The sequence below is a fragment of the Rhipicephalus microplus genome, chromosome 1 (genome assembly GCF_043290135.1).
Source record: "Rhipicephalus microplus isolate Deutch F79 chromosome 1, USDA_Rmic, whole genome shotgun sequence".
Taxonomy (NCBI): domain Eukaryota; kingdom Metazoa; phylum Arthropoda; class Arachnida; order Ixodida; family Ixodidae; genus Rhipicephalus; species Rhipicephalus microplus.
The window spans coordinates 300,333,597-300,455,492 of NC_134700.1; the positions used below are offsets into that span (position 1 = coordinate 300,333,597).

General features: G+C 48.1%; 1 protein-coding gene across 1 annotated transcript; it reads left to right on the forward strand.

Moving 5' to 3' along the window:
* The first annotated feature begins 20,577 nt into the window (after positions 1-20,577).
* LOC119159459 (beta-glucuronidase) lies at positions 20,578-117,196 on the forward strand. The gene is made up of 9 exons (XM_037412221.2): positions 20,578-20,829; positions 45,342-45,596; positions 54,553-54,668; positions 72,788-72,933; positions 74,652-74,848; positions 77,078-77,218; positions 79,301-79,473; positions 114,833-115,061; positions 116,699-117,196. The coding sequence occupies exons 1-9, from the start codon at positions 20,587-20,589 to the stop codon at positions 117,167-117,169; spliced, it is 1,971 nt and encodes a 656-aa protein (XP_037268118.2). The 5' UTR covers positions 20,578-20,586; the 3' UTR covers positions 117,170-117,196.
* Positions 117,197-121,896: the final 4,700 nt, after the last annotated feature.

A 121,896-nucleotide genomic window follows, 5' to 3' on the forward strand; every position in this document is an offset into this window, starting at 1 on the left:
GTGTTTGTGTCGCAGTATATGAGTACATTGCTACACTATTCGAGCTATAGCAATAACATGCCATGGTTTACGAAACATGCCCAACTGCGCGCAAAACTAAATTTGGGCACTACCTTTGGATGAGTGATCACTTTGCCTTTTTGCATGTTCTAAAGCTTCTTCCATGATTTTAGGTTGAAAATATTGCTGTGCTGTGTCACTTAACTGAGAGTTTTGTTGCTTATAGATGTAGAGCATGCTGACAAAAAACGCTAATTTTTTCAACCAATTCAGATCCTCTCGGCGTGTAGCTCATAGTGTTTACAATACTGTTTCTAAAAATTAAATAGCTTCACCTACGTTTTGCTTGGTTGGATTGTCTGTTAGTTTAATTGGTTTCAGGAAAGAAATGAGCCTCTCAAAATACTATTCACCTTGTCGTACTTATAGATCGGAAGCATGTCAACAACTTCTCTGAGAATGATTGGAGTGGTGCTTCAAAGCCTCCTTGGCTGCTCTCATCGGGACTTTTCTTGTATTTGCAGGCTCTCATGGGAAATCATGTTGGTGCATCAATACAGGACGTCTGCAATGTCGCCAAAAATGGTTGGTCGAAACCTAGGAAAAGGAAGGCGGCCGATCGCGCAGGCATCTGAAAAGGAGTATCCACGATTTGACACAAGTGTTCGCGCGAATAATTTGTGTAAATAAAAAAGTTTTAGGTCCGTGTACCTGTGACGTGAGCTTCATTGATGCTTCTATAGTTCTTAGTATCTTTGAACTATAGTGGCTGCTACTGGCGTGAACTGAAATTTTATTTGTGGAGGCTGGTGGGGTGCAATTCGTAATTTATGTATGTTCATTCATGAGTTTGTAGGCTTGCATGCATATGTATACAGTACAGTACACGTGTGAATTAAAAAACAACAACAGGGGGCTAGTCACCCCGCCCCCCCCCCCCCGGGCTACGCCCTATTGGCCGTCAGCTGGCCACGTGCTAATTTTCACCGGGCCGAACGTGGCCCAACGGAGGCTAGTACGCGGCCTGGTCGGCCAATGTGGTTGGCCCTACGTCGGTGGTCATCAGATCGGCCAACGTGAGGCCAGTGTCAATCCCCATACGTGGGCAGATCTCGGCAACCGACCTATGCCCAGCGTAGGCCAGGTTGGCCAACGACCTTGGGCCAGCGTTGTGCCGAGCAGTTTTATACCGTTGGGTTACTACTGATCGCATACCCCAACAGATGCGTCTCGGGAGTGGCACGGCACTGGTGGTCTTGCCAGGAATAGCACCGCTGCACCTGCGTTGCCGGAACGCTGGACATATTCGTCGCGCTTGCAAGGTGCTCAGCTGCGCTGGTTGTCATTCTTTTGGGCATGAGTAGGTAGACTGTACTCGTTCCTACGCCAGTGGAGCAAGTCGAGCAACAAATGCCGACCACACTGAATTGCTCATGGATGAAGAGGAAGCAGAGAGGGCCGCGGCGTCGGAGGCAGTGGTGGAGGTTTCTCATGCAGTGGCGACCAGCGAGAGAGAGAGATGGAGACATCTAAGCAAGACACAGATGGAAATACGGTTATAACCATTCCCATGCAACGGCGTTTGACTAGGACGGAAGCCCAACACAAGCCTGAAGCAGTCATCAGCCTCTACACTACGTCTAAACTACGCCTGAATGAGCCGGGAGACGTGGCGTCCCTGCAGCGCCTGACCCAGGAAGATCAAAGGCAGTGGCGAGTGGCTGGTCCCAAAAGTCTCGGGGTGCTGGCCGCCTGCGTTCGTCGTCGTTTTAACGCAGCGGCGATGGGACGATGCCTTGAGCGTCGGCCGGGCAGTGGATTAAGTATTTGTAAGATAACCGTCGTTCGCTCGGCTTTTTCTTATCCCGATGGCGACGATTAGATTGGTGGCGCTAAATGTACGTGGACTTTCGCCTGATTATAGAACAAGATCTAGACATCGTCGCTGTACAGGAAAATAAAGTAGAGAGTGAAAATCACGCTGAGCGAATGGTGCAGCCCTTCACGAGACTGATGTGTGCGTTTGTCACGCGGTGGGTACGTCCGCAGGGTGCCTCATGTTAATTCGCCAGAGCCATAATGCCAAAGTGGAGTCCGTAACCACCTGCGAGACGGGTTGTTTTATTGATTGAGATATATCTTTTTTAAGGGAAAAATGAAGAGTGATCCTTGTGTACGCGTCCATTGTGATTAAAGATCGAAAATATTTTTTTGAAAAAGCTAATGTGTATTTGAAATGTAAACGTAAACTAATTTTTGCCGGGGATTTCTACTGCGTTTGTTCGAGTATAGATAAATCGAGTTTGAAGCCATACAGAGATTCAAGTACCGCCGTTCTAATCGATAAGGTGGCGAAGGCTCAGCTAGGAGACGTGGGTGAATGTCTTTGCAGTGGAAAAGGGGTTATTTCTACCCACTTTCAGCGTTCAAGCCATGCTAGACTTGACAGACTATACGTGTCTTCTGGAATCTTCCCTTCGTGCCAGGATTACAAAGTTTCGCTTGTTACGTTTAGTGATCATTGTTTGGGTTCATTCTCCGTGGGAAAACATAAAAGGAATAACAAACATTTCTCTTGGGACTTTTGGAAAGTTGATGTAAAGCTATTAAAGGGCCACTCACCAAGTTTGAGAATATTGAGCAGACAAGCGAGACCGTCTGCCAAAATTTGCAACGCTACGCGCCGCGGATCAAATCAATGGGTCAAATGTCAAGGTGAACGCTGCTCCCCCTCCATTCTGCTGGCGCGCGCTCAGAAAATGAGGGCATGACGTGCGCGTACAAATGGCCTTAAATACACGGCAATGCAGTGACGTTGGTCCTCTACGTAGACGACTCTGCTCTGACGTTGCGAACAGTGGCATGTGACATGGCTAAAATTATTTAACACAGCATGCATAGTTTATGTAATTTGTTGCTTGAAGAGAATAATAAAGTTCTTTATAGATAATGATACGCAATAAGAGAATGCGAGCGTCTTTTCTCAATTTTTCTCCCGTGAACTGCAACGAGATGCGGGGCTAATGCGTCGGTGTTTCGCATGCATTCGTGTACCCATGGTCAGCGCATCGAGGAGACGACCACCATGAATTGAATTAGATTGGATAAACTTTGATTTGGTCCTCTAAAGCACAGATCACTGTGTTGCGGGCAGCTCCCACGTGGGGACAGGGATGCCGAGCTCCTCAGCCGCCTCGCGGTCTTGGCAGACAGCCGAGAGCTGATCTGACAAGGACGAGCTGCGGTTGTCGCCTTTCATATAGCAGAGGTGATGTTCGATAAATGAGCGAATTCGGTACACTGCCAGAGCATATGTTCTAATGAAGCTATTTCTACACAATGTGGACAAAGATTACTTGGGTATAGGTCAGGGTACATGATGTGTAACATTTTCAAAGTAAGGTACATCCGCGCTTGCAAAAGCCCTAATTTTAGTGCTTGGAACCGAGTTAGTTTTTTCTGAGGTGGAGGGCAAATTCTTCTAGACAGGTAGAAATGTTTAGTGAGCTCTTTATATCTTGTAAGAATTTCCCGGTTATCCCCTTCACCGGTAGAACGCATCCCCGGGGAGGCACGGTTGGAGAGGTCTCGCGCCGCCTCGTGTGCTGCTTCATTGAGATTGAGAGGGGAGTCGTTCATTTGTCCAAGGTGGGCTGGGAACCAACTCAGAAGATGATGCGTTATGTTCTTGCCATGTGGTATTCTCAGCATTTGTTCTGAGACCGCCCCCTTTGCGAAGGCCCGTAGTGCTGCCATGGAATCACTGTAGACGACTTCAATGTTATCCATCTTGAGTGCTAAGGCAATGGCCACCTGTTCCGCAATGATTGGGTCTTTCGTCCTGACGGTCGCTGAATTGATAGCACGGTCAGCCCTATCGACCACCACTGCCACAAAAGCTTCCCCATTGGCGTAGGAAGCCGCGTCAACAAATACGACCCCTCGTTCCTCGTTTGAGACTTGATGAAGTATAGTCCTGGCCCTCGCTACTCTTCTTCCGATGTTCTGTTTTGGATGCATGTTTCATGGTATAGGAGATACCATGATTTTCTCCCTGATGTTGTCGGTGATATCATTATATATGCGTCTAATGGCCATTGGGTGTTGGCCCAGCTCCTGCAGGACAAATCTCCTCGACCTTGTTGTAGATAACCTTGCAGTCTGTGCTCTTTCTCGGGCTTCTGCTATTTCTTCAAGCGTGACCGCCATGGAACGCTTCTACGCGTTCGCGCACTCATTGTGCTAATGTATTATACCGCGTCTAAGCCAGCGTTTCCAAACCATGCCGCAGAAACCGGCAGAAGATCACAAAATAACGCTGGTCAACAAAGCAACCCCACTCGCGTGCTCGGAGGTTAGACTTGTTTGGGCACGTCATGCGCACGTGACCTCTTGGTCGGATGCCTGAGAGTGTGGGGAAGAGATTTGGTTTGCGAAGGCTATGCGGAGCAGCGGCAAAGGTTTCGAGCTCTCCTCCTCTCATTATCGTTTCGCACCGCATGAAAAAAACCCGTTTTCTCCGCTCGTGAAGAATCGATTCAAAACATTTTTGTGGCAAAATGTTTCTCATAGGGCACCCAACAACTTCCACCATCTAACTAAAATTTGGCATGGGGCCTCGTGAGTGGCCCTTTAAAAGATGAAGAGTTTAATCACAATTTTAGAGGGCATAGAAAATTTTGCAAATAGGACACTTGAATCCTGGGGACACAAGTGGGAAATATTTAAATAGACCATTAAACTGGAAGCAGTTGAGAGAGCCAGTATCCTGAGACAGGCTGAAAATAACTTGAAGCGCGCTTGCGTGAAAACTTGCAACAGTTAGTGGCGGAAGAATGGACCCAGGTCGGTACATTTTCAGAGGAGATAAACAGAACTAAACAGAAGATACAGTTGATAGACCAAGAACAATACCGCGGAGCATTAATTCGAGCTCTAGCAAAAAACTTGTAGCGGGAGAAATGCCAACAAAACGAGCTCTTGTAGCTGAGAAGAGACATGCCTGTAAAACTGAAATAAGAGAAATAGAATATAAAGGAACAAGGTACCACACGAACGAAGTGATAGCTGGTGCGTCTTTTGAATATTACAAAGAGTTATTCACACCAACCAGTGTACATCAAGATCGTTTTAATAGTGGTTTCATTTCATTAATGCCAAGACTTGATGACGAAAGGAAGGAAGTTTTATAACTGCCTATAACAGAGCGAGAAGTTGAAAAAGCAATTGAAAAGTTAAACAATGGCAAGTCAGCAGAACCTGGTGGACTGAGTGCTGCAGTATACAAGAAATTCAAAGATGTAATTTCACCTACTTTGAAGCAGGTATTTAATGAGGCTTTTAAATGTAAACGACTTCCACCATCGTTCTTGTGAGCCCACACGATCTTAATACCTAAAACAGATAAAATATTTATGAATATATTCACCAGAAGACTCCAGACAGTTATGAAAAAAAAAACTGGTTGGGTCCAAACAAACTTGTGGCATAAAGGGAAGAAAAATAATGACCAAAATAGCACAATCAATCATAGAACGCTGTGACGCTACGCATCTCAATGTTGCCATGCTTCAAATTAACCTCGAAAAAACATTTGATCGCGTGCCGCACGACTTGCTGCTTTCATTACTTGAGCACATGAACGTAGCGAGTTTTATCAGCGACGGAGTGCGCATGGCTTACACAGAATGCACGACGAGATTGGTAAAAATTAAACTGCGGGTGAGCGTATACCTGTGTGGCGGTCAGTGAGACAGGAGTGCCCGCTATCGCCCCCTGATTTTTGCTATTTTCATTGAACCTTTGTGTTTAAGGGCAATTAATAACAGTGCAATAAGCGGCTCTAAATTGCATGAAGCTGAGGTTAGCCTCCTAGCATACGCAGATGACATTGCAGTTTTCTGTACAAATTATGAAAGTAAAATACATGCTGTGAATGCCATGAAAACATTTTGCCAGGTGAGTGATAGTGCCGTCAACGGGGATAAGTGTCTTGGCTTCTGGCACGGGGAATGGAACTTCATGCTAAAAATATTTCTGAACTATAAATGGCATGAAACCCCAGTGAAGTATTTAGGAGTGCCGCTGGAGTTCCGTCACGACAGTAAACCGTATTGGAAAAAAAACACAGGCATTGTGAAATGATGTAGAAAAGTGGGAAGCTTGGGGTATTTCGATATTTGCACGGGCCACAACGTGCAACTTGTTCCTTGTGAGCTAGCTGTGCTACATAATGCAGATTTTGCACTGCAGTAGAATAAGTGTACAGAAGATACACAGAATATTCGCAGTTTTCATTTGGAGCTCTGTCTGGGAAAGATCAAGCCACACAAACCTCTTCAGAAAAGTTAGAGATGACGGGTTGGAATTAGTTCGTTTTTACATCAGATAACTTGTGAATTGTTTCCTTTTTTCTGCGTGATGTAGATGACCATTTTTTCAGAATTATTATACAACTAAGGTTGTCTATAGTGCTGCTGGGATTTCTCGTATTGACATCAATTGTGCAAGGATCATTACAAGGGCATATAAATGAAGTTGTTTCGTCTTTTCTTTTTTTATCAGTGAGATTTTCGCTAGAGTATCTGGCTGAAGTATCACGTAAAATGTTGTATAAAGACCTTGACGATGTTTTATTGCTTGTACATATTGTGCAGGCCCAGGACAGAATATTTTGAAACGTGTTAGAAGAATACTTGTAGCGCCAAGGGCCAAAACTTTTTTCTTTAAGTAGCATACTGGTACCTTACCAGTTGAAACATGGTTGCAGGGTAGGGAATTATTCATCCCATGGAGCACACATTGCCACTTATATAGTTAACTAGAAACAATTCAACAGGTGTTTATATATTGCTGAAGCGGGGTCTTTTTCTGGGACATATTGCAGAAAACCTTGAAATAATAATTATCATGAAGTCCACACGGCAACCATTTTTTTTTCGGTTGAAAACGAGGCAGGCGTACCTCATGATCTAATCATGATTCTTGGCCTGCACAGTATGGAATACCCGATGTGCCTTTGAAAACGCGGATGTAAAAGTGCTATCCGTGCGCCAATATTTTCGCGAATCTGTGTGCCTTTTTCTTGAAGTGGAGAAAGGCGAAGAGGATGTACCAGACTAGATTTCGCGCATCAAGCTATTGTTACGAATGCCAAAGTATTGATCAATAGTCAGCTGAAAGCTGAAGGTATGCACTTCAATGAATTTTGTGGGCGTATTTTGTGACGCATTTGTATTTTGGCCAATATGTAAATATGTGAAATGTGAACAGTCTTGAAATGCAAGGCAATAAAAAGAAGAAAACCTTTTGGTGGCTCAGTGGTTTATGCTTTACATCCACGGCGCGGAGGTCCCACGTTCGATTCCGTGCGCCAGAGTCTTTTTCAGTTTTTTTTTCTTTTTTTGGGTTTTCATATATATAGATACGTATACATGTGATGCTACGATGAATGGGTGACGTGGCCTGGCTCATACCCCATGTTTATTCTATAGCACACTTCTTCCTCCTCAGCTTCTACCAACCATCACTTCATACGTCACACGATTCCCCCTCCCCCCGAAAGAATGCGCGAGCTACAATCTAGAAAGCATTAACAAATGGAGTCTTATAATAAAAAATAATGCCAGAAAATGCAGTAGTTCCATGCTACACGGCGGTTCCATGCACTTGCACAAAATGTTCACAGGAAAGGCAGTCCGGAGATATCTAGGAGACCTCAGGTGGGCGAGGTTGGCTGTTGCGTTCTGGCCAACTGAAGCACGCCTTGAACGTAGAAATTACTAATGACACAGTGACGCTCGTCATGAATGAACAAGGGTCGAAGTACTTGTAGCATTTGAGAGTCGGATGTCGTAGGCACGAAGTTCTCCGTCGTAGACGCTGCTTTCTGTGTCGTGGCTGAGACATAACGAGTGCTTGCAGCCTGCATGTGCGAGAACCGAAGCTGATGGTATGATGCCTTTGTTCCTTCATTGTACACGTGGTAGCTGCACGTCTTTTATGACCTTCAAGCCACAAGTGTACTCGTGAGAAGGTTTCACTTGATCGCTGTTCTTGTTCGAGTAGCCGTTGTAGTTCCTGGGTTTCGTGGAGTTGCCTTTCTTGAAATTGCTCGTTTTGTTGCGAAAGTTGGTCAGATGGGCATCTCTCAGGAACATGAGTCTGCTTTTCTTTGCATGGTGATGTGATCAGTAGATAGTCGGTGGTCGATACTGTACTGCTGGGCTTGTCTTGCGATGAAAGCATCGTAACAGACTGATGCGAAAGCTCCCAAGATGGTTGTGAGTCATCATTGATTGTAAATGCTTCTGTCAGTTGACAATGCGCCGGCGTTGGTGGATTCGAAATTCGTGCAGTGCTTTGACTCACATGTGTGTTATCACTTGACGATGAGAGCACAACAGACTTGGCTTCGGGTGGTTCTGATGGCGTATGTTTTTCGTTTTGCAGCGTGATTAGGCTGAAAATGTCTGTCGAACGACCCTGGTCGAGAACATCAGGGTGGGGGCTGGTATTGCGAGGATTCACCAGCTCGTCACACGTAAATTCCGTCACACGCTCGAAACCGTTTGGGCCTTGTGTGTGACACGATGCATCAAGGCATTTGGGAGGTTCTGTAAAATCTGAAGTGTTGTGGTGCAGTGAACACGTTGAAAATGCCGACTTCATTGCACTTGGGAAAGGCGGGTTTAGGTTCAGTTTTTTGGCGACATTTTCTAGATTTCTTTCGGTATACGGACGCTTTACCTTGTCTGTTGCGACGTGCACGTTACCAGTCGGTGTTCGAATGCGTGACGTTTTTTCGGAAGAGTCACATGATGGTACAATGGTGGTATATTTTCTCTGAGATCTCGTTTGGAAAATAGGCTTACTGCGGGAAGACTTCGCGCAACTGTGATGGGTCAGTTGAAAAGCCTTCCGCTGATGAGGTATGAACCGGTCTTCATCGTATTCTTTGAAACGGGTAATCATCTCTTCCCTGATCTTTTGCCATGATTCGTCGTTTTCGAATATGTGTGTCAGGTAAAACTTGAATGTCTCACCGGAGATGTAGTCAGTGAAGTTGGTGATCATCTCCCGTTCCGACCAGGATGCAGCGGCGGCGTGGACCTCGAATAAGTTGAACCAGTCCTGTACGGGTCCGTCGTCCGCTGATCCGGTGTACTTGGGGATGTCAACGTCGTCTGATGGTGCTGTCATGGTGCCGGTAACTGAATGCGCCTGAGATCACCTCTTCTGTGGTCGATATTCAGTTGAGGCGTACTGCAGGTGGCTTCGCGAATGATGTGAGGTTGATGAGTGGTGGCCAGGTCTTCATCCTGTCGACTTGTGTGTTGCTACGATGAATGGGTGACGTGGCCTGGCTCATACCCCATGTTTATTCTATAGCACACTTCTTCCTCCTCAGCTTCTACCAACCATCACTTCATACGTCACACGATGTGTGACGCTATGATGACTGGGTGAGGTGGCCTGGCTCATACCCCATGTTTATTCTATAGCACACTTCTTCCTCCTCAGCTTCTACCAACCATCACTTCATACGTCACATACATATACGGTGCATGACATCGACGCCCACGCCGACTGCGGCGGCGAAATCCAGCCAAGAGTGTCCATATACTTGCTATCGCAACAAAACTAAAGTGTACCACAGTCAGTATGTATTATGCGTGTTCAACTGCGGCTGCTATTTGCTATGACGTTTCAATCACGATTAACCAATGAGAAATTCAGCATGACGCCGTTCGCGACGACGGGTGACGTGCCGCTGCACCGAGACCGGAAGGAGTTCATTCCGTTTTTAAATCCGAAGCATTTCTTAGCGAACTGCGGTGGCTCTGAGCGTATCTATCTATATATCCATCTATCCAGCCGCTTACGTTCGGGTGTTCTCGTGGTCACCTCCTTAACTTGGCGTGAACAAAAATTAGCGGGGGGGGGGGGGGGGTAAGATGGTTTGACGAATATGACCCGATGGTCAAGACATGAATAATGTCACAATCTAGTCGCGTACGTCATCAAACACTTCTCCCCAGACAGTGGCACATACCCACGGGTGGGTATGCGCCACTGGTATGCGGGTATGTGCCACAGGTGATTGACACTTAGTACATACCCCCAGTAATGACGAGAACACACATCGGCTATTTTAACGTGTGAACGTTAAGCAAGATCGGACATCGGCAGCGTCGACCCCACGAAAGCATTGAATAAATGTCAATGTTAAGAAACACCTGACATGGGCAGCGTTGACCCACCGACGAATGCAAATAACAAATTTCAAGGTCCCAGCAGGAATCGAACCCAAGCATTCGGCGTCACAGTCAAGCATTCTACCCAAGAGCAACGCCACGTCTCGGGACTACTTTTCAAATAGAGGCTAAGATTCATGAAACGTCAATAGTGGTTACAGTGATGCCTACGCGATTTTATAAACATTACATGCGTACTCTTTTGATACAGCCGTCACGTCGGGTTAACGTCCATTGTGGTTAGGTGTCATGCGCTGAAGTTCATTTACGTAGCAGCTTCCAGGCTGAGCATCTTCTCAAGCATGAGCACTTTATATCAGCTTCTGTGGTTTCTAATACGCATGTTCCAGTTGACATCATTGCGAAAGTGCAAACAACTGGTTATATGAACATCTGAAACTCTTCAACATATGTCTGTGCGTGCAATATTTGTACACATATTTAGCATTATTTCATGACATGTCGCTCAATCAAAAAATCGCGACACGGTCTCACTTTTCCTCCGCATGCTTCGCATACCGTTGATTCTCAGGTACGTGGGATCTGCCGAATATTTCTGTGGTGGTTTCTTCGTCAAGAAGCTACTTCATCGACTCGCACTCAGCATCATCCTCGCTGGTCGTCATTCGATGGTGAGCAAACTTTATTTAACCAGTGGATTGAGGCATGGGCCTAAGCCGCACCAGGAGCGGTGGAGAGACCCTGCCTCTCAGCCGCCTCCCGTGCTCGCTGGATGGCCCATATTTGATCTGCCCGATCTGAGCTGATCAGCGCGGCTCTCCACCGCGCCCCAAGGTGTTCTGGAAAGACTGCATTGGCGTCCTGTATCTGTGTGCATTCCCATAACATATACTCTAGGGTGGCGCGTCTCATGCTACATAGTTTACACGAGTCATCTGGGTATAGTTCGGGGTAGATGCGATTTAGGTGCTTCTCGTTGGGAAATGTTCTAGTTCGAAGTCGCCTCCAGTCAACCTCCTGAGATCTGTCTAATGTGGTGCTAGGTGGTGGAAATCTGCGCCTCGACTTTTGGTAGAATTGGATAATGTCGCAGAACCTAAACATTCTGTCCCTCTCCCACCACTCATCTCCTCCCAGTACCTCATGTGAAGCTCCATTGCGAGTGCGGTAAGCGAGACCTCGCGCTACGCGGTGAGCCTCCTCGTTGAGGTTGGGAATGAGCGACGCACACGGGGTGTGGGCTGGGAACCTTATAATATACCTCTTTTCGAATTTCTCGGATGATATGAGATTTGCCTTGCGGAGGAGTATGTTGGCTGCCTCGGGAGATATTCTTCCTCGTGCATAGTTACGAATTGCCGACTGTGAGTCGCTGATGACATACCTACACTTTGGAGAAATTATGGCCTGTGCAATAGCCACCTCTTCCGCGATTTCGGAATTATCCGAGCGTATGGAGCACGCGTTTACGCATTTGCGGTCAGTGTTTGTTACTGCCGCAACGTAGGGTTTGTGACTAGGGTACTCCGCTGCGTCTACAAACAACGCTTCCTTGTCTCTGCCGTAGGCCTTAAGCAGAGTTCTAGCGCGGCTTTCTCTTCTGCCCTGATTAAAGTCGGGGTGCATGTTTTTGGACAGATTGGGGACCTGGATCTTTTCCCTGATCACCTTCAAAACCGACACTTTCCTTCCTTGTTGCCTATGGTAATTTATCCCCAACTTGTCAAGGATACTCTGTCCTGTGCGCGTGCTGGCTAGTCTCTCCAACTGGGCAATCTGTTGCGCTTTTATCAGCTCCTCTAAAGTGTTATGTAAGCCCAGTTGAAACAGTTTTTCGTTGCTGGTGCTATCTGGAAGGCCCAAAGCTTGTTTGTACGCCTTTCGTATGAGTGCGTTGATTTTGAGTTTTTCGGCTGTATTCCAGTTTAGATATGCCGCTACGTATATAATGTGACTTATGGCGAATGAATAAATAAGCCTGATGATGTTAGCCTCTTTCATGCCTTGGTGTTTGTTGGTGACTCTCTTGATTAGCCGTATTGCGTTGGTGAGTTTGGTTACTAACCTCTTGACGGTTTCACCGTTTGTACCCTTAGGCTCGATGATGAGTCCAAGGACTCTGATTTGTTGCACTATAGGAATAGTCCTGCCGTTTTTGGCGTGAATTTGGATCTCTTCGTAAGCACGGTCCCAGTTGTATCCCTTGGGTGGTCTGCCTTTAAGCGTGGGGCGATAGAGGAGGAGTTTGGATTTATCCGGCGAGCACTCCAGGCCAGTACCTTCAAGATACTCCTCAATAGTGATGACGGCCTCCTGTAGTCTCTGTTCTATCTCTCCGTCACTACCTTCACACGCCCAGATGGTGATATAATCTGCATATATAGAATGATTTATTACGTATATTGAGTTCAGCCGCACCGGGAGTCCTATCATTATGAGATTAAACAGCATTGGCGATATGACCGAACCCTGCGGGGTACCAGCACTGCCTATAAGCCTTTCCTCAGATCTCAGTTCTCCCATTACGATAGATGCCGTTCTGTCTGTTAGGAAGTCCTTGACATAGTTATACGCTCTTGATCCTAAGCTTAATTGGCAGATCTGATGTAAGATAGCCGTATGCGATGCTTTGTCGAAGGCTTTTTTAAGGTATAATCCTAAGATCGCCCGGGTAGCTCTTGTTTTGTTGTCTAGAATCTGCTGCCTAATTTGCAGCATGGCGTCTTGCGTGGAGAGCCGTGTGTGAACCCCAACATGGAAGTTGGGTAGATTTTGTTCTCCTCAAGATAAGTGTTGATTCTGTCTAGAAAAGCGTGTTTCTTCAGCTTCCCAGCACAAGACGTTAGTGATATGGGGCGTAAATTCGATAGATCGGGGGTTTCCCGAGCTTGGGGATGAGGATTACTTTAGCTTTTTTCCACTGTTTTGGTATAGAGCCCTCGGTCCAGCACTCGTTAATATATTGCGTGATGTTCTCTATGGCTTGGTCGTCAAGGTTCCGTAGTGTTCTGTTAGTGATCCCGTCTGGTCCCGGTGCAGATTTGGTGTTCAGTTTCTGTAGCGCAGCCCTGATTTCAGCCACAGTAAACTCCTCATCTAAGAGCTCGTTCGGGCCTCCGGAATATGGTCCGTGCTCTATGACAGGCACGGCGGGAATGTACGTGTTGCTAGCCTCCGCGATAAAGTCCTCCTCACTGCCGTTATACCGGTGCACCAGTTTATGCAAGGTTTGCTTGTGTGCTGATTTGGTGTTATCTGGGTCTAGCAGGTGTTTGAGCATGCGCCATGTCTGACCAGCATTCATTTGGCCATTGAGACTATTACAAACTTGGTCCCATTGCTGTTTGCTTAGCTGCTTACAATGTTCTTCGATCTGTTTGTTCAGCTTGGCTATGCGCTCCTGCAATGGTCTGTTGTGCCTCTGTCTCCGCTATCTATTCTGCAGTGATTGCTTGGCCTCCCACATGTGTGCGAGACGGATATCAATCTGCTCTAGGGGTGGACTTGAAGGAATACTTCTAGTTGCCTCGCTGACGTCGTTATTGACATCTTTGATCCAATCTTCTATATTGCTGATAGGGTCTTGCTTTTCGCGTTTCTGACTTTCCGAAACTTATCACAGTCAGTCCATCTAATTTGTCTCTGAATTTTTACGGCAGTCATGGTTTCTATCCTGATTTCTAATATTCGATGATCACTCCCCAGATCATCGAATGTGTTTTTTCATTTAGCGGTCCCCGCGTTACGAACTAACGTTAAGTCTGGAGGGGTGTCACTTGCAAGCCCAGTTCCCGTACGCGTAGGGGAGTTGGGGTCAGTGATGAGAGTTAAGCCTGTTTCTTGAATATCCTGCCATGGCGTTTTTCCTTTGGCTCTTGCGTATCCGTATCCCCAAGCACTGTGTGGAGCGTTAGAGTCTCCACCTATGGCGAGTGGATTGGGTGCCGCTATATCTACGGCCTTCTTAAAGAGAAGAAGAAGAAAGCGTTGTCATATGCGTGTGGGATTGCTTTACAAATTCGGAATAAATATGCTCCGAGATTTTTTCTTTTAGGATCTAGTTGTACGAGTATATGTTCAATTTCTGTGACGCGGGTGTCGTGGCAGATTGCTACGAGCCCTTCCTTACTAGAGTGGTTAGTGTTCTAATATCCCCTGTTGAGGGGCCGATCGCCTGATATCTCGGTAGCTTAGCTAAACCATGGGTTTCCTGCAAAATTAGAACATCCGGTTTGGTCCTGTCTCTAAGGTGTTGTTGCAGGACTGCTCTCTTCCCCTCATCGCTCCTGCGATTTCACTGCCGAATAATTAAGTCCCTTTTCTGGGCTTCCATATTTTGAGTTGACTATCGAAGAGGGAGGAGGGTGAAAGGAGGCAGGCCTCATGAAATTAGTTGATATAGCCACTTATGTGGTGCCCTGAGATAAGTGTGAATTGCCCTCAGTGCTCATCGGAAGGTTGGTAGCTGGAAGTACCGGAGGTGTCCTAGGGTTGAGATTGGCTACGTTAGCTTCGAGCTTATCTAGTTTATTCATGATCATGGATATTGCAAGCGAGAGGTTGTTGGTTGCCTCTGCTTGTTCCTTAACTGTTTTCTGTATTTCGGACAATGTTTGATTAATGTTCGAGGTTTGCGTCGTAGTTTTGTCATTAGACACCTGAGCTTTCCTATTAAGAAGTGGCGGGGTACTGTCCTCGTCCATTCGGTTATCTGGCATTTCTTCGAGGCGCTCTTGGGCCGTGGAACGCATTTGACTAGAAGTTCTATTTGTGCAGTTTTTAAGACTTTGAATTTCCCGAGTAAGTTGTGATATCAATTCTCTAAGCTCAGCGTTTTCTTTTTTCAGCTCCGCTATATCACTGACATTATGCGCAGTCTCCCCCGAAGGCTCAGAGCGCGTCCCTTTAGGCACGTCTGACCAGCTCAACGTGAATGCCAGGTTCCCTTGATGGCCATTGCCACCTTTTGCCTTAGACCGGGATCTGAAACGGGATGTAGTGCGTCTTCTAGGTCCTGGAGACTGGGCGGTGTGGCCGCGGGGCGTTGCGCAGGACCAGGACTTTGTTCTGGACCCAGGCGTTGCCCTCGTCCGGAATTTGGACCTCCCGCGTTCGGTTGACTTGGTGGTAGGGGGGTAGTTCTTCTCGAGCGTCTCTTGAAGTTGTCGGAACCACTGGCGTTGTTTTACGATGTAGGGTGTCTTGAACTTGGCCTTGCAGAGTTTGTCAGCCGTGCGATGGTCCTTGCCGCACAGCTGACATCGTGGCTGACAGGGGTGGTCCTCGCTCGGATCAGGCGTTCCACAACCTGCACATAGCTTGTCGTTTGGCCTTCAACACACGTCACTACTGTGCCCAAGTCTGTTGCATTGTTTGCAAAAGTCAACTTGTTTCCTGTATAGTGAACAGCGTGTGAGCACTCCTCTGTACATAACGTGCGTCGGGACTCTGCTGCCGTCAAAAAGGACTATCACTGTCGTGGTGTTGCCAAGACGTTTGGCTGCGATTGCCGTAGGATTTCTGGCTGTAATAATAGCTGCAGTGATGTCCCATGGGGTTTCGTTCAAAGGAACTCCTTTGATTACACCTTTGGCAGTCAGTTCCGGGGCCGTCTCGTATGCTCCCACCTCATACAACTTGTCGTTGGCTTTGATGTGCTTGATGCCTTGGTACTTGTCTGCATGGTCTTGGTTTGGGGTGCTAACGACCAAGATGTTCTGAAAATTATTCGGACAAATCGTGTCCGTCTCTTTTTTTTTCATAAGGAATCTCGGCCGCTTCATACACAGCTTTGTCTAGCTCTGTCAAGCTGAGCTTGGATAGCTGCAGTCCTCCTCTTGGCCTTATAGTTATCTTGAAGTCGCCTGTCAGCAGTCTTGGCATTTTTCTGGCCCTGGTTATCCGGGATATCAGATTTGCACCGCGCGTTCTAGGTGTTCGGGTAGGACTAGGGCTACCACGGCGTTCCTGGCTACCTTTCTTCGCACGTTTTCTGTTTCGAACTTCTGTCCACCCGTTGCCTGTGTCATCTTCCTGTTGGGTGACGTCTTCGTCTTCCCATTGGATGGCGTCTTCATTCTGCTGCAATACCTCCATTATTGATGATTACGGCCTGTATGGCGTGAACGCCGAGGCCTGCAGCTATCGTGAGGTCGCCCCAGTCGACGCGGAGCGCCGGTCGTAGGAATAGTAGACGCTGCTTGGTGGGGGCTGGTTTTCGGTCGTAAAATCTCGAAAAATGATCACCCACCTTAGAATATGGTCTCTTCGGATTCCCGGTGACGAGAAGAATCACATGGTATATAAATCCGAGTGGTGCCTGGCTGTATTCGCTGCGAAATCATTCTATGAGAACGGAGCCGACGTGAAGAGCGTCCATTCACCTCGGTGACCGCAGCGCCTCCTCTCATTCAATGGTGACGTCGCTGATTTTGCAGTGTTTGAAGCGCACTGAAGTGGTAGAGCTTTATCGCATTCTGTCGTCTTGGGAGCATGTAGCAGCAACTCGGCGCCTACTTCATAAGTAACTCGGAAGCACAAAGCACATCGCCTGAGGGTGACCACTCTCGACAATTGTAGTCACAGTCATTCGTGTGCATTAAGGTGAAAGTGGAGTCTGAATTGGAGCGTCTGTGTGTTGTGGAGTGTGAGCGTCTGTGATTTATCGCCAACAAAAGCCGTGGCAACAGCGCCGCCACGTGTGCGAGTGTGTTAGGGCCAAACCTCATAAGCGCGAAAATGCACGCGACAGCGACGACAGGGCGTTCGCGCGACGTGTCGCGTGCTCGTTTTCGCGCGATCGCTCGGTTCTCCAGATTTGGAAACCGTCGCTCATCGCCCGGAAGTGCTGGGCTCAAGCAGCCAATAGCGAAATACCGGAAAAGACAAAGACTACATAGGTGCACGTGACCCTGCCCGAGTCACGTATGCGCAACAAGAAATAACGCAATGTTTATTACGCATGTGCATATAAAAAAGTGCTGCAAGGCAATAATAAATACTTTCCGTTTCATTACACAACGATATATCTTATTTTTAAATTGCATAGCGCTCGCTACGCGGTTTTCTTGGTGCGAGTAGACGGCCTCATGCCTGCAACAGTGGAATTCGCTCGCCGAAGCCGTCACGTGAATGAGGTTTGCCTGCGCTAGCGACTGATCGCGCGAAGCCGATCTACGTCGCGTCGCTTGTCGCTGTCGCGTGCATTTTCGCGCTCATGAGGTTTGGCCTTTACTTGGTTGTCGCGACGTGAGAAGCTTGGTGATATTCTGGGATATGCGCTGTGCTGTGCACCCGGGATGCGATAGCGGACTAAGCGTGAGAAAAAAAAAAAAGCAGATTCCAAGTACAGTGGGAATCGATGATAGGTGAAGAACGAATGAGAAAGGTTGATATCTCACTTTAAAATCACCACAACGTCACAAGGTGGAGGTAAATAATGCCGTACATGACTTCCGGGTCATGATTATCATTTTTGGATGTGTCGTTTGCCTTCGTCATCTATTCACGTCACGTGATTCCGAACTTAATATATGGAGCTAGCAAAACGGCCGCGAGCACACGATGAGCGTGATTTGTTGTTATGTTCTTACATGACACGCGTGTCAGGATTATCATGTTTGCACCAGTTATATATTTCGTCATCTAACGACGTCACGTAACACCAAATTTAGTATATGCGGAGCTAGCAATTAAAACGGCCACGAGCGCACCATGAAAGGCCCAATATACTCCAATGTAGCGTTGACGCGTGCACACGCTGGGCACAGCGACGCTAGGTTTACAAAACGCGAGCATTCTATAGTGTGACGCTAGGCGCGACCAGCGTCTGTCGGCGCGGCCCGATGGCAACCAGCGCGAAACGCAACGTGCTGCATTTCGTGCCGATGCCATAGAGTAACATTGCTCTATGCTGATGCGTTACCCAGACAACACTGCGTCTCCCTCTTTTCGTGACGGAGGGACACCGGACGTGCTAAAACGCGCATTCATCAAAGCAAAGCAGCGCGCCGCGTGCCTGCGAGTATATGGCAAGACCGGCGCCTGCCGTGGCAACGCCGGCGTGACCCGACGAAATGAACGCCGGCGAGCACGCGCACCGCGTCACGTTGAAATGTGTTGGCGCCTAGACTGTGGCTAGTAGTCATGTTCTCAGATAACACGCATCTCATGATTACTATGTTTGCACCAGTATCATACCTTCGTCATCGATTCACGCACCTTAATACCAAATTTGGTATATGTGACGCTAGCGAAACGGCCGCGAGTGCATCATGAGCGTGGCATCTAATTATGTTGTTAAATGACACGCATGTCAGGATTTTTTTGTTTGCACCAGTATCATACCTTCGCCATCGATTCGCGTCCCGTAATACCAAATTCGGTATAAGAGGAGCTAGCGAAATGGCTGCCAGTGCATCATGAGCGTGGCATGTAGTCATGTTGTTACATGACGAGCATGCTTATCATGACATGATTATCACGTTTGCACCAGTCACATACATTCGTCATGTATTCGTGTACCGTAATACCAAATTTGGTGTATGTGACGCTAGCGAAACGACCACGAGTGTATCATGAGCGTGGCATGTAATCATGTTGTTACATGACAAGCATGTCATGATTTTCTTGTTAGGGTCTATCGCTTGTGTTCGGCATGAAATCATGTCACACCATACCAGATTTGCAACACGCCATGTGAATGAAACCACCACAAGAGCTGCAGGACAATGAAATGTAAATCATGACATTCATGACATACACGTCATGATTTTCATGTTATGACTTAATATGTTATTCATACAGTCATGTTATGCCATGCCAAGTTTGGCATCCATACCATTATAGAAACGGCCAGGAGAGCTAAAGTCGTTGGATAGATAGATAGATAGATAGATAGATAGATAGATAGATAGATAGATAGATAGATAGATAGATAGATAGATAGATAGATAGATAGATAGATAGATAGATAGATAGATACGCGCTCTAAGTCGCCGAAGTTCTCTAAGAAATGCTTCGAATGTTTTTTTTAAGTGTAGTTTCTCATTGTTTTGCCGCGAAATTCATCGATGCTGCTTCCGGCATGAATTTAAGCGTGAGACAAGCAAAAATTGAACACTGGCTGCGCAACAGCGTTCGAAGGGAGCGCGTGTTTCGCGCCACAGCAATATTCCAAGAGTCCGTGCCGTGACGTGATGCAAGCCTCCCACCAGGCGGCGCCCCTCCAACTTGATTGATTTTATTCATAATTGGGGTTTAACGTCCCGAAACTACCATGTGATTATGAGAGACGTCGTAGTGGAGGGCTCCAGAAATTTCGACCACCTGGGGTTCTTTAACGTGCACCCAAATCTGAGCACACGGGCCTACAACATTTCCGCCTCCATCGGAAGTGCAGCCCCACCAACTTCTCGAGCATAATACAGCTATATATATAGCTATAAAACTGTGCAGCAGCGGTGTCACGAGCGCTGCGGAAACGGGAGAGAGCTCGCATTTGCCAGGCCGATGGTGCAGTCCTGGCACAAAAACAGGTACGGGAGGCCGAGTGCCGGCAGCAACTGCGTACCCATGATTCACCAGCCTTCCAAGCCACGCTAAATAGCGAACGGAAATTCAAGCGCCGGTGGCAGACGGATCGTGCCAACCACGCCACAAAATTATCTCGCGATGTCAAACGCTTGCAACGTGGTTGCGGCGTCAGTGTGATGACTGCGGGAGAGCGTTCGCCGGGAGTTTCTCCAGCGGCACATTGGCGTCGGCTGCGACGTCTGCGGCCGTCTGTGGTTCGAGAACAGCCACCATGATTAACGCATTGCGAAAAGTATTCAACGGCTCATTAGACTCCTCCATGACCATGATGATGCGAGGCACAATGTGCGGCATGTGAAATAAACACTGTGGTAAACCCAGGCCAAACGTGTTTCTAACCTCATGAAGGAGCACGAAACTGTAACCAACAATTGTGAAAGGTTTCAGTGGCACATAAGGTTGAAACCAAACACCGGGGCCACCTGTTTCTACTTTCGCTTGATAATTTTTCTGTAGGCGTTTGTGGTGTCCTCACTTCCTCCTTATGTCCATAATTGCAAGCCCTGTTTTGTTAGAGGCTATACACGTATTGTTCAAACTTTGATGGGAAACCAGACACTCCTTATCACAGCGTGTCACTAGAGTCAAAAACGTAGGAGAGGGTTGCGATTTTGTTCGAATAGATACGGCCGTATACAAGGAGCTGACCCGGCGGTTTTCCAAGGAGCATTTTCGGAGACAACGATATGGGGTATCTGAACATCCGAAAAGAACGATAGAAAAGAGCACCGCGCTTACGATAAGCTAGGGAGACGGGGCTCTCGAGGTTCCACCGATGCTCGCAGGAAGACGATTCGGCTGCTTTCGGAGAACAACTATGTTCGTGGACAACATCGAGCGCGTTTTAGCACTGCTCGCGGCCTTGGCCGCATGCGGCGCTGTTTCGGCGCTGTACCCGCGCGAGTCGGAGACAAGGGAGGTGAAACTTTTGGACGGGGTGTGGAACTTTCGTGCATCCAGCGATTTTGATCCTCAGGAAGGCTTCGTCAAGAAATGGTTCCAGCAACCACTTTCACTGGTTCGTATGGCCGAGTAGCTCCTCGCCTTTCATCGCTACCTTTTGCTTCTTTTTTATTTTTTCCCTGATGCATCAGTTTATATGTTTCTTACATATATTTGTTTGTTCGTTCGTTTGTTTATCTGTTTGTTTGGTAATACTGTCAGCCCCAAGTATGGATTTTTACAGGAGTGAAAAACGCATACAATTTTACAAGATCGCATACCCTTTTATGCTGACATTAGAGCAAGAAATAAATAGAAGAAATCGGCATGAAATGCGTAACAAAACGAGACATACAGCGTACACAGGCATTTGCACAAACATTACCATGCGCAAAAATAAAACACAGGCATTTATATTTACAGTCTGTGCGTTGAAAACACAAATTCACGGGGAGACAGGGAATATACAGTGACATCGTGAAGACAGGAATAAAAAGTAATTAAAAAAGTACTATGACGCATCTGTTTCAGAGAAAATAAGTGAATTTAAAGCTACAGGAAAAGCTGTGATAAGGGAAGACATCTCGACTGGGTTTGGTAATTCGTTTCATTTTTTATTTGCCTTCGCAAAGAAGCTGTATTTAAATGCCTCGTTTCGGGTGGCTGGTGGATGTATATATAAACTGTGTTTATGTCTAGAGTGCGGATCTGGAAAAATTACACAGAAATCTAATGAGTTAATTTTGACCTGATTACAAATGATGAGAAATGGAAATTTTAAGCGGTCAAACATTGTTTTAAACTCTAAGGTGTGAAGGTTGGCACGGTTGCAAAGTTTGGAAGCAGAGTTCATGCGTTGATATTTATTGGATAAGAACCTGACTTACATTTGAAAATTTCGTTGAAGTATACAAAATAAACACGGACAGAAGAGGCTGACGAGGACAGCGCTTACTCTCACAACATTTTTTTTTAATCAGAAAGGTCATTTACACAAGATACACGGTTCTCCGCCCATGTGCAACAGAGTACCAAAAAGCTTTCGTATTAGGATGGCAAACTTTTCTATGTTGCATGGCATTTACTAGATGTCGCAAGTACTAGGTGCCTAAATACGAGTATTCCTTAGCGTGCAGCACAATTGTGGCTTGGCCAACACAGTCATGTCCCCTCTTTCAGATGTGGTATGACTCAACTGTCGCACGTGTAAGCTTATGTCGCAAAAAAAAACGAGTTGTTGCTCTCTCCGCTATTGCACAAGCGCGAAAAACCATTTAACCATAATAAATACCTTTTCTGAGTAATACACATCCACTATGGCATCTCTCATAATTATACGGTGGTTTTGGGACGTTAAACTCTACATATCTGTCTATCAGATTAAAAAAAATCTGTTATGAGAGTAAGCGCTGTCCTTGTGAGCCTCTTCTGTCCGTGTATTCAACGAAATTATCAAATATTAACGTAATTAAACTAACCCAGCTTGCCATCTTGCTGTAATGTCAACCTTCTAAAAGACGTGCATCGTAGAACGGAGAGATCCTGGAGTACTGCGCTAGGAGGCTGTGAACATAGCTATACAGATGAGTATTCCAGCAACATCAGGGTAGCTCTAAGTTTTGTGTATTTCACAGGAATGGTGCTGCAAAAGCCGTTCAATAACTAAACATGTGCATACAATCAGCATACCAGAACGGAATGCACCTTACAGACATCAGTTCTAAGCAACGAAGCCGTAGCGTGTCACAAGAACATCTCAAACTATCCTTTCTGCCTAATTGAAGTGTACGTGGACGTGAGGCAGGGTTGGGGGGAGACGAGGAGGAAGAACAGGTTAGAAATAAAGAAGATGGCTGACACCCCTGCTTAGTACTGTGTACTATTACAAATTGGCGCAGCCGCTTATACTTTCTGTGCGGACATTCAAGATGTGGGTGGACTTCACCATTGGAGCAAATCAACGCGGTGGCATCCGGATCTTGACCGCAATGCCTCAAGATGAAGAGGAACTAGCTCTTCCGGAAGCAGTGACCACTGACGCATTTGTTTCCTATATAAGCACTAAAATGAAGATAGCCCCAGACCATTTACTTGCTAAAAGAACGGTGAGGATCAACATGAAACTTCAGGATTATGAGAATTTCGTGCTGACTCCAGTAAGAAACGACGCGAAGCCTGCTACCGCTGCTTCGCCTGACAGTTCCATCGAGCTGATCAACAAGTTTCTTGAACTGCGCCAAGAACAGAATAGGCAGCAAAATTATTTAATGCGCTTGCTTGTAAACGTGACGGAAAGATTAAGCAGACCGAGTCGCGAACAAGTGAAGCCAGACATGTTAGACGGAGAGTCTACTAGCCCCGAGTCCTGGCTCACGTTTTACGAGTATGCATGCAATGAAAACTACTGGCACAGCGACGAAGATAAAGTGAAAAACATGCGACTATTCCTATCGGGCATAGCAAAGAGTTGGTACGAATGGCGTCCCAACGCTCACAGCAACAAACCATGGACAGAGTGGAAAGCAAGCTTTCTGAGCTCCTTCAGCGAGAACAAGGTGTTGCTATGGGACAAAGCAATCACGTTCAAATACAGGTCTGGATCTGCACTCGGCAATTTTTATGAGAAAAGGCGCTTGCTACAGCTGGCGGACTCATCTTTGCCTGAGACGTCTGTGGTTCCGCTTATCATTCATGGTTTAAGTCCGGACCTCCAGAAGCAAATACAAATGCGAGGACCCAAGACGGTCGAAGAACTTCTGCAGGGAATGCGAAACCTCTACCTCCAGGACCTAGGAACCCAACGTCCACCCATGACACCTGCTGTAAGGAATACCGGGGCCACACGAGCTGAGGAACGACGCCCGCTTGCAAGCTGGAGACCTACTGCAACACCCGTATCCTTTGTCAATGCAACATTGTTGTGGGAGGGAACTGAAGAACTAAAGTTCCATAATGGAAAGTTCACAGTCCCAGAAACAATGGTGCCTCAAATTTTGGAGCTCTATCACGACTCCCCGCACTCAGGTGGACATGACGGCTTTTGGAGGACATATCAGAAGATTCGTCAGCGTTTCCAGTGGAAACACATGAAAGAGGACGTTCAAAGGTACGCTCAGTTTTGTCATCAATGTGAAGTTAACAAAGCCAAGTACCTTCAGAGAACAGACGAGATGGTTTTGCCTCAACACTCCGACGTACCATTTGAAGTCATTCATCTGGATTTCGCAGAGCTCAAGAAGAAGGCTGCAGGAGTAAGAAGAACGCAGTCTTTCCTAGTGGCAATAGACCAGTGCACAAGAATAGTGGCTGCACGGCCGGGAAGGGAAGACGCAAATAGTGTGATCGCTCTTTTGAGTCGGGAGATGTTCAAGATTACGAAAATAGTAATATCAGACAATGGGCCAGCGTTTCTCAGTCAGCGTTTGCAAGATTGGGCGAAGGAACGAGGAGTGGTATTGCGACGCTGCGCTCCGTACCATCCTGCAGGAAATGGCATGGCTGAAAGAATCATTCGGGATTTGAAGCAGTTAATTTCAATGTATCCCGGTTTTCAGGGTGGATGGAAGTGCTGCTTGGAGGCAGCTGTCGCTCATCACAATCGGTCGCACACTGCGAGCATCGGCTGTAGTCCATATTTTGCAGCTTTCGGAAAGGTACCAGTGCTTCCTGCTGATCAAGAACTTTGCATTGCAGATCGCCTGCAATTGTGCGAAAAACGAAAACCTTCGGAAGCCTACCAGCGATACCGGGAAAGTATGAAGAGGAACTTTGACCGTCGCCACAACACGCGGATACCTCACATACAACTGAACGATCTGGTGCTTGTCAGAAAAGGCCTTCCCGGCATAAAGCAGGTGTACATGGGACCTTATCGCGTGGTGCAGATCGCAGTGCAACATGGCATTCTCAAAAGGGTCGGTTACACCAACAATGATGGTGTGCTGGAGTTTGCGACCATTGGAAACGTTTTCAAGAATCACCCCAGGAGGGATGAGTCTTCAAAGAGGGGGAGTGTACGTGGACGTGAGGCAGGGTTGGGGGGAGACGAGGAGGAAGAAGAGGTTAGAAATAAATAAGATGGCTGACACCCCAGCATAGTACTGTGTACTATTACATGAAGTAATGAAGGGAGGTCTTGAAGAGACTGTGTCATTCGGTTGGTGGTGAAAATGTTTTGTGAGTGCGCATATGTGCCGTGTGGTGGTGAGGACAGCTCGTGAATCCCACCGGAAGAAGACAGCGCCTCGAGCAAGAAGCTGATTCCCCATGATCGCCGCCGTTGTCGACACTGGCGTTCGAAGAGCGCTCTTTCAGAGCTGCTCGTTCTAGAACAACGCTGGATGAGATCCACGCTTCTGCTTGATCGTCCCGGTCGGTGTTCGACGGTGTTCCTGCTGAGCCGTCTCTTTCCTCTATCCTCGCTGTCCTCGATGTTTGTTCCGGTGCTTCCTGAGGCCTGAGCAGCCGGTTTCAATTCGGGATCTACCTCCGCTGCTACTTCAAGGGCACCCTGGTGCTTCCTATTTTGGGGGTGCGGCCGGATAGGGCGATGCTGTTAAGCATATCAACCTGATGTCTCTCCCCTCTCCCGGCCAGGCACATTCTGCCTGGTCGGCTTCCCTCCCTAACAGTGATTTGCCAATCGATTTGTTTTTGTACAGTGGTCTGAAGAGCGTTCCTGTGGCCCTGGTTCCGACCAATTGCGAGTCTATTCGCTTGAAAAATTTGAAACTAATTCAGGAAGAACTCCGGAAGATTTCCAACTAACTATTGCCAAATGATTACTGAGGTGCGTCAATTTGGACGTGGAGGCATCCTTTGCTGCTCGCCGTACCAGGCCTGCATCACAGATTTCCTAAAATGCACAACGTTTGCCACAAATTCGGTGAGCTTTTTTGGGCCTGTTCATTTGGCCTGTGTGAAGGGACTAGTTCGAGGAGTGGATTTAAGCCTTACACCACCTGAAATACTTGAAATGTTTGCGGCTGCAGGAGCAGTCTCTGTATTTCAATGCTCGCGAAACGTTGAGAACAAGAAGGTCCCCACAGAATACGTGATCACGGCTTTTGCCGGCACGGCTCGACCAAGCGAGGTTAAGGCATGGCCATTAATTTATTGTGTTGATGCGCTATCCCCTCGCCCGCTGCAATACAACAAATACTGAAGGTATGGGCATACCCTCAAGGGATGTTGATCGGATGTGAGGTGTCGCACATGTACTGACAGCATAAACCCGATGAATGTTCAACCCAAGAGGTGAGATGCTGTCTATGCCGAGGAAGTAACGCAGCTGACGATGAAAGTTGCCCTATGAGGACATATGAGTTGCAACTACTAGAGATCATCGAACAACAACGATACTCCCGGCGTGAGGCCCGATACGTTCTCTCTGAGTGCTCACGTGGCTATGCCACCGTTGCCAACCAGGCAAATCAGATGCTTGAGTCGTCGTTGCCTGATCTAATAACATGAACGGGGGAAAGGGTCATGACGAAGCTGAGGGATTCTCCATTCGAATCACTCACTTAGAAGTTCTTGGATTTCAACCGATTAGAGAATGGCAAAAGTGATTCCATTATTAAAAAGCAAGGCGCTGGGTTTACCTAATATCAGGCACTTTGCACTTACATTGAACCTAGTAAAACTCGTCGAAAGAATTTTATATAGACGTATAGATCGATGAATGTCGGGAAAAAAATTCAGCATATCCACCACGGCGTGAATGATGAAGAGTGGGCGAAGCATCCGTCCGTCCATTCGTTCTTGCTTCCGTCCGTCCATGCGTCCATTTGCGTGACAGTCCATGTGTCCATCCGCCTGTCAGTGCGTTCATCTGTTCGTGCGTCCACTCGTCCATCCGTGCATCCTTCCCTGCGTTCATCCAAGCTTCCACCCCTGCGTCCGTTCATGTGTCCATCCGTCCGTGCAGCCACAGATGTGTCAGTCCATGCGTCTGTCTGTGTGGCCGTTCGTCCATCTAGTCAACACTCCAAGTACCACCATCTCGCATCTTTTCATCTTATATTCTGCATATAGAAGCAGCGCCATCCAACGGACATTTCAAGGAATAAACGAGAGGTGGCACACGCACACTTTCTTACGGCTTGCGCTTCGTGTCTACTTCCCACCTTTAAGCACCTCGCATTTATGATATATACTAGTTCACTGTAATCATGGCCCAGCGAGTAAAACGTAGCAACCCTTTCTTGTCAGATAGTGCTCAATGTACATGCCAATGGCTGCTAATGGGGAATGAGAGACAGGAGAATTCGGCCTTTAGTTAACGCGCACGCTGCGAAATTTTTATTGTTCAACAACGCACAGGAGAAATTTCCCACCGGCACCACCTTGCAGGTCAAAGCGTAAGACGTGTTACGCACTACTACGAGGGACGAACGAGTGCTGCTTTAAAGAGCTTCGCCCCTAAAATGACACTGAGCCCATGTGAAATTGCATTCAGACGTGGTTGGCCTATTTGGTGTGCGCACGTTGATATCGAAAGCGGAATTCAGCTAGCTCGATATCAGAAACAATATTCCACTTTGGTAACCTAAGATATCACAAAAGCTTATGACAGCGTGGAGCATGTAAAACTGATAGATTCGCATCAGAACTTAGGACTGCCTCAATACTTTGTGGCCCGGATCTATGCTTCCTTAAGTGACACAGAATTTTACTGCTCGCAATCTGGTGTCAACTCTTCAATATATAGGCAAACGAGAGGTCTACCCCAAGGGTCAGTACTATCGCTTTTATTATTTAATGTACTGCTACGTACCATTCCCATAGAGCAAGATGTACAGGTCTATGTGTATGTTGATGATATTGCATTTTTTGCTGCGTCGGTGGACATTCACCCACTGTACCTGATTCTGCAGACATACATGAATAGCATGGAAACGTGGCTAGAGTATATCAACTAATCCCTCAATATTAAAAAAAGCACAATCATAGTTTTCGCACAAAATTCCCCAGTGTGAATTTCACTAATATACGCACATGTCATACCTCAGGCCGAGTCAGTTAGGTATTTAGGGGTAACCTACACCGAAACACTTAACTGAAGTCCTCACATAAAAAACATGGCTACTAAAGGAACAAGTGCTTTTGGGATTCTGCGCAGACTCTGTAGTTATCGAGCTGGTTTGCGTAGAGACGTGCTCACCATGATATATTGCACGTACATTCGACCGATATTAAAATTCGGCTGTGTTTTGTTTTCTGGCGCTCCGGCTTACAAAACTCGACCGCTGATTCTGTTTAACGCGAATCATTACGCATATGCCTAGGGCTACCTAAATATGTTGCGAACAATATCCTATATGAAGAATCCCGCCTGCCATCTTTTATCAAAAGATTTCATATTCTAACAGTACGAAAATTCCTTAAAATCTATGCATCCCCTCAGAGCAGGTCACAGTATGTGTTCATTAACCAGCAGATCTCATTTTTCAACAACCAATGGTATAAATTACGGTGCCCTCAGGTAATATTTGCACAGAAATTTTTGGACCCCTTAAGAGTTAACCTTTGGAAAATACTTGTAGTCTACACTGTTGAAGCAATTAGGATTGAATTTGATTTTATATGTCCCAAGAATGCAAAAAATACCATATCAGTATATAAATGGCATTTTGGAAGATCATTTGGTCAATCTGGAAACTAGAAACAACCATTGTGATAGCGACTGACGCTTCCGTTTATAAAGAGAAGGCTGGCGTAGGAATCGTATCATCCTCTCTAGATTAGGTTTTCTCAATTCGGTTACCCGACTTTACCCCTATTTACGAAGCTGAGCTACTGGCAATAGTTCCAGCATTGCATAAAGTGCCGCAAGATCTATCAGCGGTGATTGTTCTAACATGCTGTTTTTCTGTCTGTACTGCCTTAAGCTTACGAACATTTTCGCGTACCTAAAAACTTTCTACTCGCTCATTCCTAGACTTGTGCGACTCGTTCGACTAGTTTGGGTATCAAGCCATAGAGGTTTAGCTCTCAATGAGCATGCAGATGCTCATCTGCATGCTCATCTGCATGCGGATCTTCCCTTTGTTCTCCTGTTTTACCTATTTTGCCTACTTCTGAATATATCACAGCAGCCGGTTTTGAAAAACGCACAACGGCTAATAACTTCAAAAAATCTCTTTTGTTTTCATGAGACTATCCACAGCTAAAGTTTCCTTGGAAGAACAAGTGGCATTCATAGAGAAAGGAAAAAATGGTTATTACAAGGCTGCGTTGTCGAGTCCCTTCATTGAACTTATACTTTCACAGGTCGGGTGTGGCACAGTCACCTTTGTGCCTTTACAGTAATGAGAGTGAATCTTTGGAGCATTCTTTTTATCATGCCAAAAATTCAAACGTCAAAGGAAAAAACAACTAGAAGAACCTCAACGAAAGTCGGACTTAAACTTGACACTTCTTTGAATAATTCTTTCATTTGACGTAATCGCATTTGGCTTCAGCCACAGGGGCGTTTCTACCACTGTTACAAATTTCTTACGATAATCTAAAAGGATCGTATTCTAAACATAGATAAAGTCAGTTGTTTTATCTATAGCCTTTTTTTCTTTTTGTGTGTGTTTATTATGTTATGCTTTTCAAGGTTTTCTTTTTGTTCGTTTGAAAATACAACACCTTTAAATTATTACCGATATTGCCTCATGAATTCAACCCTTCCTTTCAAGAAGTGAATGAATTTAAAAAGCAAGGCACCGGCCCATTCATGGCCTATCTCGCTAGGTGCATGGGTTGCGCCAAGTTGATGAGAAACCAACCAACCCACTGCCGCGCGATTCATGGCCGATTCTCCGTCGCGGGTTTAGCTATTCCTCTTGGGTTCAACCAACCAGCGTCGATGTGCGCCACATATCAAAAGAACTTGACCCGTTCCTTCGGCGGTGATCGACGGTCGTGTTCGAGGTCAACCAGCGTTCGTGGTCGAGTCCGGCTGGGTGATTGGCTCGGGGACTAGGCGTTGCGTGGTTGTTCCGGCTGCTGTTGCTGGGGCTGGGCAACCAACGAACGAGGCCAACCAACGTGCCAGTTGGGCGAATGGTCCCGGGAGCAGGCGATGGGCTGGCACGACGTCAGCGTGCTGCCGGGGCGAGACTAAGTGTCTGAGTGATGCTGCTGCGGCGGCAGAGGGCCAAACCAAGGAGAAGAGCAACCCACGTCGGACACTGCAAGTGAACCACGCGGCACACCGCTCCCAAGTGACACGTCACCTCCTACACGGCGATGGTACTAATCGCCTAAAGACAACTATTGCCGTAATAGCTCGTGTGCCTTATGTTAAGTGTATCTTTTTCCATGCGTAGCATGAAATTTTAATATAAGTGTGAACGTGTCTTTGTGCACTACTGTACTGTCAAGTCCTTTTGGAGCCCTTCAACCCCAATAACATCACCGGAAGTATTTTTAATGGTGACCACGATGGTGGGCAGTAATAACTTGTCTTTTTTTTTGCTGGTGTTGAGGGCAAATTATTCACGGTACAGACTCGTTTCAGCAAAAATTGGCACAAATTATGAATTTGTATTGAATATTTATATTCATGTTTTATACTACATGAAGAATAGCGGGAATAAAAGCTGCACTAAAACATCAACAACATCAACATCAAAATCTGTTATTTGCAAGGGAAAAACACACAAATTTCCTGCGGGACGCAAAGACTAAAGGCTAAAAGCCTGACAAAGTCTCACCCCTTATTAACCAACACAGTCGGCGTCAGTGTCATATACATTTACACATCAGTAACACATAATTATATGTCGTAGGCCCGTGTGCTCAGATTTGGGTGCACGTTAAAGAACCCCAGGTGGTCAAAATTTCCGGAGCCCTCCACTACGGCGTCTCTCATAATCATATGGTGGTTTTGGGACGTTAAACCCCACAAATCAAATCATCATATAATTATATACACCGTTTACAAACTTCACACGGATTTAAACAGAATACCCTTAGTACTGAGAAAAAAAAACAGTGTTGAAACCAATCCCCTATTAGAATCACGGTGAACAATCAGAGAAATAAACAAAAACACAGCTTACAAGTACGCTTATGGGTAAATGACGAGTATGCAGGGACGTCAGTCGAGGAAAGAAGTGATTTAACATGAGATTTAATTACTTTAGCTTCCAGGGTTAAGTCTATATTCAATTCGAGAAAGCTTAGCGATTGAATGACTTGCGTGCGTGTCTTCTTCGTTTTGCGAGCGGAAGTTCTGAAGCCATATTTAGTTGATTTAGTGCGAGGGTAGAAATCCTTCAGGTTATGTTTATGTTGCATCAGCTTAAAATCATATACTTTTCTAACAGGCGGAATTTCGTGTTTGAGAAAAAGCAGTTGACTGCATAGGTCTTTGGGATGACCTTTATATTTTTCTATGATACGAAGCACGCACTCTGTATGTTTAATACTCTCTCATAATTGGTCTTAGTTGTTATCCCCTATACCAACGTTTCATGTAAAAGTTAGCAGTATAACAAGCTAAATTACAGTAATTTAAATAAGCAGGATGGGAGAAGGAAAGCCATTTCACTCAAGCACTCTACCGAACGAGGTAGATCTGCTAAGAGACAATTTACATGAGGCGTCCATGAGAGGGGATCGTGAAATGACACTCGAAGAAATTTTTGCGTACTGGGTTGTTCTAGTCGTTCATCGATGAATGAAATGACTATATTATCACTGATCCGCTTGTTTATAGGTGTGAACATAATAAATCTGGTTCTCTCTGTGTTTAATTTTAGTTTGTTTTCGTTAGCGAACTTGAGATATTCGAGAGGTATATATTTGTTGAAGCTTGTACTTCGTGGATGGTGGAGCCTGTGAAAAATATACTTGCGCCATCAGCGAACATTTTAATTTCAGGTATACGCAGTGAACCTCTGTAATATCAATTATATATAAAATAAAAAGGGCGGGGCCTAATATGAAGCCCTGGGGAACTCCTTTCATTATTCTTTATGTTTAAATGTTTGGACTTTTCACTGTCTGTGCTAACAAATTGAATCTCGATGATAAGTAGCTTTTAAAGAAGTCGGAGACTACTCCGTGAATTGGATGATGGCCTAATTTCAGCAGCTAAATTTCATGATCAACAGAATCGAATGCTTTGCGCAAATCAAGAAAGACACCTAACTTGTACATTTTATCTTCAATATTTTTCGATTAAGCGACTTTTTACGCTGATTAGTGCGTTTTTTGTGGTCTTGTTTTTTTTTTTGAAGTCCTGTGGTGATAAAATATTATATTTCTCAAGATATTTCATGAGGCACGTATTTATATATTTATCATAAAGTTTCGAGAATACAGGTAACACGGATATCGGACGAAAGTTAGTTAAGTCACTATAGCGTTGCCACCTTTATGGATGGGTGTAACCTTGGCCACCTTAACTTTTTTTTTGAAAGCTTGCAGTCAGAAAGGAATAGCTTATAATATATGCTGATACTGGGCTAAAGCAGATGCCACGGCTTAAACTGGAGCCGCTTGACGTCATCATAACCACTCGGAGCGTTCGTCTTTAATTGTTTTATATATCGGTAGACTTCATCTGATAATACTTTATTTAGTACCAGAGAATTCACAGAAATATTTGCCTCATTTTTATATTGCGTTGCCTCTTCATCACTCACAGCCACATTCACAAAGTATTGCTTGAATGCATTTGCCTATTCTGTGCCGTCTATAACGATATTACCAGCGTTTACTTCTTTAGCTGTACTTGATGTGCTCGTTCTTCCAGTTAAAGAATTAACTTGCTTCAATATTTTTGCTGGTTCTAATTTTATGCATAAGAAGTTGGCTTCCTAATAGTCAAGTTCAGCCTTTCTAGTCTCGCTATTATAGCAGGGCTCGGCAGAGATACCTGAAAAAGTATTCCGGAATGCAGGTATCAAAATACACGGTTTCGATGCCAAAAATAGAGATACTGAGATACTTTTGTAAATACAGATGCAGCAATACAGATACTGAAATACTTCTCTCCATGTCGAGGATAGTCATACTCCCTACAGACATTTGTAATGTGCTGAATAACGCTTGAAATGTGCAGCGCATTAAAACTTCCGATGAAATTTTCCGTTACCTTATCACCGTACTCTGAGTGCCATCAAAGTATGACAAAGAAGGCTTACACTCCACACAGTTATTAAAAACAACATATTTACAGATATCAGTAACAATAAAAAGCGATGCTGTACAAGAGCAAAAGTCACACGCATTGCACACTGAAATCGGGATACTTGGCGGCAACAGTGTTAGCTATGCTAGATGCAACATAGTTCAAGTGAAGTGCTGGAACCATAAACAAAGGAATTGTGAAGCGGTAGGATTTTATCCACAGCGGTCAGCATGTGTGCCCGACTCAAAAAAGAAAGCAAGGCTCCTGAACTTGTTGTTGCCTAGAAGTGTGGCAGCTTGGGCTAGTTGGTATGGCATGACGATAGTGTCTTTCATGTCCTTCTTGTCTCTGTGTCATCGTTTTGTTTTCGCGCTATAACTATCGTTGTTACCGCTGTAATAGCGGCGCTTACTTCAACGACCTTCTAATTAATAGACTAGCGGTTCAAGCTAGTTGCTTTCCAGTTTTGCTACAGTGGCCCAGCGCAAAGCAGGAGGGGCACACATGAACAACGAAGACGGCCGCTTACTTCCAGTAGAAGCTTTAGCGTTTTCTAGAAACACTGAAAAAGCAGAAAGAACGAACAAAATAAGGTATGCGAAAGGAAGCAGAAGGAGACCTCTTTCCAGTCGCCGTGTGGCCACGCTGGCATCTTCCAGAAATGCTTTGGAGAAAGAAGTATCGTTCATGACACACCACACCAGGCACCAAGTTTTTTGTAGTAGTTTGTGGCTTCCGTGATAAGTTCTGAGTATTCAAATCGGCGCCACAAAAAAAAAAGAAAAGAAAGTAGAGAGAAAAAAAAAGCACTGCTCGTTCAATTGGCATGATGGAACACACTTTTAAAAACAACAATCTTGCTTGGTATCCGTTGTGCAGTATACGATGCTCCTCACAATAAAAATATTACTGCTGGAATTCAAAATGGTAGTATAACATTGTTGGCAAGTTCAAGTAGGCGATCATTCAAACACGTTCCAGTTCTGCCTGAAGGGCAGAATGGGACGCAGGTAGCAAAGCGACTAGCTCCCTTTCAAGAAGGTAGGAGTCAGTTTCGCCCTCAGCAGAAATGTAGAAATGGTGGTTGAATATCTCGCCGCGGACTGCAAAGATCGCAGCAGAATTTTTCACCCCACTTGAAAAACGTCTTAGCTTATTTTCGAAAAAAAAGTAACAATATTTCCGTGTCCTGGATAGTATCGTGATACGGGCGATACAACGTAAAAGTATTGTAATGCCCACTGTATACATTAAATGTAATACCTCAATAAAGCTACTAAAGGCTACTGTTGCTGTCACAATAAGCAGTTATTGCATATTTCACGTTATGAAGAAGGTACAGTGACTCACATGTTATACGATAGTAATAAATTATCTCCAATTATTGCTAATTAGGTTATGCCTGAAACAAAGCTTTATTGCTACTTTTTCTAAAATGAACTGCACAATATGAATAAAACAGTCAGCGTTTTTTCGCAATTTTTCGGAATACAGAACTGTTCGTGGCCATTACAGAGTTAACTGCTGAGATACAAGTACATTTTTGAAAATTATCTCGACACAGCAGCACAGATACTCAAAAGTATTCCTGAAAAAACTATCGCGATGCTCTAGTATCGCGATACCCCAGCCCTGCTATTTAGCTCGTTACGTAATTGCTTGAATTCATGCAGTAATTCAATATAGTAAGAAATCTGTGAAAAGGCGTGTTTTTTTGCTTAAGAGCTCCTCGTTGATACATGGTCTCATATTCTTAGTTTGTCATGTTCTAATTTGTTGTATCGGAAAAGCAGTATTGTAACACTCAAGGACGGTAGCTATAAAAGTATCATATGCAGTATCTGGATTGCCTTGCGTACACACAGGTGACCAGTCAGTCTGTTCAATCAATTCAGCAAATTTCGCTAGGAATCGTCATTGATACATCTAAACTCAGTGACATTTGAGACTTTATGTATACGCAACAGGTTTTCTGTAGAAGTGTCAATTGTTAGGTGGTCACTTGAGCCTGAGCATATTGTGCCTGCAGTCTAAACGCTATATTTAGGCTTGTTATACATACGTTCAGTGACGTGGAGCTAGTGGTAGTAATACGGGTAGAATCTGAAATAGCATTTTGAGCTCCATATGATGCTACAAGGTTTTTAAAATCAAGTACACACACGTCTTCACTTATCATATTGATATTTACGCCACCCGTGATAAAAAAATGGTTTTTGGATTTCAGTAAAACAATGCAAAACTTGTTCCAAATGACCGAGAAAATGTCACTTATATCCACTTGGGGGTCTTATACCACGGCAATTAAAAATAATTTGTTTCTATTGCTAGGCACTCTATGACACCGTTACTCACAGACAGATCATCAAGCATTTGAAAAAAAAAAATTGCGCTGCTGGATTACCAAGCCCTTCCTGTACGTTCCAGGAGCGCTACATTATAATTTGTGAACACGGGGGGAAATATCCCTATTTCACAGCCATGTCTCTGTAAACAATATGGCATCGATGTCCGCTTGTGGAGTACTCATAAGTACACCAAGCGCTTCGTGTTTGCTCCTAATACTTCTTAGATTTGAGAGCAGTACGGTAAAGGAGCCTTCATTTTTATAGGAATTGTTTTTGGTAGAGCCGACATTGTGAACTCACGAAAATTCAATTAGGGGAAAAATTTCCCTTCACCATCCTTTGCCTAACGAGATCTAACAACGCTTGTTATTCGGATTACATCAGACGCCTCATCTCTGCACGCAAGAATTTTCTCCCCACTTGACGATACGAATTTCCCCTTTGCAGATTTTTTTTTTTTTTGCTATAGATGCACGAAGAAGCTGCTTGTACTGTCGCGTCAGGTGCTCGTTAACGTAGATGACACTTTCCGTGCCCAAGTAATCAAGGTGAGTGGAAAGGATCATTTGTTTCTTTGCTTCTGCGAGCAACGCATTGTTCTTGCTTGATATAAGCCGAACAACTATATTTCGTTCATTCCTTTTTGCCGTCGACAGATGTCGATGTCGTTATCAGATACTGGCTCTCCAACAAGCTCGCCTATCGTTTTCACAACGACAGTAGGTGACCGGTAGAATGGGCAATCGCAGGGAACTGTAGGATACGACGGCTTCCGGTTGGACGCACCACACGGGTCAGCAGTGGCATGCGCGCATTTTTGTACTGCTCCGTTAGAAAAAAGCACCTCACCCTGCAATGTCTGTGCTTTAGAAGTTTTTTTTTTTTTTGCCAACCATGACTGTGACGATGACAAGTTACGAAAGCCATGAACGGTCCGGAAACTTTTTTGTAACACTAAAAGGATGTGCAATGATTTTATGCTGCTCTGGGGTGCTGTCATGTTTGCTAGCAGATCAGTCGATACGGAAAACAGTTTTCCTTGTATGATATGGTACTGCAGATAAAAAGTCACCATTTTAAAGATCTCAGGGGATGGGGAAGACTGTAGCAGTGTGATAAGTGTTCATTTCGGGATCGCTGCTCCGGCCGAACTTGTCAGTTGATCGGCATGAAGCGCCAAACTTATCGAGCACGTTGAGATATTTTTTCTAGCCTTCAGCGCACCGCTATAAGATTTATTTCTTAGTCGAAGCCAGATGCTTATTTAAACGCTGATATTGGTCAAGCTGCATGGCACGGTAGCACATAAAGAATACAGTCAGACATAGACGGCGCTGAATAATCGAAACCCTGCGCTTGTCTAACGCACTTCCTTTGGGTGCCATCCTGGCGCACAGTTTGACCAAAATAAACGCAAATGGACTCGTCCAGCGCTCCGTGTAAACTTACTCTTGTGTGAAGCTTTCGTGTTTTTTGTTATGTATATGGGTGCAATGACCGGTGCTCATCTCGTATGGCAGGTAGATTTCGCCCGAACGTTCCCATAATATTTTTGCTAGGCGCGCCTAAGCGACAAATTATTTCTCAATATAATATTCACAGCTAATTCATGCGTATGCTTTTTTTTTTAGCGTGGAGTACACACGTACCTGTGATAAAATGGTTTTCGCACACTCTGGCTTCAACGTTCCGTACTCAAAGGCTACCTGTCGCTGTGGCTCTCTTCACAGCAGTGGCCCACCTCATATATTTTTTTCTTCATTCAATGGGAATTATAGCTGCGTTTGCCTTTCACGCTTGAGTAGGAGCAGCCAACGGCTGAACAACCGACCATGGTTTATCAGGACGAAGATAAACGGGTGGCCGTGCGCGCGAATCCCGAATAATCTGAGGCTTGCGGCGAAGCGGTTGGCCATCGTCTACTCTTCTTGAACCGGAAGCCGGTAGCAGACGGTGCATCCCACAATCCCTCGCTCTTTTACTGGTCACCAGTTGTGTCAAGTTCCTAAGGCGCACCCTTTATCTCAAGATTGTTACTTTGATAATGCTCAAGTTCTTCAACTTTCTTTTTGAGCCGATGGTTCTCGGCTTTGAAGTGTTTTAATTTCTGCTCTTTGTGCCTTGATATTGGTGCCTATTTCCTTCACTTCATCGCATGTATCACTGCCGAATTTCAGGTTTTCTTTTAGGGACCCTAATTCGGCGCGTATGTTCTCGTTGAAAACCAGAGATTAACGTTGCGATTTATTTCTTCTCACCCTCGCTTATAGCGGCAACTTCCGCGCATAAATTTCAAAGCGAAAATTCTTTGTCCAGCAGTAGTGCAAGAAAGCGAAAATTCGCACAAGGCTAACTGTTCAAAAATACTGAAAATATACTCCGTTTATGGGAACAGTGTCATCTTCCGACTGGAAATTCATAGTTTCGTCAGTTTCTCTAAATTTTGTTCAGTGTTCCTTTAAGAAGAAGCCTAGACGGAAGCGGCGTCGTAAAGCCAATCGTAAAGGCTGACTTACTGACTATGGCTGACTTACTGACTATGGCTGACTTACTGACTTACTGACTGACTATGACTGACTATGACTGACTATGACTGACTGACTGACTATGACTGACTGACTGACTATGACTGACTGACTATGACTGACTATGACTGACTGACTGACCATGACTGACTGACTATGACTGACTGACTATGACTGACTATGACTGACTGACTGACTGACTGACTGACTGACTATGACTGACTGACTATGACTGACTATGACTGACTGACTATGACTGACTATGGCTGACTGACTATGACTGACTATGACTGACTATGACTGACTGACTATGACTGACTATGACTGACTGACTATGACTGACTATGACTGACTGACTATGGCTGACTATGACTGACTGACTATGGCTGACTGGCTGACTGACTATGGCTGACTATGACTGACTGCCTATGGCTGACTGACTGACTGACTATGGCTGACTATGACTGACTGACTGACTATGACTGACTGACTGACTATGGCTGACTATGACTGACTGACTATGGCTGACTATGGCTGACTATGACTGACTGACTATGGCTGACTATGACTGACTGACTATGGCTGACTATGGCTGACTATGACTGACTGACTATGGCTGACTATGGCTGACTATGACTGACTGACTATGGCTGGCTGGCTATGGCTGGCTATGACTGACTATGGCTGGCTGGCTATGGCTGGCTATGACTGACTATGACTGGCTGGCTATGACTGGCTATGACTGACTATGGCTGGCTGGCTGGCTGGCTGGCTGGCTGACTGGCTGACTGACTGACTGACTGACTGACTGACTGTGTGGAATAACTGTCAGTTCAAGCGCACGAATAAACAGAAAGGAAGAGAGGACAAGCGCTTGTCCTCCATTTCTTTTTGTGTATTCGTACGCTTGAACTGACAGTTATACCATGCACACCCAACTAGCCCAACTTTCGATTCTGCCGACCGACTGACCGACCGACTGACTGTCCCGCCACGGTGGTCTAGTGGCTAAGGTACTCGGCTACTGACCCGCAGGTCGCGGGTTCCAATCCCGGCTGCGGCGGCTGCATTTCCGATGAAGGCGGAAATGTTGTAGGCCCTTGTGCTCAGATTTCGGTGCACGTTAAAGAACTCCAGGTGGTAGAAATTTCCGGAGCCCTGCACTACGGCGTCTCTCATAATCTTATGGTGGTTTTGGGACGTTAAACCCGACATATAAATCATGACTTACTGACTGACTGACTGACTGACTGACTGACTGACTGACTGACTGACTGACATCTGTCGCGTTTGTCGTTGTCAATGTAGTCGGAATAAGCAAAGCATTGACAAAATACTCAGGATGTTAGGTTTTTGGGCGTTAAACCCCACAAATCAATCAATCAGGATGTTAGGTTCAAAAACTGTTAATTGATCCAGTTGACGCGTGGCGGCGTATGTTTCTTCCAGGACAAACGTATCCAAAAATGAGCACCAGGGCAATCGGGTGAATTTTCTGGTATTTCTTCAGTGGAGGACATGCTCTCCACTTGTAGCACCACATGCGGTGGTTGAAGGCCTCGTCATCTCGAAACACTTAGTTGTTTAAGATCACAATGACGGGTGTCCTGGAAATGGTCTGGTCAGCAGTGTACTTGGCAGCCCCCGGGTCTACGTTACCACCAAAAAAATTTTTTTACAGTATCAAAAAAAGAAGACTCACAGTATGGCTCATTCCATACCAGGATGCGACGGCCCATGGTGTCCTGTATTGGAAAGCTAGTGTAGTGGTTAATGTTACAAATGGTACCGCGGTTAATGTAAAATGAAAGAACAGGATCAAAAAAAAGTTTTTGTCTGCATTCGGAGGGGACACAATTTCCGTGCAACCAATTTCCTTGTAGACCACCTTCTCGACCAGGCTGTAAAAGTTGTCTACAAAGGCCGATACTTCTTCGTGGATGCCGTGAAACTGAAAGTTTAAAAGTTACTACATGGAATCAAACGACGAGGGCATATCCTGTAAAAGGTAGCGAGGTCGCCACGTGGGGCGTCAAAGAGAGGCTGCGCGTTCTTGTACATTTCAATGAATTGGAGGGTATAGTACGAACACATCTCATCATTAAACACTTGGATGGCTCGTTGAAGGTGCTTGTCGTCCAGGTGAATAAACCGAAAGACCGGGTCCGCCAGCCACGTGGGGGTGCGCACAATGTTGCTCAACGGCGATACGGAGTTTTCGCGTAACCAGTCGTAGATGGATTCTTCCAGCGCTCTTTTTGCACGTTTTTGGCACTTTGTACCCTTTCTTGCGCATACTTTGTCAGCGTTTCCACCACTCCTCTGACCTCCATGGGCATCGTCACATGCAACTGCATGCGGAAGTTTCGGGTGCAGCATTTCGAAAACTCGGCCAGGCTCGTGTCCAGGACCTTAGAATTGTCCCAAAACTTCATGTCTAATGTCGTCATCCCAATCGGTTCCTCCCACTTTAAGGTAAATCGGTAGTCTGGGTTCGCTATTGAGATACTGGACGAGATTGCAGAGGTCCCATTGGCTGGTGTTGTAGACCAAATTGACGGGCGATTCGGTCGTCTGACAAAGCTAGTGAAGCTAGCACATTGGCATGTGCCGTTGCTCCAGCTGCATTCGTGTATAACATGGACGTGTGGTGGAGTGGTTCCTCGTGTGTGGAGTGCAACGGCAGCGATTCCGAACTGGGTGTGTCCCTGTTCGAACCCTCTGACAATGTCATTACAAATTGTCTCAGCTTCTCCGTCATCTCGAGCGGGAAACACATCATGCACAAGCTTTCTTCGTTTTGGAACTGAGTGTAACTGCAGTTCCCTGCGTGCATGGTCCGCAAGATCGGGTAAATGGCGTGTAATGTGAATATTCCTGATGCAGGTGCAGCATGACGGTTGTTTCTTTGTGAGCTCTGAGGGAACTGACGACTAGCTTTGGCGACAGAGAATTTTGGGAACTAAAAGATAGCGTGAAGCAAAAGGCTTAATTTTATGAGTATGAAGCCTGGTAGGTTACAGAAGCTTACTCACGCTAGCACACAAGTGTGCCACGGGGGGCATCACTTGGGAGTTTTTCTTGAAAGCAGTTTAATAGGAAGAATATTCTCGAATCGGGATTGGGAGTTTCGGCGAAAGCTTGGAGAAACGTTCCGATTGCTGCTTTGTGTTTGGTAATACTACTCGAGGAAGGTTATTTTGGAGGATTTTTTGACCTCGATTTGTCTCAGTACGGGCAGGGTGCTCCCTCGTGCCGGCGGTGGTGTGTAAGAATGTTTTTCCCAGAAGAGAGCTACGAGGAACAAACGGGAAAGAATCCTTGGCTGGGCGTAATTGGTAGTGGCCTGGAAGACGCCACCACACAACGGCACATCGGGCAACCTGTGCAGCTGGTCACCCTCAGGTCAAATCTCCCGCTGGCGGACGAGCTGTTGCTACTGGCGCTTGAGCTGGCGAGGGAGCGGCGCTTTTTCGATCTTCAAACAACTAGCGGAACGACGGGCCAGGTATTGTCACTCTTAGTCGGAGGGTGAGCTATCGTGTCGCCACGACGCTGTGCGCCGTTCGAGAGTCGGCAAGTGCAGCCTCTTTCTTGGAAGAGATCGTGCCGAAGGCCCCGCCTTATGAACTTGTCCGTAGTGACACTTCACTCTGCCTCGTTTACCCTCTACTGAAATTATCCAGTCGAATCATTCAATTCTTGGCTGACCCACAAAGTTACAACACCAAAAACTGCTAACAGAGAAGGCTAGCTAGGTCTGGAATTAGGAGAAATAAACTTCAAGCACTCCCCAAACCAGGGTACCTGACGCTGGCTGATCCCACCGAGCTGCCATCCACTGTTAAGAAAGAGGTGCCGGGACATCCCACCACGTCCATGAATGTGGCGACCTTGGGTAGCGGGGTCCTGACTGGAGCCATCCGAGACTCAGAAGACGAGTAGCGGCACTGGAGTTAGTAAAAAGTAGCGTTTGTGTACAGTATTTACATGTTTAGGGTAACCTGAACAATATGAAACCAATCAAGCACACCTCAGCGTCTCTGTGCTCGCATTTTATATTCGCCTTCTTCCCAAGATTTCTTGCAAGGAAAAAAACTGAGTCCAGAACCCTCCAGTAGGATCATCTTCCTCCCCTCCACCCTCGAACAGGCAAATTTGCCTTTTTCTAAGAAAGGCCAAATGCACGCAGACCTCGTTGCACAGGGAGGGTCAATATGGCACAACTGGCATGGTGCGATGACTTGGAACCCCACGGGTAGAGTCGACTCATCCGGCGCTGTTAGCTCCTGACAGGCCGCGAAGAATGCACCACGGCACGGTCGTAGACCAAGGAATATGAAAAACGTTCTCAAGGACCAAGCCCAGATGCTCGGCCCCTTGTCCCGAATTAGCCGAGGACCCGAGCAACGCAGAGGAGGCCCCAACTCAGACTGTAATTGCCCCTTCGGGGCATTCCATCGGTCAGGCGTGTCTAAAGGGGTCTTGACGAGTGAACCGACGGCCCAGCGGAATTCACTGCACCTCTACTGTGTTGAAGCCGTTTGGGAATGTCGCTTTACACAGAACGAAGATTGCCGGTAGTTACCGGCAAGGCCGCTGCACAACAGTGCCGAGCACGTGTGACTTTTTCTTCTTTCTTTCTTGAGTTTTCCTATGTATAGATACGTATACATAGGAAACATATGGTGCGTGACGGCGGCGGCGGCGGCAAAAACCAGCCAAGACTGTTCGCCTGACTGATATCGCAAAAAAAACACACAGTAACTTGAATTATATATCTAGTTAAAACTCGGAAATAGGGAAGGAGGCTTGCTACAATCTTCTCCCAAACTCTTCGGGCACAAAGCCTGTCCCTTAACTTCACAATGTCGGGCCTGTCCCGTCATTGCTTACAGGCCATGTATCATCGTCATGAGGGCTAGTTGTCGTAACGGTGGCCCAGCATCCCCGCAGAGGACCGAAGCCAGGCCGTTCTGAGAACACTCATGCTGGCCTGCATGTTTCCCACGTGTGCATATGCCATTGTTTCTTAGCGCAGTTTTCTGGAAAGCATAAGCGTGTGCAGGAATCCACTTCAGGAAGGGCTTGCCCCTAAACCCTGTGCGCACCCCAGTGCTTTTCTATCTGAGGGTGCTATGAAACTTACACCCAACCCATCTCCACTTCACCAAATTCCCACCGTCCCAGATGGGGAGCACTACCCTCGTCTATGATTTGAACCTAAATAGTTAACAGAAATCTTGTTCCGGAAAAGCTTGGATAGGCGCACAGAACCTGACACATTTTTTTCTTTTATTTAACAGCGAGTTCTTCTGATTTCAGGAAGCGATTCAGTTCACTCGTCCTATCTGTACACCACAATAGCGTCAAAAGCGGATTGCTGCCCCAATCATATTCACCCACTAAAAGATGGTGATAACAAAGCCCTTATGCGAAATGTATTGTTCGATAATAGTGTGACACCTTTGCAGGCCTCGTTCTTTTTTATTGAATACATACAACGCGTTATGTACTGATAATATGAAGGCAGGCAAGACACTCGGAAGTCAGGGACAATTGGTTTTTCAGGATGAAGAACCTTTCCCATCTTTTCTAGACGAGTATTCCACGTGTTTGCATCAACGAATGTGCAAATCTCTTGCTTCCTTACCTCGTAATTACAGCAATGCCAAAAAAAGTGTCGCTTATCAGTTACGAGCGTCTCAGTTGATCGAATGTCCAGATGTCAACATCACTGTGCGTATGGGAATATCGAAGTAATGCGAACAAACAAATACACATTTATTAGGAGAATGCAAAAAAAAAACTATTTGCACCATTTTAAGCAGTGGAAATGTTATAGGCTCAGTGTAATATTCGCACGTCATTTTTCCCGAACAGCACTGGACAAAACTAATAAATTGACTCCTCGTGCGGACCTATACTTTAATTCACCCTTCTTTATTGTAATCAGCCTGTTTCCCCGTCACCCAGAGTAGGGCAGCAAACCAAGTGCGGCATGATTAAGCTCCAAGGCTCTCGTCTTTTTACACAGCCCATAAATATATAATAATTTTATGACAAAGTGTTACCTGTGAGACTAGTAAGTACAATCTCGACGCTTCTGCGGACAATTATACATTACAGTCGATGGGCATCGAAAGCGTTTCATCGTACATTACAGGTAGGGCAGGGGGATAGCTTATATATAGTGACCTTGGCAACACTCTGCTAGGGACGAGGTGCAGGTTCGAACGCCGGCCACGGCCGCATTTCAATAGGGTGAAATGTAAACATACTCATGTAATAATATTAAGAAACACGCGATAACGTACTTGGGATTTCAATCATTCCACGTTCGACGGTTATAGCACTAGTTCTTGCAAGTGCTAATAACAAACTTTGCGACTGTGATTTGGCACAATGACCCGTGCATGGTTACAGCCAAGCATGGTGAAAGAGCTGTATATGCTATGCCGCAAATACATTTCTGCTGGAGTGGAAACGTTAGAGCAGTGATAACATTTAGTATGCGATGTGAACGGTCCATAAGTGGTTCCTTGGGCGCCAATAAATGCCGCGCGCTTCGTGGTCTGACCCAAGATACAGCGGCAGCAGACCTATTCACAGAGTCGAGTAACAAAGTACTCGTACTGCTACAAGTGTGCGAATGCTTTCCAACAGTATTTCTCTTCGTTCCTTTCTTATGCGACACATTGCGCTGTGCCTCTCGTCACTTTTCACATTCCAAAACGAAGTCCTGCAGCATGTTCCGACTAGCCCCCCACACAAGCTTTCCTGCTGCGGGTATAGTTTTAGGTGGTGCTAGTGAATTATTGGCGTTCTACATGACCAAAAGCAGTGACTGTTGGCTCAAACAGTACAGATACCCTGTCACCGTTTTTAATGTCTTGTACGAGTAAAAGAAAGGCGGCATAAATTGATTGATTGATATGTGGGATTTAACGTTCCAAAACCATTATATGATTATGAGAGACGCCGTAGTGGAGGGCTCCGGAAATTTCGACCACCTGGGGTTCTTCAACGTGCGCCCAAATCTGAGCACACGGGCCTACAACATTTCCGCCTCCATCAGAAACGCCGCCGCCGCAGCCGGGATTTGATCCCGCGACCTGCGGGTCAGCAGCCGAGTACCTTAGCCACTAGACCACCGCGGCGGGGCGAAAGGCGGCATAAAGCAATGACATTTATTTCTCAACTTACCAAGCAAGAAAAAGCCCACTAGTAATCTGAGAGCGATGATACACGTAGGAAAACGTTACATGCATTGTTTTATATGGCGCTTAATTGTCTCGTGGCAAAGATCTTTCATCATATATATGTAGGCACGCTTATCTTTTCTGCCTTGACGGTATGCCTATCCGTGCAGCCAAAAGCATATACGTATACTAACCTACTAAACACCAATTAATCACACTGGTCTACAGGACTATAGCTTCTCATTTATTCTCTGAAACCTTGAATCGTGTATACTCTGTCGCGGAATATTCAAGACGTGCATCGCATACTTTCGTATTCAAGCGCGCGCCAGCGCAAATAATAAGCATGCATAGGAAATGCTTTTTCCTTCTCGTTGCAGACGGGGCCGGTGATTCCGATGCCCGTTCCTTCAAGCTTCAACGACATAACGCAGAGCAAGGCGTTGCGCGACTTCGTCGGCTGGGTATGGTACGACGTGGAGTTCTTCTCGCCGGCTCGCTGGGATCAACATAGTGATGTCGGACGACTTCGCGTGTTTCTCCATTTCGGCGGCGTCCACTACGAGGCTAGGGTCTACCTGAACGGGGAGCCCGTAGTGTCTCATGTAGGCGGCCACCTGCCTTTTTCCGCAGAAGTGAGTACTTATACCTTATTGGGAGAACAACTGCTGTTTGTCGATGCAACTGCTTCTTCCGCTGCCCACTATATAGAACGGAGTAACATTCAATTGCCCTCACTACAATACGTTTGCCAGAAATCATCTTGTCCATAGTACTCATCACCTTCCTTGTCACATACTTTTGAGCCATAATCACTTAGTACTGTATATACACAGGGTTCTCCGCAGTGATGGTGCCTGCCCGACGGTGACAGGCGCTGCGGCCAATCTGTATATGCTAACGGACAAACAGTTTGCGCTAGTGTTCGCCAGGGATTCGTCTGTCACGTGGTGCTATGCGCAAACACACGGTGGTGCACCTAATGTGAGGCTGAGTACCTCTTCCATAAACAGGTGGTTAGATGCAGGCTCTAATTAAGACACCTAATTAGTAGGCGACCGCATGGGCGTCAATAGAGGGAAGAGAGGGGCCTTTCTCCCCATTAGCTAAACCAATGCCCCACTCCTCCCAAAGTCAAGGTGCAGAATGGGTTTGCCACCCCTAATAAGATATCCTGCGGACACCTATGAGCGACCATACCGAGAGAGTGGTTCATCTGCTGCAAAATAAAACATATGTTGTTGAATGTACAGAGGTGGGTTAGGTGGGGCCCTCAGTCTCGGACTCCACTGCCTTGCGTGACCATGTGAGCGCACAGGACCAGTTGCTGCTGTTCCTGCCGGCGTAAGCTGAGCAGTACTGACTCCCAAGAGGAAGGGGTGGGGACGGGGTGGGAAGGAACTCCTCGTGGGGCAGAGTATTCCTACGTGGAGTGGTACACTGTCGGTACACATCCGCAGAAGGGGCAGTAGAAGAGGTAAAGTCGTATGGAAGCGACTTAGCACGTAGAGGCACGGAAATTAATTGGTCAGAAGTTGCTGCCAAGTGACAGCATCTGCTCTGTTAAGTGAAGGATAAGGAGGATGAGGATATGCCTAACGGCTCTATCGGTAGTACTCCAGCGTGGCGTTGTAGTTGAGTAATTTTGTCGATGTGTCGTCCGGGTTGGACAGTTCCTCCAATGGTGTCCGGATGGTCAGAACTCGGGCGACCGCATGAAGGCATTTATTACCATGGAGAGGGTATTTTCAGGAGTCCAGGCGATGCGCACCACACGTATTACGGAGAGCGAGACAGAAGAAGGGATACTGTGTGTATGTGCAGCCAAAGTTTTTGAATGAAGGCACGGCAAGCAGCTTGTAAGTTCGTCACTGACATGCATTGTTGCCAAATGTAGCAGAACAAATTAGCTAGATGGCCGCGTGAAAGCAGCTAAAGAAATCTAGGAAAGAGCTAAGAAAGGTACCTTAATTATTTTAGGGCATTTTTAGTTTTATTCTAGGAGTGCAACGAATGTCCAAGCAGTTGTGTTATCTCACGGTTTAAGTAAAAATAAGAAGTGAAATTGTCCTGCATGCAACTACACATATAGACAAAAAGAAAAGCATTCCCAGTGGATTCTGATAATTTAGGAGAGGTGTGGTTTTTAGAAAAGCATCCACGCTTCCACGCTTCCACGCTCATCGAAGACGAGCTGCGTATGCACCGTGCTCTGTAAACATCTGGGGTGCGCGAATATTAGAAAATTTTGCATAAGGAATAAAATATGGCATAATTGAACAACCGAATATTTTTCCGGATCACTTATGATTAATGACTACTAAGGGGAAAACCCCAATAGGCCAACGCGTTGCAGCAGCAAGAAAAATTTTTGTTGTTTTAATTCGCAAGTTACCAAGATACCTGCAAGTCAAAGTGCATGCAAATGAAGCAGCACCAAAGTCAACCTTTTACGGAAATATCGAAACTCTGCTCATCACACAAGAAAGATTTTTTTTCCTTGAAACTGCTGTGTGACAAAAGCGAATGTATCTTCAATCCGCTACCATCTTTATGATATTCATATCCTTCATTCGTGAAATAATATTTACCTTGCACGTCTTAGCTGGCAACAGTTGTGAAAACTGGGTATACGCACACGAAAAAAAAAAATGGAATACGCACTACCAGAATATTGAAGAAACGCAGGAAGGACTTGCCCTCGAAATCCGTGTAAGGTCCGTGCGAGTGTTAAGCTGTCGTGTTAAACGGCCTTCAGTATTGCGGTGCATTCGACAATATCTGCCATTTACAAAGCATCATCCTTTTCCGCTTAATGCGATGCGGTTGTGCCGATTTCTGACTTCAATCACTTGGCAAGCTTGTGTAATATGCATACTTTGTGTGCGACATTTTCATGCAAATTGAAAGGAAATGTAGCAGATGAAAAATCGTCCGTTCCATCGGTGGAAAGGGTGATTTTTTTGTCTCCTATGATTCCCTAAATGAATTGCCTGAAGAAGTATTACTCCTAAATTTGATAAGACAACTGCTAGAATTACACTACTGCTAGAACGAAGGCGTCTGTGTCGTTTGTCGCGGCTAAACACATATCTGGCTTCTCTGCATCACTGTATCATTGCATCACTGTAGAGGACTGCATCACTGTAGAGGACTTGTTTTTCTGTGGTACCATCACCAAATAGGCGTGTCATAGGCTGAACTCCGGCCCGCCGACGACCGTCGTGGGGGGATGCAGATGAGTGCTGTATTGCATCTGGATGAGGGGAAAACATTAGGTGAGGGCAAGTGCTGGTGTGACTTTAGGGGGGCAAGTGCTATTTACCCCTGCCGGCGCCCCTGCCTTGGGGCAAACGTTGCTGAGATTTAATCCACCGTTGAGTAGGATTGCAATCTTGTAGCCCTCGGCATGTAGCGGTGAGAGTCTAGGTAAGCGCGTTTTGGTCTTCTTGAGCACGCGGCCTTTGTTCCGGCTCTGGGGTGCTGGGCAGCTTCGGTGCCGTATGCCAGAGTTTGTTCGCTCACTTGGTAATTTACTTATTTTCAATACTGCAAGGGCAGTTACAGAGTGGCAAAGTACAACATAAAAAGCAAATATACGAACGTCATGTATACAAAGATCAGAATGCAAATTTAGCAACAGGAAGGCATGCACCACGTATAAGTAACTACAAATGAGCTGTAAAGAAACGACCTTGGGCAATTAGACATAACAATAAAATTTAGATATTAGGCACCGAGTGTCTGTAGCTTTTCTTTGAAACTTGCGAGCAAATTCGTACAGTGAAATAAATCTGAGCTTAGCTTGTTTTATTCTAAATGCTTTGGACCAGGTGTTACGCATTAAGGTCCGGGAAGCAGGCTTTAGGAGTTGTGTCAGAGACCCTGGAAATGAAGAGGACACAATTGACAGGGCACACGAGAATCTAGAAACGAGACATAAACAAAAGCACAGCAAGAAAATGAACACGCGAGACACCTTTATGTTAAAGGGAATGCCGCGCTCACGCCTTGAATTAACGGTCGGTGCTGCGTTGCGGGTCTTGAACGAGAAAGGCCAGGCGAATTGCCACATGTTTTGCGTCCACTGGGCACCGAGGCGGAAGACACAAAGTCCTTCGGCCATTGATATCCGAGGAGATACTTTCAGACAATATTCCCGAACGTCCGGCCACTTTTTCGCTCGGGCTTCTATCACCGTCTGTTTGGCCAACGTGGCCCGTTCTGTTTTCTTTGGCACGCGCCATGTGAACACGTGCAGAGAGGTATCTTCGAAACGGGTGAACCACTCAGTGCCCGTGCATGTGCGTTTTCGCCACCACTTCGTCGTCTTCTCTGCGGCATTAAGGCACCTCATCGCACTAGCAAATAATGTTTGCAGGCATCAACTCTAGGCACATAAGGTATAACAACGTATGTGTGAGAAGGCCGCGGTCACACTCTGCCTGGAGGTCACAAGTAGAGCCCGGAATTATCGTTATACAACTGATAAAAGACAGTGGCTGGGCGTAATGCTCCTCCTCTTCCACTTCCTCGAATGTCGCGGCGTCTTGGATAGCCTACGTATCCATCATGTAGTCCGTGCAGCGAGTGGGTGATACGGCCGTCGGCTGCGACGCTCGCAGAGAAGCTCAGATTGAGGGGGTTGCTACACCACCCAGACGACCATCTAGCCAAAATGGAACCATCGAGCCAGCGGTTTGACCGTGGTCTCACCTAGCGTTACCAACCGTCCCGGATTTGGCGGGATTGTCCCGAATTTTCATGCAGCGTCCTAAGTCCCATGCGGGCCCTGTCAGGACAGCTATGAATTTCAAAAAGGTTGAGAGCTGGGCTTTAGTTGGTGACCGATACCGTAAGGTTAAAGGCCAACTACCACGAAATTCGGCACTCCACAAAAAGTCAATATATAAGTACTCTCATTGATTGATTTGATGGGTTTAAACGTCCCAAAACCACCATATGAATATCAGAGACGCCGTAGTAGAGGGATCTTGAAATTTCGACCACCTGGGTTTCTTTAACCATATATAGGTACTATAGGTAGAGGTAGTGCTGCCTGCCAAATGTCACCTTCGGAACACACGCGCGTATAACTTAGAAAAAATATTGCCAGATCCCACCTGCAGTGTCGCGCGTCGTGGCGACCGCAGTCTGCGGGTAGCGGGGCCGGTCGTCGTCGCTCCGTCGAGCCAAGGGCTAGGGGAGAGCTTTGAGCAAACTTAATGGATTTATTTACACCTTTACAGTGAGTTGTCGAGATGAAGACAGAAGAGAAGAGAGAGTTGGGCGAGGCGCTGCACGCCCTTTTGTTGACCCCCGTTCCCTAGGTCCCTAGGTTGGGGATCACTACACAAAAATGCGGACCAATGGTGATGTGGAAGTTCCTCTCAGTGAAGTACCGCCCGTCATGTATGTTCATAGAGGCACAACACTGGCTTCCACATACACACACACCCTTGCCACTAGTCGCAGCGCTGCCGTAGAACAGGGAGGGGGAGAGCGGAAGACGCACGGGCGCCTCGACCCCTTTGGTGCCAGCCTCGCGCTGCATTCCCGCGGGAAGATTTTAGCGCGCCCTTTCGAGAGGTGCCAGGTTCGTGGAATCCTCTGGGGAGAGCCCTTTGACCAGCACCGTCGTCGTCTGCTGGTCAACGCAACCACGTGATGCGTGGCCCAGGCGGGAGATAGAGCGGCGGCTCCATAACTCTCTTTTGCAACACGCCACTGTGCTAATTGTGCCTACATTTGACGATGTCGAAACGTACTCTTGAGGCACGAAGGAGGTTTCCAGCATCTTACTGGGCCCATTAGGGCTGCTGGCACTCTGCTCATCCACGCAAGGAGCGTCTTTCGACATCGTCCCTACCTCCAGACCGGCCAAGGCCTCGTTCTCAGCATAATCTACCCTGATGGGTTCTGGAATACGCGGACCCTTCTCTGGCACGATCTCTGTTTCTAGGGCTTCATGACGCGCCTCAACTTCCGGCGCTTTGTGACGCACCTTCCTTTCAGACTCTGGTCTGATTCTTTCTTTCTTTTTGCTAACAGAAGTTCTGAATTTTCTGATTAGCTCTGCTTTAACAACTTCGTAGTTGTTCGCGTGCTGCTCACTGAGTCGCGCAACAACATCCGCTGCCTCGCAGGGCAGAACCGTGCGTAGCTTCTGAGACCAGGTGTCTCGCTCACACTCCAGTTGACTACACTTTCGTTCAAAGAGTCTAAGATACAGGCCCATATCCCATGATACCTCATATGGCTGCATTTACCTAGACATCTCCAACCCTGCCTCATTGTCGAGAATAAGTGTTCCTCGCTGGGGTCCCAACCTCTTACTCAACGCGTTATCTTGTTCGAAAAACTCCAACTTGAGGTCTAGCTTTTCGTCTTCTCCCTTTCCTTCCATCTGAGCTGCTCTTAACTTTCTGTCAATGTTGATATCCCATTATTCACTTAGTTCCTCATCATCAGCCCCCAAATCATTAATCGCCTGAATGATTAAGGGTTTTCGTGCCAAACCCTTTGTATCTATCTCCAATTCCTCACACAACAGCAACAAGTCTGACTTCTGCAGCTCCCGTAAGTCCATGATCGTACTGAGTGCTCGCTCCTTCCTAAAATAACTTCCCGAAACGGCGAAACTGAGTCTTTCGATCGGCAAAGTTAATTACCACTTCCAAAATTTACCCTCTTTTAGAACCTGGTTCACTCAAAGGAAAAGCCAAGCACTCACCCATACGTGATCCATGTCTCGAGACAGCTGCTTCCCTTGGGCCGAATGTTGTTGTCACTTGTAGCTTCGTATCCGACCACTGCCAACCAGTTGTTGTGGATCCCACGCCTTTATCAGACTGGTGTGGATCCCACTGCTGCCATCAGTTATCGTGATCCCTGTGCTGATCACCAGTTGTTGCGGATCCCAGCACTGAGAACCCGTTGTTGCGGATCGGGGTCTACCCGGTCTTTTGTGGTAGCGTGGTGTAGCTTCGGGTGGAGGAAACGAACGCTCACAAGATGGGGATACAAAAAAACAAACAGGTTTATGGCACTATTTACACTTATTTACAGCATAGAGAGGTTGAGAGTTTCACAAACCACGAGCGTGGTGGTTGAAGCGTTACATGGTTCAGAGCGACGTCCCGTACTCTGCAGCATCGCTATAAGCCCTGTCGGGCTCCTCCTCCTTGAGTGGAACACCAATTACACACACAACAGACGAGGGGTACGAGCATGCACGGCCCACGTGAACATCCAATATTGAGTCGTGATCACTGCACTGCAAGGTGGCGCCGTAGGGGCTCTTCCTCGTCGTGTGTGTGCCGCTGGTCGAGGGGTCCCAAGCTCCTGACAGCATACATCAAACGGTCCGCCGATCTGTCCGCTCAATTAGCAGGGCAATTTGTGGCGGCGGCCGCGGCTTCTTCCAAGGAAGATGCTGTCTTTGTTGTCCTCTCTGGAACGCCTTACGGCGTCGTGGCGACACGACGTCTCATCCTCCGGCTAACAGGGACAATACCTGGCGGGCATAGAGAAGGTGATTCTTAAGAAAGAAAGGAAGAGAGAAGTGAGCCCCGTAACTGTCTGCTTCAGTGAGCGACACCTCAACAGTAGCTCACAATGGATGTGGGTGAGGAGGGATAAAAGAGGTAGGAGTAAAGGTGTAGAAAAGAGGAAGGGACGTGAGGTGGTAAGCCAGAAGGAGCGACAACAAACTGAGGGGATAGGAGAGATAGGAAAGATGTAAACACGGTCACAGGAGTCCGAGCACGGGGCACCACTTGCGAGAGCTCTTATCGGCTCAGTAGATGGCGTAGAGCAAGTCCAGTCGGTCAGAGCTACACTTTCGTCGAAGGTCGTCGGCGTCAGGAAATGACGTAGGGCGAGCCCAGTCGGCCAGAGCTACGCTGACGCCGGAGATCGCGAGGGCACAACTGGTCGGCACGGAATCCAGCAAGCGAGTCCAATAGGCAGGCGGCCAGTCGGCTACTTGTTTGAGGATTAAAAGAGCGCCGCTCCCCCGTCAGCTCTGAACGCTGGTTCCGAGAGAACTGGGGTTCCAGGCGTGGGAGCGGTGCCCGGCTACGCTTCGCAGCGACAGCATGGCGCCTACTGACCACGGTCATAACAGCGCCAAGAAAAACTGATATTGACGCGAGCATTTATTACCGTGACAATAATTTCCAATGTTCCTTCTGAACCCGAACACCGCAAAGCATGGAATAAACAGGGTTGCAGGAAGGACTGTCCGCTCAGCACAAAGGAATCAGTCTGCAGCAAACAATTCACAAATTAGATGATTTATCGTGAATGTAAATAATTTTCGCTGCACGACCATTTGTTTTATGTTTACGCAACACAGTGATTCGTGCAATAAATTGGGTTTTTTTCTGTTACAGACGCAGTGAGCTTCTTTTTACTGCATTGCGTTGTGTATTCACTGCCTTTTGTGAGCATGTTTCTAGTGCCATTCCTAAAAATGTCCGCTGATTGTTCAATGCAAAAAAAAAATAAACTACTGTAATACTCTTTCCGTGCACGGTATCAGAAAAGAGGGTGAAATCAGCGAGAAGATATGTGCATGGTCCCCCGTGAACTGGTCTCCCATAGGATAATCACACGGTCGTGAACATTTCGCTGTATAGTTATCATCAGAGCCACGAAAATAGAATTTGGCGCAATACCGGACGGCATCTATGTAATGCACGCCAACAAATTGGTCAAGGTATCTAAGTGGTTGCTTCTCCATTTACGAGCAGTCACGTGGTCTTATTCAAGTTCTACTTCAGTGCCCGGCATCAAAAGAATGTGCGTCCCCCCACGCCGTCCGCACGCTTCACAGATCCAGCTAGCCAATACCAGTGCCCCATCTACCATCCACGAGTACACGAAAACTAGCGAATTCAAATAAAGAACCACTTGATAAAAAATTTTGGAAAGCATGTCAGTTATGTGCGCATCTGTTACGCCCCAAGCAGTATTAAGTTCGCAGGACGTGCGAGAACCACTTATGGGCGGCATGCGCTCCATAGAGAGGCATGTAGACCATGCTCTCCACGTGACTCACGCCCCGTCATGCTTGCAGACAGCAGTAATCTACTTTCACTCTTCGGCACGAACAGCGCTCCTGTGCCATTTAACACAACATCAAGTTGCGTCTACTCGCCTATAGGCAGGCTGCCAGCAGCGGTCTCACGGACGCGCGTCACTGTTATTTTGTCTGGTCGGTCGCGTCTCGCGAGTGTGCCCACCTAAAGTGTTTGTATCTTACACCGTGACCGTGGGTACGACGCTGCGAACGACGTAACTGATAACACAGCCAATGGAGACCACTCATGGTGCCTCTGCTGGATGGTTTCTATATACAGCTTTTGCTGCAATGTCACGCTTGTGTATGTAAGAAGTGAAGGCTATATTTTAGATGCCCACGCAGAAAATCAGTTGTTGCACAATATTTACTGGCGACATGGATCTGTAGCCAGCAAAGTTATTCCCGATTACAGCAGTGAGAAGGGGCCCAAGAAGTAGCTATTCTGCTTCAGTTAAACATCTCTAGTTGCTATCTTTATTTATTGCCATGACAACATTCTTCAGATTACGGAAGTTCTCCGCTACGGGCGCAAGAACCTGCTGACTGTTGCGGTGAACAACACGCTTACCGCGGCAACCATTCCCCAGGGTACACTGTTCCGACCGAATGACACCATTAGGTAAGTGTTCGCTCCTTTTCTTTACGTGTCACTTGAGCCTGTACATTCTGACATTCTCGTTACTGGTGTCAGGTCTCAATGTCAGGGTGAGAAGGTCCTCAAAAAAGAAGGAGAGGTGTGCGCATCTAGTTCTGATGTCCGGAACACGGAGGTCGTAGTTATACATTAGCCGAAAGTTTCATTTATATACTTGAGCTAACGTGATGTTATGTTCACACAAACTATAGAACAAACGTAACTTGAACATGTCAAATAAAATAAGAAAGCAGACTCGAAGCAATCAATAATCCTTACGTGCTCAAGGCTTTGCGTGCTTCGAAAAACGAGTCGGTGACTTCGCGTTCACTCTGTTACTCATGAGTAAGGAGAAGACGAAGTGGAAGGAGAAGACAGGCACGAGCGCTGCGGGGCGTAGCACACTGCTCGAAGCGCGTGAAAGAGCCGCAATGCAAGCGGAATGCGCGATGACCTTGCTGCCGCCTGCTTCCTGTTCCGGTCATGACGAACACGCGTCGACTTTTTACACATATACTCATCTCTATCGCCCCTAGCCAATTTCATTTCCCTTTCCCCTACAAGGCACTACTCAATGTCGCCCAAGAGGCTGACAGAAATTAGGTGCCTTCTTCACTCCTTTCAAAAATCACTCATGGAACTACATGAACTCATGAACGCATAGCTCAGTGGGGTCGTGCGGGGCCCTAGGACGTATGTGCCCGAATATTTTGGTTAAATTAAGTTTTATCACCACCACCACTCAACAATAACATTGCTTGCGTGGCTTAGGAAGGAGGCGGTCACATCAGTAGCTACGTTCTACCGATGGGCGCATGTTCGACTTTGGAGGCCGCGACGCTGGCACTCCGTGGCATGGCCGTTGAACTCGGCGACGCTCAGATGATGCTCCTCGGAGGTGCTGCAGCATTTTTCGGCTGGTCCGGACGCACCCACCAAAGCCCCCCTTCAAACGTCGGCCCGCAGTAATCCCGAGGACACCTCGTTGTCATTTTCGAAAGGGCTGGTCACGGACGATGACAAAATGCCACGTCACCGACTGCAATCTGGGCCAGGCTTACGGCAGCTCAGCGTGACCGTTATGCCACAGAGGGACACTTTCAGCAGGATTGTCGGCAACAACGGTGTCAGACAAAGCAGTTTAGACGTAAAGATAAACGGAGCCAAAGAAGACGCTTTCATTGAGGCTACGATCAGACGACGATACAAAGTCTGTTCCAATACTCACCGTAGACGGCTAAATAGACAGCTGAATGGACGGCGGCCATCTTAAGTCCCATTCCTATTTTCGCGTAGCCGGCAAAGTAGACAGCTCCGAGAAGACCGCATCATAGACAAATACGATGCAGGCTATTTTGCTGTCTGAACAAGATGGCGACTCGGCGAATCGCTCAGATAGACCGAATCCATAGCCTCCTCTATAACTTTGTGCCCGAGCGGTCGGTCCCTCAGCGCCGTCCCCCGAGCTATTATGGGATGCGAGCGCTCCTGGCGGAGCGCCGAGGCGCAAAACGAGAGAATGGATGGCAGCTATGGAGAAAAAACCGGCTTTGAGTAGCTACCGAAAGGGCAAAAATGAAATAAGGAGGGAGGCATTTTACGATAATTCAAGGGGAAGCGCTTTACTGTTTGAAGCGAAATCGGGTTGCCTTAGAACGCGTAGTTATAAAGCAAGATTCAGTAAAGAAGAAGAACAATGCACATGCTGCGGGAAAGATAAGGAAACGGCGGAGCATGTTCTGATTGAATGTGGAGATATCCACCCAGGTGTACTCCTGTATCCGTCAACTGAGCTCGTAATGGTTCTAAATTCTCTAAAGAATTACGCGGAAGTTTTCCTCGCAAGAGCGAGAAAGATGAATCAGCCACTGAATGCTGCCGTTGACAACGCCGCGCAAATACTACAGAAACGTGACAAACTCAAGTGCTCGACCCCGGGACATCATAAAAAACTTTTGGAGGTTGTGCTCGTGAAGTTTCTCCGCCCACTTTTTCTGAACTTCGCGACGAGTGTGACTGACAAACACGACTTGGCAAAAGATTTTCATGTCAAACCATTGTCTCGAAAAGTGCTCAAGCTTTGAGCGCGAAATCAAATAACAAAGCTCACATTGCATTCTGCATACAGTGCTTGTGTTAAAAATTTGGTGTGTGCGCACTTCTTAACGTATACGCATAATCCAATGCAATGTAGACGGTTTCTAGACCGTCATAAACGCAAGCGTGCATAGGCCGCGTCGTCTGCTGTTATTATGGGATCGGTGCGGCATCTGGCGGCGAGCGCCAAAACTATAAGGGACGGATGGCGCGTATGTATTTAGCGCTAATGCGCGGGCACAAAAAAATATAGGAGGCTATGCCGAATCTCACCAGAATGGTCGTCTGCACACAAGCAGACGCTTCTCCAGAAGCTCAATGTGAGTAGCGTTTATTTTTTCAGACTTTAACACAGATTGAACCAGAAAATACAACTTTTACATTTGTTCACTTTGGATTTCTCTTCTCAACGCGAGGTGGCACCTTTTCGCGTAAAAGCCGGACAGTGTGGGCTCGCTGCTGTCTACTAAGCACTCTGTGTAGACTGTCTACGTGCTGTCTAAGAATTGGAACACAGCCCCAGTGTACTAGAAGGGGACAGTGGAATGAACGAGGCGGCCGCACCGCATCTCGGCCGATTCTCCGGCGGATCACAGAAGCGGCGGCGCTGTAGTCCCATGGTACTGATGATCTCAGGAGCGTCTGCTTTGAGAGCGCGCGCGCCGTAGCCTGCGAAAGTGTGTAATTGCTCGTTTTTAGCGCGTTTAATGCATTTCTGAGCCTTTATCAGTGGACACACCTGCTATGCTCCATGGTGCACGAGGGAATATGCAGGCGCGCCGAAATTGCGTCGGTACGTTCACCGTTTCAAGAGCCTGCCGACACACAACAACAACAAAAAAAAATGTGAATCGGAATTTGCACGGATCCGCCTAGCTTCTCACTCAAGCAGCGCTTTAAGCTGCGTTACATCATAAGTGGCTACTGGCCAACTACTAAGAGAGGAGAAGTATCCAAACCGCAATTAAATCATAGGCTCATTTTGCCGGCTGTCTCTACGATATCCAGAGGACCAGAGCAGAGGTTTCCTCACATGAGCCTACATGCGCTCAATCGTTCCACGAGAAACCCAAGTATAAGTAACGTTGTCACACCATTTATATCGGTGACGACTCAATTTTATCATGCCACTTTTACAGAAGATAATAATATTGCTTTCTGACAGGCTTATTGCATATTAAAAACATTAAAACACACAAACAATAAAAAGGGCCAATTGTATGTATCGCCCGTCTATTAATCTGCGTAAGTTTATTGTAACCAGTTCTCATTTTGTATCGGCAGCCTAAATTGTGCTGCTTTTCAAATAATATATTGGCGTAGCGACATTGCAAGCGAGCAAATTTATGACGATCTTTTGTATAATAAGCGTAGTTCTATTATAGTCAAAAGTGAAGTGTAGGCAGGCTGTGGAGCATCTTGTTTTGAAAAATTAGCTAATATATATATATATATATATATATATATATATATATATATATATATTGTAACGAGGGCAGTGGACATGGAGTAACGAAAGAAGAAGACACACTGTGATCGCAGGCTTGCATTATTCAGTTAGCTCTTGCGCTAAATAAATCTCTCGTTCGCCGAGTCAACTCCTGCTTGTTCAACACCCCGTTTCAAGTGGTGGAGATGCGGGGTATATCTGGTCCTCACCCTGGAACTTCACAGCCGTACACTCCAACGACCTTCTGCAATGACTGATCCGGGGCCCTCTCAGGCCGCCGCTCCAGATCTCGCACCCGTACCTGCCTTCTGCGCTGGCGCTCTCTGGCAGCGCGACCCCCCCCCCCCCCCCACACACACACATATTTGGCGGCACAGAGGACGAAGATGTGGACAACTGGATTGCCGAGTATGAACTGGTGACCACGCACAGTAAGTGAACGCAGCCGATAAGTTCACAAATGTGAGTTTTTACCTGACCGACGTGGCGAAACAATGGTGCAGGAATAATCAAAGTGATTTCAGTACCTGGTCGGAATTGGCAAAAACCCTTTCGAAAGTCTTTGGCCGTCTTGCTGTCTGCCACATTCATGCTGAACAGCGCTTACGTGGCAAAGTGTAGAGAACAGATGAGAGTTTCACTAGCTACATCGAAGATGTGCTCTTCCTCTGCAAGCTCGTAAACTCGACTCTGGACAAGGCAGGCGAGATAAAGAACATTATAAAAGGAATCGACGACGGTGCTTTCCAAATGATTGCTGCGAAGAGTCCCCAGACGGTCGCCGAGGTGATTCAGCTCTGCCAAAGCTATGATGAGCTGCGTAGGCAGCGCGCTTCCACACGTTGCGCTGCTCAAGACACCACGAACCTCTCATCCCTCGACTATTGCCATGACACCACTGACCACTCTGCGTTGATACCACTCATAAAGCAATTCACACGCGAGGAGGTCGCCCGGCAGCTATCTATATTTACTAGAACTACCGAGCCGATGACACCCTTGCCGCCTTCGCTTCGCAAGGTCATTGAATCGCAAGTTGCCGAAGCATTGCCGCCAGTTAGGGCTTCACGATCTGCTACTGCACCACTAACATATGCAGCCGCTGTTGCTCGGCCGCGTGCTCTATCGTCTCCGGCTATCTACGAAGCAGCTCGCCACGTTTATTCGTCGACGCCACCTGCCCACCCATGGACCGTCCCGTCTCCGGCTGTATACGAGACAACTCGGAACGTTTATATGATGCCGCTGCCTGCACAACCGTTTAGGCTACCTTATTCAGCGAACAGTGCCCCTACCGTCAGCCTACGGTGCTCTCCGGATAATCGGCCAATATGTTTTTCATGTGGCATCCCAGGCCACATAGCTCGTCACTGCCGCCGTCGCAGCTTCCTTTCTCATGACATCGCAGGGGTCTCACACCAAATGCACACTCAGCCGCGATATCCCGTTCCTGCCAATCCACCTCTAGACGTACGTTACGGTCGCCGACCATCTGGCTCAAGCCATTCGCCTTCTCCTCATCACCGATCTATTTCTCAAATGTTACGTCGCAACAGCCCACCGCGAGGGGAAAACTGAAGGGCGCAGTTCAGGAGGCAAGAACTGCGTTGGCAGCGAAAATTTCAAGACCTAACTGCTGTCCACCGAACTAGATCGAAGTCTATATTGATTGCATTAAGTTGCACAGATTTGTTGACACTGGAGCTGCCGTATCTGTAGTTAGCGAGAAGCTGTGCTGAAACTGGAAGAAAGTGACCAGACAACTTACCGACCTATCTTTGCAGACAGCTACATCCCTTTATGTTTAGCCTTCAGCTTTGTGCACTGCACGAGTCGTCATTCAAGGTGCGATGTATGTCGTCGCCTTTGTAGTTTTATTCCGTTTTTCGCATGACGTTATCCTTGGGTGGGGCTTTCTTTCATCAAATTCTGCTTTGGTCGAGTGTGCTAGTTCCGAACTCGCGTTATCTGTGCCATGCTATGATCCCGATGATGTCGCTTCATGTACAGTGTTTGCTGCTTCGGACGTTGACATTGCACCTTTCTCAGCTGTTGTTGTCCTGGTGTCGCGCGCCTCTCCTCCAAAATCGCCCGTGTTGTTTATGCCATCGGTCACATCAGCGTGCCGTCGAAATTTCATGCTTCCGTTTGCCATCATCGTTTTTCGCAACGGTCACGCTGCCATTTATGTGTGCGATCCCTCGAACTGTCTGTCATCCCTACTACGTGGAGAATGCCTGGGAAGCTACCAACCTTACGAGTGCATTCTTCCAGCTACTATACCCGATTCTACGGTTTCGCACCCAATTTGTGCTGTCACTCCTACCAACGCGCCTTATGATGTTCTGGACGTCTTCTCGGATGCCATCGACACTCAGCTCGCACCAACTCAGCGCCAAGAGATTATAAATCTTCTACTCCGTATTCGCTCTACATTCGATCGTGACCAGTCAGGCTTAGGCCGAACCTCTGCGGTCGTTCACTGTATTGACACCGGTCAACAAGCCCCGCTAAGACAGCGTTCGTACCATGTGTCATCTGCTGAACACCGTGTCATCGACGAACAAATTGACAACACGCTGAAACGTGGCATCATTGAGCCCTCCAACAGTCCCTGGGCTTCACCGGTTGTTCTCGTCAAGAAAAAAGGTGGATCCATCCGGTTCTGCGTTGACTACGGCCGACTCAACAAGATAACACGCAAAGATGTATACCCTCTGCCTCGCATCGACGATGCTTTCGACGGTTTTACAAGGAGCAGAGTTCTTTTCTTCGTTGGATTTACGCTCCGGCTACTGGCAGGTACCCATGGCAGAGGGTGCCCGCTCGAAGACAGCCTTTGTAACACCGGATGGACTATATGAATTCACGGTTATGCCCTTAGGCCTCAGCAATGCGCCTGCCACTTTCGAAAGGATGATGGATACCATCCTGCGAGGTATGAAATGGAAAACGTGCCTTTGTTATTTGGACGATATTGTGGTATTTTAAAGCGACTTTGCAACCCACCTCAACCACCTCGAGCAAGTTTTTACGTGCCTTTCCATGGCGGGACTTCAACTTAACTTGAAGAAATGCCACTTCGGCGCTCGCAAGCTTGTAATACTCGGCCATGTGGTTTCTAAGAACGGCATTCTTCCAGACCGTACAAAACTTAATGCAGTCGCGGCGTTCCCAAAACCAACCACAATCAAAAAGCTTTGAAGCTTCATCGGCCTATGTTCGTGTTTGCGGCGCTACGTCCGCAATTTCGCCTCCATTATCGCCCCGTTGACCAATCTTCTTGCCGAAAGTTCTGATTTGTAAGCGTGGTCGCAGGCGTGTGATAATGCATTTCAGGAACTCCGACGGCTCTTCACTACACCTCCCATACTACGACATTTCGATCCATCTGCTCCAGCGGAGATTCATACGGACGATAGTGGTGTCGGGTTAGGGGCCATACTGGCCCAACGCAAGGATGGCTTTGACGAGTACGTCGTCGCCTATGCCAGCCACACCCTCAGTAAAGCCGAGAACAATTACAGTGTCACTGAAAAGGAGTGTTTCGCCATTATTTGTGCAATTGGAAAATTTCGGCCTTATTGAAATAGACGTCTGTCTGATATTGTGACAGACCACCATGCGCTTTGCTGGTTATCTTCACTAAAATGTCCTAATGGTCGGCTCGCTCGTTGGGCATTGAGGTTACAGGAATTTGATATTCGTGTTATCTACCGTTATGGCCAGATGCATTCCGACGCCGATGCCCTGTCATGCTCGCCGTTGGCTTCAGAGCCTGTCTGCTTGCCTATCTCCACCAGTGCTGCCTTGGCCATCAGCATTTCGGACATGCCTTTTGAGCAACGCAAAGACGCTTGGATTTCTTCCCTTTTGGACTTTCTCTCACACCGGATGCCAGCTCCAGTTTCCAGGACGCTTCGACGTCGAGCACAACACTTCGCTATTTGGGATCACCTGCTTTACTGCCGAAACTACAGCTCTATCGGCCGTAAGTGGTTGCTCGTCATTCCCCGACATCTCCGCTCTCACATCTGCGCCACGTTCAACGATGATCAGCAATGTGGCCACGCCGGTGTGTTAAAAACATACACTCGCTTGCAGCTGCGGTATTACTGGCGCGGTATGTACCGTTTCGTTCGCCGTAACGTATGGTCTTGCCTTACGTGCCAGTGACGCAAGATGCCCGCTCAACATACCACATGTCCCTTGCAGCCGTTGCCATGTCCAACGCGAGCTTTCGATCGTGTCGGAATCGACCTTTACGGTCCGCTTTCCCATAATTCGAGTTGCAACTGCTGGGTCATTGTCGCTATTGATTGATATGTGGGGTTTAATGTCCCAAAACCACCATATGATTATGAGAGACGCCGTAGTGGAGGGCTCCGGAAATTTTGACCACCTGGGGTTCTTTAACGTGCACCCAAATCTGAGCGCACGGGCCTACAGCATTTCCGCCGCCATCGGAAATGCAGCCGCCGCAGCCGGGACTCGATCCCGCGACCTGCGGGTCAGCAGCCGAGTACCTTAGCCACTAGACCACCGCGGCGGGCACATTGTCGCTATCGACCACCGAACGCGGTACGCTGAAACAGCTCCGTTACCTTCTGCTACCGCAAAAGACGTTGCATGTTTTATACTTTAAAACCTGGTTTTAAGGCATGGATCACATCGACAGTTACTAAGCAACCGCGGCCACGTTTTCCTCTGCGATTCCATCAAAGTGTTGTTGAGCGAGTGTCGCATCATACACCGCACTACCACGGCCTATCCTCAAACTAAGGGGATGACAGAGCGTTTTAATCGTACATTTGGAGATATGCTGGCCATGTACGCTTCATCGAACTAGTCAAATTGGGATAGCATACTGCCTTTTGTGACATATGCCTGCAACACTGCAACGCAAAGCACCACTAAATTTTCGCCTTTCTTCCTTTTTTATGGACCCTAGCCATCATCAACAATGGATACTATTTTTTATCGACCAGACCCTTCAGAGTTGACAACCGTTTCATGAGCAGCAGCACACGCAGAAGAATGCCGTAAGCTTGCTCATGCGTTCACGTCAGACGACCAGACATGCCAAAAATATCGCCACGACGCGTCGACAGCACCCATGAGCTTTGCTTCTAACTCACTGGTGTGTCTATGGATTCTTTCTACTCCTCCGGGACTCTCTCTCAAGCGTTCGTCCAGGTACCTCGGTCCCTACCGAGTTGTACGCCAAACATCCCCTGTCAACTACCCTGTCGAGCCGCTAGACGCATCTCCGGACAAGCGCCGTCAGGGACAAGAAATCGTACACGCTTCTAGGCTCAAGCCTTACCATGACCCTTCTGTGTACACCTATACTTAGGTCGCCAGGATGGCATCCTCGTCGCCCGGCGATGATTGTAACGAGGGCAGTGGACACGGAGCTCGAGTAGAGAAAAAATAAAAGAAGACGACGCACTGTGATCACAGACTTGCATTCAGTTAGCCCTTGCGCTAAATAAATCTCTCGTTCACCGAGTCAACTGCTGCTTGTTAAACACCCCGTTTCAATATATATATATATACTTACTGGTCAGGGCGAAAACACACAAATCCGACCACCATCAGGGCTGTAGACCGTGCGGGAAACCTTGCTGCAGGGTGTGCACACACATGGTGACCACAGATACGGCCGAAGCCTCCTGTTCAGACTATGTGTACAAAATTAAAGACTACCTTAACTGTGACTCAGTCAATGTGGTATACAAAATTCGCTGTGAGGTGTGCAAACAGGAATATATTGGACACTCGGAAACCGCGTTCCGTTTGCGTTTCAACAACCACAGGGCACACGTAAAGGGCCTCCCCAATTTGTCGTTCTCCAAACATATCAATCTTCCTGGTCACTCTTTCGAACGCGTAAGTGTCATACTCATATACAATCCGGCTTCCAGAACACACGGGAGCGCGAACAGCGGGAGTCATACTTCATAAAGAAATTCAGATCACCCACCCACGGAATCAACGAGAGCCCTGGGCGACTAACGTGCCTCCGCGACGTTTCGTAAAACACAGAAATTGAATTACTCAATTAATTTATTTATACATACGTGAAGTCGCACACGCAAGTTGGTCAATATAGCGCGTGAAACTAAACGAATTCGATGCTACGTGAACCAAACGGCGTGGGTTAGTATTATTAGACTTCATTTTCATTTTTGAGTACTCTTTAGTATCATTTAATTTTTATTTACTTTTTGTTTACGTTTTTGTTTGTTCATCCTTTACAAGAATACCCATTCATTTATTTTCAGTATGACTGGTTGTACAGTTTTCTTCAAGAAAGGGCAGGTGGAGGGAGGCGGAGAGGGCACATTAGCTTTCCAACGTGGCCATTATTTTCCGAAAGCTGGAGCGGGTCGTATGCTTCTTGTGTTTGTGTGTGTGGCCCGATGCCGCGGGCCAGCCGCCGGACTACGTGAACTTAAACTCAATCCATGTTGGGATGCGAGTAAGCGGCAACATGTTCCACATTTTTCCGTTTTCTTCGTCGCCTCCGCTGGCGGCGCGCCTTACCTATACCCAGTAACAATGCCAGAATTACCCGCTCGTTTGCGGCGGCTCTCCGTCGCTCCTTTCTAGTTCCTCTCCTTCTTCTGCTTCTTGTTGTCTGTTGCTACCTCGTTCGCCCGTTTGTCTCGTTTTTTTTTAGGGTTTTGAAACTGTGAGGGTGACCCTCTGCTACGGGAACTTGTACCATTTCACTTAGATCCTCCGAAGAAGGCTGGTCCACCAGCCGAAACTGTTAGGATTAAATAAATATTTTATTGTTTTGTTTCCTATACTGCACTATTCTCGAAGTATATATATATATATATATATATATATATATATATATATATATATATATATATATATATATATATATATATATATGAAAAAGAAGGTGTCCTTGGATCCAGTTGAAAAATACCAAGAAGTGGAGGACGGGCAAAACGAAAACTTTTTATTTTTCCTACGTTTCAGCCGGGTGTGTGTATATATATATATATATATATATATATATATATATATATCAAGAAGTAGAGGACGGGCAAAACGAAAACTTAGTTTTCCTACGTGTCAGCCGGGGACCGGCCTTCATCGGGGAAAACACGATACAACATTTTTTTTGGTATCGTGTTTTCCCCTATGAAGGCCAGTCCCCAGCTAAAACGTAGGAAAAAGAAGTTTTCGTTTCGTGCGTCCTCTAGTTGGTATTTTTTTACTGGATCCGAAAGACACCTTCTTTTTCAGATATACATGTATATATATAAAGAAACACAACTTAGCGATTGTCTTAATTTTATTACCAACGGTTTTGACCGGTGGAGAGGTCTTCGTCAGGGTTTGCGAACACTGACGCAATCTCTGACGAAGACCGGTTCACCGGTCGAAACCATTAGTAATAAAATTAAGACAACCGCCAAGTTGTGTTTCTTCTTTTTCCAAGTACGTTTGGCCCAGTGTAAAAATTATTTCATATTGTCACGGTAATGAAATCAGTGCAAGTAACAGTGTAGCAAACAGCGGAACAGCTTCGATCGAGCAGCGCGAGTCCGTCGTCTATATAAGGAAAGAAGTATATATATATATATACTTCTTTCCTTATATATATATATATATATATATATATATATATATATATATATATATATATATATATATATATATATATATATATATATATATATATATATATATATATATATATATATATATATATATATATATTGTGAGACGACGTCAGGTACGAAGGAGCGACCGTTTTATTGTCAACCCAGACGCGCGAGCCAGCAACCGAACAAGCAGCGAGCCGCTACGATGATGATGATCACGGTGCTTTGTATGCGCAGGTGAAAGTGAAAATGATGAGCAACACAATCAGCGCTCACACTATTTCCCCCCTACACGAAAGCGGTCTGCAAGACGTTCATTTAGTAAGTGTATGAGCGCTGGATATAAGGTTTCAGGCGAGACACATGGACGATCTCGGTCCCGCGACGACGGCGATCAGAAGCCGAAGTAACCGGCGCGACGCGATAATTTACGGCCGATGTTCGTTCAAGCACGGTGTAAGGACCCAGGTATCTGTGAATGAATTTTTCACAGAGGCCGGGTGTGCGAACAGGTGTCCAGAGGAGCACTTCGTCGCCTGGGTAGAATGACACAACTCTACGTGTCGCATCACAACGAACTTTTCGCTGGGCCTGAATGGTAGAGGTGTTGGCGCGGGCGATTGTGCGGCAGTGGTTGACACGGGCAGCGAATTCTTCCGGAAGGGACGCAGATGGGACAGAAGGCGTGGACAAAAAGCTGGTGTCTAGAACAAAAGATGGTGCACGGCCATACACAAGAAAAAACGGGCTGTAACTTGTAGTGCGTTGTATGGCAGTGTTATAGGCAAACGTGACGAAAGGTAGTATTGTGTCCCAGTTCTTGTGATCGGGTTGGACATACATAGAGATCATGTCTGACAAAGTTCTATGAAAACGCTCAGTAAGACCATTGGTTTGCGGATGATATGCCGAGGTGGTCTTATGGATTGTGTCAGAGGCCTGTAAAACTTCAGCGAGCACACGAGAAAGAAATGTCTTGCCACGGTCACTCAGGAGAACACGAGGGGCGCCGTGGCGCAGGATAATGGCACGCAGAACAAAGTCGGCTACTTCGCTGGCAGCTCCAGTAGGAAGAGCTGCCGTCTCAGCGTAGCGAGTAAGATGGTCTACGGCAGTAACAATCCAGCGGTGACCGGCGGCGGTAAGCGGAAGGGGTCCGTATAAGTCTATGCCGACGAACTCGAAGGGAGCGGATGGGCACGGGAGAGGCTGTAGAGGGCCGGCGGGAAGAGATGTCGAACGTTTTCGGTGCTGACATGATGAACAGGAAGTGACGTACCTGGAAACACTAGTGGAGAGGCCAGGCCAGAAGCAGCGAGTCTTAATGCGATCGTAGGTTTTATGAAAACCCAAGTGGCCAGCCGTCGGGTCGTCATGAAAGGCTTCTAAGACTTGGAGTCGAAGTGAGCGAGGTATGACCGGGACCCATCGGCTACCGAGAGGATGGTAAGTTTGTCGAAGTAGCGTTCCGTCATGAAGTTTGAAACGCGTGAGTTGTCGTCGCAAGCGGCTGTTGGGAGCACGAGATGAGCCGGTGAGCCGATCGATGATTGTACGGCAGTATGTGTCTGCACGTTGGAGCGAGGTGAGGTCTGCGGATTGAAGGAAGTCATCCGGTGCAGTGGGCTCGATGGGACTAAGACTGGTCATCTGCGTGGTCTCTTGGCTGGGAGGTGCTGCGCAGCAGGTAGATGCGTCATGATTTTGCAACAGCGGACAGCGTGACAAAGCGTCGGCATCTTGGTGTTTGCGGCCCGACCGGTATGTGACACTGTAGTCATACTCCTGCAGTCGGAGCACCCAACGACCGAGGCGTCCTGACAAGTTTTTTAATGATGACAACCAACAGAGCGCATGATGATCCGTGACGATCGTGAAGCGGCGGCCATACAAATAGGGGCGAAATTTTTGCACGGACCATACGATAGCGAGACATTCCTGTTCAGTGATGCTGTAATTGCGTTCCGCTGGGGAGAGAGTACGGCTCGCGTAAGCCACGACTTGCTCTTGTGAAGCCTGGTCACGCTGCAGCAGAACAGCGCCGATTCCGTGCCCACTTGCGTCAGTGTGTAATATAGTAGGGGCTGTGGGATCAAAATGGCGAAGAACTGGCCCTGACGTGAGGCATCGCTTCAGGGTCTGGAAAGCAGCTTCACAGTCATCTGTCCAAAGAAATGATGCACTTGTGGTCAGGAGTTTGTGAAGAGGAGCCGCGATAGTGGCAAAATCACGGACAAAACGGCGGAAGTAAGAGGCTAAGCCGAGGAAGCTGCGAAGGTCTTTGAGCGTGGTGGGCTTAGGAAAGTGCAGCACAGCGGCCACTTTGTCGGGATCAGGTTCGATGCCAAGCTTGCTGACAACGTGGCCTAACACTTTGATGCTGCGGCTCGCAAACCGACACTTCTTGGTATTTAGCTGGAGACCGGCTTTGGCTAGACATGTGAGCACCTCGTCTAGACGTTCTAGGTGTTGCGAGAAGCTGGATGAAAAGATGACGATGTCATCCAGGTAACAAAGACAGGTCTTCCATTTTAGGCCACGCAGCACCGTATCGATCATCCGCTCAAATGTGGCTGGGGCATTGCAGAGCCCAAAAGGCATCACATTGAATTCGAAGAGACCATCAGGAGTAGCAAACGCTGTCTTCTCTTTATCAGACTCATGCATCGGGATCTGCCAATACCCAGATCGTAGGTCGAGACTTGAGAAATATTCTGCACCCTGTAAGGTGTCAAGTGCATCGTCAATTCGAGGCATAGGATATACATCCTTGCGCGTAATTTTGTTTAGTGCCCTGTAATCAACGCAAAATCGCACTGATCCGTCCCTTTTCTTAACTAGGACAACAGGAGAAGACCAAGGGCTTGTGGAAGGTCTGATAACGTTGCGTGCGAGCATGTCATTGACTTGTTCCTCGATGACCTTGCGTTCTGAAGACGACACGCGGTAAGGGCGACGGCGGATAATACGAGAACCGTCTGTGGCGATGTGATGAGAGGTCACCGTAGTTTGACCTAAGCCATCCGAACAAACGTCAAAACAAGTCTTGTGTTTTGTTAAAAGGGCCATTAAGTCATTAGTTTGCGTTGGAGTGAGATATGGACTCAAAGTGGCTTTAAGCGCATTAGATGAGCCTCCTGGTGGCGTACACTTAGCGACTGACGGCGGAGACGATACAGTGACGACACATACCGGTGCTATGTCGATAAGGCTGGCAACAGTGGACCCCTCTGGCAGTAGTTGTGGCTCTGTTGTCGTGTTGTAGGCGGTGAGACTGGCATGACCACGCGAAAACCGCACTAGACAACATGCGATGGCGATTCCTCGGAAAATGCAGCGCTGATCGGGGACAACCACTGCGTCACCGTCAATGGTATCGCTGGATCTAATGGTGAGGATACGTTCTTGGGCCGGGGGCAGTACAAAGTCTGCAGCTGCAACAAGGTGAGGCGACGAAAAATCGTAAGCACTAGAATTTTCAGTGTCCGTAATGCGAATAACGGGCGGACCACACGAAATGACAGCGGAAGCGGCTGACAGGAAGTCCCAGCCCAATATAATCGGATGAGCACATGAAGAAAGCACAGCCAATTGTATATGGTGACGAATTCCGTCGATCAGAACACGAACAGTGCATTGTCCAATAGGGTAAATTCTATTTTCATTAGCACCACATAACACCGGACCAACATATGGAGTTTGCACTTTTCGTAGACGATGACATAGTTCGCGATCAATGACCGAAATGGCTGCTCCAGTGTCCACGAGTGCGTCAACCGAAATGCCTTCTACACAAACAGTTAGTAAATTTGCAGGGCGCGCAGGAGGAATTGGGACAATTCGACGACAGGCAGTTTCTCCTCCAAAAACTGCAGCTGCTAGTTTTCCGAGTGGCTGTCGAGGGGCATCAGGGCAGAACGTAAAGGCGAAGTAGTACGGCGGAAGGGCGATGGTGAACGACGGCGGGGTGAGCGGGAAGAACGAGGTTCACCGTGGGACAAAGGAGGCGAAGGCGAACGTCGTGACGAGGGAATGTAGGTTCCTGGAACGTAGGGGTCAGACCTCGCAGCCCGGTCACTCTCGTACGAAGAATAACCTCGTCGTTCATCTTGCTGGCGCCGACGGCAAAAGCGGGAGATATGTCCTCTTATGCCACAGTAGTAACAGACGGGGCGCGTAGGGCGCCAGGCAGGGAAGTGTGGTTGTGGTGGTGCCTTGGCTGCCATCGCAGCCAAATGGTCGTATACGACGTCCGTAGTTACAGGTGGAGTAGGTGGAGGAGGCCGTGACACGACTTCGGCATACGTAGGCACATGTAAGGGCACAGGAGGCGGGGCACGTGCGACGCTCGTCATCGACGCCAATTCGTCCTTTATAATTTCCCGCAGGTTAGGAGGGGGTGAGCGGGCAGGTGAAGTCGGTGCGCTGGCAGGAACAAGGCTGTGAAGTTCCTCTCTCACTATGGTGCGAATTAGAGCTCGCAGCTCATGCTCGCCAGTAAGACGAGTGTCATAGGAGGCGTGTGGAAGGCGCATTGAGTAAAGTGCGTCCAGGCGCTGGCAGGTGGTAATAATGTCCTGAACTGTTGTCGGGCTCTGCATGACAAGAGCATTAAAGGCGACGGAGTTGATGCCTTTCATTACTTGCCGAATACGATCGGCCTCCGGCATGTCCTTTTGGGCGCGGCGGCAGAGGGCCAGAACGTCTTCAATGTACGATGTGTACGATTCGTCAGGCCCCTGGATGCGGGTAGCGAGCTTCTGTTTAGCTACCTCAGAGCGTCCTGTAGAAGTGCCGAATATTTGACGCAGCTGCACCGTGAATGCTGACCAATCAGGAAAGTCGCGTTCGTGGTTATGATACCACGTCTTAGCAACCTCCTTCAGATAAAAGGGTACATAGCGCAGCTTATGTGCCTCATCCCAGTAATTGCAAGCACTGGTACGGTCGTAACTGTCCAGCCATTCTTCTACGTCCTCACCGCGAAGGCCAGAAAACACTGGAGGGTCTCGTTGCGAGGTACTCACGGTGTGGTGAGGCCCAGCAGGCTGAGCGGGTGGTGCGAAGAAGGCGGTAGGGGGTGGGTCGTTTTGCGCCATCACTGTTGGCAAGCACAGCCGTCGACCTGATCGGAGCTCCAGGGGTGACCGGTAGTGCACGAGGACTTGGGAATCACAGCACGCTCCACCACTTGTGAGACGACGTCAGGTACGAAGGAGCGACCGTTTTATTGTCAACCCAGACGCGCGAGCCAGCAACCGAACAAGCAGCGAGCCGCTACGATGATGATGATCACGGTGCTTTGTATGCGCAGGTGAAAGTGAAAATGATGAGCAACACAATCAGCGCTCACAATATATATATATATATATATATATATATATATATATATATATATATATATATATATATATATATATATATATATATATATATATACTATATTTCATTGGACGTAGAACGCGCTGAGAGTGACAGCGATGATGAACGATCACCTGCTATCTCGCGAGCAGAGAACTACACTTCACGTCCCGTCATGCGTTAATGTTGTTTCACACTCGTAAGTCACTTTCATTGTATTTATTGTAAAACATTTTTCGGCAAGCTCAAAATAAAAGCATACTTTTTCTTGGGCATTGAATGTGTCTCAATTATAGTGAATATTACAAAGTGCCGCATGCGGCCAACACGTTTGAGCTCGACCAGCAAAGCGAAATGGTTAGAAAAATAAAATATGCAGCTACGACTACAGTCCACGCTAACTTCTCCTGGAATTCACTGGCGCCGTCCAAACGACGTTGTTGTTCAACAAACTTTCGCACTCTTCAGTGACGTTGCGAAAAGCACACCCATGTATTCGTTTCGATATCCTTGTTTCGATCGCGATGATGAAACCTGCAACACTTAAGTGCAAGGAATTGCGCACTGTTAGAGTCTGATCATGGCTGTGACACAAGTACTACTTAATGGGAAGTTAAATGCTTGTATTCCGTTGAAGAAGAAGCTGCATGAAGCTTACAGCGCAAGTAACAACGGCGTAATATGTTTGCAATCCTGTGCAGCCACGACGGCCCGCTATTCGTTAGTGGCCTACTACTGCGGCAAATCTGCTAGACCGGCTCGGCACAAATTATCTCGGAGTGCAGTTCAGTTCATGCGTAAATTCTGGTTCGCGCAGTTTTCTGGTTCGTGCGCACAGGATTACGCAAAGCATCGTTGAGACATGGTCGATCAGCTGACGCCACCACCCCTTGCACTGCGGCGAGAATCGAGGTAGCGAACATTCAGCAGTTCCTATTAGTTGGGAAAGTACTTTGGTTCGATATACGTTGATTTGACCATGAACAGTTCATCCCGTGAAAGCCCCTCTCCCAACATACCCCAGCTGAACCGTCATCATCATCATCATCATCATCATCATCATCATCATCAGCCTGACTACGTCCACTGCAGGACAAAGGCCTCTCCCATGTTGCGCGTTAACCCGGTCCTGTGCTTGCTGCTGCCAATTTACACCCGCAAACTCCTTAATCTTATCTGCCCACCTATCCTTCTGTCTCCCCCTAACCCGCTTGCCTTCTCTGGGAATCTAGTTAGTTACCCTTAACGACCAGCAGTCATCCTGTCTACGCGCTACATGCCCGGTCCGTGTAGCGCGTAATATGGGTGTGTTACTGAACCGTAACACACCCCTATTGGCGAGGAGGGTGGACGTGAGCACCCCCTTTCCCAAACACATCCTACTAAAGCAATGCTGACCCCCCACCCTCGAAAAAAAAACCAAAATTATTCTAAATTAACCCACCTCCCATCTTACAGACAAACACTCATCACACACGCGCGTTCTTGTAGCACCGCCAAAATTGAAACCCAGCCTAAGTCTGACGGTACTGCTTACTACCACCACTGCTAATCCATTGCTATAGGTATCCGGAGGGCTACTATCGCCTGGATGTGCCCTTTGACTTCTTCAACTATGCGGGCATCCACAGGAGTGTCACTATGTACACAACTCCAGCTGACTTCATAGACGACGTCCACTTCGTGACCAAGAAGGCCGTGGATAAAATCGGTGAGTGAATGCCTCTGTACCTGTGGCGCAGTTCTGGCAGACCATAGAACGTATTACGCTATCGGTGTGATGAAACGTATTTCGGGCCCCACCGCGATGGTCTAGTGGCCCGAAAACAGGCAATAAAGAAAAAAAAAGCGATGGTCTAGTGGCTAAGGTACTCGGCTGCTGACCCGCAGATCGTGGGTTCAAATCCCGTCTGCTGCGGCTGCATTTCTGGTGGAGGCGGAAATGTTGTAGGACTGTGTGCTCAGATTTAGGTGCACGTTAAAGAACCCCAGGTGGTCAAAATTTCCGGAGTCCTCCACTACGGCGCCGCTCATAATCATATGGTGGTTTTGGGACGTTAAACCCCACATATCAATCAATCGAAACGTATTTCTGCTCCTCAGAATTCTGCCCGCTGCCCACAGTGATGAAATGTACGTGATAAGCGGTACCTAAATGTTCGTATTAACGTATGCTTTAGAGCACAAGGAATACGGCAGTCTTTCGGGTATGCAGGAGCGATCGTGATATTACAAATAGATCAATAAGTATCATTATTGTGACATTAAATAATGTTACAAAGCATAAAATATACAGAGGAGGATGACATACCGAGAAGTACGTGTACGGATAACTTCAGCTATGTGGCGTGGACAAAAGGTGAGAAGAGTGGTTGAAACATACAGGGACGTAGCTTGTAGAAGCTTATTTCGTAAAAAGTGGTCCGCCTCTTACACCTATTTATGTATCTTCCTGCGTATTTGCATGTGTGAGTGCATACATATGCGCGCAAAATGCTTTGAAATATGGGGCAAGGGCTTTAAACGTCTCATAAACTTCGAACTTTATCAGATTGCCCCCTACACCCCTAGGTCAAGTGGCTAAGCAAGCATTACAGTCAGCCGAGCTTGTTTGCAAACATTCATTCCACAGAAAGGAAATACGAACACAAGGAAGGTATCCGGACACCACTAGTGACCGAGTTGTCAATATGCCTTTGTGGTGTCCCGACTTATTTCTTGTCCGCGTCTGCATGCCCTATCTTTCGCATTGGGTATACAAGCTACCTATTCGAACACCTGAATGTCTTCCAATCTTGGCAGTACTTAGTGACACCAGCCGACAATAGCTCTCGGGTGAATGGCGTTATTTTTCTTTCTTCAAGCTTTACTGATTTCTCCTCCTCAGTCGTGCATCTCATACCAACACACGCGCGTGAAGCACCTGTGTGCATATGCACGCCAACTTTTAAAAGACCCGGCTTTATTATTGCTGACAGCCTTTGACCAACTGGCAAAGACTACGGTTAGCGTTAGCAGAGTCCTTCAATATAGACCTTTTCACCCAAGGCGCTCTGGGCGCTGGTGTTGTCCTTTCTGAGCTGTTGTTAGCGCGCGTGACCCTTCGAATAATGCACTGCCAAGGCTGTGACGTTGGTTTTCGTACTCTCGTGCAACGGCCCAGCAAGGAGGAAATCCTCCTCTTCGGAAAAAAACGTCCATACCTAAACGTAAGTGAAAGACTCTGGTGTTACTATGACAAGAACAACGACTTGTACTGCTATTATTATTATTATTATTATTATTATTATTATTATTATTATTATTATTATTATTATTATTATTATTATTATTATTATTATTATTATTATTATTATTATGAGCATGGTACAATGGCATTGTGTAATAATGGTGTGCAAACTATTATGTTACCACACCACACAAACCCAGCTGCGGTGATCGAGTTCAGCATTGATGTGAAGACCAAGAACGGGACGCCGCCCAACTGCCGCGTGGCCCTGCTGGACGATCGAGGTGACGTGGCCGCTTCGTCCGCGGGCTGTGCTGGTCAGCTGTGCCTCAGAGACGCCAAGCTGTGGTGGCCCGTGGGCATGCACAGCGAACCGGGATACCTCTACACGGCTAGGGTAAGACGTCGAGAATGATACTGATCGCGCCTACTGGATGCTCATGATACGGTGACAACGACGTGCGCAGGGTAATTCCCAATCGTTCAAAAAAGCGACGACGAATGTCTCTCAATGACCTGCCTTTTTTTGGGAGCAGAAAACATTCGTGACCATGACCTTGCTAGTGTACAATGACGGAACAAGTACCACTAAAGAATGTGGCAGACCTCCCACCTTAAGTGCGCACGCCTATGGGCTAGCAGTGACATGGGAGTCATACGTGCATGCTCTGACTGGTATTTTTTTTTTTTTGCTACACAGGCTTTGCGCATAACAGAGCAACTTCTTCAGTTTGTTCATTTTGGGCCTGCAAACGTCAGTCGTTGGATCTGCCAGTTTTGTTTAACAGTGTAGGTACTGGTTCTTTGCGGGGAAATTCAGTTATCTGTCACTTCATCCCACATGAAGATATTAGTATTATTATTTATAAAAGGTTTATCGCGCAGAAATCTAACCTTATCCCCGAAACGTCTGTCAGAACTTATGAATTGCCACAGTTTTTTTTTTCTTTGCGCGCAGTGACGCTTGTGAAAAGTAATGTGATACAGATACACCAGTATCTTTCAGTTCGAAACAGTTCTTCTAAATCGAATTCTTTTTATTGTAGTTGTACATGTCGATGATAATTGGCCTAGGTTTGCTGCTGCGGTTACTGGCGATCCTATGAATTTGTTAAACGAAACTAATGATGAAGCCAAGCTTACCCACCACCTGACGTTTACTTTTATGTTTCGTTGGGATCCCCAGGAATGCTGAAAACTACTAAATTATTTGTGCATTATCTGTCTTTGCAATCATGAAGCTTTCTTTGCGGTGATGTCTCTTCTAGACACTCGGCAGATTCTTCCATAGCCTTTATACTTCCCTCATTTGCTTTCTATTAAGACTTCGTCAAGCTTGGAAAGCTGTGTGTTCATTTAGTCCTCAGATTTGGGTGCATGTTAAAGAACCCCAGGTGGTCAAAATTTCCAGAGCCCTCTACTGTGGTGTCTCTCGTAATCATATGGTAGTTTTGGAACGTTAAACCCCACACATCACCATTTGTGTTCATTTCAAAGTGCGTATCATCCCGCTTTTTCTCAGCAGACTTATTATCGTTTTGTCCGGACAGGATAGTTTTCAGCATAGCTTGATCATTAGGGCCAGGGTTTGTTTCTATGTCACCATACAATATGAAGAGCATAACAGACCAGCAGTCAGTGATAATACATAGGCATTGCCGAGGACATGGCAGCATCACTAGAGCATAGTAGCTCGTACGAGTATATCACACGAAAAACTGAAAAAAAAACTGACCTGCACAGTCAACCAAGCAAAGTTAGTCGACGTGCTTCCGCGAACACCACCATGTCCTCTGAGCAGGCAAGCATATTCAACTGTCTTTATAACCGGGATTGGTGACGTCCGATGCTTAGTAATCCATGAAGGTGGGCCGTCAGCAAACGCGTAGTACTGAGCGGTAGATTCTGCTTCGATGGCGTTAGGCGATGCGATGACCGGGATAACTTTCCGGGGTGCGTTTTCACGAGCTTCCAGGAGGCAGGGACCCTCCACAGGACGAAGTAGAAATAGCAGAGCCTACCCAGCCACTCAAGCAAAGTTGGCCGACCTGCTTCCGCGAACGCCATCGTGTCCTCTCATCGCCATCTCTAGTTTGTGGCGATGAGCTTCATGAATGACAACGCGCAATGCGGCAACAGGAAACCATTGGGCATACCTTCGGCTTTGAACGCGTTAGAGTGGGCGAGAGAATTTTAGATACCACCGACGTCATTCGCACTGACGACTTCATGACGACTTCATACTTGGGTAAGTGCATGTGTCTTTGCTGTTTCGTTCGCAGCTTGCCATAGTTTTTTAGGCATTTGCCCGTTTATTAGTGGCTTAGATTGTTTTCTTGATTTGCTGTTGTTAAAGAAAACCGTTTTTTCGTCCTATTTACATTGGCTTGTCAAATAAGCTTCAGTGTCTTTTTTATATTACTATGTTTTTCACTGTTTTTTTTTCTTTTTTAATGGCTATATCTGCCGTCATTTACTGGCCTTGCGCAAACATGGCGCAGGTTTTTCGACGTGTTTTGTATTCCTTCCTTCGTATTATCGTCCTTTTGCGCATCACCATGCTGAAGGGAATTACCAACTTGCCCAGCAGTCCGTGACATCGTTTTTTTTTTGTTTTTTCGCACAGGTAGAAGCCACAGTGGCCGGCAACATCGATGTCTACTATCAGAAAGTAGGCGTACGCACCGTGCGGGTCACCAATGACAGTTTGCTAATCAACGATCGGCCCTTCTACCTGATGGGCTTCGGCAAGCACGAAGACTCGAACGTGAGAACCTTGAGCCATGCGTCATATCTGCTCCGAAAACGGACTCGGTGCACCTTGTTCTAAGGAAGAAAATGTTTTTTTTTTCAAGTTTTAAAGTTGAAATTGATGTCAATGGGAAAATTTGATGACGAAGCGGCCGGTTGACCAAATGGAAACATAGTCGTCAACAGAGAACTTCAAAATTGACTTTCTTAAAACGAAAATTGCAATTGTTAAGAAGAGAAGTGTAATTATAAAAGTTATTTTTTCTTTGTTAGACACAATAATAAATATAAGAACAAGCGACACTGACTATTAGTTCGAAATAATAATGGTTAAGGTTGTCATGTTGGATAACTATATACTTCCTTTCAATAAAGATACAAAGCTTACTTCTCACTGGAGCACGACGCGGCATAAATAGCGTCTCAATGCGGACCAAAATAATGATATTCACGAGCTTTTTTTTTCGTAAAATTAAAAAAAACATCCGTGATCTGGAAATATTTTTAACCTAAGCATATACCTTCCGTAAACTACTCAACAATTAATTGAATAATATTACACGTTTAAATACTCTAAATGAAAACTTCAAACACGAAACATCTTAGGAAATTTCCTGCAGGCATATGTGACTTAAATATTGCGGTATTGTTATTGAACATACAAAACCTTAAACAAGTTTTTTTTTGGTCAATATGTACCTAAGCAAAACTTGATATGGAAAAAAAAACCGTACCGTATGAATCATTTTTCTGACCGACTACACCCAAACTATATTCTGCAAAATGCGAAAGGATCCCACGTGGCCGCAAACTTTCTTCTCTTCGAAATATGTCACTGTTTTCAATGCGATAAATCAGCACATTTTTTTCTTGTAGTACACTTAAGATGGTCGTCAAAATGGCTAAGACGTTTGACATAATGACCCTCTTGCCTCGTTTTCTAGCCGAGCACTTTCGTTTAAAATCATACCCAAGTATTAGAACCGAGAGATATTTGAATCTAAGTGAAGAACATATGGCACTAAAGCTTTAATGTTAGAGGCAGCAGTTGTAAATATCCCAACTAATTTTAAAGCGTGCTTTATTTCCATTATAGCCGATGTTTCACTTCTGGCCCCACGATCACATCATTTTAAGGCTAAATATGAAACGTGGAAAATATTGGTGACCAAAAAATCACAACTTTGCAGCAAAGGCGAAGCAATGAACGTGATAGCAACAAATTGAAGGGTCACACGCAAAATGGAAAGCAGATCGAAACGTGCCCCGCGTTTATCACGCACAAATGACGCACAAAACGTACTCACGGGTGCGGATGCATGCGAATAAGCGTCTTATTCGTCACTTTGCTGAGTCTGAAAAGCACGCGCTTTTCACAAGCGAAGACTGCAATGATTGCAGTGACCTTTGTGCGCCCGGTAACTACAGCAGAATTGTTCCAGGTAAAACCCGAGGGCAGCCAAGACGTACGATCCTCCCCGCCTCGCCACCGCGAGATAAGGGCACGCGAGGGAGCGTCGCCTCTATTCTCTAAACCGGGCAATGTACGCATAGGAGATTAGAGCGGGCGCCGCCGCGTGATGTGGTGACGCGTGCTCAATGTGCCATCTTGCTCGTAATGCTAAAAACTCAATTCCCCCCCCCCCCCCCCGTGATGCTCGTGAGCCGTGTTTACTGATATATATATAAATACCTTGCCGTTTGAACGGCGAAGGACGTGCTTCGGGGTGGCTTAGCGGTTAACGCATCGCTTTCGCGACGCAGTGGTCCCGCGTTCGATTCCGTGCGCCGGTGTGTTCTTCTAGGTTTTTCTTTTCTTCCTTGCATTTTCATATATATATATATATATATATATATATATATACGTGTACATATACGGTGCGTGGCAGTGACGCCGACGTTGGCGGCAAAATCCAGCCGAGAGTGTTCATATGATTGCTTTCGCAATAAAAGTGATGGGCCTGATGGTTGCAAACTCGTGTTGCATTGCTGTTAGTGGAAGGGCTTGCTTGGGTAAGTGCTGGTGCGGCTTGAAGGGGCCAAGTGCCTCTTTTTTCACCCTCAGCTGACGCTGATGTGATGTGTACTGTCACTGCAGATTCGTGGCAAGGGTCTGGACATGGCACTGGTTGTGAAGGACTTCAACTTGATTAACTGGCTAGGCGCAAACTCGTTCCGCACGTCTCACTACCCGTACGCCGAGGAGATCATGGACCAGGCGGACGCCCAGGGAATTGCTGTCATCGACGAGGCACCCGCTGTCTCCCTGTCGTACGTCACCTTTTTCCTACGCTCTTCGATCGGCGGGATAGAGAGCAAATCGCTACAGCCTCACATAATATATGCGCTTCAATCATGGCCAATAATGACCTTTCTTAACCTTGCGTGACCTAAGGACAGATTTGTAAATATTGCCACGCGTGTTGTGGTGATGTGCTTGGTTTGAAATCACGAAGATTGTGATATATATACTTGGCGCAAATCACGCCTCAGTGTTCAAGAAGCTTCACGCTTGTAGTAGATCATTTTAAATTCGAAGCGTTTCTTTAAGTAATGCAGGAACTTTGAACATTCCATCCATTTCATTCCATTCCATTCAAATCCATTCATTCCATTCCATTCCAATTCAATTCAATCCATCCCAATCCAATCCAATTCATTCCATTCCATCCATCCAACCATCCATCCATCCATCCCTCGGTGCTCTCGTGAACATCCCCCTATCTTATCTGCACTGTGGATAGATGCGAAATAAAGTTCGATTTCAGCTTGGGGTTAACCAGAATCAGTATGAAGGATAAGATGGTTTGACGAATACGACTCGCTCGTCATCACATCAATAATGTCACAATCCCGTCGCACACGTCGTCAAACACTTCCCGCCAAACAGTGGCACATACCCGTGGGCGGGTATGTGCCACAGGTAATTGAGTCCTTATATTTGCCCAGGAACGGCGAGAAGACACATGGACAACTTTAACGCGTAAGCGTTAAGAAAAAGTGGACGTCGGCAGCGTTGACACTGACGAATGCAAAGCATAAACGTCAGTGACTCATCAGGAATCGAACCCCAGCATTCTCCTCGGCAAACAGCTAGGTATTCTACCATAGAGCTACGCCAGGTCTCGGAACAACTTTTTAAATATTCCCTAGTGTTCGTGAAAGGTCTATTGTGGTGGCAGTGCGGGCAATCCAATTTTATATACATTGCATATGTACTCCCATGGCACAATCATTACGTCGAGTTAACGTCAAGAGTAGTAAGGTCCCATCCGCTGAAGTCGATTTATGTAGCAGTGTTCAGGGCTACCATTGTCACGAGCACCAGCGCGTCATATGAGCTTACCGTTTCTGATGTCGCTAGTATTTATATTTCTGTCGGCATAGTTATGCACCTGTAAAGAAACGATTATATAAAAGTTATGCGGCTCTTTAAAGTAAATCTGTGCGTGACTTTGTACATATACTTAGCGCCACTTCGTGAAGTTGCATTCAATCAAAATATCACAACACAGAAATGTGGTGGTTCGGGCTGGTTGGTAGGTCATGACTATTTTTTGTAGCGCAATCTGATAATGGCGACAAAGGGACAAGAAGACGGGCGCTCACTTCCAACGAGTTTGTGTGCAGACGGTGAGAACACCTAAATAAGACAGTAAGTCATGTGACGAAAAAAACCATCTGACAAAAATGAGCAATGCAAAGAAGAGTAAGGCAGAAAAGTAAAAAACCAAAAAAAAACGAAACGATTCAGAAAACTGAAAGGACTATCACTGCGCGCCGATACTTTCGGAAAATTTGTTTTCACGCTACGATAAAGTGGCTGCCCAGACTGGTATCAGTTGGGGAAAACTATCTAAAATATGAAAAGAAATAAAACCAAAGAACCCATCAAGCGACACAAAAAACCGGTAGTGGTCTCATACGTCCACAAAGCATTCCATTAATGGAAGAAAATCAACATGAGCTGAATGTTGTCTTCTCAGCTCCAGTCAAGTCAAAAGGAATGTGTAAACGACGCCGAGAACTGAAGAAACAATGCCGAACACATTATGCTAAAAAGAAGTCACAGCTTTACCGCAAAGGCGAAGCAACTAACGCGATAGCAACAAACTGGAAGGTCACGCGCAGAATGAGAAGCATATCAAAACGTGCCCCACGTTTCTCGCGCACAAATGACGCAGAAACGTACTCACAGGTACAGATGAACGCGAATAAGCGCCTCAGTTGTACCTTCACGCTGTCTGACAAGCACGCCCTTTTCGCAAACGAAAGCTGTGCAACGATTACAGTGACCTTTGTGCGCCCCGTAGCTACAACAGAATCGTCCCAGTGCAAGCCCAACGTGAACCAAGACGTATGACCCTCCCCATCGGGAGATAAGGGCGGGCGAAGGATCGTCCACTCACCTCCTCTTCGCGGGCCAAAGCACGCGTGAGAGATGAGAGCCGCCGCACGTTCATACTGCCATTTTGCTGATAATCCTAAAAACGCAATAGCCCCCCCCCCCCCCGAGAGGCCCGCCAGCAGCGGTAAAAGGTAGATATAATAGCTTGCCATTTGAACGTTCAAAGAGGACGCTCTCGGTGGCTAAGAGGTTAACGCCCCACATTCACGAAGCGGAGGTCGCACGTTCGATTTGGTACGCCTAAGTAATTTTCTTATTTTTTATTTCTTGCGTTTTCATAGATATAAATACGTATACACATCCGTTGCATGACATAGACGCCAACGCCGGCGGCGAAATCCAGCCGAGAGTGTCCATAGAATTGCTATCGCCATAATACGTTGAATGTGAAGTAGACATCGAATACTCAGTTACCCCACAAACGAGTGACAATGCATACGTTGGGCAATCAGGAAGATGCATCAACGAGCGGCTCAAAGAGCATAGCTATGCATGTTAGCAGACAACGATCACAGGTAACCTTGATTTGATTGATATGTGGGGTTTAACGTCCCAAAACCACCATATGATTATGAAAGACGCCGTAGGGGAGGGTTAAGGAAATTTCGACCACCTGAGGTTCTTCAACGTGCACTTAAATCTGAGCACACGGGCCTCAGCATTTTCGCCTCCATCGAAAATGCAGCCGCCGCAGCCGGGATTCGATACCACGACCTGTGGGTCAGCAGCCGAGTACCTTAGCCACTAGACCACCGTGGCGGGGCCAGGCAACCTTTCAATGCACTGCAAGGACTGTAAGAGCAGCCCACTGTTTGGAAAAAAAATTGCCCGCAGCTTCCCTCGGGGGAACACTGAGGAGGATGCGGAGCATATAATTGGTTAACGGGGTGTTAAAGTGCGACTTACTTGGGTCGATGGCTAAATTTGTTAACGTGGTTGTGAAATGGGGTGTTAAATTGCGACTTACTTGGGTCGATGGCTAAATTGGTTAACGTGGTTGTAGGAGGGGGTGTTAAATGAGTGAACACGTACACACGTATGCGAAAGGGCAGCGCTGGTCGAAGGGACGTCGATCATTGTGTTTGTGGATTCGTTGGAATTCATTTCACCGCGACCTTGGACGTCGACGCGCCGTACAAACCAACCGACGAGCGGCAACTGAGCGAGCGAGCGCCGACCTTGAGTATATATACAGCTCGACGGCGCATGCACTGTCAGCTGTTGAATGTTCTCGAAGCGCGACGCCACATGCGCGTCCACTGGAGAATCAGGAGAATTGTAGATGTCGAACGCGGTGTGTAGAGGAGGAAGGGTGCACAGATGGTGGAGGAGTGAAGCACGCGCGGTGTGTAGAGGAGGAAGGGATGCACAGATGGTGGAAGAGTGGGCGACGGCGCGACGGCGCATGCGCGCGCGTCAGCTGTCGAATGTTCGAGAAGCGGTGCGGACGGCGCGGACGGCGCACTACAAGGCGCGAGTATAAGATGCTTCCGCATCTAAAAAACTACAATTATCGGCAACTCAAAGAATCAGAATAGACGCAAGTTTTGGAAGCCTTCATCCGATTTATTCACCTCGCCGACCATTCCAGGAATTCGAAATCAACCTACTGAGACCATTTCCTAAGTGGGAATAAATGGATCGCTTTCGCCACCGGCTACCTTACCCGCTACACAGAAACAAGGGCTTCTCCCAGACGCAGTATGGCCGAGGTAGCGAAGTTCTTCGTTTAAGACATTGTCCTTCGTGAAGGTACAGTCTTCACTGCGGAGTTAACACAGGCAATCTTGGCAAGCCACCGCCAGACGACAGAGTACCAACCACAGAGCTTTACCGAGCGGCTAAACAAGCCCAACCGACGACATGCTGGCCATGTGTGCCATCCACTCTCGGTGTGAACACGGCTGCAGTGGCTAGAATTGGCCACTGTAACACGGCGCAGCGCGGCCGCGCATCGAAGCTCATCGGCGCACAGGCATTGCGTGAGCTCTTGCGACACGCTGGCACGCCGTGCTGGCTTTGAGGTGAAGCACATCTATCAGCACGCCGACTAAGTGCGCCGCTACAAAAATGCAGGAAAGCGCACTTCGCGTACTGTGTTTTTGTGTAGTTTTTCGCGAACTGTGTGATTCCATACTACGCCACAAACTACGCCTAAAAATACGGAACATCGGAGCCGGCTAGCGACTATTGTGGTAATGAAATGCCATCGTAAAGAGACACGTTCAGGCTTTGCCCTTGCCTAATCCATTCCTGAATTTGTTCCCATTTGTTTTATCGTGTTATGGCAGCGCAGCAGCACGACATTTACAGTTGAGTGCTTTGTTATGCAGACTCAAATCAAGACAACGCACATTGCCTGCTAATAAACGTGTATTCCTCATCCAAGTGTACTGCGGTGCACACAAAGTGAAGGAATATTGATGAACGCACACAGCATCACGGCGTTTAGAGAGAGCAAAAAAGGTATGCTGTCAAATTGTGCTTTTGGCACCTCATCATCACAAATAAACGCTGAGAGATTGGCGTCGCACCGCGTTTGGTGCAGATTATAGACCCAGTTCCTGCCCTAACAATTATATCTAAGCGCTGGCCAGCAATGCGACAAACAAGAACTACTTTAGCAGACGACGCAGTTAAAAACTGTAGTATACACTCCTGAATTATCTGCGCACACGCAAGCTAATGACGGCGCGTAGTTGCAGCGCTGGCTGAATCACGATGCCACGCGCCATACCATTCCAGATTTCCCCTAAGTGTGAAACAGCCTGCACGAGAGTTGCAATGTGGGCTTGTTGGTGATGCATTTGAAAGAATGTCTAGTAGCGCGAGGCGAAATACGGAAACAGGAATTGATAGCTGGAGATAGAGCGCTACTATCAAAATGTTTATTTTTGAACTCGAACCGCTTTTGAGCCATAATGATTAGGCAGACTGATAATCACGTGGGATCGCTCAAATAAATGCGAGACAATTTCATCTACTTAAAGGAAAACAAAACAGATAAACCAAGTATCAACGCGTTCGCAGGAAACCAAGCTCATCGGGCGACAACGCGATCGAAGACTGGCTGATACAAACATCGCCTAGAGCGTCGTAAGCTCGGCTTCCACAATCAAATCAGTCAACTCATCTTTATGCCGACCAACAATGATTGTATTCTGGTACAAAGCTCGGAAACCACATGCATAAACGTAAAGAGCGAGAAAACCTTCCGGCGGCAGTTTATTCGACTTCAAGTGTGCTCTCTCAGTCGCTCATTCACACACCTATATACTGGTTTGGCCACATTGTTTCCCACACGAAAAGGGAACAAGATAACTAAAATACCTTCGTCATGTATTCACGCCACATGATACCAAATTTAGTAAATGTGGAGCTAGCGAAACGGCCGCAAGCACGCTATAGGCGTGGTATGTAAGAACATGACACGCGTGTCATGTTCTTACATGACACGCGTGTCAGGGTTATCATGTTTGCACCAGTCATATATTTAGTCATTGATTGAAGTCACGTAACACCAAATTTGGTATATGTGGAGCTAGCAAAACGGCCGCGAGCGCACCATGAAGAGCCTAATATACTCCAGCGTAGCGTTAACGCGCACGCACGCTGGGCGCAGCGACGCTACATTGGCAAAACGCGCGCTCTATATGACGCTAGGCGCAACCGGAGCGACCAGCGTGAAGCGCCAAATATACTCCAATGTGGCATTGACGCGCGCGCACGCTGGGCACAATGACGCTACGTTAGCAAAGCGCGAGGCTTGGCCTGACGCCAGGCGCGACCAGCGTCCGTCGGAGTGGCCCGACGGCAACCGGCGCGAAATGCGACATGCTGCATTTCGCACCGATGTGTTACCCAGAGAACACTGCGTCTCACTTTTTTGGTGACGGAGGGACGCCGGACGCGCTGAAGCGTGCATGCTTCAAAGCAGCGCAGCGCGGCGCGCGCCTGCCAGTATATGACAGGATTGGCGTTTGGCGTGGCAACGCCGCCTTGACGCGACAAAATCAACGCCGCCGAGCACGCGCACCGCGTCACGTCAAAATGTGTTGGCACCTTGACTGTGGCATGTAGTCATGTTCTCAGATAACACGCATCTCATGATCATCATGTTTGCACCAGTCACATGCCTTCGTCATCCATTGGCGTGACGTAATACCAAATTTGGCACATGTGAAGCTAGTGACACGGCCGCGAGCGCATCATGAGCGTGATTTAGTCATGTTGTTACATGACATGCATCTCATGTTTGTCATGTTTGCACCGGTATCATACCTTCGTCATCCATTCACGCCCCGTAATACCAAACTTGGTATAAGTGAAGGTAGCGAAACGGCCGCCAGCGCATCATGAGCGTGGAATGTAGTCATGTTGTTACATGACACGCATCTCATGATTATGATGTTTGCACCAATCACATATCTTCGTAATCCATTCACGTACCATAAATTCAAACTTGGTATATGTGCCGCTAGGGAAACGGTCGCTAGCACATCATGAGCGTGACATGTAGTTATGTTGTTACATGGCACGCATATCACTATCATCATGTTTGCACCAGTCACATACCTTCTTCATCCATTCACGTACCGTAATACCAAATTTGGTACATGTGACGCTAGCGAAACGGCCGCGAGCACATCATGAGCGTGGCATGTAGTCATGCTGTTACATGACACACATGTCATGATTTTCATGTTAGGGTCTGTCGCTTGTGTTCACCATGCAATCATGTCATGCCATACCAATTTTGCAACATGCCATGTGAACGAAACCACCGCATGAGCTGCAGGACAATAAAATGTAAATTGTGAGATCTGATTATAGAAGGCCTGTTTCATTAGGTGCACACATGACTTGCTCAATGCGTTATTGAGGCATGTCGTCTCGATGCCTGTCTTGCTTAGTTTGGAATCACTGGAAAGGGATGAGAGTAAAGGTTTCTCCGCACATGGATCAGAACACCAGCAGAGCCAATTGTCAGAACAATTAATACCTAAATTTAAAAAACCTGATTCGTCCGTCACTAGGCCGTTCCACTGTGACTTCAAGGGGCTTAAGACTATCGCGAAATACATTCAAAACATTGGTACTCTCACGTTCGGAATTTTCGCAAGAGCTGTCAATAAAAATAATAAAATCGTCCACATACCGAGACACTTTCTTAGCCGTCGTCCCTTCGAGATTATACGCCACAGTTATATCAACTTCTGCCAGAAAAAGATTGCTCAATACACGCGCGGTACAGAAACCGATACAGAAACCCTTTTTTTGCAAAACAGTATCATTGTTGCATTTGATAAACGTCAATGCAAAATAAAACTCCATCAATGTAATAAAATTATCAGCAGACACACCCAGCTCAGATGAAAACTTGACACAAGAAATTCGTACATTCTATTTACAACACATTTTAGCAATTGCGGACGGGGGAGTAAATAATAGTCACATCACTTGAGAAACCTTTAGGCTTTCATTTTCATGAGCTTCTATGAAGCCTACCGGAGCTTTCAACTAAAGACGGGTCTCAGATTTCGAGAAGATTAAGTTTGTCTAATAAAAATAAAGTATTGAGTTCCTTTTCCACGATACCTATTTCCTCGTAAAGGAGTGTCCGCTTTGTGTGTTTGGCATTAAAAATACGTCCAGGCTATTCAGTTACTCTTTGTAATACTTCTAAGAGCTCCAACAACGTTCATGTTTTTGCACAGCTGAATACCGTTTGCTTTTACTTTATTCAATAATGCATCATGTTTTACATTAAACACTCTAGAAGTCGCGTCATTAGCTTTTTCTAAGAAATATGAACGCGACAACACCGTGAAGGGCTCTATCCTCTCCGTCTATTTTTCCCTCTTTCCGTATTTCCCCTCGCGCTACGAATCATTCTTTCATTATTATTGAACGTTCTTGATTTGTTGTTGCTATCTTCATTGTTCTATACTTTTTTCTCGTGTTCTGTTTTAAGCATCGGGACGATGCTTTTGCAGAGGGAGAAATGCCACGCGCGTTTCTTTTTTTCCCTTTTGTTTTATTTGGTCCTCGCCCGCAAAGCCCGACAGGAATGCTCAGGGCGAATTGTGCCTCATTGTTCGAGGAAGCTCGCGATTTTTGTAGATTATCCTGCTAAGATTGCGCACAACACGTGGACTCTCGAGACTATTACAAAGCTTGAGCGAAGACTAGTGACAAGGCGGGATTATTCCATGGCACATGTATATATCCCTACGCACTTCGCTGCTTGTCAGTTGATCGACGGATAATGGTGTACAGCCTGTATTGCTCGCTGTAATTTGATTTTCCGTTACGTGGCCACAAGTTCGACCAAATGAAGAGTTTCACTATGAATATTACTGCTGCCTTCCTCAACGTCACGACCACAGAACATCCCCTGGAGGTACTGCTTCTGTCATGTTCCGAACGCCCCTATATAGCCGTGAACCTAGCCCAAGTCGGAAAGAAGACATCTAAGGCAACCTCGAGCAGCGAGTACAGGCCGCCGGAAACAAGGTGTACTGCCAGAGTACAGGCTAGCTCAAACGACGCGTAACTGCGCCAACAATGGCAGCCACTGTCCCTACTGCCTGGGCAGCTGCACTACAAGAACCCAAGGAGCCGCCAACCCTCCGAGGATCGTCGTTCAAAAACACGGAAAGCTGCCTCGAAGCGTATGACCGTGAGGCCATTTTCAGCGCCTGTATCAATGACGACAAGCTATGGCATGTCTATTTTGCCTCGGAAAACGCCGCCAGGGCATGGTACGAGAACAAAGATTTAACCCTCACAACGTGGGAAATTTTCCAACGCAGATTCTTAGCCACTTTCCATAGCGTTATCTGCAAATGAATGCCGAAACAAAAGGCAAAAACCACAGATCCCACGTACCATGGGCAGATCACGCGTACCTTGACATTCGCTGCTGAGAGACAATAGGGAGAGAGAGACGGACAGAGAAAGATTTAGTGTAAGGCAGGTGGCTAACCAAAAGAAAATGTCTGGTGTCGGTATCCAGTTATACGGACAACTCCACTTGTCGTGCTCTAGAAATGGGTGGATAATTGTAGGCGTGGATCACTTCACGTGTTATGTGGAGACGGCAACACTACCCACAGCTATAGTAAAATATGTTGAGTTTTTCATCTAACACAACTTTGTCCTTCGCCACGGTGCTCCCCGCGAACTTTTGAGCGACAGAGGGCGCCTGACGCCATTAAAGCCTTGCTCATTCAGTAAAAATCGTTGAACAAAGCAAACAACAGCGCGACACACAATACAGTGAAAGAGACGGACGAAGCGCTGGTCATGGTGTACTTCGTAAATCATGTACCAACCGGCCCAATAAGCACTTTGGTGCAACATCGTTCATCGAATGACGACAGCGTATCATCCGCCGATGATTGGCCTCACAGAACGATTTGCTCGCACTCTCAATGAGATGCTGATGATGCACACCGCATGAGACCAGATCAACTGGGCATCATCATTTCATTCGTCACGTACGCATATAACAGCGCTATACACGGGACCACAGCTTTCGGTAGCGAAGCTCCTTAAAGTGTGGGTCGTTCGTTCCTCTGTAGTAGTCATGGAGGAAGGAAAGATAGGAGATAACATGCCAGGCCGGCGCGCTACGTGAAAAGTGTGGATGAAATGACATCATGGTGATCATATTCATTGGGCACAATGGCGGCGTTGCTATGGTTACGTGTTGCGCAGTGTAGCTGGTATAGCAGTGAGCGGCCGTGGCTGGCGGCGGCATGTGTGCCTCCGCAGGTCTCGTGCTGAGCCATGGCGGACAGTATCCGTGCCCTGCGCCGTGTTATTGGATACGCAGCATTCTCCTGGCAGTTACTGTACTCTTAGCAACGCTTACAAAACCGTTCGCCAGCCACACGGCCTGGACAGTGCGTAGAACGAGCGCATATCCACGTGTCGTGCGGCAGATGACGTGGATGAAGCATTTGAAGTGTTCAGCGAAATTGCGTTGGGCACCATGACCGAGCGGAACAACGACGAACGCCTTGCAAGTCAGTGACGGTTGGGCAATGCTCCTGTTTGTGGCAACAGATGAAACTGTTGTGTCCGTTCTCTTAGTTTTGGATCGTCACGACACGCGCGCTGCGCAGCCCACGTGCTTTCCGAGCCGGAAAGAGATTCGTGCCTTCTGCTTTACATTCCTAAAAGTTCATTCGAGCGCCAACACACGACACGATCACTCACACACGCACACACCCAGGCATCAAACACACACAGCACTCACTTCGAACTGATTTATTCATAGCTCGAAGGCTTGAATATTTACGAGCTATGAATAAATCAGTTGGAAGTGAGTGCTGTGTACCTGGGTGTGTACGTGTGTGAGTGATCGTGTCGTGTGTTCGCGCTCAAATTAACTTTTAATAATGTTGTAGCAACTAGCCCCACAAGTTCTTTTACAAATATTTACATTCGTATGTAAACAAGAGAGGAGAATTCGCTCAGTCAATATGGCCGACTTCCGGCTTTACCACGGCTAAGTGGGTTGTCTCGTGAGCGAGACGGACGGACGGACGGACGGACGGATGGATGGATGGATGGACGGATGGATTGATGGATTGATGGATTTGTGAAGAAAAAGATGTGCCTGCAGCGAGCAGCATCGCCAACGCCTGGCTCTCTCGGCTCGTGCTTCGGTTCGTTGCTGTGCCGATCGCTGGACGGTTCTTGACGCTGTCTCGTCGCTGTCTTTAACGGCTAATAAATATCCTCACATTTGGTGGAGGTGCTGTTAATCCCCGTTGCTACACCCTGGAGCTGCGAAGCCGCACGCTACCACCTGTCATGACTGCCAACGCCACTACATCGACGCCATCGCTCCAGTTCAACTGCCCTGGCCATCCTAAACTACGGGAGCCGAAGGTCTTCAGCGGTGCGGATGGGACCGACGTCGAAGACTGGCTCGAGCACTACGAACTGGTGAGCGCCAACAATAAGTGGGATGAAGCCGACAAGCTGGGCCACGTGATATTTTATCTCACTGGCGTCGCCGAATTGTGGTTTAATAACCACAAACACAACATCCCCACACGGAGCGTCTTCAAGACGTCATGTGCTGAAGTGTTCGGTCGGCCGGCTGTCCGCAAGCAGAGGGCAGAACAGCGCTTGCGCGTCCGCTCTCAGCAGACTGGCGAGACCTTTACCAGTTATATTGAGGACGTCGTCGACCTTTGTCGACGTGTGAATGACACCATGCCCGAATCTGACAAGGTCAAAAACATCCTGAAAGGCATCGACGACGGCGCATTTCAGATGCTCTTGGCAAGAAATCTAAGCACAGTTTCCGAAGTCGTCAGCTTGTGTCAGAGCTACGACGAGTTGAAGAAACAACGCACTCTGACTCGGCAGCCTCAGCATGTTGGTGAGTCACTGTCCAGTTTCGACACCCTGCCGGACAATTCACCACTGCTTCAGCAAGTTCAAGCCTTCGTCCCTGAGGAAATCGCCCGCCAACTTTCCCTTGTGCCCTTCACTCACGAGACCACCACCCGTCTACCTGCCCCGCTTCGCACTGCTATTTCGGAGGAGGTTGCCCAAGCTGTTCCTGTTGCGCACCACGAGCCGCCTCTATCCAGCCTTGCCCACTGCCAGCGTGCTGCTCAGCCGGTAGGCCCTCCTGTCGCCTATCCGCCAGCCGTTCAGCCTGTGGCCGCGCCCCTAACCTATGCAACGCAGCCTGTGGCTCCGCCTGTCGCCTTTTCGCAAGAGATGCAGCCCGTAGCCGCGCCGCTCACATATGCAGACGCTGTACGTAGGCTCCCGCAACCACCCTACACCACGCGCTCACAGCCCGCTCACCCGGCTGCTTATACTGCACCTTGGGCGGCAGCACCAGTCGCCAATCCATGGAGGACGCCCGATAACCGACCGATTTGCTACGCTTGCTTCACTCCCGGACACGTTGCTCGCTACTGCCGCCGTCGACCTCAGACGTTCGGCAACTATGCCCGGTCGTCGCATCCCGGCAGCCAACCCTTCGTCCAATGCGGGCCGGTCTCGCCACCTCGCTATGCGCCTACTGACCACCTTGACTTCCAGCCGCAACGCGCACCCTCTCCTCGTCGGCGATCGCCCTCCCCCATGCGTCGCCGGCCCGGACCCTCCGACCAGGAAAACTAAGCAACGCAGTTCAAGAGGCAAGAACTGCGCCATTTTCGAACTGTCTAAGCTCTCGCTCCTCTCCTGCTGACGTGGTCGCAGTAACTGTTGAAGGTTATTGTACTTTCGCCCTTGTGGACACTGGCGCCGCTGTTTCTCTTATTGCCGCTAATCTCTGCCGTTTATTACGCAAAGTAACGACGCCGCTTTCGGGACTGTCACTTCACACCGCAAGCGCACAGCAAGTAACGCCTCTCGCAGCCTGCACTGCAAGAGTCTCCATCGAAGGCATTCTTTACATCGTGGAGTTTATTGTTCTTCCTGTCTGTTCGCATGGCGTCATCCTCGGGTGGGACTTCCTATCCCGCCATAATGCCGTCATTGACTGCGCACGCGCCGAAGTTGAGTTTTCGCGTGCAGGATCTCGACCCTTCGTTTTTGTTTGATGTCCCGGACGACTACTGCGACCACCCAAAAGCACTGTCGGTACTCGGGGAGTCGTCCAAAGATACCTTTTCAAGCACCATCGCCGACACTCTCACTCCCACCGAACATGCCGACCTGCTGGATCTTCTCCATGAGTTCAGGAGTTCGTTCGATGTGTCGCAACCTCAACTGGGCCGCACATCACAAGTCAAACATCATGTTGACACCGGCCTACACCAGCCACTGCGTCAAAGACCATACCGTGTCTCCGTTGAACAGCGCCGCGTCATCAACGATCAAGTCGAAGATATGCTTCGTAGAGACGTCATTCGATCATCTCACAGTCCCTGGGCGTCTCCCGTCGTCCTGGTGCGTAAGAAAGACGGATCTATCCAATTTTGCGTGGACTATCGTCGTTTGAATAAGATAACCCGCAAGGACGTCTATCCTTTGCCGCGTATTGATGACGCCATTGACACCCTTCACGGAGCGGAATTTTTCTCGTCACTAGATTTGCGGTCTGGCTACTGGCAGGTCCCAATGGCAGAAACCGATCGCCAAAAAACGGCATTTATTACACCAGACGGACTATATGAATTTAACGTCATGCCCTTTGGGCTTTGTAACGCGCCTGCCACGTTTGAACGTCTTATGGATAATACGCTACGTGGCCTCAAATGGAATATGTGCCTCTGTTACCTCGACGATGTCGTGGTTTTCTCCCATGACTTTCCTACGCACCTCCTTCGCCTCAGGCACGTTTTGAGTTGTCTGACCAACGCTGGTCTGCAGCTTAACCTAAAAAAATGCCGCTTCGCTGCACGCGAGCTCGTTATCCTAGGCCACATCGTGTCCAAGCACGGCGTATTACCAGACCCAGCAAAACTTCGAGCAGTCGCACAATTTCCCAAGCCGACGACCATGAAAGAACTTCGCAGTTTTGTAGGCCTATGCTCCTATTTCCGGCGCTTTGTTCGCAATTTTGCATATATCATGTCACCGTTAACCCAGCTTCTTCGCGGTGACGTGAACCTCACCTCCTGGTCTCCTGCATGTGACGTTGCCTTCACTACTCTGCGCCGGCTGCTCCCTTCCCCACCTATTCTTCGCCACTTCGACCCGACGGCTCCTACCGAAGTGCACACCGACGCCAGCGGCGTCGGGCTAGGCGCAGTCCTTGTTCCTTCAGCGGCTACGGCAAAGCGACCGCTTGGAATCCGCGGGCCACTGAGATGCACGCCAGCAAAGTTGTTCTTGATGAACCAGCACATCGTCCCCTGGAGCTGTCTACGAAAGAGGCAAAGGGCGTCTCCCTCTCTTATCCATGGCCGTGAATTACTGAGAGGTCGAAGAGGAGAGACAAAACGGTGCCGCCGCAGCGGCTCAGTTCAGGTCCTTCCAGGAAGTCCGACCGGACGCCGAAGAGTTGTGGGTCACCGAGACTGCCGGCGCAGCAAGCAGTCGTGCAGGGCACGACTGCTTGCTGCGCCGGCAGTCTACAAAAATCGATGTGGGAAAACCACGCTTCGGAGTTTAAAGGCACCAAATGAAGGAGACGCAAACGCCAGCATCCATGGTAAAAGAGCGTGTTCTATTTCGGCTCTTCTTCTTCCTCGTCGTTCTCCGTCCCTTGGTGCGCGCGCTATTCGCGCGGGAGGTTCAAACAATTTCCAACATCCTCCGCGCCCGAAAGTTCAATCGCCCAGCTCCAACGGGCATAAAAGTTGTACTGGCCTCGTAACTTCCGTACCTCCTGCCAAGACAATCTTGCAGGCTCTAACGTGATTATCACTTGATAAGTACACGTCAGTAACTCTACCAACTTTCCAAAAAGTTATGGGCACCTTGTCTTCCTTAATGACGACTACATCGTTAACCTTAAGCTGGTTGCAAGGCTGTACTCGCCTAATGTGTGCACTCCTCAAGCACAAGAGGTAGTCTTTATACCAACGCTTCCAAAAATCAGCCACTATTTGCTGCCTGTACTTCCAATGCTTTAAAGTATCGGAGCGAGTTCCCGACGTTTCAGCAGTATTAGCACTAGGCAGTGTAGTAGACTTCCTACCGGTTAGAAAGTGCGAAGGTGTAAGTACAGCTGGATCGGTAGCGTCAGCGGAGAGGTACGTTAATGGCCTAGAATTCACTACATTTTCTACTTCGGCAAGAATGGTCACAAGCTGCTCGAAATCAAAGCAACCTTTCCCTAGAATTTTCCGTAGGCAGCTTTTAACAGTGCGAATCATCCTCTCCCAAAATCCACCCCACCAAGGACTACGTTCTGCAATGAATTTCCAGGTAATGTGGTTATTAGAGCAAAAGTCCTGTACTTGGAAGTCTCTCAAAGCTCTGTACATCACTTTTAAGTCGCGACTGGCAGCATGAAAAGCTAGAGCATTGTCGGAATAAATAACACTAGGCAAGCCGCGTCGCGACACAAACCGACGGAAAGCCATTAAAAATGACCCCGCCGTCATATCGGAGCACAACTCCAAATGGATCGCCCGAACGACGGCACACGTAAAAATAACGATATAGGCCTTCACGGGACTGGTTCCTTTCACAAAAACGGGACCAGCAAAGTCAACACCCACAACTTGAAAGGGGTGTGATCTCTTAACCCTGTCGGTCGGCAGTGGTGCGGTAGGGGCTGTTGCAGGTTGGAGCTTGAATCTAGCACACACTTTGCACCTAGAGAGCACTTTTTTCACACACTGGCGGCCCTTAATCACCCAAAAACACTCGCGTAGCTCTGAAAGGGTATCGTTTACACCACTGTGCAGCAGGCGCCGGTGCGTGCGGTCGATGATGAGGTATGTGTAGCGGTGGTCAGCTGGTAGTAGAATCGGGCACCTCACGTATTCTGATGTTTTTACGTTGTCAAGCCGGGTCTTGATTCTTAAAATCCCATCATTGTCCAGGAATGGATGCAGATTACGAATTCGGGATGCCTTAGCTAATGGTTGGTTTTTTAACAATGAGGCGAGTTCTATACTAAAGGCTTCCGCTTGTGCATTCTTCATCCATGTAAACTCGCCTTCTTTTATCTCAGGGGCAGTGAGTGGGCCCATCAGACGACGACTGGTGTGCACTCGACAATTGTGAATAAATCTTCGAATCCAAGCTGTGATTCTAACAACTCGTATCCAGCTGCTGTACTTGTCGAGCTCGAAAAGTGGCTCTGCTTGCGAGCATTGACAAGCCAAAACTGTTGTGTCTTCGTCGTTTGATCTACATAGTTCATCCGTTGACTCATGAGGACCAGCTTCACTTGCCGGCCACGTTTCTTGGGTACCAGATAGCCAGTCAGGCCCATGCCACCATAAATCGCTTGTACAAAGGTGATGCGCTGATATCCCTCTTGTAACTAAATCGGCTGGGTTTGTCTTTCCAGAGCAATGTCTCCAGCGACTCGGGTCTGTGAGCCCTTGGATCTCAATTACCCTGTTACAAACGAAGGGCTTCCACTTGGTGGCTGTAGACTTGATCCAACTCAAGCAAACTTGGGAGTCGGTCCAGCAGAAGTATTCTATATTTGTGTGTGGCAAAGTATCCACAAGTAGCTTAAGAAGTCGAGCTCCAAGAACCGCAGCGACGAGTTCCAGGCGTGGTAAAGTGAGACCCTTGATTGGAGCGACCCGAGACTTAGCGAGCAGCTGCTGGAGTCGAACCGCTCCGGTACTGTCTTCCACTCGTATGTATGCCACTGCTCCGTAGGCACACGGGCTAGCGTCCGTGAATATATGCAGCTGGTGAGTGCTTTTATCAGGGCTGCTGTTGTCTAGTTGATACCTCTTGGTTCTAAAGTCTTTGAGGTCTTGAAGTTCGACAGTCCACTTGTCCCACTCGATCTTCAATGTCTCGGGGAGAACGCTTTCCCAATCGAGTCCTTGCATCCATATCTTCTGAAAAAGTATTTTAACTCGAATGGTGAACGGTGCTAGCAGTCCCAAGGGGTCGAAAATTCGTGATGAAGCCTGAAGCACAGTTCGCTTGGTACAAAGTCCCGCTTTTAAGACTTTCGTCACAGAGTCAATTTTCACCGAAATGGTGTCGTCGGTGTAGTTCCAGGATAGCCCAAGAACCTTAGATTGTGTGACCTGCTCAGCTGACGTCTCTCCTGCTTGCTTGAGCTTCTCTCTTAACAGGTCGCAGTTTGTTGACCACTTCTGCATTTTCATTCCGGCCAGCTCCATTATGGCCTTCGTCTCTTCGTAGAGTTGTAGCGCTTCTTTTGTCGTTGAAGCTCCGAAAACTAGGTCATCGACGTAGAAGCTTGCCTTCAGTTTTGCGGCCGTTACTTGGTAAATTTGTTCAACGTGATCGAAATGGTATTTCAACGTTGCAGATAATAGGAAAGGGCTTGCGGAGGTGCCGAATGGAACTCTGGTCATTCGCATTTCTTGTATTTTTGGCAGTGGTCTGCCTGACATTGGTAGCCCTTCAAACCACAAGAAACGAAGAGCATCTCTGTCTTCTTCTCGAATGCTGATTTGTAGAAACGCCTTCTGCACGTCTGCTGTAATTCCGATGGCGAAAAGGCGAAACCGGATCAAAACCTTGAAAAGGTCAGCATTCAGATTAGGACCTTTTTCGAGTTGTTCGTTGAGAGAACAAGCTCCTGATGCATGCGATGATGCGTCGAAGACTACGCGAAGTCTCGTCGTCGTAGATGTTTCGCGGATTACCTCTCGATGCGGCATGTAGTATAGGTGCTGTGTACAATAAGGGGCATCTTCAACTTTTTCAGCATGACCGTCCACCTCATACTGCCTGATAGCCTTATCGTAGGCTCTCATGGCTTCGTCGTTTGGTGACAGCCGCTTGACGAGTCCATGGAGCCTCGAAAGGGCTACTTTGCGATTGTCGGCCATGTCGACGAGAGGTGATTTCCATGGCAACGCAACTTCATAGCGTCCTTTCCGAAGCCTGGTAGTGTTGTTGAATTCTTCCAAAATATCTGCGTTGCACTGAGACGTCGGCGTGTCGGCAATTCCGATAGCATCGAGGTCCCAAAATCTTTGTAATGGGAAGGCGATCTGGTCGTCTTCGTGGGAACCTGTTCGAAGAACACATACTTGGGTGCTTGCTTTGTTACTCGTGCTTCCACCACCAGATAAGGGGCCTTGGAGAGTCCAGCCCATCTTTGTGTTAATGGCGAGTAAGGCAGGGTTTTCTTCATCCCACCTCACTTCACTCGTGTTGGGCATCAACTTCCAAAGCTGGTCCGATCCAATGAGGACACTCACACCTGGCTCACAATCTACACTCGGGTAAACGACTGCGTCAGCCAGATGTTTCCCCTCCGCTGCGATGGCTTGAAGAAGACGACTCTGCCTTGGTGCTTCAATCATCTCCTCGCAAATAAAGGGCACCACTATGGCCTCAATGTCAATGGTTAGGTCGTCGTGCTGACTGCGGAGCGTGATCTTGACCATTTTGAATCGTCGGGTTGGGTCGCTCGCTCTACCAAACGCACTGATGGCGAGTTCGGTCTCGGCAACAGCAGGTAGACTTAGCTTGGAAGCGACGCTCTCAGTGACGAACGTTCGCTGGCTTCCGTTGTCGAGAACACCGCGTATATAGCAACAATGAGATGAAGTCGTTACCCAAGCTCGAAAAGTCTGGAGAAGAACATCATTGATGAGTCGGGGAACTGAAGCTCTCTGAGTGGAAACTTGCACCGTAGCATTCGGTTTCTTCTGAGCATTAGTCACTGATGGTGTTTCAGAACTACTAGCATTGCACATCGAGGAGGCGTGTCTGCGCTTGCATGCTTGGCAGTGCACTCTCCGCCGGCAATTGCGGACCAGATGTCCTTTTGACGTGCACCGGAAGCATCGACCGTCTGTTACAAGTTTGTTGCGCTTCTCGGCCAGAGTCATGTCACTCGTGCAGTCCTCTGTCTTGTGATCGGTAGCAGCGCAGAAAAAACAGGACGAGGGGGAAGATAGTGTCTTGTTTTGAAGAACGGATGCTGTAGGAGTCGCGGACTGCTTCTTGAATGATCTATTTAATACAGGTACGCTGTTGTTCGATGTCGTTGGCAAATTGTTCACTAAAGAACTCTTTTCTCGACATTCAACTTCGATGCGGAGAAATTTCATCAGCTGCTCAAGTTCCTGATCAGATGAAGCCTGGCTCGTTTCCGTCGTGTTCTCCATACTTTCTTTTTTGAAGTATTCTACGACAATGTCAGCTGGTATGACTTTGAGCAGAACTTCATTCAGCATAGCCGCGTAGGATGACTCCGTGATTCCAAGACTACGCAGTCCCCTCCTGTTTAGTTGAACTGTGTCGAAAAGCTTGCGCAGAGCAGTGACATCACTCGCTAATTTCACTGGTTTGAGCGTGCGCAAATTTCCTAAGTACTTCTGCTCAATGACTTTCTTGTTTCCAAACCGACGTTTCAAAATTTCCAGCGCGTCATCGTAACAAGAATCTGTCACCTGAATACCGGCGACGGCCTGAGCTGCAGGTCCATCTAGAAGTGAGGCCAAGTAGTGAAACCGGTCTGTGTTGGACAGCCTTGGGTTCTCGTGCACGGAGTGCAGGAACATATCCCAAAAGGGTTGCCACTTGATCACGTTTCCATCGAAACGAAGAAGCTCCAGCTTGGGAAGTCGTGCGCCGAACTCACGTTGTGGAAGTCGTTCATGCTCGCTCGGTGCACCCTCACAGGTCCTTGCGCCCATGGCTGGAGTTGTAGACGACGCCGGCGTAGCAGAAGTCTTCAGAACTTCAATGTGGTGCTCGAGCAACGCCAGAGTACTGTTAGCGGCGTCATCGTATTGCATGACCACCTCATAGTCGTCTGCTGCCAGGTCGTCAGTGATCAGGGTTTCAACCTCGTTGTTCAAGGCTTTAAGTTCCACGTTGCTGGCGCGTAGGCGGCCGTGCAGCATTCGAAGTCCAGAAAGCTCGAACTCATTGGACTGGAGCACCTGGTTGACCTCGTTGATGATTCTTGTGTTCATCGATCGCCGCGAGGCCCGCTTGCTCTTCGCTCGCTCCATGTCGGTCTAGCTCGCAGCGCAGCTCACCCACACCAGGAATGAAAGGCTCGGGTCGTTGTAGGCTTGATTCCCGGGTCTTCGGCACCAAAAATCGATGTGGGAAAACCACGCTTCGGAGTTTAAAGGCACCAAATGAAGGAGACGCAAACGCCAGCATCCATGGTAAAAGAGCGTGTTCTATTTCGGCTCTTCTTCTTCCTCGTCGTTCTCCGTCCCTTGGTGCGCGCGCTATTCGCGCGGGAGGTTCAAACAATTTCCAACAGTCCTCGCTCAACCAAAGCCCGGCTATTCAGAATACGTTGTAGCCTACGCTAGCCGCACTCTGACGAAAGCCGAAACTAATTACAGCGTGACAGAAAAAGAGTGTTTGGCTCTGGTGTGGGCGCTTGGAAAGTTCCGGCCGTACTTATACGGCCGCCCGTTCGATCTAGTAACTGATCACCACGCGCTTTGCTGGCTCTCCACATTGAAAGACCCTTCTGGCCGCCTTGCGCGATGGGCACTCTGCATCCAGGAGTACACCATTCGCGTCGTATACCGCTGCGGACGCAAACACTCTGACGCTGATGCCCTGTCCCGCTCACCTTTACCACCAGATCAGACGTGCGGAAACACTTGCCTCCAGACCTTGTCATCGCTAAATCTCGACTCGATTGCCGCCGAACAACGTCGTGACCCGCGGATCGCCTCTCTTATCGAATATTTATCTGGCACGCCCAACCTTCCAGTATCTAGATCCCTCCGACGTCAAGCTTTCCATTTCGCCATCCGCGATCAACTTCTTCATCGACGCAACTACGCTCCCGATGGCCGCCGGTGGTTGCTGGTCATTCCACGCACTTTACGATCGCAATTATGCGCCTCCCTTCACGACGATCTGCAATGTGGCCACGCCGGAGTGTTCAAAACATATGAACGCCTTCGCCATCGCTATTACTGGCGCGGCATGTACAATTTTGTACGTAAATTCGTGCAGTGCTGTCCTGACTGCCAGCGACGTAAATCAACACTGCCACGTGCGACTGGCGCATTGCAGCCACTTCCATGCCCTGCCAAGCCATTTGATCGCGTCGGCGTTGACCTCTACGGTCCCCTTCCATTGACACCACATGGTAATCGGTAGATTATAGTGGCGGTCGACCAACTGACACGCTACGCCGAAACAGCCGCCTTGCCTAGCGCTACAGCTCAGGATGTCGCCTCTTTCATTTTGCAACGCTTTATCCTTCGACATGGTGCACCTCGAGAGCTCCTTAGTGACAGAGGCCGCGCTTTTCTCTCCGAGGTCGTCGAAACCCTGCTTTCGGAATGCCACGTCATTCATCGGAAAACGACAGCATACCACCCGCAGACTAACGGACTAACAGAACGGTTCAACCGCACGCTAGGTGATATGCTCTCAATGTACGTGGCATCTGATCACAGCAACTGGGACCGTGTTCTCCCATACGTCACGTTCGCATATAACACCGCAATACAAACCACCACGGGATTCTCGCCTTTCTTTCTTCTTTACGGACGTGAGCCTTCCCATACAATTGATACCCTACTTCCTTACCGTCCTGATGCTTCCGAGTGTCCACCTATCTCCGATGCTGCTAGACAAGCCGAAGAGTGCCACCATCTCGCCCGTGCGTTCACCTCGGAAGAACAACAACGCCAGAAAGAAACCCGTAGCACCTCTCTTCCGGATCCCAACTAGGCCCCAGGGTCTCTTGTGTGGCTTGCCATCCCATACCAAACACCGGGACTCTCCTCGAAACTTGTCCCCCGGTACGAGGGGCCTTACACCATTTTGGAGAAAACCTCTCCGGTTAATTTCCTAATTGAACCAGTTTCCCGATCAGACGACATGCGCCGGCGTGCACGTGACATCATCCATGTTTCCCGACTGAAACCGTACCATGAGCCTTTGCCTGAAACTTCTTAAGTCGCCAGGATGGCTCCTTTTTCAGCGGGGGCGATTGTGAAGAAGAAGATGTGTCTGCAGCGAGCAGCATCGCCAACGCCTGGCTCTCTCGGCTTGTGCTTCGGTTCGTTGCTGTGCCGATCGCTGGACGGTTCTTGACGCTGTCTCGTCGCTGTCTTTAACGGCTGATAAACCTCCTCACAGATTGATGGATTTATGGATGGATGGATGGATGGATGGATGGATGGATGGATGGATGGATGGATGGATGGATGGATGGATGGATGGATGGATGGATGGATGGATGGACGGACGGACGGACGGACGGATGGACGGATGGATGGATGGATCGATGAATGGATGGATGGATGGATGGATGGATGGATCGATGAATGGATGGATGGATGGATAAGTTTAAAGTGGCCAAAGTTCGCCAAGAAACGCTTTGCATTTAAAACGCTGAAGACAGCTGAAGGCAACATCGCTGCCCGACTGTACCGGAAATAATGGCAACGCATTCTCGGAGTTCCGGCAAAATCCGTCTCTACAAGGCAGAGCACGCGGAATGCTCGGTCACGGAGTGGGTTGCTACTAATCTACATGTGGAACACGCGAACTTGCTCCGTATCTACCAGCGGAATGCAGATTCTCGGCCGCGGAGCAAGGAAACTTGCTCCCGCTCGACGAGTGGAACCCGCCATGAGAGAGACACCCATTTGCTCGCGCACCTAGGCACAACCCGGGCAGCAGCCAATCGGAGAGTAGGGGTACAGAACCATCTAGAATATCCTCACTCAACTGCAGTTAGCATGTACTTCTATGAGACAGTGCCGTTTATTATACTGTTCGGAATATGCTGCCTTCCCCCCTTTTTTTTCATCTCTTCTTCTCTCGGTTACGTATAACGCAGGACAAGGTTAGAATAAGAGGAGCTTCGCCCTTAAAACAAGGTTCTATAGCTTGCGCCCTTGCGCGCTGTTGGTAGGTGTACAACTCCAACACGGTAGTTGTACACTGTAATTGAAACGGAGTTGCCGTGCGCAACCGTGTGCTTACATTTATGAACGCTTTAATGAGCCCAGGCATTCAAAATAATCCATTGAAGTGGAACCACCTTACCTATCTTCCAGTCTCTGGGTAAGGAGCTGTTGTTCAGAGATTTCGTGAAAATAGGGTTCAGTATAATGGAACTATATACGGCAGTCGCCTGTAGAAATTTCGACGTGACACAATCGATGCCGCACGAGTATGATCGTTGTAAGTTTTTAATAATGGAGCTGATACCAGAAGAGCCGAGTAAAATGGGTTCCATTAGTAGGTAGCTAGGTGCAGTGAAGGGCGGAGAGATGCCAGACTGAGTAGGGCAAAAATTAACGGGAAAAAACGATGTTAAGTACAGAAGCACACTGGCTGCTTGGGATTGCCTCACCTGATTAATCAGTAAGAGTTATAGTTCGATCATCGCGGGTTTTCACAACATTCCAAAATCGTTTTGGGTTGGTTTTGAATAGCGATGGAAGTGTGGTGTTATAGAAATTAAACTTCGTTTCTCTCAAAGCACTGGAGTGTGCTTTTACTGCGGCGGCATAAGCGGACCACTTATCAGCAGATGCTGATTTCATTGCAGCAGGAAAGAGCCTACCTTTTCTGTTAGATAGCCGATTCAGGTGTCTTGTGTACCACGGCGCGTTAGATGACTGATACACCTTCCTTACAGGGATATGTTTTTTTTTTATCAGATGCAACACTTTGTTTTTAAAACACGCCCATAATTCTGTAACTGAAGCGTCAGTGTACAAAGGACAAAAGCTGTCGAGGAAGGTAGAAAGCTCATTGTTTATAGTGTCGAAATTAGCCTTATTATAATCTTTTATAAGTTTAAAGCGCTTGCTCATTTTAGTCGTCGGTGCAGAGACTGAAAAATGCAGTACATCATGGTCACCGAATCCGGGCAAGTGAGTTATTTTAGACGTAATATCAGGTGATGACGTCATTGTCAAATCTAGTAAGGATGATGTAGTGGAAGTAACACGAGCAGGAAGACTGACTTGTGACAGATTGAAATCCAAGCACGTGGTTAGAAAGCAACTAGTTTCAGCTGAAGCAGGCTCCGCAAACGGGCATGGATGAGACCACTGGATTGAAGGAAAATTAAAATCACCTAAAAGGAAAACTGGAATACCAGTAAACAGTGCCGAGATATGGCTTAGGCAATCATCAATTTCCTCGCAGAAAGAGCCGATGGAATTAGGTGGGCGGTAGCAAATGCCAAAAACCATCTTCTGGACACAGATGGTTACGCACCACTACAACATTTCGAAATTGCATAGGGTTTTCAAAAGAGAACGTTGAAAACATTCGTTCACGGCAATGAGGACACCACCACCCGTTCTCTCAGAGCGATCATAACGATGTATGGTGAATGTTTTCTGGCACTGAAAAAGCTCACACGATGCAATTTTGTCGGATAGCCAGGTTTCAGTCAACAGAATTATATCCGCGTCTGTGTCATTAATTATAGCACTTAGGCTGTCTCTTTTTGAAATAAGGCTGCGCACATTGGCATGAAGTATCGAGAGCATTGATGGTGAGCCACTACACCTCACACTGTCCTAGCTAGTGGCAGAATAAGGGCGGCCTGATCGGGTCGCCCTTGATGTAGTGGCAATGGCGACTGGTGGTGAAGGCGCCTCACAAACAGAATTGGTGTGGACATCAAACACGTAGCACTTTTTGTTTGCATATAGTCTTTTGTACCGCAACTTGAAAGGCACTTTTAAACCAACGCCGTACTCTGTCAGCTTTTTACGAGCATTGCGAGTTGATGTAGAGAAATCTTCTGAAATACCAATGCCACTACCCCGCAAAGTACATTTCTTAGACAGTAGGATCACTTTTGACTTAGAACTGCAAAATTTAGCAATGAGCGGTCTATTTTTGCCTGCCACGTATTTGCCTATACGGTGTGCCCGTGCTAGGTCTCCAGATGATGAGTGAACATCCAGTTTGCCTCGGGCCATCACGATAATTTTGTCTTCAGATTGGTGGGCGTTTTCATCTGGGACGTCTGGTAAGCCGTAAAACAGCAAGTTATCACGTCGGAACCTGGCCTCACCCTCATCAAGCCGGGCTCGCAGTTCATTAGCCTCTTGTTTCACGCGAATTAACGACTGGCGTGTGATAGTTCTTGTTGTATGTTTGGAATATCGTTAACCATTTTTTCTACCGCTTGTAGCCGCACGGTACTGTCGGCGACAGCAGTAGCAACCGTCTCGTGTGAAACTTTAATATCTGCCATTGCCCATGACCTACTGGACTGGTTAGTCTCAATTCTAATACAACGCTCATTAGTCTCCTTAACCGTCTGGATCAGCTCCGTAATGACCTTGTCCGCCCCTGGATTTTCTTCTATATCGCCGCAAAGCAAAAATATAGTAAGGAAGAGAAAGGTTCAAGCAATGCTTGTGGGCACGGAAGCACAATCGCAAATGGGTCACTAGTCTTGTAACATTTGCAAGGTAAGAGAAATGGGCCACCAACCTGCACAACAAGGAAGATGTGCCGTGAGTCCTTCATTCTGTTTGTGCCACCGCGCCCACTGGCGGGGCGGCAGGTGGCGTGTGCTTTTAAACCGTCCGCTGTCACACGTGACAATGACGCTGACGTTGCACTGCGTTGATGGTGGCCAGGGCAGGCCATGGCGCTGCTGAGAAGGCTGGGAGTTCCGCTTTCAAACGCACGTGAAGATTCAGTGAGTGCGCAGGCATCCTAGTGCGTCGATGTCGAGCCGCCGCAAAAAATTTGGTCGGCGGACAGTGATCCGGTCGATGGCTGGTAAGAACGCCCAGAAGCTGCACAACAAGAAAGATGTGCCGTGAGTCATTCATTATGTTTGTGCCGCTGCGCCCACTTTAGCCCGATCTATAGCCCGATCTCGCCGGGAATATGGCGTCACCGAAGCCAATTGAAATGCGCTTTAAGAGAGTGCTGTGACTCCTCTAGAGATGGAGACTTTCTTTTGCTGTGTCGACTATGGAGGAAAGAATATATCAAGGAGAGGCCCTTACGTGAAATTTTGTGAAGCCGGAAGTATGGACGAGTAAAGAACTCCTCCTCACAATGGCGGGCGCGCTACGGCGGCTCGCGCATGCACAACGAGCGCCGGTGAGAGGGAGGCGAGCCGCGCGAGCCGATTTCGGAGGCGCCGGTACCACCACCACCACCATCATCGGATAGACGAGCTAGAAAAGCTAAACTTTTGTGCTATGTGCTGTGATACTCGCTTGTATAGCGCCTGTGTGCCATTCGCAGCATCATTACGGCTCACATTGGGAATCTACAATGCACTTGCAGCTTTGCGCGTCGTGTTTAATCCGCTGCATGCAAGAGAGCAACGGCGCGAATCGGCGCCGGATAATCGCCACGACAGGTCGTTTTCTTCCGCAGCTGGTAAGTTCGAAGTACGGAACATAATGTAAAAGTGAACTGTAGTTTAATTTGTCTTGCTATACAGACAGATGAAGCGCGTCCTAATCATTCGTTGTCATGTGTGTCACGACACGTGCGCACGAGTATCGTTCGCAGCAGCGCGGGTCGGCCAACTGCGACCATATCGAAAAACTCGCTGCATATCCACGGAGTGAGTGATGATTGGTGGGGCGAAGCATTCGTCAGTCCGTCAGTGCTTTCGTCCACCCATTCATTCTAGCTTTCGTCCGTCAGTGCGTCCGCCCATCCATGTGACCGTCGGTGCGTCCATCCGTCCGTGCGTCCCTCCATTTCTCCGTCCGTTCTTCCGTCTGTTCATCCGTCCGTGCGTGCATCTGCTCATGTGGCCGTCCCTCTACTTATCTGTTCGTCCATCCATCCATCCGTGCGTCTACCCCTGTATCTGTCTATGCGTCTATCCGTCTATCTAGTTAACACTCCAAGTACAGCCATCTCACATCTTGTCACCATCATATATAAGTGCCACCATTCAGCGGACATTCTAAGGACTGCTCTTTCGGGTATGTGCCACTGGTGGCTACATACACCATGCAACGGAGGATGAAAAGGCCTGGAGTAACCTTACATGGTCCCTACGGGACCAGAGTAGCGCATAGGTCTTCCATCTTACCTGGCTAGCAACCAGCTATGCGGCGAAGTCGCCCTGTGTTCTTGCAAGCGACACTCCTGCCATGTTTTGTTTTTCTGTGTTGCATATTGACATACTAGCTTGGACTGCGTCCTTCACGCACTGTTTCCAATGCATGAAGGCCACTTTTCTGCCCCGTTGCCAACAAAGTGCAACGTAAGAGCTGACTAAATAGCGTGGTAAAAAAAACGACGTTTTTGCTCAGCGTGTGGTGAAAAGTGCAGAGCAAGCATTATCAACCTATTTGTTCTTTCGATATTCACATTTCACAAATTTTCGAAATTTTGGAGTGGCTAACGAGCAGGAACCTTCAGTATATTCACGTTACGCTGGTGAAATATGCGACATTAATTGACCTTGACGGTAAAAGAAATCGCTCGAATAGTTTTGGTGAATATAACCCAGTGAAGAGTTATGCCTTAAGCTTTTGAAGTGCGTAGAAGCATATTTGTGAACTCTTTGCACAAATCGCGTTTTGTGACGCACGGTTGTTACTTCACTGTTCTTGCCCCGCCGTGGTGGTCTAGCGGCTAAGGTACTCGGCTGCTGACCCGCAGTCATGGGATCGAATCGTGGCTGCGGTGGCTGCATTTCCGATGGAGGCGGAAATGTTGTGGGCCCGTGTGCTCAGATTTGGGTGCACGTTAAAGAACCCCAGGTGGTCGAAATTTCCGGAGCCCTCCCCTACGGCGTCTCTCATAATCATATGGTGGTTTTGGGACGTTAAACTTCATATATCAATCAAATCAATCAAACTTCACTCTTATAAAGCGGCTTATTTCACACGTAAATGCAAATTCTTACTCAATACGCAGCCTACATAAGGTCAGATTAAATTACGACACGCACATTTGCTGTAGCTTTGCGGTAAAGTTATCTGCTGCCACGCAAAAGACTCGGATTCGATTCCCAAGTAAGACACGTATGTTTGTTTTTTGTTTGTTTTTTCTTCTTTTTTAAAAATTTCATGCAATAGTGATCACGGAAACCGGCGGTGGCGAACATCTACGGCGCTAGAGCCACTCCTTGTGATCTAATAAAGCTTTTGCTGTAAAATTCAGCTACTTCAACAACCTCGCCTTTGTAGCTACGTCATTGGTGAATAAATATATTTTCTTTGCATGAAGATAGGTAATCCGGCTCGCCTGGAACATATATGAATGTGCAACAAAGAACACGGAGGGTTCTCTTTTAGCATTTACACCACAAATGAAGGAGCACTCCGCAGCTAGTAAAACATCTTTTACCAGTTTACCCAGTCATTGTAACATTTCGGTGGATGTAATGATGGAACTGCAGACCTGGTGGGCACATAGAGCTGATCCACAGTCACCCGAGCACATCCATGAACTGAATTCAGAAAAGGTGCGAAGACCAGCGGGATTCGCTTTGAACTTGACTGGCGATGACTCGCGCCATCGCAGTGGCGGCGTCGGAAAACACAAAATTTGCCCGAGCGTCAGCTTCCCCGCAATGTATGGTTGCTGGTGGTGCCGGCGGCGTTGGAAAAGAGTTGCGCTATACTCTGGTCCCGTAGGGATCATGTTGTTGTTCTGAAAGCACGGACACAACTTTCCCTCACCGCCGTTTTCCCCGAGAACGGAGCCGGCAGCGCGCTCATCGCCCACCTCGGAGCGAACGCGAACCGGCTGGTCACAGTCGTAATGGTGCAGGACCAAAACCTCATCCTGGCCTACACCCCACATCCGCTTATTGCGGACAAACTAATTGGTGAACTGACAGTTCCTTCATCCGTCGGACCGGTGCCCCTGTTCGGGTATCTCCGCACGGACACCCAGGACTCCTGCTACGGAGTGGTGACAGTGCGCAGCTGTGACTCTGAAGCCGAACTTCGCCAACGCTTCTACTGGCCGGAAGGCGAAATACTGCACATCCGGCGTTTGGGCACCTCCAACAAGGTGCGGCTCACTTTTGCAGGAAAGGTGAAGCCCAGGTACGTCACCTAATGACGCCCTGCTGATCCCGGTGCAGCCATACAGAAAAACTGTACCAGCCTGCAACCAGTGCGACTCAGTTGGGCATCGACCCGACGCTTGCCCTGGCCCTAAACCGGACCTCTGTGGTACCTGTGGCAACACAGTGCCACTCATAGATGGTGCTCGCGCACCTCACGAATGCACGCCGAAGTGTGCTCTATGCGCCGGACCCCACGTCACCGGGGACCGGTGCTGTAAGGAACGTTACAGGGCACCACCACCAAAACCATCCACTCTTCGACCGAAGAACCAAACCGCCTCCAAGAAACGCAAACGCCGGCGAACACGGAAGCCAAGCAGGCTGACCACCGGGACTTCACCGCAGGGGGCCCAGCCTCCTGCCACCAAACCTTCTCCTCCACCCCCGCATCCTGGTGCGGGGGCTCCCGGGCCCTCCAAGCGAGGCCCCACCCCGACCGGACCTCCCGCCGCGAGGTCCACCTCGAGCCAGGGCCCACCTGCCTCCCCTACACCGCACCCGCCGTCACCCGGAATCCAGCCTGCTGCCCAAGGGGATGCCACATGGGCCGCTCGCGTCCGAGAAGGACCCGAGGTGAGCGACTCGGGCGGAGCAGCCTCCCCATCCGGAACCCCCTCGAACCCACCCAAACCTCAAACCTCTTCCGCCCCCAACACGGGAACAACTCGAAATTAAACAGCTCCGGGCGCAAGTGGCCTTGTTGACCCGTGCAATGGAGGCACTCGCAAACCGCCCGCCTCCATCTAACTCGACACCTTCTGGGCAGGCGCCGGAAGCAATGGATAGTGCCCCCTCGGAACAAAGGGACACCACGGCACTCCTCGCTCCGATTGAGGCGCGTCTAAGTAGCCTGGAGGGCCAGGTGGCCTCCATAGTAACTACTATCGAAGCTCGCTTGGCTGCCGCCCTCCAAACCGTATTCGCCAGAATCCCGGGCATGATAGTGGCCCAGCTGCCCCAACTCGCTTCCAGCACCCGTCGTCCCACCCCAAAACTTAAGTGGGTTAATAAACCTCAGACGTCCCGGCCACTTCCCCAAAGGGCCGAGGCTGACAGGCAGCCTACCATATTGACTGCAACATCAGCAGCAAGCCCCGGACCGAGCGGTGGAGCACCTCTGGATCTCTCTGCTCTCCTGGAGGCTACCCAAAATTCTAATACCCATGATGACGGGCAACGCCTCTAGATCGCGCCACGCCCGCGTTAATTCGGACCCCTTCACAATCCTCCAATGGAACTGCCGGGTATTTCGGGCTCGCACTAAGCGGGCTGCTCTCCGGCTCCACTTAGAAACCTATCCCCAATTACCCGCGGTAGTGGCCCTACAGGAACCGGGCGAACACGCCGCCCTTACAAACTATACCGTGTATCAAAGGGACGCGCAAACGGCACTTTGCGTGCATCGAGATTACACCGCCAGTTTGGTGGATCTCGAATGCAACCCGGCTTACTCGTATGCTATGGTGACTCTCCTCCCTCTTAGGAAGCAGGACCCATCCATACACATTCTTAACATCTACAGTTCACCCAAACTGCCCAACATAACATACGCCGACATCTTTAGCAAAGCTCACACGGTGGCAGGCAAAAAACCACTAGTCATAGTAGGCAATTTCAATGCCCCCAGCCCTCACTGGGGTTGTCGTCGGGAGGAACGACGTGGTCGGAAATTGGCGGAACTCATTTCCACCATGGGCCTAACCATCCTGACGGACCCCACACACCCAACCCGCATTGGAAACTCTGTTACCCGAGACACATGTCCCGATCTCACACTCACCAAAAACATCAAACACGCAGATTGGCTCAATACCGAGGAAACCCTCGGTAGTGACCACTGCATTGTCATTACCACAATCCGGACACACCCCCTTACTCGTCCCCACCGCCAAGCGAAACTTCCAGACTGGACCAAATTTTGCTTGGTATACTCCAATCCGACCCCCATAGCTCACCAAGAATACTACACTTGGTCCCAACATCTCGTAAACTCACTCCACAAAATCGAGCAGACGGTTCAACTTTCAGAGGCCACGCCGGCGGTGGACAACCACCTCCTGCATCCCTGGGAGGCTCGGCACAGCCTAGTGCGCCGATGGCGCCGACAGAAACACAACCGACAGCTCAAAATCCGCATAGCGGCTCTCGCCCTAGAGGCCGACGAGTACGCGGCCCAGCTCGCCGACTCAAACTGGGTAGAGCGCTGCAACACTGCCGCCACACAGATGTCAAGCCGCAACAGCTGGCGTCTCTTTAGAGCTCTCATCGACCCTAGCCAAACACGCACAGAAACACAGAAACACCTTCAGCGCGCGCTTCACGCCTATGCGGGTGACGCGGAAAAATTGGCACAGGCTCTCAGAGACAAATATCTCTATAGCTAACAGGACCCCATCGGACCGGCGTCCTCATATGCAGGCACGGAAAACGCCGAGTTGGATCGTTGCTCTCAGCTCCACCATCTGAAGACGGCCCTGTCCAAAATGAAACGAGGCACAGCGCCAGGTCGGGATCGAGTGACGGTTCGGCTCCTAGCCAACCTCCCTGACTCGGCGTACATTCACCTCCTCGACTACTTCAATCAGATCTGGGAGGGGCGCGAACCCCTACCGCTCGATTGGAAAACGGCCTCAGTAACTTTCATCCCTAAATCAGGCAAATCTGTAAACATCGACAATCTCAGACCAATTTCCCTAACCTCATGCGTAGGGAAACTTATGGAAGTCATGGTCCGGGACAGGCTCTCTGAATACTTAGAGGCCCGACACACTTTTGCAGACACTATGTACGGCTTTCGCCCACATCGCTCTGCTCAGGACATCCTCCTGCAACTCCATCGTGACGTTGTCGAACCGGTCGAACATCCCAGTGACGACAAGGTAGTCCTCGCCTTAGATCTCAAGGGAGCTTTCGATAACGTTACCCATGACATCATCCTTACCAGCCTATCACAAACAAACTGTGGGCATAATGCTTTTAGGTACGTCCGCCAATTCCTCATAGAACGGCAGACATACCTGCGTATTCAAGACAAGGAGCATGGACCGTACCCCCTCGGTGCGCGCGGAACACCACAGGGAGCAGTCCTCTCTCCTCTTCTGTTCAATCTTGCCATGGCTCACCTTCCCTCATTGCTAAACGATGTCCCAGGCGTGCAGCACGCTCTGTACGCCGACGACATCACGCTATGGGCAACTCAGGGTTCCCTTGGTAGCATCGAGACATGCCTGCAACATGCCGCGCGTCGATAGTTGACAGCTACGCCCGCGGCTGCGGTCTCGAATGCTCACCCACCAAATCGGAATACGTGCATCTTCGCCCCAAACCGAACGACACGACACAAATTGAACTCACCTTGTGTAACAGGGCCATTCCGGAACGCGACGAAATCAGAGTCCTGGGACTCTTCATACACAAACACCGCAAAATTGACACCACTATGCGCAAACTACGCACTGTGGGGGATCAGGTGGGCCGCATGATCCGCCGGGTTTCGAACAAGCGAGGAGGTCTCAAGAGCCGTGCTGCTCTGCGCCTCGCCAACGCTTTCGTGACCAGCCGGATCCTTTATTCGACACCTTACCTGCGTCTGCGTAAATGCGACGAGAATACACTAGACTGTATACTCCGCAAAATTTACAAACGTGCCCTAGACCTCCCCATCTCAACGTCGAACCAACGTCTCGCAGACCTGGGCATGACAAACACGTACGGGGAACTTAAAGAGGCTCATCTCAATAACCAGTACCTGCGCCTTAGTAGGTCTCAGGATGGGAACAACCTCCTACACCGCCTCCACATTTCCAACACCCACAAGGTGGAAGAGCGTACCGCGATCCCCGAGGATTGGCGTGGTGCACTGATTATTCCACCTCTGCCCCAAAACATGACAAATGGGACTCACGATGGGCGGCGTACAGCGCGGGCTACAGCCCTACAGCAACGGTATGGCTCACGCCCGGGAGTCTTCAACACGGACGCATCCGGCCCCCACCACGGCGAGTGGTACACGGCCGCTGTGGTTCACCAAAACGTACCTATTCAAGGGCTCACCTTTCGAACACCGGACATCACACACGCGGAGGAGGTCGCCATAGCCCTCGCCACAGCGGACCCCGCATCTCGGATAATTATTACCGATTCGCGGAGGGCGTGCCAAAATCTCACACGGGGTTGCATCAATGATCGCGCCGCCGAAATCTTTAAGCGATGCTATTATCTAGATCGCCCAAATCCACGCACCGTCATCTGAACTCCTGCTCATACGGGGCTAGTTGGAAACGAGGCTGCAGATGCCTCGGCCCGCGCGCTTAATTACCGGAACCCGCCTCGCCCTCCATCGCCTGATGTTCCAGAACCCAATCCGGCTACCTCTTTCAGAGAAATCACCGCTATGTACAAATCGAACAGGCTCCGCTTCCCACCCCCAGCATCGGGCCTGCCCAAGAAGGACGAGCGCTGGCTCCTCCGTCTCTATACCAATACAGTATTGTGCCCGGCGATACTCAAACATTTCAATCCGGGATTCTCTGGGGAATGCCCGCACTGTGACCATCTGTTCGCGGATACTTTCCATATGGTGCGGGCATGCCCCTCAAATCCGGCGGTCCCGCCACTTCCTTCCCCTTCCCTCCCTACCCGAGAAAGCTGGGAGGCTGCCCTGCTCGGTTGCTCGACCCTAGAGGACCAGCGTGCCCTAGTGGCCCGGGTGCGTGCTGCAGCAGAAGCCACAGGGGTCCCGGACCCCTGTAAGGGGCCGGGACCCCTGTGGCTGTGGCCGGCCCCTTTTGTAAGGGGCCGGCCCTTAAAGCCGTCCCCAACTCTCTCCTGTCAACTGAGTGAATAAAGTTTACTACCTACCTACCTACCGCCGAATATGCCCTCTACCACGGGGCGAACGCCGGATGCATGCGCTATCACCCGGTTTTCGCGCGGCTCGCAAACGCCACTATGCTATTCAGTGATCCAGACGTTGATGATTCGCGTACGCGGGAAGGAAGAAGAAGCAGTACTGCTTACCTAGCTGGCAGGTCGCTGTATTTTAATGCATGAAGAAAAGGAAAAACCGCCGATGCCAGCGGCGTTGGAGGGTTCGTCTTGCTTTGCAAGACCGCGACAAGCTCTGTGACGCCAAACGACAAGCTCGGTCGCCTCTTTCACGACATAGGGACGTGAAGTAGGCACAGAATGGGTTTAACTCCTATTGGTTAGAACACTCAGTTACGTGCAGTGCGACATGACAAGGGAGTAGAGCTTGACCGCCATTTTTCAAAATTCTTTGACTAGCAGTCCTATTGGTCCTCGGTAACCGATTTGGCGGAAGACGCCGCAAAAATAGGTACGAGAGTGATCGGCGCGGAGAGGGCCCCTTCGACGGATCTCGCAGCCACCGAATCGGATTCGGCGCACTTTCGGCGGCCGGAATGCTCAGTGGGAACGCGAGGCACGTCTAGTTCTTGACTCGGCAAGCTCCGGTGAAAACAATGGGTCACGTACTGCTTTCCGATAGTTGTGACCGTAGTACAGGAGAACGGCTCAACGCCGCAGACGCTGCCATTCTCGTCTAGGAATTCTAGGTTTCCTTCGCTCAAGCACACGACAACACATTGCCGAAGGTAAACAAAAAAGCTGTGCCGCCAACCATTTTCGGAGAGGTCGTCGCGACGACTGCTTTTGGTTGCGAAGACCAACGCTCACTGTAGGCTGATTGCATAATCTTTCAAGTGCGTAGCTGCTTAAAAATACACATTCAGAATTCCAGCCCGCTATTAACAATGCGGTGATACGAGTGGTGACGCAGACGACACGAGACGCCATGTGCCCACCGCATCCCTCAAACCCCCTGGAAAGGCACGTGGCTTCCACTAGACTTCTCGCGTTGAAAATCGCATTGCGAGGAGGGAAGTGGTTCTTAAATGAGTGAAAAGAAGATAAAATTAAGCCCCGTAACTGTCTGCATCATAGTGCGATACCTCAACGGTAGCTCACGAGGGATGGGGGTAAAGAGGAATTAAAAGAGATAGGGATAGAAATATAGCAGGGACATAGAGACCCACATACAGAAATAAGGTAGGAAAGATGGACACGATCGCGGGAGTCCGAAGACGGGGCACCACTTAGCGAGAGCTCTTGTCGGCGTCAGGAGATGGCGTAGGGCGAGACAGTCGGCCACAGCTGCACTGTCGTCGGAGATCGCGGGGGCACAACCGATCGGCATGAAATCCAGCGAGCGAGCCTGCCGCATTGTGAGGGCCTCTCCTTATTTTATTTAACCCGTGGCATCGACCTTCCAAAACAATCATGTGAATAGCCGGGGAGAGTCATGGTTCCGCGATCTCCTTTTCCCTTTGCTTCTTTAGAGCGAAATCACACCGCAATGGTGGCTTAGTGGTTGTGCTCTTTGACTGCTGAACTGCAGGTAGCGGGATCAAATCCCGACCATGGTGGCCACGTTTTCGATGAAGGCAAAAATGCTCGAGACCCACAAAGAACCCCACGTGGTGGAAATTACTGGATTCCATCACTACAGCGTTTCTCATAATAATGTTTTGGTTTTAGAATGTTAAACCTCAGATATTATGAATAATCAATCGATCAACCTTTTGCTCATTCTGGTGCAGCTCGTTTGATGACGTCATGCTGGAACAGCACAAAGAGCGCATGAGGGAGATCGTGCAACGTGACAAGAATCGGCCCTCGGTCATCCTCTGGTCACTGGCCAACGAGGCGAGCACCAACAAGCATCCGGCAGGTCACTACTTTGCCCGTCTAGCGCAATACGTTCGCAAGCTGGACGCCACGCGGCCCATCACTGCTGCCATCAATAAGAAGTACGACCAAGACCTCGCGGTAAGGACACGCGATGTCCGTCGGCACGCGAAGTTTCCCGTCTTTCCATCACCGGATCTCATCAATATCATAAGTTTGTTTGCAACATCTGGGTTTGTAATGCGTTTAGTAAAGTAAATCTCTTTAACATTCGGCAAACCTCAATTAGAGAGCCACAGAGAATTTTCACCACAATTGAATTATCATAAATAGGCCTCATCGATAACGCCGTCTTTTTGTTTTTCGTATTTCGCGGTTTCTGACAGGAAAATTAAGTTTTATTATGTTTTCTTTATGTCTATAAAAGCATGTTGCTTTTTTGCCTATAGGATAGTCTTGTACAGTATATTATGTGTACATTTTTTACATGAAGTATATTCATGTACCATATATTATGTGTACATTTCATTTTCCTTTTCTTTTTTCTTTTTGTTTTTCGCTCGTTACTACCTTTTACGTTACCACCTTTTTTTTTATGTAGGGTGACCAGGACACCCTCAAGCTGATTGTATCAGTTTTTCCCCCTGGTCTCCCACAACATCGTGTTGTAAATAAATAAATGAATAAATAAATAAATAAATAAAATGGTACAAAAAGTTTTTGCGCAGCCTTAAACAAGGTAATTATTTTAAATATTCAGCCGTGCAAAGTTACTATCAATGAATGCAAATAAAAAGGTGTATTCAGCTAGCCACGGATTACCAAATTACCGTTTCATAGTCAGCGCCAGCGAAAAGGAGGCAACGAGGCAATGTCATTGTTGTGATTATTTCGGGAGTGCTTGCTAAGTATTGGGACCATGAGAAAAACTGGAGACCGTGGTGGCATGACAAGACAAACTTTATTGTACAAAAAAAGAAGGAGCAAAGAAACACTCAAAGTACACATGCAACCACCTTATGTGCGCAATAGTCTGCTATGAACTGAAACCAGACTTTCTGAAATTTGAGTAGAGCCAACTTTATCCCTAAGCCAGCGGGGCTACTCTCCTAAAGACGGTCCCACGGCGTGACGAACTGTTCGTGGTGCCCCGTTTGCCGCAACAACGAAGTCTCCCATCGTTCATCCGCTCGACGTTGGTGACCCTCTGTTGAGCGAGTCGCTTGTTTGTCTCGTAACCCGGTCATCGTGGGAAGATTAGGTCTAACCATCGACATCTCACTCCAGGGACTGTCGAGTTGGTCGTAGACGTCCTGTTAAGCAAGTGAAGAGCGGCAGGTGTCGCGGGAACTGCTATGCGAAGTGCTGCAGGTTCGGGGAGCGTCTCCCGGCATCTACCAATATCGACGACTGCTTTTCCGCACTCTCACGCCGCTTTCTCCAGATCATCGCGAAAACGGCGCTGTCTCCTTTGTTCGCTGCTCCGCAGGACAATGCCACCTCACATTCTAGGGTTTTCTACCACGGCTCTAATTGCGAACCGTGAGATTTCCTCCAACCAGTCGTGAACGTGGCACGTATGCACATCATCGGGAGGGCTCATGCACCATAGCCACATTCCTGCGTTTGGCCTCATGCACTTTTACTCATGACAGTCTTGTTCTTTTCAAGAACAATTCAATTGAGTGTCTGGGCTGGTGGTAAACGCTGTGTGCCTGCTTTTCATGCTTTGTTCCTTCCATCACCTATGGACTAACATATTCTCTTACACGCTGCAGGGTGACCACTTGGACGTCATCATGCACAACAATTACCCGGCATGGTACAGCGACGTAGGCTCGACCGAGGTCATCGTTCCGCAGATCGTGGACGAGTACAAGCACATGTGGCAGCGGTACCGCAAGCCCATCATGATAAGCGAATACGGAGCCGACTCCATTCCCGGGATCCACGCCGACCCGGTCTTCGTCTTCACGGAAGACTTCCAGACGGAAGCCCTGGGCTGCTTCCATCGGGCATTCGACCAGCTGCGTGAAAGCGGCTTCTTTTTCGGCGAGCATGTGTGGAACTTTGCCGACTTCATGACTACGCAGAAAGGAAATCGGGTCTATGGGAACCGCAAGGGAATCCTCACGCGAGAGCGCCAGCCCAAAGCGGCGGCCAAAGTGATACGCTGCCGCTATTACAAACTGGCCAACAGGATGCTGCCAGATCACGATGCATACTGTATACCGGACGGACGGCCGTAAATAAATGGCTATGCATACGTATACAAAGGCTCCCGGGGTCATCCATATGAAGCATAAACGTTCTTAGAGCACGTATGCACGCATGCGCTTGAGAAACCAACCTACGTACCTACCTACCTGCCCGCCCGCCCGCCCGCCCGCTTGCCCACCCGCTTACCTATCTATCTATCTATCTATCTATCTATCTATCTATCTATCTATCTATCTATCTATCTATCTATCTATCTATCTATCTATCTATCTATCTATCTATCTATCTATCTATCTATCTATCTATCTCGCTCACTCACGAGACCACACACTTATCTTGGGGTCACGAAAGAAGGAATGAGAGGAGTGGGCATGCCCCGCTGGCGAGCTACGCGAAAAACGTGGGTGAAATGACGTCATTGCGGCCATACTAGGAATAAATGGCGGCATTGCTATGGTTACGTGCTATGCAGTGTAGCTGGTCTAGCAGTGAGCGGTGCTGGCATGTGCTTCTCCGTAGGTCTCGCACTAAGCCGTGGCGACAATATCCGTGCTGCATTCCGCGTTGTTAGGTACAGACTGTTTGTTCTCCCGGCGGTTATTGTCCTCCTACCAACGTTACAAAAACTGTTCTTAGCCACGGGACCAAACAGTGCGTAGAACGAGTGCGTAGCGAAACACCAACAAGAGCATCACGAGCATGGCATATAGTCATGTTTTTACATCACACGCACCTGATGATTATCATGACTGCATCAGTCACATTCACATCACATCAGTCACATCAGTCACATCAGGCGCTTGATTCAGTAGAAATATCAGCCGTCAAGCAGACACTGCGGAATAAGGGCGTCGATGAAGTATATATAAACATCCTTGAAGAAATCTACAGGGGATCATCTGCTACCATAGTGCTTCATAAAAAAGCAATAGGATACCAATTAAGAAGGGTTTAAGGCAGGGGGACACAATCTCCCCAATCCTATTCACCGCATGCTTACAGGAGGTTTTCAGAAGCCTAGAATGGGAACAGTAAGGGATAAGAGTTAATGGAGAGTACCTTAGTAACCTGCGCTTCGCCGATGACATTGCATTGCTGAGTAACTCAGGGGACGAATCGCAACGCATGATTACGGTGTTAGTCAAGGAGAGCAGAAAGGTGGGTCTTAAAATTATACGGCAAAAAACGAAAGTAATGTACAACAACCTCGGAAGAGAGCAGCGCTTCGAGATAGGCAGTAGTGCACTTCAAGTTGTAAAAGACTATGTCTACTTAGGGCAGGTAATAACCGTGGAGCCGAACCACGAGATTAAAGTAACTAGAAGAACAAGAATGGGGTGGAGCACATTTGGCAAGCACTCTCAAATTATGACAGGTAGATTGCCACTATCCCTTAAGAGGAAGGTATATAACAGTTGTATCTTGCCGGTACTTAGCTATGGAGCAGAAACCTGGAGACTTACAAAGAGGGTTCAGCTTAAATTGAGGACGACGCAGTGAGCAATGGAAATAAAAATGGTAGGTGTAAGCTTAAGAGACAAGAAGAGAGCAGAGTGGATTAGGGAATAAACGGGGGTTAATGATATCATAGTTGAAATCAAGAAGAGGAAATGGACATGGGCCGGGCATGTAGCGCGTAGACAGGATAACCGCTGGTCATTAAAGGTAACTGACTGGATTCCCAGAGAAGGCAAGCGAGTTAGGGGTAAACAGAAGGTTAGGTGGGCAGATGAGATTAAGAAGTTTGCGAATATAAATTGGCAGCAGCAAGCACAGGACCGGGTTAACTGGTGGAACATGGGAGAGGCCTTTGTCCTGCAGTGGACGTAGTCAGAATGATGATGATAATGATGATGATGATGATGATGATGATGATGATGAAACACAGACGCAAGGCGTGCCTCTCAAGCATCATAAGCGGGCGAAGCTTATCGGCAGGATTGCCAGAGTATATTATTACGTGGTTCCGGCTGACTGTAACAGGGCTTAGTGGGACATAACCGAAAAGGGCTCCTCAGACTGACAGTGAAAAAGTGGACGTTGTCGGGGAGCTGTGCTGTGGCTGCGGACTGACTACTGTTATTTTCCACGTAACATTTGGTGGAGGTGCTGGGTACTCTTTTGACGACGGAGCTACGCAGTGGACGCCTCCTTAAGTCTGCTACCATGGCTCCGGGCGAGAATACGCCTTCGCCACCTACCTTGGCAACGACAGCAACCCAATACGTCACCCTAACGCAAACCCGTGATCCCGGTACCTTTACTGGAGAGAGCAACGCGATTATGGACGAGTGAGTTAGTACGTACGAGCGCGTCAGTAAGGAATATGGCTGGGACCCAACCGTTATGCTTGCGAATGTCATTTTCTATCTTGACAAGAACCCTCGCATCTGCTTTGAGACGCACGAGAACGAAATCACAAGCTGGGAAATGTTTGAACAACAGTTCCGCGACCTTTTTGGCAACCCGTTTGGTCAACAGCTTGACGCCCGAAAGCAATTGGCCGTACGTACACAGACGTCCACTGAGCCCTACTTGACTTATATTCAAGACGCCTTAGCATTGCGTGAAAGGGTCGATAGAAACATGACTGAGGCTAATAAAATATCGCACATTTTGAAAGGAATCGCTGACTATGCGTTCAGCCTGCTTGTATTTACGAATGTAGCGACCACTGACGCCGTCTCGAGCAGGCGAAGAGTCGACGCATTTTACACCAGTTCCAGCGCTTACCCAACACCGCGTCTACGTCCTCTTGCGAAGGCACTCCTTGTCAGCCATCTACAACCGAAGACGTGATGTCCATCGTCCGACGTGAACTCGAGGCTGCTCACCCGGCTGCCAACAAACCGACGTTGCCCGACGCCTCAACGCCAGCTGTCTCCTTGATCCATGCTGTTGTTCACCAAGAATTCGCTAACCTGGGTATCCTGTGCACTGCACCCACCTGAATAATACTGATCCCTCAATAGCTTCTGTGGACATGAGACATCGCGGTCCGTACTCTTTTCGAACCAGGAACCTGTCTAAATGGCGAACAGCTGATGATAAGCCAATCTTCTTCCACTGTGGTCGCGTTGGACACATCACACGTTAATGCCGCAGCCAGTGGCCATCTATGCCTTCTGGCTCGTACCCCACTTAGAGTAACTCATTCCGTCCACCGAACTATCGTTATCCGACCCGCACTGAGTCTACGGCATTTACTGCCCTGAGGACTATGGTCACCCTGTCCCGTCGTCGCCGCCACCTAAAGCCGCCCTTCTCGTTCAAATACGTGTTGCCACCCTCCCTCACCATCGTTTAACCCCGGCATGTCCCCAGAAAACTGGGCTGTGCAGCTTCTGGAGGTGAAGCTGCCCTGTCAACCTTACCCCGAAATCCTCTGTTGCCCTTACGTTTGAACCAGAACACCCTTGAAGTATGTGTTGATGGCACACCGGTTGAAGCTTTGATTGATACGGGCACTCACGTCTCTATTATGAGTTCGCATTTTCGTCGTCGCATGAAGAGGGTCCTCACGCCTCCCTTGACCCGTGTCGTCCAAGTTGCAGATGGCGCAACAGTTACACTCGTCAATATGTGCACAGCTCAACTTACCGTAACCGGTCATCAAGTGGTCGTCCTTTTTAACGTCCTCGCAACATGTCCCCACGACCTCATACTAGGCCTCGATTTTGTTGCCGCGAATTCCGCTCTGATTGATTGCTCCGCTGGCGTGCTCCGCCTTGAACTGCCACAAATCAGGGACGTCCCGTACCAATCCACATGCCGATTACAATGCAGCGACTTTGTTCACCTGACCTCCAAAACTGTAAAGTATATCGATTTCCTGTGCTCACCAGCTCTTCCAGACGGTGACTATTATGCTACGTCTCTCACTGACGTATACTCCTTGCGCATAATGTTTCAGTTCCCTACACGGTGCTCAGCATCACAGATAAGAGAACTTGTCTACCACTTGTAAATTTTGGCTACATGAATCAAGTGCTTCCACAAGGCATTTCTGTGGCCCACCTGTGTCCGTTGCTCGATTCACAAACCGAAGTGATTGCCTTAGATACCCTTGTTTCAATGCAGCGCACACCGCTCGCAGCGCATTCAGGCAGCCATCAAATTGTAGACATGATCGCCACCGATCTTCCGTCTAGTTGAAGCCCTACAGCGCCTTCTCGAGGCCTACTAGGATATTTTCGGTTTCGGCAACCGACTTCTAGGGCAGACGTCCCTTGTCGAGCATCGCATACGCACAGGTGATGCCAACCCTGTTCCCCGCCGTCCCTACAGAGTGTCTGCTTTTGAGCGGGGCATCATTCAGAAGCAGGTGAACAAGATGCCAGCGAAGGACATTATTAAACCATCCTCCAGTCTCTGGGCATACCAGGTGGTATTAGTTAAAAAGAAGGACGGATCGTGGTGATGTTGTGTGGACTATGGCCACCTTAACAACATCACCAAGAAAGACGCATACCCGCTGCCACGAATTGACGACGCCCTTGATTGGCTCCATGGTGCTGCCTACTTTTCTTCCATTGGTCTTCGTTCTGGTTATTGGCAGATTTCCGTGGACCCCATGGACCGAGAGAAGACTGCTTTTGTAACACCTGGTGGCCTCTACCAATTTAAGGTCATGCCTTTCGGCTTATGTAACGCCCCCGCCATCTTCGAACGAGTGATTGACTTCCTGCTCCATGAATTCAAGTGGTCTACGTGTCTTTGTTATCTGGATGACGTGGTTGTGTTTGCTCCCACTTTT

Bases quoted from the DNA above. Each gene is read 5' to 3' on its own strand.
- LOC119159459 (XM_037412221.2), top strand. From the start codon at position 20,587: ATGCTCGCAGGAAGACGATTCGGCTGCTTTCGGAGAACAACTATGTTC. The intron at 45,597-54,552 runs GTGAGTACTTAT...AACATTCTTCAG, and splicing joins ACCTGCCTTTTTCCGCAGAA to ATTACGGAAGTTCTCCGCTA. The intron at 54,669-72,787 runs GTAAGTGTTCGC...CCATTGCTATAG, and splicing joins CGACCGAATGACACCATTAG to GTATCCGGAGGGCTACTATC.